This window comes from Xenopus laevis, chromosome 9_10S (assembly GCF_017654675.1).
Source record: "Xenopus laevis strain J_2021 chromosome 9_10S, Xenopus_laevis_v10.1, whole genome shotgun sequence".
NCBI classification, from domain to species: domain Eukaryota; kingdom Metazoa; phylum Chordata; class Amphibia; order Anura; family Pipidae; genus Xenopus; species Xenopus laevis.
Genome location: NC_054388.1, coordinates 30,030,974 through 30,160,955, shown reverse-complemented (window position 1 = coordinate 30,160,955; position 129,982 = coordinate 30,030,974). Strand labels below are relative to the sequence as shown.

At 40.6% G+C, this 129,982-nt stretch overlaps 1 protein-coding gene and 1 pseudogene across 1 annotated transcript; one reads left to right on the top strand and one right to left on the bottom strand.

Moving 5' to 3' along the window:
* The first annotated feature begins 30,171 nt into the window (after window positions 1-30,171).
* On the top strand, window positions 30,172-61,204 carry LOC108702379 (annotated as a pseudogene).
* A 1,355-nt stretch (window positions 61,205-62,559) lies between these two features.
* timp2.S (TIMP metallopeptidase inhibitor 2 S homeolog) lies at window positions 62,560-88,131 on the bottom strand. Its single transcript, XM_041578251.1, has 5 exons — window positions 87,839-88,131; window positions 77,127-77,227; window positions 68,401-68,509; window positions 68,168-68,292; window positions 62,560-65,126 (listed from the first exon to the last, which is right to left on the bottom strand). The coding sequence occupies exons 1-5, from the start codon at window positions 87,966-87,968 to the stop codon at window positions 64,929-64,931; spliced, it is 663 nt and encodes a 220-aa protein (XP_041434185.1). The 5' UTR covers window positions 87,969-88,131; the 3' UTR covers window positions 62,560-64,928.
* Between the last annotated feature and the right edge of the window lie 41,851 nt (window positions 88,132-129,982).

Genomic DNA, 129,982 nt, shown 5'->3' with positions numbered 1-129,982 from the left:
TCAGAGCCGCCAGCCGGAAGTGGTCATACACGTTTGCCCTTAGATGCGCAACCAGCCAGATGCGCATGCGCCGTCAGCACATAGACGGACTGGGCGCAAGTGATTGTATTTCGTCACTCGTTCCTGCATCTTACCCATATTGCGCATGTGCTGATGTAATTGTGCCAGTACTCCGTCTGTCTACGTAACTGGCTCATTGTATGTAATGCCTATACAGTTACCTGCCTGAATTACCGGGAAATAAATATATAAAGGCTCAATTACATATATTTAAAGAAATAGTCATTATATATGAAGTGAGAAAAACAAATAGTCAGAATTAGCCATTATTTTTTATGGCTGCCTATAAATACAACTTGCTCTTACAGTGGATATTAGGAACATCACAGGAAGGGTAGGAAGGTGAATCCTTCATTTAATCCTAATGGAGCTCTACTTTTCATAGTGTAGATCCATTCTGCTTCCTTACATAATAATTTTTTGCCTAAGTCACCCACTCGTGTGGTATTGTTAATTTTTTCAATACCTATGAACTGCATGACCTTAGTGTCACCTGCATGTACTTCATTTATGTGGTTGGCTACTGATGTGTTCCTTTTGTTTCGAACATCGCCTACATGTTCCATGATTCTCCGTTTCAGTTGTCTGATCGTTTTACCTATATAATCCATGCCACACTGGCAACGCATCATGTAAATGACCCCTTCTGTATTGCAATTGATGAAATTATTAATGTGGTGTTCGCAATTGTCGGTTTTTCTAATGAATGTGGACACTCTTTTTATAAATGGACATGCTACACACTTCCCACATTTATGACACCCTTTTACTTTATTGGACAGCCAAGTATTTGATGTAGGGGGCACATAATGACTTTGGGTAAGACTATCACGAAGATTTTTACTTTGTCGGAAGGTTATGAGCGGTTGATCTCCAATCACTTGCTTTAGTGAGGTATCTTGTTGGAGAATGTGCCAATGTTTGCTCACTATATGTCTTATTTCTCTATGCTCATTACTGTAATCACCAATAAGTCTGATGCACCCTGGACTACTATTTTTTGGCTGGGTGGTTTTCTTTTGACTGTTTAGGATCTGATCTGATTCCAAAGCTCTTTTGTATGCTTTTTTTAGTGCATTGTGACTATATCCACGTTCTTTGAACCGTGCATAAAGTTTTTTAGCCTCTATTTTGTATTCCTCTATTGTGCTACATAACCGTCTTATCCTCAGATACTGGCCAACTGGTATTCCTAAAATAGTATTTCTTGGATGTTGGCTGTCTACATGGAGTTGACTGTTGGTGGCTGTCTCTTTCCTATAAACTGAAGTCACTAGATTGTTATTATGAGTTTTGTCACGAAATATGCGAATATCCAAAAAATTGACTGTATTGGCGTCGATCTCAGCAGTTACCTTTAGATTAATATGATTAGTATTAAGCTTCGCTACAAATTCGAAAAACTTATGACTGGTGCTAGTCCATATTAGTATTATGTCATCTATGTAGCGAAGCCAGAGGGGAATGTGCTGTGTGTATTCTGACAGATCATCCCCAAACACCAAATTATTCTCCCACCAGCCCAAAAAGATGTTAGCGTACGAGGGGGCGCATGTTCTTCCCATTGCTGTCCCCCTTAGCTGGTGGAAGTATTTACTGTTGAAAGTAAAATAGTTATGAGTTAATACAAATTCCAACAGCTCAACAACAAAATTATTGTGTAAAGTAAATTGGTGTCCACGCTGTGCAAGGGTGTCTTGAACTGCCTTCAGGCCAAATTCATGTGGTATACTGGTGTAAAGTGATTCGACATCTAAACACGCTAAGTAATGATCGTCGCCCAGGCTGATGCCATCCAAACGCCTAATTGCGTCTGTGGTGTCCTGTATAAAGGATGGTAGGCAGCTGACAAATGGTTTTAGAATTTCGTCAACATACTTGCTGGAGGGTTCTGTCAGACTGCCTATCCCTGAAACTATGGGGCGTCCAGGTGGACTTGAAGGATTTTTGTGGATCTTGGGGATAGTGTAAAAAGTTGGGATAACTGGAGATTTAACTGTCATGAATTCGAATTCATCTTTACTGATTAATCGTTTTTCTAGACCTGTCTTCAAAATTCGGGATAGTGTTATTTGAAATTCTTTGGTGGGATCCTTGAGTAGCTGAGTATAACACATTTTGTCACCTAGTTGTCTCATGCATTCTTTCACATAAGTGCTTCTATTTTGAATAACGATGTTACCACCTTTATCACTAGGTTTGATGATTATCTCTGTGTTTGCCTGTAATTGCTTCAACCCTTGTCTTTCTCTCCTAGACAGATTACTAGTATAAGTGACTGTGCTGTTCTTATGCTTGAGATTTCTGAGGTCATGTGTGCAGGCCTCAATAAAAACTTCTACCTTTGGGCACAGTGAACCTGGAGGTGTAAAGGTGCTTTTAGGTTTAAACACAGTGAATGGGCCTTTAATATAGTCAATCTCACTATCGTTTTCTTCTAATAATTGACGCAAATCCTCTAGGGCCCTACTTTCTTCCCTAGACCACTCTGATTGTCTAGTGGTTTTAGTAAAGTGCTTATGTAACAAAAGTTTTCTACCAAATAAATGTAAATCTTTAATCCAGCTAAAAATTCTAAATGTATCCGTAGGAGAGAAAGACAGCCCTTTCTGAAGTGCATTTTGCTGGTATTTATCAAGTGTAACTGTGGATAAATTGAAAATTTGTAGCGCATCTGTTTGTGCTACTTCTTCATGCGGTATCCCCACCTTTGTCTGTCTCTTAGACCTGATTTGTTTGCAGGTCCATGATGGGGTACCCCTAAAAAAGTCATAGGAGCAGAAGAGTTGTTATGTCTTAAATTTCTATCTTTTGACTGATTTCTGTTTTGTTGTTCACCTCTTGTAGCGGACGTTGAAACTCCTCTTAACTCACTGTCAGATGTGTCTGTATCTAATTCTGTCCCACTAATAGTTGTATATTTTTTGCTGGTAGAGATGGGTTCCTCATATATTCTCCCCTCTGCAAAATCTGTCTAGTCCCTGCAAAATTTTTTCCATTTCCTGGACTTGAGTTCTGACGCTAATTTATCAATATTAGTTTGAAGATCCTCTTCTAATTTTTTAAACATGACATCCTCCCTGAATCCCTTGACTATCTTGAGGTTACTTCAACATTTATTTTTTCCAACATAACCACTTCTGTGTCTTTAATTAAACTCATTAGTTCTAGAGAGCACTTAGTGAGAATATCATGCCATTTATCATTAAACTCCGTGCAGCTGAAGTGATTTGCTGGACTGAGTTTAATTCTAAGTCCTCTTGGAATGATTGATTGGGCCAAATATTTCTCAATGGAAGTGATTTCCCACCAAAGTTTTGTTTGTTTAATCATTGCCCGTTTCAAAGGTTTAAATGCATCACCTATTGCTGGGTTATCATTAATGGTTTCTTCGCTGGCTGGATCATTGTTAAAAAGACGATCAGCATCTTCTCTCCATTTATTGGATTTTACTAACCTCCTATACAGGTTGGATAACACACTTTTCTGCTTAGGTTTCATTAGATTCTCCAGTAGTAGTGATGGAGCTAGCCGGATAGGTTTGCTTCTGTCCCGTTGTTTTATTGCGCTCTTGACTTGCATATACACCAGCCATTGTGAGCTTGGCAAGTTATATTGTGCCTTGAGCTCAGTATATGTTTTTGGGGAGTCATCCACCCATATATCCGATATAGCTGTAATCCCTAGGGTAATCCAACAGTTTGGAGGTTGAATTTTTTCGATCTGGGGGAATTGCGCATTGAGGAGTTTGTGGGACCATGTGGGAGAAGTTCATTACTGAATGAGCCTTTCGCAGCGCTCTCAGTTGAGTGGTGAGGATTAGGTTTGCATCTTTTGTCTTAGCTCCAATAACTGCATCCCACGGGAAGTTTGGGGTTTTTTCCACTACATCCATAATTTATACAGCGGGGGGTAGCGGGTTGGTTGTAGTATTACAGCTACATGTGTAAATTGAGCTGCCAAGAAATAGTATAACATATTAGGCAGGGCTAATCCTCCTTCATTTTTAAGTCTCATAAGCATCTGGAGACTTAGCCTAGGCCTGAACTGTCCCCATATAAAGCTTCTCAGTGTTGTGTCAATTGTCACAAAAGTTTTAGCTGAGACCCATACCGGGGAATGCCACAATGGATAAAGCAGTTTAGGCATGACAAACATTTTTTATCGGCTGTATCTTTCCTACCGCCACATCACTAGACCACCAGGACCGTAAGTTGTTACAATATATCAATACTTCTTTTTTTTTTTTGTTGTTTTCAATAATTTAATTGAGTTTTCCATAAACACAATAGAATATATTACGCAGATTGAGTATGTCAAGATAACAAAAGAAAAGAATATACAATGCTGTATAACATGCCAAAGATTCAAACAAATATCTATCAATATATACTCAAAAGCACACATTCCAAAGGAAAATAATTAACATAGTAAATAAAATATTGAAGAAAAGAAACAATAATAAACCAAACTTCACTCAATACTTCTTCATATTTTTTAGTACACAAACTATATTAAAAACAGTAACAAAAAGCAATAATGGAACTATGTCCATTCTGGTGCTATACAAAATGTTCCTAAATGTTGCTAGTACTCTCTGCATCTTTTATATATCTTATCTTGTTAAACTTGCACTCAGGGGGACGATTTCCATTAGTTGTATTGCTCATGTGAAAATCATTGAGGCAAGCACAACGGTCTCACCTACTTCTTTTGGGCTCTTAAACCTTTACTTAAATTGTCGTACTGACTCTTTAGTTCTCTTATAGTTAACCCTATTTGGCTATAGTTCAGCAGGAAACGGCCTACTCTAAATATAACATCCCCACGAGTGACTGTAAATTCTAATTCCCTTAATTAAATATGTAACCGGACCGCCCACCCTTCTCAATAATGTAATGTCATTCTTACTGGCTTTACAAGCAACAATAGATTACTACTGCTATGGATAATCACACCCCACACTTAATTTTAACACCACTAACACCTATCCCAAAGTACGTATCCCTATGAAATTGGGAGCAAAGTGTAATACCAAAACATAAGCAACCACTCTCCTGTGTGTTACATTGTAGTAGTAATCATTGATATCACAATATAAAAGACCTGAGAAGTGCTGATCTTTTTTGCAAGTGCATGGAGATGTTTGTTGATCATGCACCTAGACAACCTAATACAGTGGTGTGAAAAACTATTTGCCCCCTTCCTGATTTCTTATTCTTTTGCATGTTTGTCACACTTAAATGTTTCTGCTCATCAAAAACCGTTAACTATTAGTCAAAGATAACATAATTAAACACAAAATGCAGTTTTTAAATTAAGGTTTACGTTATTAAGGGAGAAAAAAAACTCCAAATCTACATGGGCCATTATCCACAAATGGCAAAAACATGGAACAGTGGTGAACCTTCCCAGGAGTGGCCAGCCGACCAAAATTACCCCAAGAGCGCAGAGACAACTCATCCGAGAGGCCACAAAAGACCCCAGGACAACATCTAAAGAACTGCAGGCCTCACTTGCCTCAATTAAGGTCAGTGTTCACGACTCCACCATAAGAAAGAGACTGGGCAAAAACGGCCTGCATGGCAGATTTCCAAGGCGCAAACCACTTTTAAGCAAAAAGAACATTAAGGCTCGTCTCAATTTTGCTAAAAAACATCTCAATGATTGCCAAGACTTTTGGGAAAATACCTTGTGGACCGGCGAGACAAAAGTTGAACTTTTTGGAAGGTGCGCGTCCCGTTACATCTGGCGTAAAAGTAACACAGCATTTCAGAAAAAGAACATCATACCAACAGTAAAATATTGTGGTGGTAGTGTGATGGTCTGGGGTTGTTTTGCTTCTTCAGGACCTGGAAGACTTGCTGTGATAGATGGAACCATGAATTCTACTGTCTACCAAAAAATCCTGAAGGAGAATGTCCGGCCATCTGTTCGTCAACTCAAGCTGAAGCGATCTTGGGTGCTGCAGCAGGACAATGACCCAAAACACACCAGCAAATCCACCTCTGAATGGCTGAAGAAAAACAAAATGAAGACTTTGGAGTGGCCTAGTCAAAGTCCTGACCTGAATCCTATTGAGATGTTGTGGCATGACCTTAAAAAGGCGGTTCATGCTAGAAAACCCTCAAATAAAGCTGAATTACAACAATTCTGCAAAGATGAGTGGGCCAAAATTCCTCCAGAGCGCTGTAAAAGACTCGTTGCAAGTTATCGCAAACGCTTGATTGCAGTTATTGCTGCTAAGGGTGGCCCAACCAGTTATTAGGTTCAGGGGGCAATTACTTTTTCACAGGTTTGGATTTCTTTTCTCCCTAAATAATAAAAACCCTCATTTAAAAACTGCATTTTGTGTTTACTTGTGTTATCTTTGACTAATAGTTAAATGTGTTTGATGATCAGAAACATTTTGTGTGACAAACATGCAAAAGAATAAGAAATCAGGAAGGGGGCAAATAGTTTTTCACACCACTGTATGTTTTATCGAGAGTGCCGGGGCTCTATCTGGATATATATATATATATATATACTGAACTCAGCCTGTTCCCTAGAGGTGTGGGTACAGGTGCATGTGTGTATCTGGGTCATACTGTTCCATGCCTAAAGCTTATATCTATGAGTTAGTCAGTTCGCTGTCTATTTATGTCTGTCTGTGTTTTGTAAATATTTTTAATATGTGCACAAAAGCCCAAGAAGGAAGAGAAAGGGGAAGGGAAACAAAAATAATAAGGCCATTTGATTATTAAGCAGTTACAAGAACTGGTGTAATGGGGAAGTGCATTACTGTAACACTGAGACCTTTCCTCTAAACATAACCAAAAGGTACTCCAAGCCTGGCATATAGCAAGATGCAGTCATATGGATGGGTAGAATAAGGGCACACACACTGCTACATGTACCTTAAAATACAGTACAAAACCCAAGCCAGCCCTGGCCACTAACAGCAGTCTTTGTCTGATCATCTGACAAGATTTATAAAGGCTCAGAACATAACCACTTTTGCTCTAGGCTCCCTTTTACTTTTTTGACCTATAAAAGCCCAACTAGTGGTCCTTACAATGAACAGTAATGTTTCCAAGTAAGCCTGCTGTATTTGTGTGTATCTGTCAGGTGTTCTGAATTATTTCTCATCCACTTGCAGCAATTAGTGTTTGGCATCTAATTATTTATTTAAGCCCATCTGTTGTGTGTGTAGCAGTGTTTTATCTACATAGGGGAACACAAATAGCTGATTGCCTATACTCTGTGCTACTACAGCAGTGATACACAAAGTTAGCAAGAATATGGGCTCTTGCTTGGAATTAAAGGGCCTCCATAGACTTGCTGCCATATTTGTTATCCGACTGCTTGGCCAGGTATTGAGCAGTGTCGGACTGGGAAAAACAAAAACGTTAGACCAGGGGCCCACCAAAAAACCGTAGACCAGGGGACCACTATTACTATTATTCTTCTTCCCCTCACTCAACCTCTATTCTCCTAGTCTCTATTCTTTGCATACTATAATCTATTAATCCATCTATTTAGAGTCTTTGCTCTCAAAGAAATAGGGAATGACCATGAAATAGGCCAAATGTTTAGCAGCACAAGGGCCCACTGACTCCTGGGCCCATCGGGAGTTTTCCTGGTATCTCGGTGGGCCAGTCCGACACTGGTATTGAGTGAACTTTCCATCTACATGGATTTTATGGAGGTATTTATATAGGTATTTAAATATTTCTGCAGCTCCTTACAGAAACTCTACTCTATAAATACTGCACCTGAGTCCTTGTTGCAGTGTGGTTTACAATCTAAGGTCAGCTCGTGTGTTCCACTGCGGAACGCAGAACTCCGGTGCTTCTTTCCCTCGGTCACACCAAGTCAATCAATGGGGAGGTTTTGAGATGAAGACACTGGCAGTGATACTTGTAACTTAGACTGCCAAAACTCCTCTTGTTCTTGTTACTGCGATGCGTTTCGCCATTCTTTATCAAGCAGATTCAGAAAGGGTGACCTATTAGTCGCTATAAATACCCCCAGCTCTTAAAGGGGCCATACCAATACATATTTCCCATAGTAATAACAGTTGTCTCCACATAAGTAGGGAAAATAAATATCTTATAGATATGGTGCCAGTACAAACCTACTGTTTGGGCAGAGAGTACTTAGATCAAATATCCATTTCTGTTCTTTGCATCTTAGCACTTTATCCTTATCTCCTCCCGTTTTCCATTTTGGTACCCCATCTATAGCCATAAATCTCAGATCTTTCAGATTACCCCCATGTATGGATAAGACATGTTCGTAAAAATATGCAGATTTGTATATAGCAAATTACATGTGCACTGGATAAGATAGACAACGTAGCTTGACTGACAGTTATAAAAAAAGGTTTTATCTGATAATTTTTAGAACTAGTATGAGATTTAAAATGCCCCCCCTTTTTGTCCACTTTTATCTTCTGTGGGAGAAAACTAGAAGAGCTGCTTACGGAATTACTATTAACTTGTCTCAACTGACTAGGAGCTATTCTATCCTTAATAGTAGGTGCCTTCTTGAAGATAATATTTGTTTTCTCATCTAAGATTTTTCCAAATATTCTGTCCTCTAAAAGGATATGCCAATGCTTCTTAATGATGTTAAATACCTTCCAGCTATCTCTACTATATTTATTCACTAGACATGGACCTTTTCTTTTGCCACTATTCCTGCTTCTTTTCTTAAAGTGGGTAGCTGTGTGAATACGACCCTCTGCAACCAATATCACTAGGTCTAAAAATACCACTTCGACCCCTTATAGTAGAGGTGAGTTTTATATTTTTGTCGTTCAGGTTCAATTGATCAATGAATTCCCTCAGAAGGGGTTCAGGGCCCCTCTAGATCATAATTATGTCATCTATGTAACGCCTCCAAAAAACAATATGGGGGCGATAGAATTCAACCAGATGGATTGTTCCTCCCAAAAGCCCATAAATAACCCCACATAGCTAGGAGCAAAATTAGTTTCCATAGTTGTTCACCGGGGCTGTCTATAAAAAAGGTTTTCTAAATTAAAACGATTTTTAAAATAAATTCAATACAGTGTAATAAAAAAAAGTTCCATGTGCCCAAGTCAAGGTGCTAAATTGATTTAAGAATAATTTGACTGCATCTAGAACCAAGTTGTGGTCAATGCAGGTATCTAGTGACGTGATGTCCAGCGTTACAAGAATACAATCTGGATCCCACTAGATCTCTGAAAAAGCCTATCTTTGGGAAGTCCTCCGACACTTCGGTATAGGTCCTCGTTACATCTCCTGGGTGAAGGCTTTATACCTAAAACCGCAGGCTAGGGTAGTGGTCAATGGCAACCTCTCTGAAGCCATACAGCTGGAACGGGGAACTAGGCAGGGCTGCCCCATCTCACCCCTGCTCTTTGCACTTGCAATTGAGCCACTTGCAATACAGATTAGGGACTCCCCGACTGTAACTGGGTTGCAAATAGGCAGACTTGAGGAAAAGGTCTCCCTGTACGCAGACGACATGTTATTGTATTTGGCTAATCCTAGAGGAGCCTTCACTGCTGCCTTAGAGCTCATTGACAACTTTGGAAGGTTTTCTGGCTTAAAGGTCAACCGAGAGAAGTCTGTGATTTTCTCCATAGATCCCCTCCCTGCTGAATTTGCTGCTAACATTGGCCGTCTCAGGGTGGTACAGTCCTTTAAATATTTAGGGATCACCATAACGAAAGATTGTAAAGGTTTTGAGGAGGCCAACTTGTCCCCGATAACCAAGGCGCTGGCCAACAAAATTGATGTATGGACGCAATTACCACTTACCCTCCCTGGCAGAGTGAACCTCTTTAAAATGATTTTCCTCCCCAAATTTTTATATGCCCTCCACAACTCCCCCATTACACCCAGATCCCAGTGGTTCAAATATGTGGATAGGCTTATCAGGAGACTTGTCTGGGCTGGGGATCGCCCCCCGATTAAGTTTTAAAACTCTACAAGCCCCAGTTGCTAGAGGAGGGCTAGCCCTTCCCAACCTTAAGCTATATTTTCTCGCAGGCCAGTTGACATACTCGCATTGGTGGCTGGTTCCCTGTCGGGACAACACAGCTACAATCCTAGAAGCTAACATTGTGGGGTCATTGGAAGCCCTAGCACACCTCCTTTATAGGGGACCTTCTATAAGACACACGACCCCCATGCGAACAGTACTGGCTGCTTACCAAAAAGCACTTAAACTGGCACATGGGTCTCGAACAACATGGTCCAAGTGGACGCCTCTCTGGGGTAACAGCTGTCTTCCTCAGTTTCTCACTATTCCTGATGTCTCTCAATGGGCTGCATGTGGTATCAAACAATTACAGGATGTAATAAGGGAAGGGGACTTAAAGTCATTCCAAGCTCTAAAAGACGAATTTCGCCTGCCCCAGGGTATGTTTTTCAGGTACCTCCAGCTTTCCCACGCCTTTCACTCCCAATTCCCTGAGAGACCATTGAACGTGTCAGACACTGCTATAGAAAAATATTTACGTAAAGAGGGCCTAAACAAACCTCTCTCCCATTCGTACACAGTGCTGGGGTTGGCCTCCCCTGATCCACTAATTTCCGTCCTGGGTAAATGGAAGAGGGATATTCCTGAACTGACCGATGACATGTGGGAGGACAGCCTCAGGCAGATCCCCGAGATAACTATACCTGTGAGGGATCGGTACATTCAAATGAAGTTCCTAAATCGGGTCTATCTGACTCCATATAGGCTGAGTAAAATGTTCTCTAATGCGTCCGATATTTGCTTTAGATGTGGGGGTGATGTTGGTTCATATATGCATGTATTTTGGCATTGTCCCACTATTCAGAAATTTTGGAAAGACGTGTTTTATTCCTCTGAAGCCTTAGACATGCCCCGTATTGTGTCCCCACTGGTTTGTCTACTTGGCATATTTGAGGACCTGGATCTGGACCGCTGCACCAAAAGCTGCTATCTCCAACTTCTCTACTTCGCAAAGAAAGCCATCCTACTGAATTGGAAATCTACTGCCCCTCCGTCTTTACCATTCTGGCTGAATCTAGTTAACAGCTCTCTGTCAAACCAGAAACTGACATACCTCTCCCGCGGTTGTCCGCAAAAATTTACCAACATATGGGGCTTGTGGTTGGCCTACAGAGAAAACCCGGTTAATCCGCTGAGAAATGTAAATTGTTGAACTGTGCTGTTCCTAATTGCTAGACATGTTAACTTGCCCTGCTCCCCTTGCCTTCACTCTCTTCTCCCTTCTCTCTCTATCTTTTTCTTATCTTTTTCTCTTCTGTTGAAAACCTGAAAATAAAAACTTTTAAAAAAAAAAAGATCTCTGAAAAAGTCAATAGTGCATCCATTGTGTCACATTGTGTCACATTATTCACTATTTATTCACTAAAAATAAATCAATATAGACAGACAGACCCGAGGTCAGTGACCCAATTCCAGATATGATGGGCCTTCCTAAAGGGTTTATTAAACCCTCCAGGAAGGCCCATCATATCTGGAATTGATATACTTTATAGCGATGTGCAGGCCGACCCGATATCTGCGGGACCCACGGTTCTGGCCGACCTCGTACGCTTCATCGCGGGTGGGTGCGGGTTGAGCTCTTCTCCTGCTCTCCCTGCCCACCACCGTCAAATGCTGGCTTCCAACTTCCGGGTTCGTCTTTTATAGACACTGCGCCTGCTCGCCCTGTCCCTTTTATGACGTCATCGGTGGGGCGGAGCTGGTCTATAAAAGGAACTCAGGTTAGGGTCGGCTGCGGGTCGGGGAAATCCTGCACATCACTAATACTTTGGTCTAGCAAACTTTTCCTTTTATCTTCTATATGCTCTTTCAACTTGTGCTTTTTAATCTCTCCATTTTATTTGCATGCAGAAGTGGGGTGGAGCAAAAGAAAGGTCTGGTATTAAAATAAAAAAGTTCTGGGATGAAAAAAAAAAGTCTACATCTCCCTGAGAGGATTCTATTTCACATAAATAAAGAAGTGGGGGTGGTATCTTTGTGAATCCCTCACCAATTCCAGTATTGTGCCCTATAGATTTTCAACCAGATATTCAGGCTTTTGAGAGGGATCCATACACATATAAATAAACTGCAGGCTCAGGAGGAGTCTCTAAATCCGGTAATTTAGAACTACATGGATTCTTATCAACTTCCTCTTTATACCAATTTGGGCTGTAATCAAACCTAATCAGAATAGCCTTTTAATAACACCAGTGAAAGAGAGCTTGTGCCAGCTCAGGCAAAGATCACAGATTTATCATGAAATGCTATTGTTTGCTTGATGTACTGATCAACAGTAAATCTAAAAACTGCAGTAAAACGTCATCATCATTTATTTATACAGTGCCAGCAACATACCCAGCGCTGTACAATTTGCATCCAGCAGCCAAAATAATACTTGAAATGAAAACAAAAGACCAGTATACTCATGAAAAACACAGATGCAGCACACTGCAGAATATTGCAACCTGCATCAGTCTTTATAACAATCCTTGTGATGTAATTATATATGGGGTGCCAGGGGCCAAACTGTATCTACAGTGAAATGCAGGAAGACGAGGAGCGAGGGAAGAAAACAAGCTGACAGACAGAAACTGAGGGATATTGAGATAAATGGCTGCAAGAAAATCGAAATAGTGTATTGGTGAGCAAATAAATAAAAAAAACAATTCAGCGTACGGCTCATTAAATCCCAGAGCGGCACAAAAGATAAAATCAATAAGGATTCGTGTAGGACACGGTGCTGATGTGTGTTCTAAATTATTGGATTTGGAGGGTAGATGTTTAATGATAATTCCTGCTCCTGTTTTGTCTTAGGGTAGTTTCACTGGACCGTATTCACACAATTTCCAAATGGATCAGGCACAAGGAAATGAGATGCTGTGTATATAGAATGCTGCTTCATTTTTAGCTGCCTCCAGAAAATCATTTATGATTAAGGCCCAGGATGGAGGGGTTTGGGACACTCTAAACCATGAAGATGTTTTTGTTTGCACCTACACTGTGAAACGAACTTATTTTTATACTTTCCTTCATCCCCTATAGCTAGTGATAATGCAGCCCTTATTTTTCCTTTCCTGTTTGCTCTCCTGAATAAAGGATGATTTTAGGGTTTGTGTTTCTTCTCAAGGAGAATGCAGTTGTAATGGAAGATCAAAGCTCTTGGTGAACTGATCAGGATATTCTGATTACACATGTATTGTGGCCACCTAGAAGAAGAATTGTCTTTACAGAAGTCCAATTAGATATGGCTCGTCTCTCCTAGAGATAATACATAAATTAACAGTTTTATATATTAAATTGGGTGGGGAAGCTTACTAATGCTGGTCAGGAAGCACTACTCTATAAAACAATGGGGTTCAAAACATGTTTTGCTATTATGCCTTCACCATTCAAGACTGCCCAGAAAAAGGTGTTCATATTTAACTGTGGAGTAGGAACCAAACGGCCCTCATGGACCCCCGCAGGCCCAGACCCGTTCCCCTGATCTGCCAGCCCAATCAAGCACACATGCTCTCTGGGCCCCCAGAAGTTTGGAACCTGGTGGGCCTCAAATGCTCCAGTCCAACCCTGAACACACACATCAGTCCATACATGGGCCACTATTAGTTGCTGACTTTGCTTCTGCAGAGCTGGTAACTCTGGCCATACAGAGGCTGCACACTGATGCCTCCTGTGACAAGATTGTAGGATCTTCTGTATCATTTGAGTGTTTTGATTCAATCGGATCGTGGAAAAACTGGAGAGAAAACCTGAATCGCTCGAATTTATTGGGCTTTATCAGGCTTTTTCCCAAATTCGGGCTAAACCCAGTAACGACCACAAAAACTTCAAATTGAGGTGACTATGCCATTGACTTCTACAGTACCTCGACAGGTCTGAGATGGATGATTTTCAGATATGGGCTTCTTGCAGCATTGGGCTATAATAAATCTCAAAAAATGTATTTTTTTTTTCTCTAAAAATTTTAATTTTCTAGTGAAAAAAAACCTAAAATTTTTTCGAGATTTTAAGATTCGGATTTTAATAAATAACCCCCATATAGTTAAGAGATACTTCGTTTAAAAATAACTCGATTTTATCTCAAATCCACGATTTAGACTTCCAGGAAAATCTGTGTATTCAAAAAGGATGTCCTTCTGAGTGTTTTATAGGCTTTTATTACTGATACAGATACAGATTAACTACTCACCGACGGCCGTCTCTGGAATTTTATGGCAGAGATTGAATGGAAGCACAGCGGTGGATTTCCCTCATTTGGCTTTCATCCAGCCATGGTGCAATGATTTACATTCCTCTTCGATTTTACCAGGACTGGGGTGAATACAGCTTAACTCTAAGCAAGGCACGAGAACATTATCTATGGTTTCATAATAAATAAGTCAATAAGTTGAACACATGGCTACAGCACAGAGCATATACAAATATACATAGTGGCAGACACACAGTACAAAACATGAGCACATAGAAACATACACATGTACACTCATACACAAACAGGTGCACACTCAATAATAATAACCTATACACAGGCACATACAGTATAATACAGTATAATGCACAGATGTTCTAGACACATATGCAATAGAAACACATACACAGAGCATACAGAGTCCTGTTGGCCTACTATATTGTGCTGCTCTTCTGCCAATCAATATTAGGGCATTGTGTGCAGTTCTCAAACTTCTTAACCAAATAATTTTGTCTCATTTCTGCTTCATTTCTCGGGTGAAGGTTCTTCACTATCTGCAATCTTGTCCAACCTCCAGCACCATCTGCAGTTCTTTGATAAGGAAGCAATATTCCTCAAGCATTGAGCCTGGCGTTCTGATTCAATACGACATCCATTCCAGCCTCCTGCTTCCAAAAAGTCGCCTCCCAGGCTGCGCTCCCCAGGCCGCTGATCAGAAAGGAATCTGAGTCTTCACAACATGGTAAGCTGTGTAACAAGAAAAGCTCCCGTTATCAATAAAAGTCACAGCTTAATGCTTTGTAATGTTTGTTCATTTCTGGAGGTGCAGATATCTGCCCTGTAAATGGGGGCATTGTACAATATATACCCAACACTAGCCCTGTAATAACCATTCTGTTCCTTATTCTGAAGTTGAATTTATGGCTTTCCTGCATCTGAATCAACGTGTAAGGGATCTAGGAAGGACTAAACATAATTTTTAGTTGTTCTGTCTAAAGCTGGCCATAGATGTTGAGATTTTTAAAAGATCCAATCCTCATCGTCAGACCACGATTTTCTCGGAACGATCGTACGATCGTACGAATTGACCATCAACTAAAAAGACCAATTTGCCAGTAAAACAAAGGGGAGCTGCCTGCTTGGCCCTGCAAACATACATAGATTGCACAAAGATTTTTTGACCTGGCCGTTCAATTTCCTGACAGATGTCGGCCGAAAAATCATAAGATATACCATCAATACCATACAATCGTTCGAATAGTCGAACGATTTTTAGTTCGAATTGTTTGATTCGAAGTCAAAGTCATAGTCGAAGGCTGAAGTACCAAAAAAAAACTTCGAATTCAAAGTATTTTTCATTCTAATCCTTCACTCGAGTAAAGTAAATGTGCCCCCAAGTGTCAGCCCACCCCTCCATTTGCACTCTCCCCTCAAGCTATAGGTAGGGTTGCCACCTTTTTTGGAAAAGATACCCGTCTTCTTATTTACAGTATTTATCTTTTTTCCCTATTAATAACATTGGGATCAACCATAATTTTTACCGGCCAGGCTGACACTGGACGAGCCAAATAAGAAGCCTTAAAATTATGTGTCTTCAGGTCACATGTTTAGATTTGTCTGAATCGTTCATGAATGATTTGGGATATGGCTGAATCCCCAAAGAAGTGGATTAGTTGCATCCCTTATTGTGAGTAAAAAAACATGCAGATGTGCCTAGGGTTGCCACCTGTCCAGATTGCACCCGGACATCCCAGTATTTGGAAGGGCTGTCCTGGTGAAACCTTCCTGTCCGGATTTTCAATTTAGGAAATAAATAATCGCCATGTCACCAGTCCTGCCCCCAATGTCACCAGTCCTGCCCCCGATGTCACCAGTCCTGCCCCCGCCCCATCTCAGACATCATCCACCCATTCTCCTTCCCATTGGCCCCAGAAAAGGTGGTAACCCTAGATGTGCCCAAAATAGCACTTTGCACACTAATGCTCATTAACGAGCAATTATATCTGTATAATTTTATACGTGTTTTAAAAACTAAGCATTGGCACGGTCTCTTTAACTATAAATATGATAAGTATGTTTGTTTTTTTCCATTTTCCCTGTGTTGTTTCCTGCAAAGCCATTTTAATCTCAGAGGGTCTGAAAGAGGGAAAAAATTCCATGAGCAGCAATTTATAAACTACAACAGAAAACAACACGGGATCAACATGCCTGTAAGCTGTGACCCCTGCAATAAATTGTTCATGGCGTCCAACTGTAATTGTATTTTTATTTCTCACAGAAACACAAAATCTGACAGCAGAGAAGAACCAGTTAGTTGAGCTTGTCAGCCTGTTAAATGAGTTTTTTTTTTCAAGGCATACAATTGAGAAAAATTGTAAATTTGTTTTATTTTACTAAATGAGTTTTTGAAAATGCATATAAAAATACATATAGGCTGTGAAGCTGTACACTTTGCCTTGCTTTTCTTTTAATCTCAGTCAGATAATAAATCTAGTTAAGATAATGGCACATGGGACTCAGTGATGGATTCAGCTCTCCCTGGGAACATTAAGGCAGTCAAAACGACCCATGAAATGGACATGTTCCCGGTTTTAAAGGAAAGTGTCAATTTAATAACGTTAATAAATACGTGGGATACAAACATTACTCCCAAAATTGTGGTTTAGGTTGTGGATTAGGTTGGGTCACCATAATCCCCCTGAATTCACTGACATTTCCTTTCACTAATAAATATATTCATTAAAACTAGGTTTAAAACCAAATTTTGCTCATACTCAAAACTTAACACACAACTAAAGCCTGAAAGGGAATATGGCTACAAACACTGTATTTTATATATTAAACTTACTGTACCACCACAAAGGTTCTACAGCCCTATAACAGGAATGTTTCAGGCTTTTAAAGGTTTCCGTAGGAGCTCACCATCTTGGATTGTACTAGGCCATCTTCGTCATTTTAGTGGCTTTGCACACGTGCTGCTGTTGAAAAGCTGAGCATGGGGATTGTTATAAATCATGAAGCAGAAAATGAGGTTTGTTTTTGCCAGAAGCTGATTCTACAGCTTAATGGACCAGGGTTACAGCTCAGGAGCAAATTTGCCTACTGTTTGTAAATGACCCCTAGTACTATGTTAAGGCCCAGATTTGTAAACCAGTAACCTTTTCTGGGCCGCTTTTATATATAATATCATACCTCCCAACATTTGAAAAACAGAGGGATAAAAACATGTGCCGCATGCAACTTGGCAAAGTTTTTTGACCACGCACATTTTATGACTAGTGATAGGTGAATTTGGGGCGTTTTGCCAAAAAAATTGCGAATTTCCCGTGAAATTCACGAAACGGTGAAAAATTTGCGAAACAGCGCCGGCGTCTTGTTTTTGACACCGGAGTCTGTTTTTGATGCCGGCGTCCAATTTTTTTTGACGCTGGCGAATTTTCGCGGCGGTTCCGCAAATTTATTCGCCGGCGGTGAATCACAGGAATTCGCCGCAAATTCGAGCCTGGAGAATAAATTTGCCCATCACTATTTATGACCACACCCCCCCTAATTACCATGTCCATTTTACAAAATTTGCCAGGGTATGTTAGTTTTTAACACATTTTTGCCATGTTATATGTGCAATATTTTATGTGTTATAACAGTTTTGCTAATGAAAGTGAATTGTCCTTTAAGCTGCAAGTCTCAGTTCCTTCAAGCGACCTGCTTATCTTAAATAGTTACTATCTTTGCTTATGTTAAATTGTTACAGATGTATCTAAGTGCAGCTGCTGACTTTTCTGGGCTCTCTGCGAAAAAGCCTCTTATTTTAATGGTTTCAGAAACGTTGCATCTTTTTCTCGAGTCAGTGCAGGCGATCAAAGAGAAAGTCAGGACTTGGGACTGTGGGCTGAGCTGTCAAAATCAGGACTGTCCTGCAGAAAACGGCACAGTTGGGAGGTAAGTTATATATAGGGATGCACCGAATCCAGTATTCCTTCTGCACGGCCGAACCAAATTCTAATTTGTTGGGCATATGCAAATTAGGGGAGGGAAATCGCTTGACTTTTTGTCACAAAACAACAAAAAATGTTTTCCCCTTCCCACCCCTAATTTGCATATGCAAATTAGGATTCGGTTCAGTATTCAGCGGAATCTTTCGCAAAGGATTCAGGGGTTCGGCCGAATCCAAAATATTGAATTCAGTGCATCCCTAGGTATATATGTTCCTATAAACAGGAAATCCTCAACTGAAAGCAGTGTGCAAAGTGAGGTCTAGAAATATAACTAAGTATGGGGACGTGGCACTGTTAAAAAAGTAACCCTGTTCAGTGCGCCTCTTCCATTAAAAATGTACAGCCTTAGGGTGGTTTATTGCAGAGTGCTGTGCCGCCATGTTGGTTCATTGTTCGAGGCCCAAGAAAAAGGCACCCCTTTTCATTAAGTTAGCAGTGAATAAAGGTTTATATTACCTCTTAAAAGAAAGTGAGAAAGGAATATAAACCTTCAGCATGAAGCCGATCAGAATATAGCAGAACAAACTTTCCTGCTGATCTTCCAGGTTTTGCACTGATTTTTTTTTTTTGTCATCAGGCCCCAGCCTGGGTAAATAAAGAGATTGCCGGCACGCCTGCCTTAATATGCAGAGCTTTCAAAATATGCAGAACTTTTAAAATATACAGAGCTTTCAAAATATACAGAGCTTTCAAAATATACAGAGCTTTCAAAACTCCAATGACAATTTCTACATCATCTCAGGCGTTCTCATATCCCTTACACCAGGGACATTAGCTGACTGCTAATTTTAAGGGCCAGCAAGGGAAGTTTCATCTTCCAAAAAAATGTTCACTCATAAAATTTTCGTAGTATTTCCGTATTTCTTTTCTCTTGTTGCCCAAGTAGAAATCCTTAGGGCCCACAGAAAAATCTTTTTTGGGTTCCTGAATCATTAATCAAGGTGCACTATTTTTTTATCAGTAGGTTCCCTGTAGGGCCCTATATACTCCTGGGCCCCCAGCAGCTGCTAATTCTAAATTGTTTCTCTCACTTCTGTATGGATAACAAAAAGGGGACTTGAAGGGGGGTGGTACTATTGCAAAACATCTGATTGGTAGAGAAGAAGAGAACTGGAGGACCCCCAGAGAGTTATTGGAACCCCATAGGCATAATCAATAAAGGGAACTGCCCCTGCAGAACTTAGCCTGTAGGAAATACAGAGAAGTTAAAAAAACTGCTGGCTATTGGATCATTACCTATCAATAGTAAAAAGGCTAGTGTACAGTATGTGTTAAGGTGGCCATACAGGATCTCCCTCTGATATGCCCACCCTAGGGCCCAACGATCGGATCCTAGCGAACGGGAGGTCGGATCGGGGGACCGCATCAACGAACGGATGCGGCCGCGATCCGACGGGATTTTTAGTCCCATCCGATCGAGATCTGGCCGACTTTCGCCCTGGAAGCCCGTCGGGGGCCCTCATACACGGGCCAATAAGCTGCCGACTTGGTCTGTCTGCAGCTTTTATCGGCCCGTGTATGGCCACCTTTACTGGAGTGGTGTGCTGCCTAAGGATCTCACATCACATTAAATCTTAAGCTGGCCATAGATGTTGAGATTTTTAAAAGATCAGATCCTCATCGTTAGACCATGATTTTCTCGGAACGATCGTACGATCATACGAATTGACCATCAACTAAAAAGACCAATTTGCCAGGAAAACAAAGGGGAGCTGCCTGCTTGGCCCTGCAAACATAGATAGATTGCACTGGGGCCGACAAAGATTTTTTGACCTGGCCGATCAATTTCCTAACAGATGTTGGTCGAAAAATCGTAAGATGTACGATCGTTCGAATCCCAGTAACCGCACGATAATTTCAAAGGTTTGGTCGGACTTCCCTAAAATCGGTCGTTTGGCAAGAAGAATCGTCTCGTCTATGGGGAGCTTTAGTGTAGAGGAGATGAGACAAAACTCCATGCAGACAAGGCTAAGATAACTATGTTATTAAGCATCAGTCTATGGCAGCTTACTGCAGATTGTTAGGCATTTGCTATAGCTTCTGGACTGAGCATTGTAAATTGAGGCAGTTTATTAGACAAACACTGTCTCAGTATGTTCCTCGTTCTATCAATTTTCATTTGGCACAAGCAATTGCACCTGTTCTGGTCTCAGTCTGGGACTCACAGCGTTGTTTATTTTTTTCTTCAGAAAAAACACTCCCAAAACATTAAACATATAAAAAACAACATAAAAATAATACAAGCAGGGGGTGTTATTAACAAGGCAGACAGCAAAGTAAAAAAAAATGATTGCAATATGTCACTTTGCATCCTGCACAGCATGTAGGAGAATTACTGTAGGTATCTCTGGGGATCTCTGAGTTATTCAGACATGCAAGTTAAGAAGTGCCAGTAGGCAGAGGCCACAACAGAGTCTTCTTACTTCATGGTGTGCTGGTTCCCGATCCTATCGCATGCGTATACAAGGCATGTCCTGATGCTGGCGTTAGTCTGAATGTGTATTTGTGTTTTCTGCCTGGTTTGACCTTGTGCCTGTTCCTAATTACGCTTCCTGCTGCCTGCCCTGACTTATTGCCTGTTTTTGACTGTGCCTTTGCCTAATCCTTGTTTGTCCCATGCTATTGGAATCTTCTCTCTGGAATCTAAGCTCCTCTATCGATCCGACAGCAGAAATTTCAGGGCCCAAAAAGGCCATTGGTGAAGATCGGTGTCGGCTGGATATCCTGTGGGTTTTTTCTCCAGTAGTCTTAAAGGAACAGTAATGTCAAAAAATGAAAGTGTTTTAAAGTAATGAAAATATAATGCAGTGTTTCCCTGCACTAGTAAAACTGCTGTGTTTGCTTAAGAAACACTACGATTGTTTATATAAATAAGCTGCTGTGTAGCAATGGGGGCAGCCATTCAAAGGAGAAAAGGCTCAGGTTACACAGCAGATAGTAAATAAGCTCTGTCTGTCTAATGGTGTTATCTGTTATCCATTCCTTATCCTGTGCCATATAGCCGTTTTTCAATTTCCGCCATTGCTGCACAGTAGCTTGTTTACATGAGCTATAGTAGTGTTTCTGAAGCAAACAGATCAGTTTTACCAGTGCAGGGCAACACTACATGATATTTTCATTACTTTAAAACACTTACATTTTTTGGTGTTACTGTTCCTTTAAGGTGTCTGGTTGACAAATCTTTACAGGAGCCCTGTATTTACCTCCTGCCAATGATATGGCTGCTTTGTGTCTGCTGGTGCTATGTTCTGCACTTCATGCTGGATTTTTAAAATCTGACAGGAGGCGCAAAGTGTAGCCAAACCCTGGCTGTAAGTGAATGAGCATTAAACGGTATGCACTTTTGGCTCTTGCACTTCAATCCGGGTCTCTGTAAATGACCTGCACTATGAAAAAGAGTTAAGTCTATGTTTAAATGCAGCAAAAGAAAAAAAGCAAGAATTAACAATTTACATTATTCATTTTTGGGTACATTTTTTTGATGCCTCCAAAAACTGGGCATAGATTATGCCATCTGTATTATATTTTAATTTTGCTCTGTTCTATCTCAACTATGATATCATCATGTCACAATCTTGCCTTTTAAAGTGCTGCTTGGTTGCATTACACTTTCAGTTCTTATTTCCTGAAGCTTGAAGAGCTCCCTTGCCTTGAGCCTTGAACCAAGTCAATTTAATCTAGTTGGATCCCATTACACTTCCAGTTCTTATTTCCTGAAGCTTGAAGAGCTCCCTTGCCTTGAGCCTTGAACCAAGTCAGTTTCATCTAGTTGGATCCCATTACACTTCCAGTTCTTATTTCCTGAAGCTTGAAGAGCTCCCTTGCCTTGAGCCTTGAACCAAGTCAGTTTCATCTAGTTGGATCCCTTGTGAGAATGTTCTGTATGGTACTCCAGACTATGCTTCTTCCTTGTTCTGTTCTTTACTTTTCCATACCATACATCTGACTCCACACCTGAAGACAAGGTGGCACGTGAATACTGGAAGGGTCAAACCCAAGGGAAAGCAGAACAGTGCATGAAATGGAGAGGGTGATATACTGACATACAAATTTCTGTCCAGGTCCCTGGCAATAAAAAAAAAGTGAAACCCACACTCCACTGGCATTTGTTGAGTTTTTACTATTGGGAATGTCCCTGTTTCAGATGATTCTGATAATTTCTCTCTGCTATATTACTCTTTTTTTTTTTTGTCTGAAACGCTAAAATATATTTTTTTATTCGAGTTTACATGAAACACAAGGGGGCAGATTTATCAAGGGTTTCAATTTCGAGGGTTAATAAACCCTCGAATTCGACCCTCAAAGTGAAATCCTTCGAATTCGAAGGATTTAGTGCAAATGCTTCGATCGAAGAACAATAAAATCGGTCGAACGATTTTTATTCGATCAAAAAAAGCTTAGAAAAGTGTTGGGGAAGGTCCCCATAGGCTAACATTGCAGCTCGGTAGGTTTAAAGTGGCGAAGTATGAAGTCAAAGTATTTTTTAAAGAGGCAGTACTTCGACTATCGAATGGTCGAATAGTCAGACGATTTTTACTTTAAAATTGAATTCGATCAAATTTGGTCGAATTTGCCCCATTCTATGGCCGAAGTACCCAAAAAAAATACTTCAAAATTCAAATTTTTTTTCATTCGAATTCTTCACTCGAGCTTAGTAAATCTGCCCCAAAGTGTTAATCAAGAAAAAATGTTAACAATCACAAGAAATAACAATAATTACAGTAAATACTATAAAAATGAATAGTACAATGTTTGTCAAAAAGCGATGAATTGTAGGATTTCATAGGATATTACCCATTAAGGCTTTCAGAACAACTCAAGAATAATGCTGGAGAAAGTCACAGATCAGTACAAATGAAACCATATTTTTCAAAGATACGTACATCCCATTTATACACTGTGAAATTGATCATGAAATGATTATTATGCCACCCAAGTGCACAGCAGACTGAGCAATCTCTTTACTTATGGAAAATTGACACAGAGTAGACTGTCTTTTATTATTCGATTCCTTACATACATTTGCACTAGTCTCCAATTGTCTGTCTGTGCTTAACTGCATGTCTCAGAGCAGCAGTCTTCTAATTCCATTCATGTCCCTCTTTAACGCCAACATTTATCCAGGACCCCTCTTAGCACTTTATAAGGTGATAATTGTTATGGCCTTTCAGCCATAGTTCAGTCAATATCTAGGACATCAAGGAAGCGTTCATCCATAGTCTTGCTCTGATTGACCTTTAAATTGGGCATTTTGGGAGTATCTGGAACAGATTAAGACCTTCTTCCTAAATAAGTCTGTAATTGTCCGTAAGGCTCCATACAAGGCTCTGCGCACCCTTAGAGGGGCCAACCCTACAGTTTGACAAGCTGCTGACTTAGAGGCACCTAGAAGTAGTTTTATGAATTGGTAACTGAATTGCATTTTGCATATACAGTATAAAAGAGCTGGGCAATTTGCTGGTGCTACACAAATAATTGATGATGATGATGATGATGTCCTACCTTCTTCATCTTGTCCCACTGTCACAGCTCAGCCTCATAGCTCATGCACACTTCACCCTATATACAGTAGCTGATGTATGCGAGACTAATATCTCCAGTGGCTGCGGTGGGGCCAGGTATTTGGTTGGTAGGGACATGTCAGCATGAAAATCCCTCCAATATCTTCAAAACTATTCTGGGCAGAGTTGGGCTAAGCAGTACTGGAGCTCAAGATAATACTGCTTGTCCTATTCCCCTGCGTGAATACCATCCCATTACTGGGTCTGCACATTACCCCCATCCACCCCCCCCCCCTTCCACTGATTGTCTGGCACAGACCACATCCCTACTGCTATTCCCACTGATCATTCCGCCTGCCATTATGCCCCTATGCTGCCTACACTATGGGGCAGATTTATCAAAGATCAAGGAATTTTCAAATGAAAAAAATATCGGAAACATGATTTTTTTGTGTACTTTGACTAGGGAATAGTCCAAATTTTTGTAAAAAATTAAAAAATTCAAATATCGAAATTTATCATGTACTGCCTCTTTAAAAATTCGACTTCGACCATTCGCCATCTAAAACCTGCTGAATTGCTGTTTTAGCCTATGGGGGACCTCCTAGAACCCACTTGGAGTCAATTGGTGAACTTGGAAAAAGTTTGAATCAAATTCGATCGAATTCGCTATTCCTATGATTCGAACGATTCAAATTTGACCTATTCGCTTGAAAACTGACCTATGTGACCCAAAAAAAACCTTCAACTTAATTACGGTTGGTCTTTTTTTAATTCAAATTTCACAGTTTTTTCAATTCGAAATTCGACCCTTGATAAATATGCCCCTGTGTTTCAACCCTGATTTTTGGCCCAGCATTGAGGACATGTTTTGAACATACTGTATGTAATGGAACTCAGTACTAGACTAGGATACCCATGGGCCTGCCAGCAGCATCTGGGTCTGCTGACTCTATTATATTGCTACTGCACTTGCCCTTGCACACAGTTATTGTGTGACCACCTTCCTTATTTGATGGTTCAATACTGGTCCCTGCTACTCTGTGCCTCCCTAAAAAAGCATCAGATTTGTATGACTTCTGCTTGCACTGAGCTAAAATTGTCCCTCTGAGCAACCCAGCTAAAAATGCTGCAGTCTAAATGCCATTCATTCTTGATTGGACTTATTTAGAGAGATACTCATGAATGAGAGCTTTATTTTATAAGGAGACTCGCTTGTTAGGGGTCACACATACAAAGACTGCAAACTCCCATCTAACCCATGGGGACTAAACACTGTAAATTTCCCCCACTCAAGAATGGGGCTCTTCTGCAGGGTGGGGGGGCAATGCAGTCAAGTTTTGGGAACGCTCAGTGCTTAAAAAAAAAAAAAAAAACAGCATTCCTATGGAGTCACTGGCTGGGATAAATTTGAATGGAACCTTTTTAACCCATTCACCAGCAGAGAGCAGACAATGCATAAGGGTGCGGCTGTGTAGGATCCAAGTTCATTGCTTTGGGCAGATCTGCAACACTTATGGCTCTGACTGCAGAGGGTAATTATTTGTGCCTCATTATGTGTTTAATTTGGTGATTAAAGCAAGGGAAAGTGTTGCCTGTATGTGATTCCATTAAGCAGCGTTTGGGAAGCTCACCCTCCCTACCCCAGGACTGTCTATTGAATTGATGAGCCCAGGTCCAACTTTCCATCTTTTCTGTCTGTGGATTTTCCACGGAACTGGCAGCTGTTTGCTGACGGCGAATTCACTTTGTGTTCAAGAGATGCTTTTGTTCCTAGAAAAGCCCATTGTACAAGCAGGGCACACAAGGCCCTATTTATAACCCCTCCAAATTATTTTTAAGAAACCACTTTTGTTGTAAATGCTAAATGTTGGTATGTTATTTGACAGTTTTTAATTTGATTAAATTTCCAGCTTTTTAGGGTGATGTTGGCCATCTCAGTTTCCTCCTCGATATGGCCCTTATTTTAAACCTATTGGAATTGTGAATGAACTCCAGACCTAACTTATTCATGTAGTTCAACTAGGATCGGTCTGAGTGGTCATTTTATATTTATACCAAGAGATCCAACTGACCCCTCCTTTCAGTTGTTTTTAGATTGTTCCCCAGAAGTAAAGACTTTCTTCAATTACTTTCCATTATTTATTTTTTACTGTTTTTCCAAAATCGAAGTTTAAAGGAGAAGGAAAGCTACGGAGGCATTTTATTGCCAATAGATTAACTGCAATTGTGCAAGCAAAAATGCTATATTTATTCTGCAGAATGCTTTACCATACCTGAGTTAACAGCTCTAGAAGCTCTCTGTTTGTTTAGGATAGCAGCTGCCATATTAGCTTGTTGTGACATCACTTCCTGCCTGAGTCTCTCCCTGCTCACTCATAGCTCTGGGCTCAGATTACAGCAGGAAGGGGAGGAGAGAGGTGCAAACTGAGCATGCTCAAGTCCTAGCCGTGGAGGTTTATGCTGAAAACAGGAAGTCTGATACAGAAGCCCATGTGTACACAATAGAAGGAAATAATTGCAGTGTTTATTTTGACAGAGGACTCTGCATTACTTTGAGGGTTTACTGGTATAGTTAGGTGGACCTTTTTGATAAGGCTTACTTAGATTTAACCTTTCCTTCTCCTTTAAAGTTGAACGTTTGTGTCTCTGGTGTTTGAGTCTGGCAGCTCAGTAATTCAGGTGCAGACTCTAAACTGTTACAGTTTTGCAACATTTAGTTGAAACATTTCTCAGCAGCATCTCTGGAGTATTAGCAACTATTGTATCAATTCTAACAGCTGCCTGTAATGAAACTCAGGGATTCTGCTCAGCAGGGCCAAAGATAAGAAATGTATCAACTTAATGTATCCATTTAGAACAGTTTACAGGGTCGGCGACCCCCTCCCAGAGCTGCTTCAGAAGGAGAGAAATGACACCAGTATTAGAAAAACGTCACACATAGAAAATAGAAAGTAATTGGAAAAGTCATTATTTCTGGTGATCTATCTGAAAAAAAACTAGTTGTTTGAAGGTGAAACACCCCTTGGGTGGGTTGTTCGCCTTTAAACCAACTTTTAGTATGCTGTAGAGAGTGGGTTTTCATTTTTTATTATTTGAGTTTTTTCAGTTATTAAGCTTTTTATTCAGCAGCTCTCCCGTTTGCAATTTCAGCAATCTCATTGCTAGGGTTTTGTTTACCTTAGTAACCAGGCAGTGATTTCAATGAGAAACTGAAATATGAATAGGAGAGGCCTGTCTATAAAGATAAATAATGCAAAGTAACAATAACATTGTTATTGCTGAAAGCTGAAAAGAGTCAGAAGAAGAAGGCAAAAAATGAAAAGTTATAAAAATTAAACACTGTAAACAATTGCAAAGTTTCTAGGAAGAGAGCATAATACTGTCTCTTTATTGAAAACTGTAACACAGAATCGTGTTTCAGATCCAATGTGTACCATGAAAAATGTTATTGTGCTGTATAATTCTGTTTATGCTCAATAAACTTACCTGAACAAAAAAATAAAAAAATTAATTTAAAGGTGAACCACCCCTTTAATAACGGTTTCATGGAATATCCTTCTGTATGAGACCCCAGAGATCTGGTTGGGTATGTACTGATAGACCTGAATAAAGGCAAAATAAGGCACCATTCATTTAAAGCCAGAGGTCCAATGGGGTATTTAATGGCAGCCCTTAAATACATGAGTCATGGTACATCCACCTATACCCAGAGACTCAACGGCAGCCCCTGTATAAAGGGATCAGGCAATGGCCATATATCCAGACAAGACATTGGGCTGCTACATATTGAGCCTCTCCATATGTTAGATTAAAAATATCTCATGAGAAAATAAACCTGTTGTGAAAGGGAAAGATCACAAGATTTATTAAAAAAAAACAAAAAAACAGAAGCCTGTCATTTTTCTCTTTGTGTTGGAAGAACAGCTGCTTCTTAGGCTGGATTTGCATCTCATTTGCATAAAAATGATATAGAATAAGATCTTGATTTCTTTTGCACTTTAATCATATCTGGGTAGGAAGTTTTTTTTGTAAGGGGAACTATCGTGAAAATGAAAATTTAATTTATGCTTCATCAGTAATGTAACTAGAGGGGGTGCAAAACGTGCAGCTGGGCCCCCACCCCCCACCGTACGCAATTATCTTCCCGGAAATCGGCAGGGTGCGAGCTGCCGGGGGGCCCTGAGGGGGTACGGGCCCTGGCCCAATTGCACCCCCTGCTCCCCCGGTAGTTCCGCCACTGGCCCCTGGTAGTTCCGCCACTGTGCTTCATCATACTGAAATAAGAAACTTTCTCAATACAATCAATTAAACATTCTGTATTGTTTCTGAAATATAATTAGTTTATCTTCACTATTTCTCTCTCAGCATCTGTTTCTCTTTACTCTGTCTTCATACAAAAGCTGAGTGTCAGATCTATTATATCTTATAGGGGCTCTTTTTGCCTAGAAGATGTATTACAGCTCACTCTATTAACAATGCCAGAAATCCTGTCTCTCTACATGCAGAATTTGTGCAAAAGGCAGTTATTTTGTTAGATTTTGTTTGTACTGGAATCAGTTATTTGAGTGAGCTCTAATTCATCTGCTAGGAAAGGGAGCCCTCCCCCTATGAAGAAAGAATGAAGAGGAAACAGATGATGAGGAACAGAGAGGAATAGTAAATATAAACTTGATTCTTTCAGAAACATTGCAGAATTTTTAATTGATTGTATTGGGAAAGTTTCTTACTTCCGTATGAGGAAGCTTGTATTAAATTTTCATTTTTGCAATAGTTCCCCTTTACGCCCAATATGTGGCCCTCCAGCAGACTGGCAATCTGTGGGTTCTGGCAAATGCCAGAGGGGCTGCTATAAGGTGCCATAGAAAGTCAGTATTTAGTGGGCTGGTGGGGGCTGTTTGGGCCTCTGTGTGGGCTGAGTGGGCCTCTGTGTACCTGAAATGGCAGGGCCTTTTTTAATTCTCAGTCCAGGCCTGTCCTCCAGCTGCTCTGCAAAACAGAATAGCAAGGTTTCTTTTTCCTGCACCAGTATTAAATTCACAGATCCGCACACACACTATTATCTGGATCCTGATGAAGTGAGGTTGAACCCCCCGAAACGTTGATCTTACTAGTGGTATAATAAAAAGAGGGGCCACGTCCCGACTGCAGATAATAGTGTGTGTGTGTGCAGATCCGTGAATTTACTGTTCCACCATTGCAGTGAAAGAGGAGTTGCGGGAGAGTGGTAGATAACACATTACCTTGAATTACTTTTTTCTGCACCCTAAATCCCTTCTACACCTCTGTCCAAACTCCTTTTTTTCTGCTGATTCCCTAATGCCCTACTCACTCCCACATGACAATTTTCAGATCACCCTCTGCTATTTCCCCATCCCTTCTACTCCTTGCACCCAACATTCTCTCCTTACTCCCATCTGAAGCACCATAGATTTCCTCTGCCGTTGTTCTGCCCTGTAAATCCCTTGTTCATTCTAAAATCTAACCCCAGATCTGAATTTCCATTATTCCTATTTCCAGCACCTGAATTACTTTCCCCATAGCTCCCATCAGTAATTATGGGGGCTCATATTATTAAGTTAAAAACTAACTGCCCCCCTGCAGGGTTGGGCCCTTTCAACAAGTATAATCCTGTGGGGAAAAAATGGTCCTATCACACATGGTCACACCCCTGAGTTGCCTACACCACGCCCCTAATATGCCAAAACCTCGCCTGTGACCTGCTCAAACCCCACCCACTCCTCACCCCTTTTATGAGCTAAGCCTTGGGGCCACATCACAGCTGATTACTGTACCCTCTGCTACACCCTCTTATTTTAAAGGCAAGACTCAAGAGCTTTAATATGATGTAGATATCGGTTTTCTAAGAATTTTGCAGTTTTTAAATATTTAATTTACATCCCTATGGCTCTCCAGTTTGGAATTGAAACTATGTGGTTGCTAGGGCCTCAACAATTCCCTAGCAACCAGGCAGAAGAAAAAGTAATACATACTGACATATGTAGTGTTGGGGGAATGTGATGGAGGCAGCAGACACCAGGACACACTGTTGGGCAGCGGGGACTGGGGGACAGGCAGCAATTCCCAGTAAACATAATAATTGTGCACTTTTTTGCCACTCCTGTTACAGTGCCTTGTGGCAAATATCTAGTCCTGACTGTTCGACATCATAACCAGAAATAGGCATCAACCACAAGCAAATCATTTCATAACCACAGAAATATAGATCAATTGCAACTGATCACTGTCTTTGCCATATCAAGAGGAAACTGTAACACAAAAAAGTATAAGTATAAGGTGTTTAAACACGTGCTTTAATTAGGCCAATTGGAGAAAGATATTTACTGCATGGCTAAACAGACGCCAGTGCAGTTTGCATCATGCTCCTAAAGGAATGGCTAATTAGACAAACAGGATATTATTGTACGAGTGTTCGGTTATATAGGGGTCATGTTGTGCCATCCCTAGAAGCACCCGCATCTATTTCTGCCATTTCCCTGTGACTCCTACTCCCAGCACCTTAAATCCCCCCCATGCCAAATCTTCTTAGTCTCATCCTTCCCGCCCCCTCTCTCCAGACCTGGTGCAACCCCCTCTCGTGCGCTCTGCGCCTGCGCCTTTCACTTCCCTTTTCCTTGAGCTGCGCAGGGAGATGCACAGTTAGGCGCTTGCAGCTGGTTTCTCTAGTCACAGCCCGGGCTGCTGCTACATTCAGTTTGGACTTGATGCTTCTCTAGCTGCACGGACACTCAGACATTTCCATAACTATTGTACTGCATTCCCCTTCCCCACACTGCGCTACTGTCCATTGAGAGCCTGCACACCCCTGTACTATCGCATAATAGCCCGTGCCACCCCGGCAGCTGCGACATGCCCGACATCATCACAGTCAGCGAGTTCATCTCAGAGACCCTGGAGGACCACAGCTCCCCCACCACTTCTTCTTTCAATAAGAGAATGGGAAGCTGCAGGAACACAGTGGCGGGCGTAGAGGAGGTACCTGCTGCGCTTTCCCATTTACTTCGGGAGGGGGGAGCATGAATCAGCTACTGGGGGCAATTCCTCACTCTGTTTTCTGCTTAGGTGCAGTGTTGAGTCTGTGCTGGCAAACAAGCGGTTCATTTGAAGGAACACTCCATACATGCGGCCCCCAATGGACAGCTAGGGGTTAAACACTGTCAGCACAAACCCAGCGTGCAGCACGAAAGGGTTAACCCTGCAATATAGGTGTCAGTTCTTGTCTGATGTATATAGGACTGTATGTATAGTATGTATAGTATGAACTGTATGTATGTAGTACTGTATGTATAGTATGTAGTACTGTATGTTTAGTATGTACTTTATGTAGTACTGTATGTATAGTATGTATGTATAGTATGTACTGTATGTATGTAGTACTGTATGTATGTATGTATAGTATGTAGTACTGTATGTATGTAGTACTGTATGTATGTATAGTATGTAGTACTGTATGTATAGTATGTAGTACTGTATGTATGTAGTACTGTATGTATAGTATGTATGTAGTACTGTATGTATAGTATGTTTGTACAGTATGGATGTTGTGCTTGTTGTGGCAGCTAAGCAGTTATTCTATGGGGGGGGGGGGTACAGTTTTACAGTAATAGCTTATCCTGGTGGCAGATATGCTGTGCTTGTGCCGGGCTACACCTGGAGTACACCTGAGCAGGGGCGCGTAACTATAAAGGAAGCAGGGGGGACTAGGAAGTATAGGGGGTCCCATGAGGCCAAAATACAGAGCAATTTGAACATATATTTATAAAACAGGACAACCTCTGCATATGTTGGGGCCCTAAAATGAATTTGCTGTGGGCACCAGTAACATCTTGTTACACCACTGCACCTGAGCTACAACTGAGCTACACCTGGGCTACAGGTAGGGTTTCCACCTGGCCAGTATTATACCGGCCTGGCCAGTAAAAATAATGGTTGATCCCAATGTTATTAATAGGGAAAAAAGCAAAATATATAGGAAAACCGGTATTTTTTTCCAGAAATGGTGGCAACCCTAGCTACTGGTTACAACGCAAACGTGCTGTGTGTGAACTTTAGGGTTAACTGATACCACCAAATCAACTTACAGTTCCACATACTCTTTCATTATACCCTGGGGCAGGGTCTCCTAGACATACGGGTGTAGGATAGGGTGTACTGGCAGTGCCTGCTGGGCGCCCCAGGCAACCCGAACCGAGCGGTCTTGCGCAAACGGGGACGCACGCACCAGGTGGTCTCAATTGGATTGCAGGCTTGCTGTGTGTGCTGGCAATTAGGGGGTGTATTAGGAGCACTGTTATGCTATGGCCATTTCAGGTAACAAACCCTGTGGTGCATTTGGCAGCGGAGGTGTGTGCTCGTTTTGGTATGGGGTTAACCCTATTGTGCAGGTGGGAATGCAGAAGATGCTATACCAACACTTTATACTGCTGGTGGGACCCTCCACTAGGGTTAATTGAATTTCTGGTTTCTGAAGACATTTGCAGTGTGAGCAACCTTGGCATTTTGAGTGTTAAACACTGGACAAATATTGCATGTGCTGTTGGCAATGCCAAAACAAGTATTGGCTGGCGCTCCAGAATAGCAAAGTAAATAACTCACCAAGTTGAACACGTGGTCCAAGTGCACCAGCCCTGGACCCCCAGCTTCAGGGAGCGGAAAACCAGAATATTCAACAAAAGGATAGGGCTACTCAAAGGATACTCAAAATATATTAGTTAAAAAAATGAGTCTTTATTATTCATAGTTAAAAGTATAAGTGCATTTCCATAGGCTCTACGCGTTTCGTACCTGCAATGTACTTAATCATGGGCTCCTGCTGCACTTATACTTTTAACTATGATTAATAAAGACTCATTTTTTTAAATTAATATTTTTTGGCCCTGTGGACTCCTTTGAGTGCCGAATAACCCTATCCTTTAGTTGAATATTCTATTGGCAATGCTCGCGACAGGGCAGTAGCTATACAGAGAGGTGTCGTTGCACTGCATGGGTTAAAAAGCTGTAGTTTAGGCTGATGGACACCTGATCTTGTAGACAAGCCTGCGCCATGTGCATAAATACGCTTAAATCCAGTGTATTTGTGTTTGTGTAGGTACATGGTGCAGTTAGAACCCATTCTAGATCTGTGTCTCCAAAGATGCCCCAGTAGCTTTCCATCTTCTTTTCTGCTGATTCACTGCACATGCTCTGAGCTTAGGGACCCACTCACAATATACAGTAAACATAGAATAGAAATATCACTATATAAGGCTGATTAGTAATAAATACAGAAAATTACTACATGGCAGCACAGAAACCAGTGCAATTAGCATCAGAATTTAATAATCAGCCCTGTAGCATCATCTTATATTACAGACCAATCTCATTTTCTGCTGGATAATTAGTGACGTCCCCTAAGCTTAGCTTCTCAACAGCTGCTCAGAGCCCACTGAGTATATGAGTGTCACAGACACTTTCCAAGATGGTGACCCCCTGTGACAAGTTTGAAGTCCTGGATCATTGCTGCTATTGAGACGCAGACACTTTAGGCTGGTGCAATAAGTGCAGTATATTTCTAGCCATATTAATTTTTAGGGTTTAGTTCTCCTTTAAGCATGGAGATTGTGTTGCCCTGTTCATACTCACGCATGTAGGTTCCTGTGCACATTACCATTTAAATATGTACAGCGCCCTCATATACACAGTGCTGTACAGCTCTACAATACAATAACAACACAAACGTGGCATATATACAAACACAGTTACATATCAAAGAGAAGCTGCTAATCAGGGGGTTTAAGGGTTGAAATTCCCTGTATTCCCATTTACTTACTTGCTCTGTATGTGGCGCCTGTAGGGCAACTAAGGGAAACCCAAGGCAAGTGTCTTTGCAAGGAACTACCTATGTACTACCCCCGTTCAGGTTGAAAATAAAAATACAACTATTGATGCCCATTATGTGTGGTGTTTCCCCCGACCACAATAAGAAATAAAAATGCAGCTGAGTGTAGCAAACTGGTGCCGTGCATCTCACAAGTCTGCGCATCTCTGGGGCTACTCTTGCAATGACAGATTACAGTGGAGTTTGTTTCAAGGCATCTGCAGCCCCAGTCAGGTAGCTAGCATTGCTCCCATAGACATAGATCCTCTTTAAAAATATGTAACAGCCTTTCCCATCCCACAACCTATGTGCTCAGAAAGGGAAGCAAATGGTAAAAAAGCCTTTTTTTTCCTTTTAAAAAAAACCCTCACATATATGGCACACACAGCACTTTCTACATCTGCATTGCCGCTCTCTTTCCATGTTCTAATCCTTGGGAGTTTATGGGAAATAGCAATCATAATCCCTGTTGGGTGTTAATCGCTCGGAGTGACGCTTCTTTTAATATGCTGATGCAGGATAAACAGCCAGGCAGCAGGACAGACTCCAAAATTATACCGATTAAAATGGAAAACCAGGAGCATACAGAGTTGATTAATCTGTTCAGATTCCATTTCCATCAGGAATCAGGGCCCCATTGTAGGTACTCCCACAGTCCCTACTACTATAGGCACCATCTTGCCCTACTATACCTGCTATCCCACAGTCACAATCCCTTCTCAGCAACTATTATCCCACTGTTACTATAGGCACCATCTCTCCCTACTATACCTGCTATCCCACCGTCACACTCCCTTCCCAGAGACTATTATCCCACTGCTACTATAGGCACCATCTCTCCCTACTATACCTGCTATCCCACAGCCACAGTCCCTTCCCAGAGACTATTATCCCACTGTTACTATAGGCACCATCTCTCCCTACTATACCTGCTATCCCACAGCCACAGTCCCTTCCCAGAGACTATTATCCCACTGTTACTATAGGCACCATCTCTTCCTACTATACCTGCTATCCCACAGCCACACTCCCTTCCCAGAGACTATTATCCCACTACTACTATAGGCACCATCTCTCCCTACTATACCTGCTATCCCACAGCCACAGTCCCTTCCCAGAGACTACTATGCCACTGTTACTATAGGCTCCATCTCTCCCTACTATACCTGCTATCCCACAATCACACTCCCTTCCCAGAGACTATTATCCCACTGTTACTATAGGCTCCATCTCTCCCTACTATACCTGCTATCCCGCAGCCACAGTCCCTTCCCAGAGACTATTATGCCACTGTTACTATAAGCACCATCTCTCCCTACTATACCTGCTATCCCACAGTCACAGTCCCTTCCCAGAGACTATTATCCCACTGTTACTATAGGCACCATCTCTCCCTACTATACCTGCTATCCCACAGCCACACTCCCTTCCCAGAGACTATTATCCCACTGCTACTATAGGCACCATCTCTCCCTACTATACCTGCTATCCCACAGCCACAGTCCCTTCCCAGAGACTACTATGCCACTGTTAATATAGGCTCCATCTCTCCCTACTATACCTGCTATCCCACAGTCACACTCCCTTCCCAGAGACTATTATCCCACTGTTACTATAGGCTCCATCTCTCCCTACTATACCTGCTATCCCGCAGCCACAGTCCCTTCCCAGAGACTATTATGCCACTGTTACTATAGGCACCATCTCTCCCTACTATACCTGCTATCCCACAGTCACAGTCCCTTCCCAGAGTCTATTATCCCATTGTTATTATAGGCACCATCTCTCCCTACTATACCTGTTACCCATAGCCACAGTGCTGCCCAGCATTTAACATTCAAGTGATGCTTTTTCAGGAAATTCTCACTTGCCTCATGCTAATAATAACATTGCTGTTGCTGTGCTGTTTGTTAGTCTGGGTCAAAGTTGTTGCCAAACAAAAAATGTTTTGCGTATGGGTAAAAATAGGCTACACACACTATTTGTTAGAAACTGCCGTATTGCTTGCTTTTCCAGTTGACAGATTTTCAGGAAATAAAATAAAATGAAGCATGTTTTTCTTTGAGGTAAGTATGCAGGGAGGGTACTGATGTTATTGCTGTACTGTGTTTACTGGATGCTAATCCCTTTCTTTCTGCCTATTTCTTTGATTCCTCGCTTCCCAAAGCTCAGAAGAGTAAGTTCATTGATTTTATTTTTTTTTCAAATTTCATTTTACCTGTTGCTAGAGTTTAGTATTTTCTGAATATCAAAGAACAGCCTTTTATTTTCTTTAGACTGCTCTGCGCCACTGGCACAAGAACCAAAGTCAATAATCCTTTCAGTCATCTGACATTCTGGGTTTTGTGATGCCTCGTGTCTGTGCCAGTGGGGTACTTTCATTCTGTCTGTGCTTCAGCTACTGAGAATTAACTACCTCTTTGGAACCCAACCCCCAATTATGTGTTGCTGATATAATGGAGACGGATACTGATAAAATGTAGGAGAGCATCATTGTGGCTAAGCTGTAGCTGGGCAGCAAAACTATATGTCATAAAATGACTTGAAATGAGAAATAGAAATGCTAAATAAGAAATCATTATTCTATGCATGTGCATGGCTTCCATTTAAAGGAACAGTAACACCAAAAAAAAGTGTTTTAAAGTAATGAAAATATAATATACTGTCACCCTGCACTGGCAGAACTGGTGTGTTTTCTTCTGAAACTCTACTATAGTTCATATAAACAAGCTGCTGTGTAGCCATGGGGGCAGCCATTCTAGCACAGGATACACAGTAGAAATCGTCTGCAGTATATATATATATTACATACATAGATATGGTATATTATACATAGATAGAAGTCTGTAGTATACAATGGGATGCTTTGGAACTTATCTGTTATCTTCTGTGTATCCTATGCTTGAACTGCTGCCCCCATTGCTACACAGCTGATTCTTTATATAAACTATAGTCGAGTTTCTGAAGCACAGTTTTACCAGTGCAGGGCAACACTACATTATATTGTCATTACTTTAAAATACTTTCTTTCTTCGGTGTTTCTGTGCATTTTACCCTAAGTAAGCAATGTGTATTCTCTGTTGATTTCTACAGGATTCAATCAGCAAACCACCCCTCTACCATATGCATCAGTTGCAGGGAAACATTCAGTACGGGACAGAGAAACATGGCAGCCTGTACAAGAAGAGTGATGGGTATGTCCCTCCTAAATACCTGCTTGTAATACTTGTGTTTTTTTGTCTGTTTAACCTATAACAACAGCCAGTACTGTGTAATAAGTGGTAGTTGATTTGGCTTTGCTTCCACTCCCAGAATCCTTAGCGACACTTGGTATACAGACGTGTGCGTTGGTGACAAACACACCCAGCTAGGCAATATAACTGTGTCTTTATTCCATTACAGGCTGCGAAAGGTCTGGCAGAAAAGGAAGTGTTCTGTAAAGAATTGTTACCTGACTATCGCCCATGGAACGGTAATTGAGCCTTATACCCTCCTTCTGCCCCTTTGCTTCTGCTTTTGGTTCCACTGACTGAACTGGCACTTAATAATCTGGCAGTTCCTTTATGTCTTGAGCAGCCGCAGCATCTCATTAGTTGGCGTAACTACACTCATATTATATACTATAGGGCTTGTTTACTAACACATGTGCAGAGTGCTAGTGTGCATGTAAATATTGACTTTTTTTACCAACATAAAATGGGTGCAGGCGCAAATTCATGCCCACGTTGGTTAATGTACGTGTTTGTTTTTTTTTAAATATGAAATAAGTGCAATTCAAGGCATGTATTCATGGCATGAACACTGATCTTTATAATGCCCCTTTTCCCCCTTTATGGAACTCCATGATATTTAGTAATATGTCTGTTTGTATGTTCCCTGCAGGCAAACCGTCCACCAGCCAAACTAAACCTTCTCACATGTCAAGTGAAGCCAAACTTGGAGGATAAGAAATGTTTTGACCTCATCACACGTACGTAGCTAATTTATAAACGTATTGTACGTGTTAATGAGCAACAGTCACAATGGGGCTTGAGTCCTACTTGTAACAATGGCTTTGCAGGTAGAGGTCACCCAATGAGCTGTAGTTGTATGTGGCCATACACCAACTGATATTTGCTGCCTGGCACATGTATGGGAGAATATTGGCAGTGTGTCCATCAGTATTGGGCCAAATATTATAAGGTGTGGAGAGATCTGGTTGAGGCCGCAAGTTAGAGAGTAAACAGCACTCCCCTAGGACCCTGATCCCTCTTATCCCAGAAATGCCAAAGTCTCCCCAACAGAAGGCTGAATACCACTAAGTAGGAAATAACGGACTGTTTGATTTGCCACCACCCCACTGATTTATTTTGTGAATAATGCCAAAGTTGTTTTTGTGTTTTGGTTAAATAAAGACCTTTTAAAAAATATTGCGACACATTTCTATCTGTTGAGAGGAATTCAGTTCTCACAATATCTGCCAAATAGAAATTTAGACAGTTTGATCTGTATATTCTGTTTCAGGTGTTGCTTGCAGCTAAATGCACATCACTATAAATACATGGATCTATTAGGTGAAAAGGCAACCGAAGAATATCCGTGTCTGGAAATGTGTTTGTTTTCCTTAATTGAAAAGAGTTATTTATTTTTTTAAATTTCAGATAACCGCACATACCATTTCTTGGCAGATGATGAACAAGAGTGTACAGCGTAAGTGAAAGTTGGTAAATAGCTTGGGACCATGAGCAGAGCCCCATCAGGGGGGTACCCCTGTACTGGGCCTAAAGGAGGGCCTGGCTGTGAAATAGCCGGGCCGCCTCTTCGGAAGTCTTGAACCGCCGAAAAGCCAAAGTCACGAAAAGAGCTGAACTGCCAAAGTAAATAAGATGCTGTTATCAAACCTCAGCTGAGGCTGCAGATAAGGGCTGAGCACAAGATCACATTGAGTGGTAGAGGATGTGGGTGCATAGACAACAGCATAAAATGAGTTGTAAGGGGTTCAGGGTCCATGGGCCTCTATTTACACATCTGGGTGAAACCTGTATGCTTTAACCCCACTTGTATTGTAGGTGGATCTCTGTGCTGACAAACAGCAAACAGGAAGCGCTTAACATGGCTTTCCATGAGAAACGTCCTAGTGAGGAGAACAGTATAGAAGATCTCACTAAGGCCATCATAGAAGATATTCGCCGCATGCCTGGGAATTCTGTGTGCTGTGACTGCGTATCTCCAAGTAAGCACACCAGTGCCACAACATCTCTTGTTACACCATAAACTCTATTTCCTAGGGGTATCTAGTGTATCTAATAAAATACCCTATTATACTTTTCCATGTTCACAGAGGGACATCTTTCCTTCTAGGTGTCTGTACTAGTATCTTTACTGCTGTTAATGTGGCTATAGACGTAGAGATCCACTCGTTTGGCAACGTCGCCAAATAAGCAGATATATCCCCGATATGCCCACATTGAAGTGGGCGATATCGGGCTGATCCGATCGTGGGCCCTAGGGTCCGCATGCACACACAGATGCGGCCGCAATACTATGGGATTTTTTAACCTGCCAGAGCGAGATTGGCCAGATACCGATCGGTAAAGCCCGTCGGATAGTCCCACACACGGACCAATAAACTGCCGACTCAGTCTGTTGGCAGCTTTTATCGGCCCCTGTATAATAAATGTAAGTAAGAAGGCTGCACCAATTGAAAAAATATACACAGTGCCTGATGCTCTGTAGGGACAATAGTCAAATTGTGATTCACACTTAATTTACCTGTACAATCCACCATTAAGTTTCAATTTGCTTTCAGATCCCATGTGGTTATCCATTAATCTGGGAATCCTGATCTGCATTGAATGTTCTGGGGTTCACAGAGAGCTGGGTGTGCACCACTCCCGTATCCAGTCTCTTTCTCTGGACAAACTTGGAACCTCAGAGCTCTTAGTAAGTTTTTTTCAGGTTCTATGGCTTTCTGTTGTGGATTAAAAGGAAACCTGGGCTCAAGCATTAGAACTGTTTGTGCCTAGATGGGGCTAAAGCTTAAAGTTTCTAATCACAGTGACCTGTTTAAGGGCTCAGTCTCTCCTAGGCCCAAAGTGTCAGTGGCAGTTACCTGTTTTAATGTCTCATTTCTGCCCTGTGAATTTAAGCTGTTAATTTGAATTTGCCACTTTCTTTAACATGTTTAAGTCCAGTACAGATATTTTAGTGGGAGCACTTACCGGACATTCACAGGCTTCAGCGTGCTACACATGCAGCGCCATCCCATGCAGTGAGTCCATATCCTGAGTAGATGCAAAAGGGTTAATGTTGAACGCGGTGGATGGGGGTAGTGCACATTTAAGAGAGGTGGAGGTAGGCTGCTGACCGCTTCTGATGAAGTGGCGGGGTGCCAAGAGACACGTCAAGTGGGCAGCCAAGTTTTGTGATATGCTGCTGTAATGTTGGAGATTTTAATGTTCATTGAATGAATTTTTTTTTTTTTTTTTTTTATTAACAGTTTTTTGAATTTACATCAATTTGAAGAGAAGAGGAGAGGGAAGGAGGAAAAAAGAAGAAGGAGAAAATTTGGAGTACTGGTCTCGCTCGCATTAATGCAGGTGAGTAATTTAGCACTTTGGTATTTTTAAGCAAGTTGGGAAAAGGTAGTCTCATATAAGGTCATCCGTTCTATTTCAGCCTGTATCTGTATTTTGTTGGGTAAACTGGTCGTCTTCCAGTTTCTTGCTAGTAGGCATCTGCTTGCTAGTAAGAGGCGCATGATTTTCAACTTTGTAGCTTTGTCTCTCGATTCTGTCTCGTATCCCAAAAGAGCCAATGCTGGGTGTAGACTTCTTTTATCTCCTGTAATGTCTATTAGAATAGAATTTACTTCCTCCCAGAATTTTTGTGCTATTGGGCATGTCCACCATATGTGCCATAAGGATCCTTCTCCTGAGTGGCATCTCCAACATTGGTTTGGTATATTGCGATAGGCTTTCGAAATTTTGTCAGGTGTCATGTACCATCTGTACATAATTTTAACAGTGAGTTCGTGGTGGTTTAATGCTCGTGAGTATTTCGACGTTTGTAGGAACAGTTGTCTCCATACTTGCGTATTAAGTGGGATATTTAGCTCAGATTGGCATTTTTCCATTGCCGGTAAAGGTTTGTCTTGGTCGGTCATTTGGAATAGTGCGTATATGGATTTTGCACCTTTCTTTTTTTCCTTGGGTGCCCAGCATTTGATATCAAAGAGGGTTGGTTGTTGTAAGCCATTCCATTTGTTTGAGTGAATATAGTGCCTTAGTCGTATATACGTATACAATTGTGTATTCGATATTTTAAATTTGCTTTGCAACACAGAGAAAGTAACTAGACCGTCCTGATCATATAAGTCTCCCATTTTGGTGATGCCTGCTTCTTGCCATTGAGTTAGGCACAGGTCTGGAATAGCCCCTTCCAGTATGTGGATTGGCATAAAGGCAGTTGGGGGATTGGTTATGAGCCGGTTAGACTTGGTTGTGTACCAAGTTTGTAGCGTTGCCTGTATAGTGTGCGGTAGCGTGCTCGTAAGTGGTTTCTGGTGCTTGGTCATAGACCAGACGTGGTCTATAACTTTATGTCCCATGTTTGAAAGGTATATCCACCTCTCCATGTCCACCCATTGTTTGGTTCCGGTTGGTAGATGCCAGTCTGTCATTTGATCAAGGATTATAGCTTTGTAGTATTGGTGCAGGTTAGGGCACGCTAGCCCAGCTTTCCTTTTGCTAGTATACATGATGGCTTTTGAAATTCTCGGCTTCTTCTGGTTCCATATAAACGTGAAAAGTACTCTTTGAATCTGATGGAAGAAAGACCTGCATAGTGGGATAGGTAATGTCCTGAACTTGTATAGGATTTTGGGAATAAGTAGCATTTTTATTGCGTTGATCCTACCTAGCCAGGATATATAGGTAGTTTTCCAGCTCTGGAGTGTCATTTGAATGTCTCTCAACAGTTCCGCATAATTCTGTTGATATAAATGAGAAGGATCCGCCGTGATCTTTGAGCCCAGATAGTTGATTCCCGTAGGTTGCCAATCAAGTTTATAGTCCCTTTTAAGTGACTCAATCTCTGATTTTGGCATGAGTATTGGTAAAGCCTGTGTTTTTGTGGTGTTGAGCTTGTAGTAGGATAAAGAGCCAAAATGTTCGGTCAAATCAAATAGTTCCTGCAATGCAATACTTGGGTTAGCCACAGTTAATGCAATATCGTCAGCGAACAGTAATATTTTATGTTCTTGGGGGCCTATTGTAATACCCTCTAATACTTTGTAATTGTCTGATCGCTTGGGCTAGTGGTTCGATACTTAACACATAAATAATAGGCGAAAGCGGGCACCCCTGTCTAGTCCCGTTTGACAGAGAGAAGGGGTCTGACAGAAAGCCATTTACTGTGACCTGAGCTGTCGGGTCAGAATATAGGGCCATAATTGCAGTGATTAATGTGGTGGGCAGGTCAAACTTTTCTAGGACTTTCCTGAGGTATAGCCAGTTCACTCTGTCAAACGCTTTTTCTGCGTCTAATGCCAACACCAGTGATGGTAATCGTCTATTATGCATTTGTTGTATTAAGGTAATGAGCCTTCTAGTGTTATCATGAATATGACGGCCTTGTATGAAACCTGTTTGGTCATTATTGATAATTTTTGCTAATATCGGTTGGAGTCTTTTCGCTAGAATTGCTGCATAGATTTTTATGTCACCATTTAATAGTGATATAGGTCTATAATTAGAGCACTGCGTTTCATCTTTTCCTGGTTTGGGGATTGTTGAAATATAAGCTTTAAGCATTTCTTGGGGAAAAGACCCTTGTGTGGCTGCCGCGTTTAAAGCTCTTGTAAGATAGGGAGCTATGACATTACTAAATTTTTTATAATACATGTTCGTATACCCGTCAGGGCCCGGGGCTTTGTTTTTTGGCATGTTCCTAATCACTTCCAAGACTTCCGCAGTCGTAATTTGTTTGGTTAGAGGTGGCATAGCTTCAACAGGAACTATCGGCAATTGTAGCTTGTTTAGGAATTTATTTATGTCTTCCTCTACGGGCAGTTTTATGGAAGGTTCGTCCTCAAGGTTATACAAGTTGCTGTAAAATTTAGCGAACGTGTCGGCTATATCCTTAGGATTAATTCTAGTTTTTTGGGAGGCATCTTGTATTTTCCCAATTCTATGCTGTAAGGTTTGTTGAACAAGTTGTTTTTTCAAGATAGCCGAGGCCCTATTTCCCATAATGTAGGTCGCGCTCTTAAGTTTCATAAGCTGCGCTTGACATCTACCCAGAATAAGGAGGTTTACCTCCTCTTTAAGTTTGTTCAGATCCTCTATTATAGCTTTTGATGGGGTTATACGTTTTTTTTGTTCAAGGGTGTTAATTTTCAATAAGAGTTGTTCCTGTTTTTCCCTTGCTTGTTTAGTTTTGTATGATGCTATACTGATCAGTTGTCCTCTAATAGCTGCCTTGTGGGCACACCACAGAGTTAGGTCTGCTATGTTCGAGTTGTCATTTAATGAGAAAAGTTCAGTTATGTTCACCTCTACCTGCTTGTGGGTAGTATTGTCTGTTAGCAAGTCATTATTGAGTCTCCAAGGGGGCTTAGTGGTAAATTGGTGCTGTTCCTGGAGCGAAAACTCTACTAGAGAGTGGTCTGTCCAAGTGGTGGTTTTGATATTGCATTTTGATGTCATATGTAATGTTGATGCGTGGGTTAGGAATAAGTCAATCCTAGTGTACGAATTGTGTTTAGCCGAATAAAAAGTAAAATCTTTTTGTGTGGGGTGCTGTACTCGCCATATGTCATACAAATTATACTGCTCTAAGAGTCTAGAGAATTTTTGGGACTTTTTGATAACTACCCTACCATAACTTTTGGGTAGGGACTCTACCTGAGGGGTTCTGTCCATCTTTGAGTCGGGTATGTTATTGAAGTCACCTCCAATTATGACTGTCCCTTGCTTAAAGTTATGAATTTGTTCTAAAGCTTGTGTTAGAAATACATTTTGTTCTGTATTTGGGGCATACAGGTTGACCAAGGTGTATAGCTGTTGATTAACGTTACAAATAACAATTAGACATCTGCCACTGGAGTCAGCCAAGTGCCTCACACTTTTTATATTTAATGACTTTTTTACCATTATGGCTACACCTCTCTTTTTGGATGTTGAGGTCGCCGCTGCCATCATCTTGTAGTGTTTATTTTCTAGTTTGTTTTGATCTTTGGTCCTAAAGTGGGTTTCTTGGATCCAAATTAGGTCCGCTTGTTGTCTTTTGCATTCCGCTAGCATTAACAATCGTTTGCGAGGGGTATTGAGGCCCCTTGCATTGATACTCATACATTTTAAGAACCATTGTGGTATTGTAAATTGCTAAGTGGGCTGTACTTGGCTGACCCCACAGTTAATAATACATATACAATCTTATACAGTTTACCAGTCTCCAAAGAAAGATAGAGAAAGTGGAAAGGAAGGAAAGTAGCATAAACAGATCTAACAAAACATATATACAGTTTAGCCAAATATATTGGCTGTTCTCTACCTGCGTGCATGCCGTTGCTAGGCAGAAAGTTCAGCAGTTAGAGATTGTAGAAGGGGGGTGTTTGGATCCGGTGTAATTAGATCCATGTGTCTCCTTTCCGGTGTCAGGAGATGTGTGTTAGTTAAGTGACCAGGGTAAGCTTCCCTTGCTTAAGGTTGGACTTTGTTCCATTCCTGTTCAATTTGCATAGAACCTTTTGATGGTGATGGTGCTTGCTGTGTATCCGTGTAGATCTTCCATTGTTTAAGAGCTGCTGTGCCCTCCGCCACTGTAGCAATGATTTTTGTAGTATTTTGCCAGTGGACTATTAGCTTAGTTGGATAGCCCCATTTGTATTGTATCTCATTTTGGCGTAAGATTTGCGTGATTGCTGCCAGTTCACGCCTTTTGGCCATGGTAGCTGTCGACAGGTCAGCATATATTTGGATGTTGTTATATGGTGCTAGGAGTGTCTTGTGCTGCCTAGCGTAGTGCATCAAGGCTTCCTTTACGTGGAAAAAATGAATTCTCAGGATAGTGTCCCTAGGAGCACTGCTAGGGGCATTTTTTGCCTTAGGGATCCTGTGAATCCTATCTATTATTAGCTGGTCCGCTGGGGTGTCCGGTAGTGCCGCTTTAATGAGGTCTAAGGCATATTGGCGTAACTGGGGTGGAAGGGTTTCCTCAGGGATCCCCCTTAGCCTCACATTATTCCTCCTTGAGCGATCCTCAATATCAGCTATCTTATTCTGAATTTTTTCCAGCTCTGCGTCATGTAAATTAACTGCATCTGCCATAGTGTTGTGCACTTCCACAAGGTCTGCCATTTTATTTTCTAGGCGGTCAGTGCGTTCGCCTAGTTCTTGCAAATCCCTTCTTAGGTCCTGCACTGTGCGCTTGGTGTCTGCGCATATATCTTCCCTGAGCTGTGTAAGCATGGCTTTTAAGTTTGCCTGTGTTATGCCTTGTACAGAATCATCGTACTTATCTGGCTGTTGTTCTATTTCAGCTCCCGCGTGTGCAGGTGATGATGCGCTGGAAGAGGAGCGGGCGCCATCTTGGCTGCTGCTTTTTTGAGAGGCCTTCGGCTGGGACCCGTAGAAGTCCGTGAGCTGCAGCGGTTGCTGCTTAGTTCTCCTCCTGGACATTGAAGTAATGGCCGTCGGTAAGTTTGCGGTTGAATTCCGCCCTGGATCTGCTTATTGCTGCTCTTTTTGTGACACCGGACACGGAGCTCCACAAAGACGCGTGTAGCTACATGCACGCGCAAGCCACGCCCCATTCATCATTGAATGAATTTTGACCTTTTTAAATTTTTAAACCAGCTTTTTCGGTGCTCCGTTTTTTGCATCTACTTTAACATGTTTTCAGTTTATTTTCCAGCTAGCAAGAAATGTTGGTAATTCTGGATTTAATGACATCATAGAAGCCTGTCTGCCATCTCCGTCCATCAAGCCCACCATGGAAAGTGCTATGTGAGTAAAGGGAGTAAAGTTAACAGTGTAATTGATAAAGTTCTGGCTTCTGAAACACTGCCAATTAGCAGACCTTTAAGTTGCTGACTTCTGTTGCATGACAGACAGACCTGCAAGTAAAGGAAACAGTAGGATATGGACATTTGGCTAATGAGGGTTCTTCTTGTTATTTTCTAGGCCTGAGAGGAAAGACTTTATTCTTGCTAAATATGTGCAGTGGGCTTACACCAAGAGGGGCTGCACTAGTGCTATTACGCGCCTCTATGATCCGCAGGAGGCCGTAAGATTTAAGGACATCTATACCTTAATTCAGGCCTATGCTGAGAAGGTGGATCTGACTGAGCCACTGCCTCATCCAGCACAGGTAGGTACCTCTGTGTGTGTAGCCTGTGCCATATACAGTATATGTTTAATAAGCTTTATTTATATTCAATGTATTTTAGTATATTTAGTATATTATTTTAGTATTGCAGTATATCTGCAGTTCCAATGTAACCTTAGTATGTTAGATAATTACAACATGGCTGAAGCAGTGCTGCAAGGTATGATTCTTGTTTGGGCTGCCTTATTTGGAGAGCTAGGGGAAGCAAATAATTCAGTTTTTGGGACAGATTACATCTCCCTTTAACTTGTAGAGGATACTTTGGGTTTTACAGGATAGCATAGCACAACTCCACCCAATTACGCCATGCTACATATTACAAAAAAAAAAGTCAGATGTTCCAGAAATGGGAATTTCTGTTGGGCACAGGGACCATGGGGTATAGCTATAGAGAGAGAGGAAAACTCCTCCCCTGCTGCTATACCACTACCCTATTCCAATCAGGTATATACTGCGGCCAGATTTATTTTTCTGGCAACAGAGGTTGACCCAGAGGTTTCCGACTGAGGAGTCCCTCTAGAGTGGCTTCCTACCTCACAGGATAAGGGGCTGCTAAGACTTCAGAGAAGCGAGCCAAACAGTATGCCAAACCCTACCATCTATTCTGTCCAGCAAATGTCACCCTTGGCCTATAAGCAGTGAAAACCTTTGCACTAGTGCTGTACATAAGCTTCCCCTCCACATTCATTGGCAGGCTAGCACTCTGGTCCCCTTTAGATGACTGTACCCCTCTACCCCTGGGCTTGACCGCAGGGGAGTGGCGCGCACACACTTTTGCTGACATAATTTGAGTCACCCGTGGCGCCAAATTTGTTTGTGCTTTTTCTCTTCGCACTTCCACTCTGAATGCGGCTGCAGCTGACACAGACTTGTCTATTCAGCTTCTGCTCTCCATCTGAAATTAGGACCCGGAAAGAATCCACTCGCCATCCGTTCAGCACAAGGCAATCCAGGGATATGTGCTCGCCATCCCAAGAAAAGACAAAAACTTAAAGGAGACTGGTACTAAATAGCAGGGAACACACACACACACACACACACACACACACACACACACACACACACACACACACACCCACCCACCCACCCACCCACCCACCCACCCACCCACCCACCCACCCACCCACCCACACACACACACACACACACACACACACACACACACACACACACACACCCACACACACCCCCACCCCCCCCCCCTCTCTGAGCAGGTGCCAAATGCTGCAAGGACCCACTATGCTAGTCTTGTACAAAAACATCCACTGAGCCCTCCCAAGCTCAGGATGTGCTGGTTCCTGCCACACAAAATAATCCAGGGGTACTATAGATACTCCCCGAGCTCCACTGGATGCACCTGTACAGCCATCCATATCAGTTCAAATATGAAACCTCCCGTTTGGACATTACAATTACACTAATGGTACCAGAGGAATCCGCACGTCCTCAAACTTCTGGAATCAGGCTTCAGCTGAGAAAATTTATAGTGCGGGCATTTGGGGCTACCTCTATTCGTTCACAAAATGAATTAATTAGAAATCTTTTCAGCATCCGACACCCGTTTTGGCAGGACGGTGCTGCAGTTCTCTAAACTAAGGCCCTTTTCGTCCCTCCCAACACTTAGGGGACAGCTTTTGTATGTCCCTGTGTCCCACAGAACTCTGCAAGAGAAAAGGAGGTTTTGTGTTACCGTTAAATCCTTTTCTCTTCAGACATCTCTGGGACACAGGGTCTCTCTGCACTGGAAGTGGACCCTACCAATCTTCTTTTACCTGGCAATATGGTCTGTATATAAGTTTTTAGTTATAGTTCATTGTTCCTTCCTATACTCTTTGATATGAAAAACTGATCCTATAGGAATATGGTAGCGGGTTTAGCAGTAGGGGAGGAGTCTTCCTCTCTCTCTCGTGTCCTGCCTCTTAGTGGAGGGAGCTATACCCCATGATGCTGTTTCCCACAGACGTCTGAAGAGAAAAGGATTTAACGGTGAGTAACAAAAAATCCCCTTTTCTTTTATTCCACACTATCAAAGTATTTTTTATGTAAGCACAGAGGAGGAGTAAGCAGGACATTTAACCACAGCTTCTCTAGCCTATAACATATTGGAATTTGTAAATATATTAAGCCATTACAATCTGCCTTGCTCAGGAGCCGGGTGAGATGGTGCTGCACTTGGCGGTGCTGTTATCTGACCGAACCTCCCTGCATATAGTGGACTTTCTGGTGCATAACAGGTAGGACTTTGTGTTTTCTGTACTGTGTATTTCTGTTCCATTCATTTAAATGTCTCAAGTGTTCTTGTAAATGTATAACCCATGGACACCTTCTCTTTTACTCTGCAAGTGGCATGCAAAACATTCAATATTCATGACCTCTCCCTGGTGTTGTACAACATTGTTGTGTTATCATCCCCTTTTAATATTAACCTATGACTCCAGTTTCCCATCTGTATTAATCAACCCATACAGGGTTACTGTTGTGCCATTAAACATGTAACATGCAGAACAGAAACAGTGTATAACATACCCATGAGGAGCCACATTCTGGGAACAATACAACGAATCACATATTCTTCTGTTACCTGTAGATGGCAGCACTAGCCCTCTGTTTATATTTTGGGGCAAAAAATGTGCAAAACAACACTATCTATTCTAGTGTTTGATGAAGTTAGAGATGAACCATACTAATAGCCTTGTCTTTGCCTTCTGATGATTATTTGATCCTCAGTGGAAATCTGGTGAAACAGACTGTAAGAGGGAACACGGCCCTTCATTACTGTTGTCTGTACAACAAGACGGAAAGCATCAAACTCTTCCTGCGAGCCAAAGTCAACCTGAAAATAAGTAAGTTCCTGATATTTAGAACAGGAGGAGTAGAGTAGAAATGGACTCAAGTTGGAAGAGAGTACTTGTCACTAGTCCTGGATGCTTTTGGTGAGGGGTCTAATGTTCAAATGGAAATTTTAAGGCAAACTAGGCTAAGCCAGTGATACCTGAACTGTTTGACTGTGAGGCTTGAAGTAGTGCCAAGGGAAGCTTACTACAATGGCTGATACATAAATATTTTCCTTAATGTAAAAGCTTGATATTAAGGTGGGGCTGGAGGCTAGCTCAGATCTCTAAGGGGGCTTTGAACCAGAAACGTTTGACAATCACTGGACTAACTAAGGTGATGATTCTGTTGTTGGAAAACTTTCTTTACATAGAGAGACCGACACAAAGAACTTCCAATCAGCTGCCACCATTTGAGCCCAGAATAAAATAAAACATAACCTGGTCCACGGAGTATTCTGGTACTATATAAAGAAGCCATAGAGCGTGAAGTCACCATAGATACTATAACAAGAGTTTTGTCTTAAGCTGACTGTCTGTTCGGCCCAGAGGGAACAGGTCAGATATTTTGATTATTGCAGGGATGCATGGCCAGTACATCAGTGGCACTATGGGCAGCTTTCATGGGCTTCTATGTGTTACAATATTTTGAGATTAAAAATTATGAATTTTGATTTATACCTTTGTGACAAAACATTTTTTGTCTTGGAAAACAGATAAGGAAGCTGGTGAGACTGCACTGGATATTGCCAAAAGGCTCAAACACACTCTGTGAGAAGAACTGGTAAGAAGGTTTCCTTAATGCTGCAAAGTTTAGTGGCACTCTTTAGTGTGTGTATGGGAAGGAAAATTAGCTTTGGGCTAGTGAACTACTAATAGCTTGTGCAACTCCCTGATCAAGCCATGTTACATACAATAAGTAACATTAAGCACATTAAGTACATAATGGCACTGCAGTTCTCCTTAGGACACAGTGTTTGTCTTTAGCACAATGAAAGGCAGCGGGGGGGGGGGGGGCATTCTGATCAGATTACCCTGTGTCAGTGCCTGTTAAAATTACATCTGAATCCAAAATATGAGAAAAATACAGCAACGGTCCAATGTAGTCTCTCCCTCATCCAAGTTTCCTTCCTTTCTGGTCTTTTCTACTTTGTTTTGCTTTTCCTTCTTTACCTCCAGCTGCCCCTTCCCACCACCATATTCCCTCATTTCTGTCCATCTCTTTAGCTGGTCCAGGCTCAGAACAATCAGTTTAACATGCGTGTTCATGTGGAATACGAGTGGCGGCTGCGGGAGGATGACATGTATGAAAGCGATGATGATCTGGATGAAAAGGTTGGTCTGCTCTCCATGGGAAAAACATGCTACTGACAAAGAATGGTTACAGGTGCCCATTTTCTGGCCTATTATTGGCACCTCCAACAGGAAGATGGAGTTTATTCATTTGTAATGCATTCTGTAGAGTTTTTTTTCTAATATCACCAAATCAAAGCTGTCGTTCGTAGCTTCAAGTTAGTTCATACATTGTTGCATGGGGGGTGGAAATTGAGCTTCAGAACTGCGTCGATTGAATGGATTACTCACAAATCCTTAAAGTGGCAGGTCTGAAGCTAAATAGTCTACATGGTCAGTATTCTCGATTTTCCAGCTGGGCCCAGTCAAGAAGGAGAGGTCTCTGCGTCCCTACAGCTGCTTCCAGTCTCCCAATGCTCTCTGTGTGGACAAGGTTGCCTCCAGCGGTATGTTTTTAAGGCGAGCATCTCATGACCAGCGATATGATTCAAGCCTCGGAGCAGAGAATGCGGTTACTCCCACCTCCACGTTCACTCCTCCCCTGCCACCAAGATACCCAATCAGAGGTACATGTTTCTAACAGGAGCAGAATGTGGCTTATAGTCAAAAGATAATCTGTCTCTAAATCCCGAGTAATTGTTGTTTCTTCATAAGGCTGAGAACCAATTTCCAGTACTGTCCCTTGGAATAATGACAGCATTGCTCTTAGAAAACTTGTAGCCTTCCAGATGTTTATAAACAATATTCCCACCAACAGCTTATCTGTATCTTAAAGGGATACTGTCATGGGAAAAAAAAAAATTTCCAAAATGAATCAGTTAATAGTGCTGCTCCAGCAGAATTCTGCACTGAAATCAATTTTTAAAAAGAGCAAACAGATTTTTTTATATTGAATTTTGAAATCTGACATGGGGCTAGACATTTTGTCAATTTCCCAGCTGCCCCTGGTCATGTGACTTGTGCCTGCACTTTAGGAGAGAAATGCTTTCTGGCAGGCTGCTGTTTTTCCTTCTCAATGTAACTGAATGTGTCTCAGCGGGACATGGGTTTTTACTATTGAGTGTTGTTCTTAGATCTACCAGGCAGCTGTTATCTTGTGTTAGGGAGCTGCTATCTGGTTACCTTCCCATTGTTCTTTTGTTTGGCTGCTTGGGGGGGGGGGAAAGGAAGGGGGTGATATCACTCCAACTTGCAGTACAGCAGTAAAGAGTGATTGAAGTTTATCAGAGCACAAGTCACATGACTTGGGGCAGCTGGGAAATTGACAATATGTCTAGCCCCATGTCAGATTTCAAAATTGAATATAAAAAAATCTGTTTGCTCTTTTGAGAAATGGATTTCAGTGCAGAATTCTGCTGGAGCAGCACTATTAACTGATTAATTTTGAAAAAAAAATTTTTTCCCATGACAGTATCCTTTTAAAGATGACAGGTTGCCAAAGTTTATTTTAGGCTATGAACTGAAATATAAATCAGTTCTGAAATGTATTTGCTTTTAGGCAATGGAAGATTACTTAGGTTTTAAAGAAGAAGAAAAGAAGGAAAGTTTTAATCACTGGAGGTGCCGAATGATTCCAAATTTCTGGCAACCCCCTGTAATTAGAATCGCTTACCCGATACCCCAGACTGGTGCTGCTATTGGCAGAAATCTAAACTAGTATGCGGTACTTATGTGAAAGCACCACTGAGTGTCTCTCTGTTCTTCTTTCTTTGTGCTTGTAAAAAAGCAGAACTTTAAGTAAAAAACTGCTTTTTCACTCTACTGCAGATGCTTTGGTCATCAAAAGAATAAAGGAGGTGGGTACTTATGTGTGAGCTCCATGATGCTCCTACAGAAGTAACCAGAGTGGTGCAGTTTCCTGTTAACTGTACCACCAGGCTAAACTAATATAATCACTGGGGGGAGCCTACTATTTGTTCCCCTTTTTGTGAAGTCCAAATAAACATTGTACTATATACCTGATTCAAAGGCTTTAATAGTAAGAATCACATTTCTACAAAGCAGAGTAGCCATTCTGTGACAGGAGAATGTTTTGGATAAGTGTTTTTCTCGTGTCTTGAGGGACACAGGAACCGTGGGGTTCCAACCATGTGGCAGACCACCGATAGCAAATCTCTACCTCCTTCCTCCTTTTCTTGATCCTTCCTGCCTGGTTCCTCATGGTTGGAGTTTGGTCTCTAATGAGAATCTAAGGGATATTTTCTGTCGGTGGCAGGTGATGCCTGAACCTGGGCTGGTTTCTATAATTACCCTCTACCCAGAACACACTTCTATTGGTATACGTAATACATGCTTCAAAGCAAATGACCCAACATTTGTGGGGACACCAGAACGCCCCCTTCTTGCTTCTGTGCTTGCGTCACATCCGGCATTGCTGCCTCTAAACCCAACAGCTACTTATTACAGAAAGTGGATAAATATCTATACGGCACGTACTGTCAACAGATTTATTTCATTTGTTATTCTCCCCCCTGGGTTCAAGTGCCTGACTAAGGCTGATTACTGCAGAGGAGTGTGTTTCCAGGTGAGGGAAGGCACTCTGTAAACTTTTCTTTAAATGGGCACCATGCAATGCTAAATTTCTCAAGTGGATTGAAGACCCTCTCCCTTGTTCAACTTTAGGTGAGCCTTCTGCTTCCTCAGTAACACTCTTAGAAACAGTCTCAGGCAGAGTTTCTTTAAGGGAAATAGTGTGGCGGCAGTAATTAGAGGCAGTGTCGGCAATGCAAGCTGGACGCACCAGGCAACCTGGCCAGACATATCCCGCCCCCTTAAAAGTGCTTTATAAGTACGCTGTTAAACTATATTAAAGAAACCATAAACTTAATAGAATTGTGAGTTTGGGATTGAGGCTGGGACCCCTATGGCTGTAGCAACCTGATTGAGTGTCACCAGAGACGCTCATCTTTGAATGCTCCAGGTAGTATTTCCCTGGCAACACTAATTTGTAACTAGAAAGTGAAAAGCCATTTTATTGCCACGGTCCAACTTTTTGCACTTATTGCACTTGGTTTAGTCAGATCATGAGCATTGACAATAGCAAGGGTTCATCTTTCTTCCACCGGCTGCCGCCAACCACTGAACAGTGCCAAGTTTTGCTTTAGTGTGACTGGCACCCCAAGCTTGAGGGAGCACTCTATCTCATAAGGCCTGTTGGCCTGTGTGTGGCCCTGTCCTTCACCTTAAAGCAGATATATCTCATTTTTCAGTACCCAATGTGCCGCCGCCTCCACCACCAGCCAGCCCCTCTGCTTCTGTCAAGAAAACTCTACCTCCTCCGACGACAAAGCACAAGAGAGCCCTGTCTGATCCTGTACCCATAATTCCACACAGTCCTTCCAGTCAGGCCAATCTACACTTCGGTAAGGTATCTGGCAAATTGACAAGCAGACTAGATAGCCACCAGGCTATGTGCTTGGTTATAATGTTGTGCTATTCACAGATACATGTCATGTTCTTTAAAGGGGTGGTTCACATTCAAGTTAACACTTAGTATGTTATAGAATGGCTAATTCTAAGCAACTTTTCATTTGGCCTTTGTTATTTATTTTTTGTACAGTTTTTGAATTATTTGCCTTCTTCTGACACTTTCCAGCTTTCAAATGGGGGGTCACTGACCCCATCTAAAAACAAATGCTCTGTAAGGCTACAAATGTATTGTTATATTATTGCTCATCTTTCTATTCAGCTCAGCTCCTATTCATATTCCAGTCTCTTATTCAAATCAGTGCATGGTTGCTAGGGTAATGTGGACCCTAGCAACCACATTGCAAACTGGAGTGCTGCTGAATAAACTGCTAAATAACTCAAACTACAAATAATAAAAATATGAAAACCAATTGCAAATTGTCGCAGAATATCACACTCTACATCACACTAAAAGTTAATTTAAAGGTGAACAACCCCTTTAATCACCACCAATCAGACTGAGACCAACTGCTTAAAGGAGAACTAAAGCTTAACTAAAGAAGTAGGGTAGAAATGTTGTTCAATGTTTTGGGCTTCTGTACCAGCCCAAGGCAACCACAGCCCTTTAGCAGTAAAGATCTCTGTCTCCAAAGATGCCCCAGTAGCTCCCAATCTTCTTTTCTGCTGATTCACTGCACATGCTCTGTGCTGCTGTCACTTACTGAGCTTAGGGACTGACTCACAATATACAGTACACATAGAATAGAAATATCACAATATGAGGCGGATTAGTAATTAATACAGATAATTACTACATGGCAGCACAGAAACCAGTGCAATTAGCATCAGAATTTAATAATCAGCCCTGTAGCATTAGCTTATATTACAGGCCAACCTCATTTTCTGCTGGATAATTAGTGACGACCCCTAAGCTTAGCTTCTCAACAGCTGCTCAGAGCCCACTGATCATGTGAGTGTCACCGACACTTTTCAAGATGGTGACCCCCTGTGACAAGTTTGAAGTCCTGGATCATTGCTGCTATTGACAAGCTGAAACTTTTGGTTGGTACAATAAGTTTATATGGCATTTTAAGTCATATTCATTTCTAGGCTTTAGTTCTCCTTTAAAGGGGTTCTTCACCCAAACACTCTTTTCTTGCATAATAAAATTTATGAGAATGTAATTTCAACTGAAAGCAGTTTTTTTTATCCCTTCCTGTTCTCTGTGTTTGACTCTTAAATAGGGATGGGCGAATTTTTCTTAGACTTGTATGGCGGCGTGCGTCAAAAAAATATTTGCTGCGTGTCAAAAAAAATGTTGCCACACGTCAATTTATTTTTGACACCCACAGACTTTAATGGCCGGCGTAATGTCAAAAAAATTCGCCGGCGGTGAATTTTTGCTGAAACGGGTCAAATTCGCCCATCCCTACTCTTAAAACAATGTATTTGGGAGTCAGGTCCTTTGCCTTTCAATCAGCTGGCTCGCAACATTTTTTCAGGAGTTGTCAGAGGCCGGAGTGCAGAGATGTTGTTTGGGTGGTGTTTCCCTTTAAATACTACTGAACAACAAGTTGGTAGATTTAAATGAACATGCAGAATACACTGAGCTTCATGTTACAGGGATACTTGACCTTTTTTATTTTCTCCTTGTGTTTGACTAATGCACATTTTAATAGCAGAGTAAATAGTCATTTCCCCCTCTTGCTTTGTGTTTCCAGGGCCCTATGAAGGAGTTACTGACTTATTCTAAGTTTGCTCATAGAGGGATCACGTACAACTATAGCTATAGTGTCTATACCTGTATTAAGCTGAGTTAAGCAGGAACAGCCCTTTGAGACATTACAATTTACAAATTGTCTCCGAATATCCGTGCACGTCATATTAAAATCCTAGAGAAGTAAAAGCAAGAGATAGTGAGGAGACTGAGTTGTACCAGCAAAGCAGCATTGGCTGAAAGGCTTCCAGCTGGAAAATTCTACATGTAGAATCACTGGTATTGAGGCGCAAGTAGCTTACAGCAGACCCAGCAGGGGGCTCATGCAATAATTAGCTCAGACATTCATTCGGAGGTACACGCCAAACACACTTCCATAAAGGAACAAAAGAAGCATCGCTTATAGCCGATCCCTCTCATCTGTTCTGCCTAGCACCATAGGATTGTAACGCTGCTTTCCCATTATTGAAACCCTGCAATCACAGTGCACTGTGGGTTTATACAAATGCATCATATCTTCAAATCTAAAATGCCAACCAATGGTATGAGCCTTCAGTAACATCTGCAGCCCCCGAATCCAACCTTCTCCCCCACAAAGGTGTGCCCACTGTGTATCAACGTCTGCTGGTCATTTATGAGCTGACAATAGCTGCCAAGTATGCAGCCAAAATGATGGCCTTCCCAAATAATATTTGGCCAAAGTTCAGCCATCAGAACACCATGGTTCGGGCTCCTGATGAAAAGCTATAGGTCCCTGTTATGATCTGATGGCCAATTGACTATATCAGCCTGATTTGGGTGTCCTGGCAGGGCAAAGATCCTCTGGTTTGGTGACCTCACAATAAGCGCAGATCTTAAGGTGGCCATACACAGGCCGATAAAAGCTGCTGACAGACCGAGTCGGCAGCTTACTTGCCCATGTATGGGGACCTTAGACGGGCTGCATTACCATTTACCTCCTTACAATGATGGTTTTTAAATAAAGAAAGCAAGAAAATGTGCAATACTTTTTCATTTATATTACTGCGCCCTGTACCTGTACCAGCAAGCCCAGCAGCCATCCATAATTAAGCCCCCCTGTACCTGTGCCAGTAGCCATCCATCATACTGCCCTCCATACCTGTGCCAGTAGCCATCCATTATACTGCCCCCCCCATACATGTACCCTTCAAGCTAAGCAGCCATCCATCATACAGCCCTCCAGCAGCCATCATATTGCCCCCAATCTTTTCCTGTGCCAGCAGCAGCAGAAAATAAATCTGATCACATCAAATTGCCCCCAAGTATTTATGTACCTGTCCTAGACAGCCACCTACTCTGCCTACCCCTAGTTCTGGCCCTGATCCCTGCCAGAGCACTAACCATCTGTTTTTTTGGTGTGCTATTAATGTGGACATGGACATGCAGTAAAATGAGTGTGGTTTAAAGTAGGCGTGGTCTAAAAACAGGGAGTGGCTAACATTAACTTCCATTATCGGCCCTCCACTATGTAGATTAGAAAAATTCCGGCCCTCTGTACCATATCAGTTGGACAGCACTGCTCTAAAGTATTGCCTAAGGGAAGCCACGTGGCAGCCCCAACCGATATGTATAAATTCAAATAAGCAGAAAATTAATGCTTTCATAGATCACATATGCAAAATCTAAACAGTGAAAGTAGGGCTCAGATGCACAAGTACGCTTGCCCTGGGCCATGTGCACAGATTACACCAGTTACAGCTAATGCTTATGACTGAGCACCCCCTGTGTTAAAAGGGAGAATTCACAAAACCTCTATCAACGTTTCTGTGAATTTGTCTTCCACGCAACATTTTAAATGAATTTTACCAACATTTTTTTCTGAATTTGTCTTTAGCTCTTCCTAAACAGTCTGTCAGTCTGTCATTAGGTGCCTCTCGGCTGTACATTTGCCTCATAATAATTGTTGTGCCCTTCAGAGAAGAGATACCCTGCCACTTTAAAGGAGAATTCAATCCGTAACATAAAAAAACCCCTACCCTACATAGACCCCCCTCCCCCCCAGCCTGTACCTTGGTACCAGGGGCCTAAGTTTTTACTTACCCTTCGGTGCAGATTCTGTCCTCGGAAGTTCATGGCCACCATCTTCTTTTGTTCGTTAAACTTCGGAAACAGACTGTTGTTTTTGGTGCAAACGCAGTCGGACTAATATGCCGGTCCTGAGTGATGAAAATTTTCGGCATTCTTTCTGACATTTTCCGTGACTTTGGACATTTCCGTGACTTTTGGCGCATGCGCAGTTGTTCTGGAGCGAAAAGTTACTCCAACTGCTCATGCGCCCAAAACAACGGTTTGCGTCCGAATTTTAATGAAGAAAAAAAGATGCCGCCCGTGAACTCCCGAGGACAGAATCTGCACTTAAAGGTAAGTAAAAAATTATGGGCATTTGCCCCAGGGTACCAGCTAGGCTGGGGGGGAATGAGGGACGGGGTCTATGTAGGGTAGGGTTTTTTTATGTTATGGGTTGAATTCTCCTTTAAAGTGTCTTTTCTGACTACACAGAAAACAGTGGTTGTACCCTGACAATAGGCTGCTAAGTGGAAGAGTTACACTGACCTTAACTCCATTTAAAGGAGAAAATGTGGTTAAAAATTTTGTTTTCTTCTCCGTTTTTCTTATTTTAAAGACATATTCACAAAAGTGTCTGTAAACTGTTCTTACTTTCACCAGAATATGGAAAGTGGAGGCTGAGTCTGTATTTTGTTAGATTTCTATTTGTGAATATGGAGATTATATTTACACCAGTTTTAACACCATTGCTGCACTTGAAGAGGGACAAATGGAATACACAGAGCCTTATTATAGAACGTGACAAAGGGAATATTTTCCACGATGATTTATTTTGGTATAACAGATTGTATGTATCAAAACTATTGTAGATAAAAACAGGATTTTGGGGCCAGTACTTGGGGCAGTTTAGGAAAGGTGTTTCAAAAGCCTCAATTTCTTACCCCAAACTTAGTATCCACCCATATTTTCATGTGTTTTCTCCTTCACGCTGTATTACTTCCTTGTGTGCAGAAAGATCAGTGTTTCAAACACCTCTGTGTTTCTTTTTATGGTCTTAATCAGAGATGTAGCTATAGGGGCACAGAACTTGTAACTATAATGTAGATTTGGGAAGCACTGACAACAGCAGGATGACTGTAATTAAGCTTGAAAAAGGGCCTGTGAGCCCGAAACATGTCCTGTGGATGCATAGTAAAAGCTTAATTGCAGTTATCCTGCTGTTGTGACTGCTTCCAAAATCTACATTATATTGTATGAACATCCTCCCAAACATTAAAGGGAAATTAGAGACCACTGGGTACTTTTATGGTCACTAATAGCCCAGGCTTCAAAACGTGTGTGTTATATAGTTGTAGATCAATGTAATAATGCAGTCTATAACCACTTTATACAGTGCCAGCTGCAACAAGCACATTTTCATAGGCCACTCAATGAAGTAGTGCTTCTTCACTTTCATCCTGGGGCTACCTCACTTGGGGCAGCTGGGAACTTCTGCTTCAGCTACCAGGTCACTTCACAGGGGCGCTCATCCCAGCGCACTCTTCCATTTGGATTACACGCTTTATAGTTCAGGGTATGCTCACCTGGTCTAGTTCGCTTCTCCCTGCTTTTAAAGGTGATTGGTCAATGTAGCTATCTATACCCTGTGTACCTCAGGAACCACCTCTTAAAGGTACAGAAACAGTGTATCACTCAAGCTCTGCTAGAGCTCATTCAAGGTACTGTATGCCTACTGAAGTGAAGGAAAATTGGCTCAGGACCTTCTTTGGGTAAAGAGAGCTGAGGATACGGGCTTGCCTCTTTCCTTAAACCCAGTGCCTACTTCACTCTCCTCTGGCACAGACCAGCCAAGGTGCAAACACAGACTCAATACCAACAAGTAGAAGCAGTTTAACGTAAAACACATACTGCACACCTTTCGTGTTTACAAAGTCTCCTATGACAGCTATTTGTTTTGAACTCTACCCATTCTTTCCAACCACAACTTTCAAACCCTGCATGTGACATGGTGAGTCGGCCAATTAGGGTAGGTTATGGGAGAAGGGGCTGGTGGTAGAGTAGACGCCTGCCAAAAACCTGACCATCCCCTATCAGACATTGAAGCATTACACAAATCCTAAGAACAAATCAGGAAATGTTTCTCTGCCTGGTCGATGTGAACCCCACAATATGAACCCCCATGTATTTTAAAAGGGGAATGGATTTGACACATATACATTTATTACCTGTGTGCCACAAATCCGAAGGATTCCCCTATACCTCTGTAATGCAAATGTATGCTGAGCATTACTGCTCACCTACCAATATTTTGTGTTAATAGGAGAAACAACTACATAGTAACCCTACAGGGATAGATTTAGGCTTTGTACCCACAGGCACACAGGCATCTTCACATCTGACTATGAAGATTTTGTTTTGCATGTTAACCTTCACTGATTTGGGCTCAGGTCTGAAGAGTTTGCTCATGTGCATTATATTCCCTAAGGGGATGGTACCTGACCAGCTATGAAAGGGAGAGTGGGATCCAGGCACATAAAGCAGCTTGAAAACATATCCTTTTACAATTTTATTTTTTCTTTAGATGACCTAATACTAAGAAGGTTTCCTCCTTGGCCAACCCCATTGTGTTTCCCTATTGGGTTTTGTTTTGGACGTTTTTTAGGGCCCAACGCCATAGTATGAGACACATTCCCATATCATATCATGCCACCATGCTTCACTGTCTTCACACTGTACTGTGGCTTGAATTCAGTGTTTGGGGGTTGTCTGACAAACTGTCTGTGGCCCCTAGACCCAAGAAGAATATTCTTGCTTTCATCAGTCCACAAAATGTTGTGCCATTTCTCTTTAGGCCAAAATGTAAGCTCTTCAGCACATGTATTTTTTTTCAACATTGGGACTTTGTGGGGGCTTTTTGCCAATATCTTGGCTTCACATAGGTGTCTTCTAATTGTAACAGTAAACACAGGTAATTTTAGAACTTAGATCTTCCTAGAGCTGATCATTGGCCGAGCCATTTTGGCTAATCTTCTATCCATTCGAATGATAGTTTTCCATTTTCTTAATGTTTCTTCAGGTTTTGGTTGTGATTTTAAAGCATTTGCGATAATTTTATCTGAGCAGCCTATCAATTATATGTTTTCCCCTCTCCAATCAATTTTTTTTTATTAAAGTACACTGTTCTTCTGAACTATGTCTGGAACAACCCATTTTACTCAGATTTTCAGAGAGAAATGCACTATAACCAGAATGCACAACATCCTTAAAGCACCAGTAACATCAAATAAATGTTTTAAAAATTCGTTAGTATACATAGAAATATAAACACCAACAAACTTTTAAATTGCAAAGCCTTTATTAAAAAATAACTTACTGAAACTCCACTTCCGCTGCTCTTCAGAAACGGCGACAGGGCGACCATCCATCCTGCAGCAGTTGATTTCTTCTCCCTGGCTATCTCTCGTGGCCGCCCTATGTCTGCCCCGCTCTGCTTTGCCGGCAAGATTGACAGCCAGCTTCTTCTTCTCCTCCAGGCACTTCTTGATGCAGCAGTACTGGTACTGGTTGTGGTGGTGATGATCTATGGGGCAGTTGCGGTTGGAACGAAAACCGGCGTGCGCTGGCCTTGTCCCTGCAATCGGTGTTCTGCTGCTGCTGACTCTGAGCCCTTCTGCCCCTTGTCTCCGCCGCACCCTGTGTGATGGAGGTCCCAGCTGACTGGGGGTCTGCGGCTTGTGTTGGGGGGTGGAATTTGTCAAGGCTAGGTTGGAAAGGAATCCCCTCAGCTGTAGTCTCCCACATTTAAATTTCACCTATGGTGTGTGGGAATGTGGCATATACATTTAAAGGAGAACTAAACTAAACATGAATATTGCTAAAAATGCCAAATTCTATATACTGAACTTATTGCACCAGCCTAAAGTATCATCTTGTCAATAGCAGCAATGATTCAGGCCTTTAAACTTGTCACAGGGGGTCACTATGTTGGAAAGTGTCTACAACACTCACATGCTCAGTGGGCTCCGAGCACCTGTTGAGAAGCTAAGCTTAGGGGTAGTCACAAATAATAATGCAGAAAATAAGGTTGTCCTGTAATATAAACTGATGCTATGAGGCTGATTGTTAAAGGAGAACTCTGGCTTCCAAACCAAAATTTGAAAAAGAGGCCCACATAACACAGAATCCCCTAATATACCCATCACAGTTACCTGTTTCTTCAAAAAGTACGATTAAATGCAATTATCTATGCTGAAATCCAGCTGTTTAACAGTTCTTCTATTTCTGCATCATTTGAAATCCTGGCAGGGAAGGAGGGACTAAAACACTGATGTTACAAATTGTAACAACTACTCCACAGCTTACAGACAGCATTCAGGAACTACATAACCCACAATGCATTGCACTGTGATGTTCCTTTCCTTATTGAAATCACATGTGCAGGGAATTGTGGGGTTTGGAGGATGTAGGCTGAGGACAGATGGCTGTTGATACAAAGTAACAGTAGTCAGCCAGCAACTATTAAAAACCATGAAAAGGCTGCATACTTTGTAATTGATGTATAGTTCAAAGTTGTTTAAAATTATGTTTACTTTTAAAAAAGCTAAAGTTATGTTTTTGTGGAGTTCCCCTTTAAATTCTTATGCTAATTGCACTGGTTTCTGAGCTGCCATGTAGTAATTATATGTATTAATTACTAATTAGCCTTATATTGTGTATATTGACACAAATCTTTACTGCTAAAGGGCTGTAGTTGCCTTGGGAAACCCAAAACATAATGTACAACATTTCTAGCTACTTCTAGCTTTAGTTCTCCTTTAAATAGATCTGCATAATGTTTGTGTTTGTATAATTTTTGTGATGTGACACTTGAAAAAGAGCCCACAGCTTGAAACATGTTGTGTTAATTAAAGAATGTAGCAGCACTGTTTTTGCATCAAAGTGTCTGTTTCTTTACAATTTGTTGTATATATGGATTTATTGTTTGAGTGCTGGCTCACAATAATATACAGGTCATTTACAAGGGAATGCCATATTTTCCGGCACTCTCAGACATCTTGCCATGATTCTTTAGGAGCAAGTCTGCTGAGACCATTGACACAGTTCAAATTGGGAACCCTGAAATAACCATCAGCTTGAAAGTGGTGGAAGCTCCACTGCTAGAGATTTGGAACAGGAGACAGGGCAGTGCACTGAGCATTGCATCTGGGATCAGTAAATGAACCATTTTCTCTTTTTACACAATACACTATAGAAAACATGTTGGGAAAGACAGAAAAGCACAAAGCCGAGATATATTTGTGGCAGATAATATCATTTAATGCCATAGATGAAACCTTTCACATACTGTACAGATCTTTCAATTGTCAAACACCTGAAGATGTGCAAATAGCAGAGCATGCAGTTTCCTTCCACTGTCTGCAAGTCATAGTAATATTTAGGTTTATGCTTAAGAAAAAAAAGTCTAAGCTTTAAATTAATACTGGCAGCAGATAAATACACAGTTTATACTCACCAAGCAAGGGCTCTACAAGTAGCAGTATTGTGAATTACAGCATTTTTATTGGTAGGATGTTGAGGGTAACACACTGTGCTGAAAACCATTGTGGGGATATTATAATAGCCTTTTTCCAGTATTAATGTGGTTTACAAGACTTCTTCATATGACACTGGTATACACCTTTGTGTGTGCTGTTGTTAATGGTTGCATACTGGGTGTTGGTGCAACTGTTATACAGCTTAAAGAGATACTGTCATGGGAAAACATGTTTTTTTCCAAAACTCATCAGTTAATAGTGCTGCTCCAGCAGAATTCTGCACTGAAATCCATTTCTGAACAGAGCAAACAGATTTTTTTACATTCAATTTTGAAATCTGACATGGGGCTAGACATATTGTCAATTTCCCAGCTGCCCCAGTCATGTGACTTGTGCCTGCACTTTAGGATGGAACTACTTTCTGGCAGGCTGATATTTCTTTTACTAAGGCTCCCCATAGACGCGATGATTCTTCTTGTCGAACGACCGATTTTGGGGAAGTCCGACCAATCCTTCGAAATTATCGTGCGGTTAGTGGGATTCGAACGATCGTACATTTTACGATTTTTCGTCCGACATCTGTCAGGAAATTGATCGGCCAAGTCAAAAAATCTTTGTCGGTCCCAGTGCAATCTAACTATGTTTGCAGGGCCAAGCAGGCAGCTCCCCTTTGTTTTCCTGGCAAATTGTTCTTTTTAGTTGATGGTCAATTCATACGATTGTTCCGAGAAAATCGTGGTCTCACGATGAGGCTCGGATCTTTTAAAAATCTCAACATCTATGGCCAGCTTTACTGTAACTGAATCAGTCTCAGTGGGACTTGGATTTTACTATTGAGTGCTGTTCTTAGATCTTCCAGGGAGCTGTTATCTTGTGTTAGAGGGCTGCTATCTCGTTACCTTTCCATTGTTCTGTTGTTAGGCTGCTGGGGGGGGGGGGTGATATCACTCCAACTTGCAGTAAAGAGTGATTGAAGTTTACCAGAGCACAAGTCACATGACTAAGGGCAGCTGGGAAATTGACAATATGTCTAGCCCCATGTCAGATTTCAAAATTGAATATAACAAAATCGTTTTGCTCTTCAGAAAAATGGATTTCAGTGCAGCATTCTGCTGAAGCAGCACTATTAACTGATGGGAAAAAAAAACATGTTTTCCCATGACAGTATCCCTTTAAAGTACAAAGCTATGTATAAATAAAGTACAAGGTGAACTAATGTGGGCTAAATCAGGAGTACTGTATATGTTAGTGAGTACTGAGCAGCTCTTATAGGTGACACCAGCAACCTATACTAGGGTGCAGGGTGTTTATGGGTTCTGCATTGTGTATAGTAGGAGTTGAGTATTATATATTGAAGTAATTTGAAAGAATTCAGGATTATTTTGGTTACCGGTGAAAATGTGGGCACCCTACATATCTTTGTACAGAGATAGCATTAGGCAACTGTCACTGCTTACTATGATACAATTTAGGACCCGCATTTGTACAATGTGTAAGAACAGCTGTGTTAGAAAAACAAACATAAAGATTGAAATAAACAGTTATAAGAATAGGTATTCTTCACTCCATGACTAGAGCATTAAGCTGATAAATATATCTTTAGAGCAGCGGTTTTCAGATGGGATCCCTTTAAGGCTATTATTTCTCAAATCAACTTAACTCCTGTGTAAGAGTGATAGGAATGAAACTCCACTCTTCCTGCCATACAAGGGATGAACAGCTTCAACAAATACAAACAGGCTAAATGCAAAGAGAGATTACAATGGAACCCATATTAGTAAGAGAGGGGGGGGCTGTAGACCAGCTACACAGATTACGGAAGATACTTACAAATAGGGCTTTTTTTGGAAGTTTAAACAGAAGCTAAATGCAAGAATTTTAAGCAGAGGGCTGGTTGGGGCATGTCCGCATCCATCATTGAACAATTTAATCCTTTCAATGCTGCAAATTGGCCAGCACTGAAGGGGTTAAACTCTTGTCCCAGGTGTGGCTTATAATGTCACTTTTCCTTCCAGCCACAACAATTGCAGGAAATGATGTCCAGACAGGACCATACAAACTTGTTGGGTTCCTTTCCTCCTGGGCTGGCCCCTCACAAGTTACATCTGGGTTTTGGGAAGCTTGGATTTATGGATCCTCAATGTCAAGGAACTCCTGCTTTGGGGGTGCTGTCCCCCGATACCAGGAACAGGAGCCATCAGTGCGTTTTATGCAAGAGTAGTCCTTTGCCTGACGTCCATTGATGCTCTTCTCGGTCACCCAGTCTGTCCAGAGACACTCATCCTGAGAAGAGACAAGGCAGGGAATGGAGGGGCAACGGGATATCTGCAAGGAAACAATATAAGAAAGAGATGCTTAAACATTCTTTTAATTAGATAGCGTTTATCTTACATTCTAGATTTGAAATGGTTACTGTGGTAAGTGACCCTTGGGGCACATTTATTAAAGGAGTCATTTTGTGTAAAAAAATAAGAACGTACCAGTGTGTTATATTCATTTAGATATAGAAGAATTGTGCTTAATAATGTAGTGTTTCAGGCTGATTTATTGAATATTTCTGCAAAAACCATAATAATCCCTCCCTTCTCTTCCACTTCCTGCTCCCTGAATTCCCAGGCTATGCAGGGGAGCCGGAAGCACACTGCACTGTAGGACAGGAACCAATCAGCAGCTAGCAGGACCTTATAGGGAACTGAAGCCTGTCTTTGCTTGTTTGACTGCAGGGCTGTGATTGGCTGTCCCCCTCCTACTGTGCTTCTAGCAGGGATCATTTGAAACACGGACAGGGACCAATGAACATATATAGGGAGCTCCAATAAAGGGACTATTTTTAAAGATAATATTAATTTTTAGCACCATTTAAAAGGAACACTATATATTATTTATAATTGCCTACAAATTTTTTTTCATCCTATATGTCTCCTTTAAAATGTGAGATTAGAGCTCACCATGGTAAAACTCGCCCACTTTCTATTAATTTTTTTGAAGCGTATTTATCAAATGGTGAACTCTAACTTGGACCCAGTGACTAACTTTTGCCATATTTTGCCCCTAAGTCTAGTGCCAGACTGTTCTTTGGCCTGTGTATACGCACAAGAGAAAAAACTGCCCCATGTGGCTTTAGCCTTAAGGTGGCCATACATGTGCAGATTAAAGCTGCCGGCATTGGTCCTTCAGACTGATTCTGCAGTTTATCTGCTTGTGGGTGGGGGCTTCCGACGGGTTTCCCCGATCAATACCAGGCGAAAAATCGAGCAGGTTTGATTTTTTCTTGCGATCCAGGACCACATTGGCTAGTTGATGCGGTCCTACGACCCGTCTGCGACCATTCTCTTCATTCGGCCTAACCCGATATCGCCCTGCCATTCACCAAACGAGCGGATCGTATATGGCTACCTTTAGAAACTAAAGAGCCATTTAGGGCTAAGGCTAGGTTAATATTGTTTTCTTCTGGTCATTCATTTGAACCCAGGGGCAATTTTCACCCCCTGTGCAATGAGGCAGCTTTTGTGTTGCCACCCCCCCCATCCCCTGTTATATATACATGGGAGTGGTTAGACATCTAATTGTATAACCAGTTATCCTAAGTGTAATAATGTTATACCTGTGAGCATCATATGAGCAATCATTAAGTACTTGCTTCCTGCTGTGTCTCACACCCAAGAGTGCTTCCTCCTGCACCAATGAAGAGTGCCCGAGGTGTGCCAGTGAATGCCAAGGTCCAACCCTTACATGTCAATCACAAATACAGTCAGTTTCACTGGCTGTTGCAAATCATTGCTCCTCTGAAACTGGGTGCAAGCGCAGGGGGTAAAAATGGTGATCTGCATATTTCTATGTAATTTGCCCAGTATAATAAATAAGCCTGGTTGAGTTAAAAGTTCAGAAAGGCTGAGGATGGATAAATCCTGTATATAAATGCTGCAGCCTAACAACATGTATTTCACGGTACAGACAGCCAGCATGTAGGATTTAGGCTATGTTATTGATGAGCTGTTGAGCAGATATGTTACTATACTGAGAATACTGTATGCGACAGGCTAAGGAGACGGACAGAAAATTTAGCAGAACTTGATCATCACCAAACAGGGTCCTGTTACATAGATAGGGTTGAAAAAAGATCAAAGTCCATCAAGTTCAACCGCTCCAAATAAAACCCAGCATCCATACCCACTGACCCCTCCATACACTCACACAACTATATATATATTTTTACACTATATAAACTATAGATTTTAGTATCACAATAGCCTTTGATATTATGTCTATCCAAGAAATCATTCAAGCCACTCTTAAAGGTATTAACTGAATCAGCCATCACAACATCACCCGGCAGTGCATTCCACAACCTCACTGTCCTCACTGTGAAGAACCACCTACATTGCTTCAAATGAAAGTTCTTTTCCTATAGTCTGAAGGGGTGGCCAATGGTACGGTGATCCTCTTTATGGGTAACAAGGTGCTCTGCTATTTTTCTATAATGTTCCCTAATATACTTGTAAAGTGTAATCATGTCCCCTCTCAAGCGTCTTTTTTTCCAGAGAAAACAACCCTAACCTTGATGGTCTACTATAATTTGTCTTCCATCCCTCTGTCTGTGTGCCAGAGCTAATCCTAGATTTAAGGAAGTCATTGTTACCCATTTTCTATTCTTGGATCAGCCTAAAGGTGCATGCTGGGCAAAAGTAGTACTAACTTTCTCTAGTGTATTAAATACTCATGCCTTTTAATATTTTTGAAAAACGCCTCATTGGAGACCAGAGCATTGTTTAAAATAGTGTGTGATGTGACACCTCCCACCACTTTTTTTTTCCTGTTAAACTTAATTTTGGTTATCTGAGAGATTTTCTCAAGTGCCCTCTCATATGACTGGAGAGTGCAGAGTGTGTAATCAAAGAGAGGCAAATTAGATTTTGTGACCATACATTTTATGTTTGCAATTATATGCAATATCCATTTAAAGATGAAAGCTCCAGGAGCAGGTTTTGGGCAGTGGGATGACTCTCTGTCACTTTTGGGATTACTATGCAGAAGGGTCAATGTGCCAACCTGGGCACTCTCCAGTCACTAACCCCTGTACAGAAATTGTTGGAGTCACTGTGATATATATGTTGGGACCACTGTGTTAGTGATATGCGGGTCAGGGAAAACTCAACCTGCATTTGACCTTAACCCGCACTCCATTCTAACCTGCAAAATGTCACGATTGTACGACCCGCATTAACCATGTACCCATGTCTTCTTACTCTACTTCTTTCATGCCCCTTCTTCCAGTCTGACCCACACCCAAACCTAACCTGCATCACTTGGCCAGATTCCAACCTGAACCCACCCAACCAGTGGTCAACCCACTTGCACATCCTCACCTTACACTCACAGCCCATTTCATAGCGCTGACTGAGACTCTTCTTTTGAGTTAGGCTAAGAGAATCCCATGGCACGATGAAGTCACACAGGATTACATGCATCTTTCCATCACCATCGGCTTTACCTTGAGGACAGTAAAAGGACAAAGAAGGGTCAGGGCAGAAGATGAGGTAGCATTATCAAACAGATATACAAACACAGTGGTGATAAAGCAACCAAACATTTCTCATACCTGAAATCAGATATTCCTTCTTTCCAGCGATCTCCAGTGTCACCCCACACACTGCTGAGGATGGAGCTGTGTAGATGAATTCTATATCCTTATCGGGTCCCTTAAACATCTGCAAAGACAGGTGGAGCAAATCATAATCAGATCATAATGACGCCAATATAATATGCAGGAAATATAAAAGCTGATATATTGCACAACAAAACATTAAATACAAAAGCAAATAATGAAACCATTCTCATGTCAATGTCACTGTTTATACTTGCATTTAGCCACCCCAATCCCAGTCTTCAAGGGCTGCACTGTTGCCAGACAGAAATAGTGACAGAGATAGCTAGGTGTAACAGAGCCCTGTACTTAACCATGACTCATTCATATTTGCCCAGATCATCTGCTCAACTATGAAAACTTGTGTATGGCCCCATAATGACATGCAGTTGAGTCATTTCTGGTTCAAAAACCACAATTTTTCTTAAAGGGATATTGTCATGGGAAAAAACTTTTTCTTTCAAAACGCATCAGATAATAGTGCTGTTCCAGCAGAATTGCATTGAAATCCTTATGCTCAAAACAGATTTTTTATATTTCATTTTGAAATCTGACATGGGGCTAGACATATTGTCAGTTTCCCAGCTGCCACCAGTCATGGGACTTGTGCTCTAATAAACTTCAGTCCCCCCCCCAGCAGCCTAACAGCACTCAGTCGTAAAATCCAGGTCCCACTAAACACATTCAGTTACATTGAGTAGGAGAAACAACAGCCTGTCAGAAAGCAGTTCCATCCTAAAGTGCTGGCTCTTCCTGAAAGCACATGACCAGGCAAAATGACCTGAGATGGCGCTTACACACCAATATTACTGTTGTAATATTGTAATACTGTAATATTGTAAACTGTGTAATTTAGAAATAAAAATCATGACAGAATCCCTTTAAAGGTAATGTGGGCAGCTTTTTCACACATTGCCATCTGTGGCATGGTGGGTGAATCCCTTGAAACGTTGATTCCACTGCAGAAATCAAGTCTATAGCTGAATAAAATTAAGTTATGCATTGGAACTATGTAGCGATGCCCTGACAGGTGTCTGGGGAACTGGGACACAGAAGCTTCCATACTATGGTTCTTACCAGGAATGGAACTGTATTCATTTGTAATTTCTTCATCATTTTTATATTGCAAATGTACACATATTCTTGGTTAACCTTCTCTTAGGGGCATTTGCAATTACCATGGGCATGACAGGTTAATGGCAGTCCGGCTGGTGAGCGTTGGAACATGCTTACAACTTTTCTATTATTTATATATTTTCCAGTAAATGGGACCTGAGCTGCTCCCCCTCCAAGCAGTTTAGACATATTTTTCATGTGTGTGTATTTGAAAAACAAATTAAAACTTGTGTTTTATCGAACTTTTATTATTCTGTCATATGAGCATTTCTGACAGATACAGTATATATACTTACATGTAGGGTTGCCACCTTTTCTTGAAAAAAATACCGGCCGTCCTATATTTTTATTTCCCCTATTAATAACATTGGGATCAAGTTTAATTTTTAGCAGCCAGAACAGTAAAACCCTGGGCAGGTGGCAACCCTACTTACATGACATCATACCTTTGCACAATACTCAGGCTTAACACCCTGTATCCACACATAAGTAACAGCTACAGAAATACATATAGAAACCTATCGGCGTTGTGTAGATACTATCATAACGCAGGTGTTATACAGTAAATGCTTAAAAACTGGATGGATTCCAGTAGCTTTTAAGAGAAAGTACCTCTAATAATGTTTAAAAAGCAAATATGCAAACCATAATATATATAATATAGTTACTGTATAGCTTAGAAGCCTATGGTTTAAAAGAAAAATACAAGTTTTTATTACCTGTTATAATTATATGAAGTGAGTAGGACTGGTGAAATTTTACAGACATCTGAATTCTGATTTTCTGTATGAATAAAACTCTTCCTACCCTCTGCAGACCCAGACAACTATACATGGATTTACGAATGTGACATTTTTGTAGTCGTACGTCAGAAAGGAGAACAAAACTCTCAAAATGAATATGGTCAAAAGTGCCATATTTTACTTATTGCACCAGCCTAAAGTTTCAGCTTGTCAATAGCAGCAATGATCCAGGACTTCAAACTTGTCACAGGGGGGTCACCATCTTGGAAAGTGTCTGTGACACTCACATACTCAGTGGGCTCTGAGCAGCTGTTGAAAAACTAAATTGTCGCAAATTATCAAGCAGAAAATGAGATTTGTCTGTAATATAAGCTACAGGGCTAATTATTAAATTCTGATGCTAATTGTACTGGTTTCTGTTCTGCCATGTAGTAATTATCTGTATTAATTAGTAATCAGTCTTATACTGTGATATTTATATTCTATGTGTACTGTATATTTTGAGTTGGTCCATAAGCTCAGTAATTGTCAGCAGCACAGAACATGTGCAGTGAATCAGCAGGAAAGAAGATGGGGAGCTACTGGGGCATCTTTGGAGACACAGCTCTTCCCTGCTAAAGGGTTGAGGTTGCCTTGGGCTGGTACAGAAACCCAAAACAAATCAGGTCCCCTGTTCTGGTGCACAAACAAGATGCTGAGATGATACAAGGCTTGCCTTAATAACAGTGTCCAGAAAATGGCTCCTGCCTGCTTGCTATAATTATAAAGTCCTAGACCGAAGGAAACGAAAAAGATTCAGATAATTTATACGCTGTAATTAAAGTTCATTTTGCTTGACTTGAATGTGATATAATAGGATTTGAAATAATTGTTTTAGGTGGCAGGTCCTCTTTAAAATATCCAGTATATTATTAAATCAATGAATTATTAATAAATTAAATAAGGTGCTGCAAATGTAATTGCAGCTTGAAAACCCTATGGTGAAGGTCAGTGTGTAGGATTAAATGTTCCCTTTTTCACACTTTCATAAATATGCCTCTATGTCTCGTACCCTTTAAAGAAGTGACGTGCCTCTGGGGTCTCAAAGGCCTATGTGGGCAAAAGATCTATGGCAATCAGATTAGAGAATGTACAGGAAGTGGTTAATTTCCTTTATAGAACTCAAGACACATGGTTAGGAAACCATTTTGCAGAGAAACAACATAGGGCACTTACGTTGGCAAGGTAGCTACGTGGATTACAAAATAGACTACTTATTATTTAATTACAAAAAATATGTTCTGGTATATGGGTGTATTGATGCCTTTTAAAGGGATATTGACAAGTTTCAGACTAAAGGTGCACAAATATTATCGTATGAAACAAATTTTTGTACGTTATTCGGTACGTGTATGGTGGAAATTGTTACGTCTATGGCCACCTTTATATTTGTAGACCTACCTTATAAAGGGCACCAGAGTCCTCAAAATCATTATGCTCATATTGTAGGGACAGCTATCATGGAACCTGATCTGAAAAACCATACTTTAAAAAAAGCAAATAACCCATTACTTAACAGTTGGCACCTTCTGGTTTCCCAAGGAAACATGCTGTAGTTTTCCACTTTGTTATGTTGCCTATAGTTCTCAGTGGGAGCAGGAAGTGATGCAAAATATTAAATATGTGGATAAGCACAGGCTGTTCTTACACAAACCCAAACAGCTCATTTGCTGCTGCTGCCACCAAATTTACAGAAGCATCTGGACACATAACGAGGTTGTGTCAAGTTACAATGTATATTGTTTTATCAAATAGCAACCGCCTGACTGTTGTTAATTGAGAAGTTACAAATGTCAGCAACTGCAGTCAACTCCACTCCAGAAGGGAAACAGAAATATGGAAGTCATTTTTGTATTCATATTGGTACTAGACCTAAGCTTACTTTTGAAAGGAGTATAATGTTATACAGTTATCCAGAAAACTCCAAATTATAGGAAGGCCATCTCCCATGGAGCCCATTTTAAGCAAATGATTCTTATTTTTTAAAAATGAGACAATATTGGTGGCAAAATTGGGTTTAAAGCGATACTGACATGTTCCTATAAAAATCATTGGAATGTGTCTGTATCAAGGAGGTGCTGCATGCTGAATATTTTCCTATAAAAAGGTCTCAAGTATTCTGGGTAACAGATGCTAAACCTGTACTATATCTGCAACAGTATGATACAGTGGACAGTGCGTCTCTTTATTACGTCTATGAAGGCAGTATTTCTATATCTGTAATTCTTATTTATTTTTCAAAAATGGAAGATAATTTTCCAACGATCTGTGAATTTGTTGTGTTTTGTATCTAGAAATATCTTTGTACTCAGAGTCAATAATGTCTGGAAACTGTGGATCCTCATTTCATTATAAATCTAAACATAAATAACTGAAATGATTATTAAACATTAATATTTTTTATAAATGTTGATTTTTGGGTAACATGAAACAGATTATGGGGACCACGGTGCAGCCTAAAATTCTGCATCAGACCTATTTATCAGGCTGCGAAAAGACAATTTCTACAATATTTATGAAAACATACTGCAAAAGTCAATCTGTGTGAATCGAATGTGGGAGTACTATTATTATTATTGTTTGGGGATTAGTGGGTATAATTCTTTTTGATGAATATGCCCCATAGTGACCCTGGGGCATGCTGGAGAGCATACTTGGAATCTTCTCTGTTTTTGAATGAGAGAATGAAGAGCAATTATGGGAATTTTCCGTCTGGAAAAATTGTAAAGTTAACTTAGCTTTAAAATATAATGCATTTGGAACATCCTTTTCTTTAGCATCATCTTTACGCTCCTCATACAGCAGGAATATTTTATCTGCTGTCTAAATGTCTTCACTCTGAGATACATGTTTCTGTTTACAAATAGTTTATCTATATTAGTTGTATTACTTACCAGTTGCATCTGTGCCACAGTGTTCCCCATGGGTACCAGTCAGGGGTTCCTTTTCATATTGTGCCATGTTGGAAACCCATACTGTAAGAATCCAGCACTTGATATGGCTTCCTCCAGGTCACACAGATGAAGAGACACCCTTCCCTTTCTTATAATAATGGCCGCAGCTTTCTTCTGCTTCTATTTATTTTCTGCAGGCTTCTTTAGTAACTGAGGTTTTATATACCAGCATCACAGTTCTACAGCTCTAATTCATTGAGACCCAATTCCTGGTTATAGCCCTGCCCTCTAGGTTTCCAGCCCTGTCTGTTCTGACCTCTGGCTGTGCCTGGACTATGCTAAAATGAATGGTGTCAGAAAACATATGCTCACCTGGAAATTGTATAAACATTGACTGAATGAGTGTCATGGTCAAGCAGTAACACTAAAAGATCATGTTCAAGACAAGACAAATGAAAAGTAGAATGCTTTGTGAAGTGGTAGTGTAGCCTTCATAAGGTTAGAAACATTGTAGTCTGTTTAAGATAAAAAAAATATAAAAACTTCCAAACTGGGTGCTAAGCATGGCTGCCCCAATATAAAGTGGTGTTTTTTGAAAGATATTTATTTGTCTCCACTGACTTATTTTCCATATCAAATGGCATCATAATGAATGTCCAGATAAGATATCATCACTTGCAGTTGTTAGTGGATCTCATTAGGCATATATTTCAACAACTTTTTATTTTTAAAAAAATTAAAAAGAAATTATTTTTTTCCCCCTTGGTATCAACAAATGTAGTCAGTACTAAATAAGCCCTTGCTCCAGCTGGCCTTGTCTGATCCACTACATCTCCTCTGGTCCTTACTGCATGTCTCATCTATTTTAGACCAGTACCACATGTAGGGGGTTATTTATTAAAGTCAGAATGCTAGAAAAAGTTTAGTTTTTTTACTGTAAAATCCAAATTTTTGTGATTTATTATACTCCGAGGCTGCTAAAAAAAATCTCCAAGTTGTTTGGGGCCTGTAGAAGTCAATGGCAAAGGTCCCATTTTGAATTTGAAGATATAATGGTCTGCGCTGAGTTTTCAATCGATTTCACAAAAAATGCGAGTATTTCGGGAATAAAACCCGAAAAATTTGGTTTTGTTTTTGCAAAAACCCGAATTTCTCTGTTTTTTTTTCAAAACCGATTTTATCTAGTTTTTTAAATGATAAATAAGGTCAAAGTTTTGTCAGACTTTTTTACTTAAAAAAAAAAATGGATATAGATAAATAACCTTGTATGTGTTTCTCTGCCAACATGTTTCAGGAAGTGGAGAAAACATGAATAGACACCATCAGTAACCACTCAGAAAAAGGGTTTATCATCCCCAAAATGCTCAGTGTGCCGTTTGGACTTCTAACCTCCTGTTATGACAGGAGCAATGGGATGGGGTATCAGATGTTCCTCCTCTAGCCAAAATGTACTTATATGGAAGCTGCAACTTTTGAATGAATGGGCTATTCAAGCTTAGCATATAAATCCTTCTTTGTATATCATAGGTAACTCAGTTCCTATTTAATTGTACCTTTGGCAGTTTATGTGAATTAAAATGAATCTCACCCAGTAGTACCCTACCCTAGAAATATGGAGAAATGTAGGAATTGATCTCTTGGAATTTGCTGCAGGCAAATTACATAGATGTGCAGCCAACCAATGGATTTAGCAGGCTAAAAGTCTATGCTGGGCTAGCCAACAGTTAAATCAAGATCTTTTTTTGTGTTTGTAGTACTTATATGTATGTCTAACACATTTACTTTTTGGGCCTTAAATTCATGTTTCAATTTTACCTATTTATAAAAAGAACTTCACTATCTGAAAAAAAAATGCAATTAATGTAATAAATAGCATTTACTAAATGTTCTTATACACACACAAACACACACACACACACACAAACACACACACACACACACACACACACACTGGATGGGACTGGAATTAATAATATTTTGCAACTGAACATGTGGTCATACATACAGGGCCGCCATCAGAAATCGCAGGGCCCCATATGAAAAAAAATCCTGGGCTCCCTGGGCTGCACCCACCACAAGCCACACCTACGGGTCCGCCCTCCCCACCCCACAGGTCCACCCCCCACCACACACTAGAAAAAAAAACATTGGTGGCTATGGTTCCCACATGTTAATAAAAAAATATTGGTGGTCAGGGCCCCTCCATTGAAAAAAACATTTGTGGTCAGGGCCCCCCCATTAAAAAAAAAAAATTGTGGTCGGCCCCACATTAAAAAAATATTGTTGGCTAGGACCCCACATGGGGAAAAAAATTGGTGGCCAGGCCCCCCCCCCATGTTATAAGAAAATTGGTGGCCAGGGCCCCCCTTAAAAGTCCATGTAAAAAAACTTGCCCCCCCCAGAAGTTTAAAAAAAATTTGGTGCCCAGGGCCCCACCACACAACAGGGACCACAAAGGTAGTTACCTTTAGGGGGGCCCTGCCATGTTACAGCCCACCTGCTGTCAGTGAGCTGCCAACTACAGAAGGGAGGAGGGGAGCACAGGTGGCTGCATCTTCTTCCAGTGTCAGCATTTTCTTCCACTATTGGTCACAGAATTTTAAGTCCTGGTAAAGCTGCATGGTGATTGGATGAGCTGGAGGAGAAGTTCAAACCTCATCTATCCAATGAGCAGCTCAACCGGGACTTAAACTCAGTGACCAATAAGGCGAAGTAACAGAAGATACCTCCCCTTGTGCTCCCGCCCTGCCTTCCCGATAAGATAACAGATATCTGTTGGTTGCAACAAAGTTGTTTGTTATTTTAAATTGTAAGCTCTTGCTGCATACTGTTCAGTAATTTACAGATTTTTACAACTGTATAAAAGCAATGGGTCAGCCAAACTTTCTGCCCACACATATGATTCCTCAACTGAAGCCCTGGGTAAAAAGTGTGCACTGGATACTTATTTGCTCTCTCCCCACTGGCATATGTTTCATTTAATGGCCAAAAGGCCAAAACGACTTCTGCCTCATCTCATTGTAATGCAGTTCCATTGTCTTTAAAGCCATTCTGGACCATACAGCCAATAGGAGACTGCATGGGCAGTTACATGCATTTTATACTACTGCAGGTTGTAATATTCAATGTAAACACAATGTGGCATTAATGTTCAGGGCATATTTCCCCATTTATTGCTATCCTGACGTGATTCAGGTCACAAATAAATCAGGATTGGCTCAGGTGCCTATTATCTTGGCTAAGAAGAAAGAGACCTGTGAATATGAATTGATAATATAAGTGTTTACATATGGTGGGAGAACAGTGTAACCAGATTATTATTAGTCATAGGGCAGTGACCTTTTGTGGATTCCAGAGGTTTCCCAATGAAAACACCCATTTTGCTATATCCCTATGATTTGGTCCATACAGACACTTTTATATCATAGTCAAAAGCTTTTTAATATTTTACCCCTTTTAAGACTGTCCACACCTTCTCTGCCTTTTATGCCATGTCCTAGGCTGATATCTTGAAGAAGAGATTTAAATTCTGCATTAGCCTGTTAAACCTCCCGTGGTGTTAAAGTCATGTTCCATTAGCAAGTGCATCATTAGGTTGCGCCCTAAAAAACTATGAAAACTGACTCACAAGTGCAAAAAAAGGTTGAAGTAGTACTGTAGTAGAGACATTTTTTCCAAAATAACAGATAAATAGGATGCCAGTATTTTTTAAAGCAACAGAAGGAATGTTTGTAATACATGAAAGTGACTAAGATGAGATGAAATCATTAGTTACTCTCAACTATTTAGGCAAGTTGAATAAGAAAACAAAGGATCTAAGAGGACGGGATTTTTTCTACAGTGCACAAAGTCATTTTGACTGAGCCCAAAGGTTTTATTCTGTACGTACCTTTATTTGCTTGATCTCATATTGGATCCTTTTGATGGGATTACCATAGACATCATTCCCATTGTCCACTTCTTTTCCAGTAATGGCTTTGGCTCGAATAACTGAAAGCAAAGGCAAGAGAAATTAATGTAGAAAATAGTACATTTAACCTATCTCTTGACATCTTTTGGATACAATAAAGAGAATCTAAAATGACAACTGATGCACAGTACCACTACTTAATTAATTAAACTACCTATTACAGAGTAACATCAACTGTCTATATTCTGATCTATTCACTGAATGATATGAGGGTCAGGAACTTTTTAGCAGTGGATTGTCTAGTTATTGGGTGTCACTGCAACATCATTGGGCCTCCTACACAATTTCCGTAATTATCCAGCAATGAGAAGGCAGAGTAGTGTGACAGGGGCAGGTAGGTGGATAGGGTTTAAACTCAGGGCAAACTCCACTGACCTCCAATGAACTGACTGATAATTAGCACATTTTTCAATGGAATTTTTTTTATATGAACTGCATATTATAGAACTGCTTTTTATATTGCACACACAAGGGGAGAGGCCAAAAATTGTACTGAGCGCTTGTGTTCATGGGGGGGTGCATATACATAATTTGTAAGGGTCCCCAATGTTTCTTATGACAGCCCTATAAACAGACTATGCATTATGGATAATTTACATATTACTGCTCTGCTGACTAATTCTGCTTTTATGGTAAATGTCAAGCTCAAAGGGGAGGACGGGGTTTAAAGGGAGCAGTCAGGTACCAGCTGCCTCCAGGTTGACAAAGTGTTCTATTGTAGCGAGGTAAGGTAATTGTAGTTATACACTGAATTCAGGCAAGATTTGGCCTTTTTTAGCAGGATTTGGATTTGGCCGAATCCAAGTGCCTGGCCGAACCGAATCCAAACAATCACGTGACTTTTTTACTTTTTCACCCTTGTTTTTCTTTGCACATGCAAATTTGGGTTTGGATTTGGTTCTGTATTCGGCCGAATCCTTTGTAAAAGATTTGGCTGAATACAGAACCAAATCCAAACTCTAATCCTTAAATAGTGGATTTGGTGCATTCAGAATAAACTGTAAAAACTTCAAACTGTTTACAATAATTTGCAATTCCTTAGAGTAAATAGTGTGTAAAGAAAGAAATAAGAGGCTGATGTACAAAATGAGACTTGGCATAAAACAATGGTTTATGAATAGCATCTTGATATTCTATATATCCCCTAATACCCAATGAAGGAGTAAAGGTTAAGCTAACACATAAGGGATGAAAGACATGAAATACTGTAGGTTTTGGTAAAGGCTGCATCTACCAGGCATATCTAACTAGCACAGAGCTAGCTGCCCTGAAGGTTTAATAGTTACAGAGCTTCTTTTGTTCACAAAGGCCAATGTATACCAGCCTTAAACCCTTTGAGGCATAGAGTCAAAGGGGCAGGAATTATGTATTCAAAATTACATCCATCCATGTATTATTTGTATACATGTCACCAACGTAATACTAAAGTGTAGGGTCAACTGAGTTGTTGAGAGAGGAAGACAATCTGTTCTATGTAGTCATGTGATAAGATATCTGTTGTACAGCTGTGCTGCGGTCAATCAAGGGTGGCAGTCTTTCATACTGAGGCTTCATAGTTGAATCCTCCAGTTTTTCTCGTGCTGCTGAATCACAAGAAAAAAATGCACCCAGGATTTATTAAGAACTGAGCAGTTTTGAGGAGGAAACTGCTACATTGCATTTTCAAAGCCAAAACCAGAGAAACCAAGCCAAGATGGACATGTGATGCAAGGAATAAAGAGAACGGAGGGGAGGATGACAGATGTGAAATATATGTATTGAAAGGCATAATTATATTCATAGAAAGACCATAAAAGGTTATAAAATCTAAAATAAACATGCACTAAAAAGATCAAAGGACTCTATAAATACTAAAGACATATTTACTCTGCAGCTATATAAAGACATATATTAGAGAAATTACATTTTTAGAATTATTGCAGTTAGTTCTACAATCTGCTACCCATTTCCCTCTTAATTATGTTTTAACTGGAAAGTGATCATCTTTTTGCCAAAAATGTGCTTTTCCTCAGTAATATTGAGGCAAGTACAAAGTAGGATCATGAGGACAATGATCGCCTGCAGTGAGGTGCTCATTGCTTGACCATAGGTATCCTGTCTCCACTAAGTGCTTTATTATTGCTTCCCATCGTGACCGCTTTACTTTTACAGCATAGTCACTATGTAACTATGCTGTAAAAGTAAAGAGATCACTGTGGTAAGAAATCAAAAAGCATTAAGTGGAGACAGGATACCTAGCACCTCACTGCAGAGGCCAATACGTATTGGAGTTTAGCTGTATATATTTCAATAAGCCACACCAACTCCTGATGAGTCTCCACTGGGGCCCAGCAATCGGATCATCATGATTTGGTGGAGAGAGTTGGTGGTAAAATGGGTAAAGATCTACCTTGTATAGGTGGATTGGGTGAGCAGGAAGGCCGATAGACACCTGGGCTCATTCTGTTCTCCCTGGTGGGCCAGTCCCTTACTGATCACATTAGCAAGCGGATGCAGTCCTTGTCTGGTGGGTTTTTATACATACCGATTCTTGGTCAGATATTAGTCAAACCGGCTGTTGGGAAGGCCTGTTAGACAAGCCAGTAAGCTGCTGTCCAAGGTGTGCGTTTTATTGGCATGTGTAGGCCCCATGATCACATTAGCAAGCGGATGCAGTCCTTGTCTGATGGGTTTTTAAACAAACCTGATTCTTGGTCAGATATTAGTCAAACTGGCTGTTGGGAAGGCCCATTAGACAGGCCAGTAAGCTGCTGTCCAAGGTGTGAGTTTTATTGGCATGTGTATGCCCCATGTAATATAAATTTTTAATTTACACAGCTAATTTCCTACAAGTTTCTGCTATGCCTCATTACCTGAACTTTGTCCATATGTGGTACATCCAACAATTTCCTACACGTTTGTACAAGTCCTAATTACCTGAACTTTGTCCATATGTGCAGGGCTGCCATCAGGGGGGGACAGGGGGGAGTGTTGTAGGGGGCCCCGAGGGTAAGGGGGGCCCGGCCACACCACACTTACTTCTGTCCATCACTTTCCCTTATTGGTCACTGAGTTTAAGTCTCGGTTGAGTTGCTCAGGGATTGGATAGCTGAGGTTTGACCTTCCCCTCCAGCTCATCCAATCACCATGCAGCTTTACCGGGACTTGAAATTCTGTGACCAATAAGGGAAGAAAATGCTGTCACTGGAAGAAGATGCAGCCATCTTTGCTCCCCTCCTCCCTTCTGTAGTTGGCAGCTCACTGACAGCAGGTGGGCCACACTAATGAAGTAAGTGTAAAATGGCAGGGCCCCCCTAAAGGTAACCATTTGTGGTCCCTGTTGTGTGTTGGGGCCCTGGGCATCAATTTTTTTTAAACTTCTGGGGGGGGGGGCAAGTTTTTTTACATGGATGTTTAAGGGGGCCCTGGCCACCAAACTTCTTATAACATAGGGGGTGCTGGCCACCAATTTTTTTCCCATGTGGGGTCCTAGCCACCAATATTTTTTAATGGGGGCCCTAACCACAATTTTTTTATGGGGGGCCCTGACCACAAATTTTATTTTTAATGGGGGGGCCTGACCACAAATGTTTTTTATGGGGGGCCCTGACCACCAATATTTTTTCATTTTTTATTAGCATGTGGTAACCCTAGCCACCAATGTTTTTTTTTTTTTTTTTTACTGTGTGGTGGGGGGTGGACCTGTAGGTGGGGCTTGTGGTGGGCGCAGCCCAGGGGGCCCGGGAAATTTTGTCATATGGGGCCCTGCGATTTCTGATGGCAGCCCTGCATATGTGGTACATCCAACTAGATATTATCAACTAAAGCTTGCCATTACTGGAACAACACATTGCCCAAACATTGTTCCATGTGGGGGACCATGATGAAGTATTTTGCCAAGGTGCCTTGCAACCTAATTGTCTTTACGTGTCTATATTCTTAAAAAAGTGTCTGGCCAGTAGCCATCTGTTTCCAGCAGTGATATGTTGGTAGATCAGCTACTGTTCTTAATGGCATGTAAATCAGATGGTCTAATGAGCAGTGGGCACTAACGTGCATATGCTGTCTTTAACACTCTGTATAGTGAGTTGGAGCAGCAACAAATCTGCCAATATGGTGGCAATGCCAGTTAAATGGGTTATTCACATTTAAATTAACTTTTAGTATAATGTAGATGGTTTTAATTTTTTATTATTTGTGGTTTTTGAGTTATTTAGCTTTTTATTCAGCAGCAGCAATAATCTGGTTGCTAGGGTCCAAATTACCCTAGCAACCATGAACTGATTTAAAGAAGAGACTATAATATGAATAGTAGAGGGACTGGATCGACAGATGAGTAGAAAGTAGCAATAACAATAACTTACTTGTAGCTTTACTGAGCTTTTGTTTTTTAGGTGAGGTCAGTGACCCACTTTGAAAGCTGGAAAGAGCCAGAAGAAGCCAAAAAATTCTAAAAGAAATTAAGGCCAGTTGAAAAATTGCTTAGAATTAGCCATTCTATAACACACTAAAAGTTAACTTAAAGGTGAACAACCACCTGAAAAGAAGTTTGGATTTTTCACCAACGGGGATAGTAGGGCATGACCTTAAATAGAATTTAAAACGTTTTTATTATCATGCCCAACATCTGAGACCCTGTATGCTTAACTTGTTCTTATCACATGCTTCTTAAGTTCAATGTCTTATACATAAAGAAAATAAAAACTATAGTAACTGCATTCTTTAGTCCAAAAATGGAAAAAATGTGTACTAGGCAGTAGAAGATCATATCTAAGCTCCAACAGATTCAACTGAATGAGAGTACTACAGCGAATAATTAGATAATTTAGTCAATATATGTTAAGTCGAAATATGTATACCCTGTTGTAAAAAATGTGGATATTTCAAATCACAGTGGGCCACCATGACCACTTAAAGGCATGAGTATGCTGACCAAATACTTTAATACATGTCAAGTAGTGATGGGCGAATTTATTCACCAGGCGCGAATTCGTGGCGAATTAGCGCGATTCGCCGCCAGCAAATAAATTCGCAAAACGCGCGCGAAAATTTGCGTAAAAAAATTCGCCCGCGTCAACAATTTTTTCCGGCGTCAAAAACGGGCACCGGCATCAAAAAAACGGGCGCCGGCGTCAAAAACGCGATTTTGCGAATTTCAAGCGAAATTCGCAAATTTTTCGGCGAAGCAAAACGGCGCAAATTACTAATGTCAAGGAACTCAAAGGTGACTTTTTATATGCCCAATATAGCAGAACAATGGGCATTTTTAATTTCAGTGTGTCAGTGACACAAATGATATACCTAAATACCTACAATTGTTGAGCTCTCTATTCACCTTTCATAGGGATATTGTTACAGATTTAAATCTAAAGCGTAATCAACCCTGTGTGGCCTACAGTAGCTTGCATACAGTAACTGAAGGAACACTTGTAGAACGGGGATGTAAGCCCTCACTTATTAAGAAAGACTGGTCAAGTTGACATTGTTTACATTGGACCAATAGGAAATGAGGGTCTCATTACTATGAACAAATATATGAGAACCATACAATAAACTATGTAATGTCTTAAAAATGGTAGATCATTCCAGAGGACATGCGGGAATCCATTCAGATGTATAGGGGTGAATAAGGTTTAATATCATTTTAAGGGATGAAAAGGGTTTGTTGCCGTAAGAGCTGTGAAATTGTTGAATTTTCATCCTGAAGGGGTTGTATTGGCAGATATATTAAATAGCATCAAAAATGGGGTTGAATGGCTTTTAAGCAAGTGTGAAAATAAAGAGTCACTGGAAATACCTATTAGTACAAAATTGATCCAGGGACTAGTCTGATGGTCAGCTTGGAGTCAGGAATTCGGGAAAGTCAAATTCACTAAAATCTGAAGTTGCGTCTAGGGCGCCGAACGCGGTGAAATTGCGCTAGCGTTACTGCGGCAAGCAAAGCGAAGTTGCGCTAGAGTTACCTAATTTGTATACGGCGGGAACTTAAAGTTGAATGGACGCATATGTTGCAGCAAATACATTACATTGCACAAGCCCAGGGAACCTTAATAAAATAAAATAGAGATGTTATATTGCCCTATACATGAGCCCAGTGTATAGTTTATGTGCCATATGTTAAGAAATGTAGGGGGTAAGCCAGGTACCCCAGAAAAAATGTACGATCTTTTGCAGCCTATCACCCTGAAAAATGAAAAGTCACCAGCTTTTTTTGGGACTTAGAAAAATTTCAACTATTTTAATAAAGTCTACTCTATTGCACTTCGCCTGGTCTGACGTTCAGTAAAATCTGCATCTTAGTGAATTTGCAATGTAATGCTCTTTAGACAGAGCGAAACTTCGCCTGGCGTAAAAGTGCGAAGTAGCGCTAGCGAAGTTACGCCAGCGACCATTAGTAAATCGGTGAAGTACCGAATTTTCACCAGCGTTAGTCATTTCGCCCTTTAGTAAATTTGTCCCCATGTGTTTATCAACCTTACTGGAAAGAAGTTTCTTTCCTTGTTATTTATGGGATTTTTTTTTTTTTAGAACGGACACTTTATCAGTATCGGTCAAAAATTTTCTTAATCAGAAAAATTTCCAGATCAGATGAGATTTTACCCTGAGGTCAGAAGAAAGGTGGTTTCTTCTTAAGATAAAATAGGCCTAAAATATTAAATAAAGTAACATCAAATAAAGACCAAAAATGCCTGGAGTCAATCATTATCACCATAATTAGTTTAATAGACTCAACTACTGGAAATAATGCATAACTATAGAAAATGGCATTGTCATTAGTAGTCTCAAAGTTATTTGGAAATGTTATTGAAAAGTACCGGTATATTGTATTTGTCTGTTCCTTTCTATTCTCTGCACTAATGCTGGTCAGTGTCGGACTGGGTCACCAGGGGCCCACCCAAAAATCTCAGATCAGGGGCCCACCAAAAGACCTTAGATCAGGGGCCCATTATTATAATTCCTCTCCTCACACGACCTCTATTCTGCTAGTCTCTTTTCTTTACATGCTATAATCTATTATTCAATCTATCAAATCTCTTTGTTCTCATAGAAATAGGTAATGACCATGAAATATGCCAAATGTTTGGAAGCAGGAGGGCCCACTGACACCTGGGCCCACCGGGAGTTTTCCTGGCATCCCTGTGGGCTAGTCCGACACTGATGCTGGTGACTATTGAAATAATGTAGTAGAAGCCAGTTGATTAACAGCCCTGTGAAGGAGCATGCATGGCGGGAATCAGAGTTTTGGCTGGAGGAGACCTGGTTTCAGTGACAGTATTTCAAGAGTCAGATCCAGAAATGGAGAAATGGACAAACAATGCAATAAGTTGCAATTACATTTTCAAAGTACTTTGAAGGGGTTGTTAACCTTCCAGAACTGAGCTGCCAGACTGAAGCACCAGAGACAGAAACATTAAAGAAGAACTAAACCCCCCAATGGAAAAGCTCCTACCTACTACCCAAGTTTGTCCCTCCAAAGTGCTTCCCCCCCCCCGCATAGTTTGTTATCCCTGAAAGTGCCCCTAATACTTTGCTCACGTATGGATGCAGAGTAAGTACAGTGGAGCTCATGGGTGCCATCTTACAGATCTCCGGGCTTCTTCTGTCCTCTTCCTTCCCTTCGGCAATTCTCTGAACTTTTGGTGATGCGCAGTTGCTACGAACCGGAAGACTGCTCCAACTGTGCATGTGCCAATACTATGCTCACTTACAGAATAAGATCTGGAAGGTGTCGCCCATGAGCTCTGCTGCGCTAGGGGCACTTTTAGGGATAATGACCTATGCGGGGGGGACTATCTAGGGTAGAAGGTAGGGGTTTTTCTTATTCAGTGGGCTTATTTCTCCTTTAAACAATAAACTTCAAGTTTGGAAGAAGATAAAAACTGAAAAGCAATTTGAAAAAAGCTGGAGTTAATTGTTCCAGAATGCTAGTTTCTTTAATTTGAAGTGCCATTTGTGACCTTTGAGGTAGTGTGGCAGGACTGCATCTGTCAGTGCTATATGCAAGAGGGAGGTGACCTATTGCCAACATATTGATTAAACATTCACCCCCCCAGTGTTTTAACCATTACTCTCTTTTTATCATATACATGCTAGTAGTTCAGATTAGAAATGAATACGAAAAAAACTTTAAAAAAATATAGGTAGAATTTTGTGGCATACTGGCAGGTATCGATCACACTTTTATTAAGTGCAAGTCTCACTTTCAGGCCTGAACTACTTTACCTTTTGGACTGCTCACCTCGTGGGCCAAATATAGCCCATGGGTTATGAATGCTATGTAAACATTTACTAACCTTGGGCAGATCTCTACTATAACAGTAACTCATAGCAACCAAACAGTAAGTTTCATTATTCTTCCTGCAGCTGGTTGAACAAAGCTAATCGGTTGCTATGGGTTGCTGCCTAGATGCAAATTTGTCCAGTATTAGTAAATGAGCCCAGCTTTCTTCAGCACTGGCACTTGGGCCCCTCAGTGTCAGCACCACAGAATACTGTACACTATTTAAGGCAAGAAAATGGTTAATTGCTTATGTTTCACTATAAGAGCTTACAGATGGAGTTTTAGAGTGAGTTCCAAATATATGGCTTAGGCTCACCACTAAAACAAAGATATATCAAAACATTGCTGTCTCAGCCATTCATCCACAGTTCTCCAGAAGTGTTACCTTATCTGACCTTAAAGGGCACCTGTCACCCACAATTGTTTTTTTAAATGGCCCCGACGAGTGCTAGGCTGCCTTCATCAGGAGGTGCAGACGATGGGCATTTGTGGCACTGAGAATTTGCGCCACAGCTTTCGCTTGTAATGTGAATGACTGTGACATCACGCACTTGCACATAATGAGCGTGCTGGAAGAAGTGCTCATTATGAGCATGCATGCCACACAACATGGACGCACTGCTCCCAAGTGGCGCTCTTACGCCTGCGTGAGGTAGTGCGGATGGGCCCTAGGACCGCACGGACGCCCACCCAGCAAATCCGGCGCTGAGTGAATAACTGTATACGCTGTCACAAGTCTGGCTAACATGTCATTTAGGCCATTTTCATTAGCCAACTAACTGTCTATTTGGGGACACCCTGCAGGATTATTTTTAATTCTCAAAATCTGAGGCAGTTACAATAGATTTGAGCTTTCACCCAGAAAATATGATCTGCTATCAGAGGTGTTTATCAGCCAACTCAGACTGCATTCTAAATTCTCTAGTGATAACAACTATTGGCACAGTGGCCCCGCCAATGTACAGCACTGACCATTCCATCCTATGGTACAACTGGTCGTTCTTTTGATATATATATTTAAGATTTATGCAGTACAGTACAAAGTTGCTTTTGGGTACAGGAATGCACTCAATTATAGCATTTGATATTCACTAGTGATCCAGCCATTGACACAGTGGCCCCAGCATTATACAAAACTGAACATACTTCCTAACTGGCTGTTTTTTATATACAGTACTTATATACAGATTCCTGCAATAAAGAACAACAGGGTTGTTTGTTTTTTTCTAGGCAAATAGAATGACAGTCACATGCTTACCAGGAATTTCACTAACAACTATAGACTTTTTCAGTGTTAGCCAGTTTCCATGACAACATTTTTGGACTCAGAAATATAATTTTTATATTAATGAAAGTGTCCCTTTAAGAATATTTTTAATCAAAGAAATTACAAAAACGGTACATCAAGTGATGAGCGCATCACTAAAATTGATATTGATTAAAGTGACATCTAGTGGTAGAGAACAGGTGATATTCAGAGAGAAAGTGTGGGGATGTAAAAACTGCAGGGATTTTGCTTGCAGATTAAAAAAACTAATAAACAGGCTCTTAAATGTAATAAAAGTCAATTAATCAAAGAACAATGCAAGCAAAGCTGAGGTTCCATGAGTTCTCTAATAATCAATAGAAAACAGTACCAAGGTCTTATACAGGTCTTTCTCTGACTCCAGATTTTATCAAGCAAAGCAAGACTGATCTCCCAGATGTTGCTGAATTACAACTCCCAGCATCCTGAGACAGACAGATGGGCCGATCAATCCTGTAATTTTCTAAAGTAGAAACAGGCGGGTTATACCACTGCAAAGCCACATATTATTCCTGTTGAGCATTGTTGGTTCTGGCGGTGCTGTCAGACCTGGCCCATTTTTTCTTTTTCCATAAGAGCCACCGTTCACAGAAAAACCCAACGAGCATCATTATTACAATTCTAGCATGAACGCCAGTGCGTCATTTCATTTCATTGCATCGCAGTTGGGAAGAAACAACCCAGACATAAAGAGCAGTGGTCACATGCTCGAAGCATGGGGACAGTGCCAGGAAAGTGAAAAAGTTGGCAGTTAGGTGAAAGGTAAAGTATTCGGTGGGAAGTTGAAGGTCTTCGCCTGGGAGGCCAGTATTACAGCTGATGTCTATGGACATTGCTGCCCAGGTCTCTACTCTGTAATACGATATCTGCCTGCGACAGGGCTGCTCCAAAAAATGGAGTAACTATACAGAGATTCCAATGACACCACCAAGAGAAGCTACACTCCATGGGCCTGGCACCTACCTGAATGGAAACACTGCTAACTGATACTGCTGTAAAGCAATCAACATATCACATCCATCTAATAAAACATCAGCATTTTCTTGCATGTTCCAGAGGCCTTACCTATGTCTGCGTTACAGAAGGCCTGTTGAGGGTGCACTGGTGAGCAACTGCAGGCTTCAGAAAGCTTCTGTGATATCAACACAAGCATAGCAACAGGGAGCAGAAGGCTGGGAACCGGAGCTGCCAGCATTTTCCAAGGCGTTTGCACAGCCAGCGTTGGTGTCGGAATGTCAATGTGCTGCAAACCTCTAGCTTGGATTAGCTACGTCTCTTGTCTGAGCTTTGCTGTGTGTTTGCACCCAGACTCCTCCTCCTGGGCTGTCAGCCACAGGATACAGAATGGGCTGGGGGAGATGCTAGGGATGTGCTTGCAAGGGAGACAGACTGAGGGTCTTTAGAAACACGTGTCATGTTGATGAGGACTAATATGTCTCACAGAGAAAACAAAGAACTTGACTTGTTTGGGTCCTGCCATTCTGTAAGACAAGAGTTGCTCTGCAAGAGGGGAAAGTTGAAATGACATGCTCTAGCAGAACCCTTGAGCTGTGAGCATGGCCCCGCTCTCCCCTCCTCCCCTCCTAAGGCAGCAGAACAATAGGTGAAGGGGCTGAGCGTTGCCAGAGGAGGGAAAGTTAACAGTGGGCTTTGAAGGGGGAGTACTTAATCAAAGGAAAGAAAATTTAGCATCAGGCTAAACTTCATTTTCAGTTCTGTTCTAGAGAACACGAAAGTTGGCCACAGACGTAGCGAACAGCTTGTTTGGTGATGTCGTCAAACGAGCAGATCTCTCCCCGATATGCCCACATTGAAGTGGGCGATATCAGGCTGATCCGATCGTGGACCTGAGGGCACATCAGGTCATAATGCATCCGATATGGGCGGTCATCAGATATGGGCATGAACGCACAGATACGGCCGCGATTTGACAGTATTTTTTAACCTGCCCGATTCAAAGTCGGCCAGATATCAATCTGGAAAGCCCGTCAGATGGCCCCACACATGGGCCAAATAATTTTATCGGCCTGTGTATGGGGGGCCTTAAAGGAGAAATCAACCTGTGGGGGAAAAAAACCTACCCCCCACCCCAGGTAGACCTCCTCCCCCCAGGCTAACTACCCCCCGGGGAAATGCCCCATACTCCATAATTACCCCTCGGCGCAGATTCTTCTAGCGAAGTTCCACGCAACCATCTTCCGCGTTCTCTGTAAGCTGACTGGGAGATCGGTACATGCACAATTAGAGCAGATTGCTGGTTTGCGCAATTGCACATGCGCAGAATAACACGGAAATTGCCAATCTCCCAGTTAGTTTACCGAGGACGCAGAAGATTGATGCGCAGAACTTCAATGGAAGAATCTGCGCCAAGGGGTAAGTATGGAGTATGGGGCATATCCCCAGGGGGGTAGTTAGCCTGGGGGGAGGGAGGTCTACCTGGGGTGGGGGTTAGGGTTTTTTCCCCACAGGTTGATTTCTCCTTTAAGGTTATGGGCACACAGGCTGTTGTCAGCCTGTGTATTTTTGCAGGCCGAGAGAAGCAGATCTACTCAGTTCTCCTTCCCCATTTATTTGAATCCGATCAGCCTGTGTATGCTCACACACAGGCTGAGGGCAGCCCAAATACTGATCTCAACTTCAGCTCCGCTAGGTGTGAGCGCACACAGACTGATCGGATTCAAATCAATGGAGCGGGGCACTGTGCAGATCTGCTTCTCTCGGCCTGCAAAAATACACAAGCTGACAACAGCCAGAGCACACAGCCTGTGTGCCCATAGCCTTAAGACAAGTTAATTTCCTTCCTTGTTTTATGAGGGAGATTTGCTTGTAGATTTGAGTGAAAGTGGGGTAGTATTTAAAGCATATACATATGGTATTATTTGTCTTATTTACCAGCTAGCTAGGTCCGTGGGTCATTTTATCTTTATTAGCTTTTGGCTACTTCTAAGAGTTTTTAGTAAAGTTCCAGTTTATGTCGATATTAACTACATTTCACAGTGCTTCTCTTTATTAAAAACAGGAAACCTGGATTAACAAATAACTCTTGCCAAAGAAAAAACTGAGCAGCAATTTAACAGTTACTCCAGAACACTCAGAGAAAGGAAGATGTGATATACATTATGTATATTGTATATATGTACATATATATATATATATATATATATATATATATATATATATATATATATATATATATATATATAATATTATAGTGAGGCCATTCATTCTATGAAAAAACAGGTGTCAATTGCGGAAGGAAGGCAGCAAATGTTGTGCATACTGGTTATAGTTCATTACTATAAAATGGGTCAGAGTAAAATGGGTCAGAACTGCGTACTTTGATTAAAAAGTTGATTAGAAAGGAAAAAACATGTAAATTCTAGGCTGATGCAAAAGTCCCATTGAAGAGCATACAATTTGCCAAAGAACACATCTACTCGCCTTAAGGGTAGGGACACACTGGGCGATTTGGGGAGATTTAGTCGTCTGGCGACTAATTGCCGCGACTTTCCACGACCAATCTTCCCCGAATGCCTCCCCTCACTCTGCGCCTGGATAAAATGAAAAATCTCCTGCGCTAATCACACGCGGCGATTTGTTTTCCGAAGTCGCCCGAAGTTTCCTCGTGAGGCAACTTCGGGCGATTTCGGAAAACGAATCGCCGTGTGTGATTAGCGCCGGCGACTTTTCATTTTATCCAGGCGCAGAGTGAGGGGAGGCATTCGGGGAGAAAAGTCGCTGCGATTAGTCGCCAGGCGACTAAATCTCCCCAAATCGCCCAGTGTGTCCCTACCCTTAGAGAAATGGAGCAATATTTTGTGGACTGATGAAATCAAAATTGTTATTTTGGGGTCTAGGGGCCGCAGACAGTTTGTCAGAGGACCCCCAAACACTGAATTCAAGTCACTGTACACTGTGAAGACAGCAAGGCATGGCAGCACAATCATCATTATATGGGGATATTGTGCTGGGCCTATTTATCATATACCAGGCATCATGGATCAGTTTCAATACATCAAAATACTTGGTTCCAGACCAACAAGATTGTCATCATGGAGTGGCCAGTCCAATCCCTGGTGTGTGTGTGTATATACTGCTTGTACAATTATGGGACCTGTTATCCAGAATTCTTGGGAACTGGGGCTTTCTGGATAATGGATCTTACTGTAATTTGGATCTTTATGACTTGTCTACTAGAAAATCATGTAAACATTAAATAAACTCAATAGGCTGGTTTTGCTTTCTGTAAGGATTGATTATATCTTAGTTTGTATCATGTACAAGGTACTGTTTGATTTATATATATATATATATATATATATATATATATATATATATAATGTTTCTATGAAATGCTAAATGCAATAGGAAGTCAAAATAATACTTGTGCAATTTAATGGTCCTGCCACACGGGACATTTTGTAACCTCCTCTAGCAGCAACACATCTGATGCTTTTTTCTTCCTGACAACATTCATGTAACCCTCCTTGTTGGGAAAACATATGAATCACATAGTAGCTCAAAACTGCCTTGTGAGACACGTTTGGGCTTCTTCGGAAAGCAGTGGTGGCACTAATGTGTTCCACAGGCAATTTACATTAATGACAGCGGGACAGAAACCACTGATGTCTTGTCATCCCCAGGAGTGTAGATTTAACATTGTGCCATTGCCCTAACATTAGGGTAAAAGCTTACCCTATGTATCTGTAGCTGAAATATAAAAAGAATTCAGTCTTCAGCCATCAGAAATTGCAGAGTCCGTATGACAAAATTTTCTGGGCCCAGTCTTCCCCAGAACCCTCTTACCCCACTGATGGCCAGGGCCCGTCCCCATTTACAAGTTAAGAAAAACATTGGTGGCTAGCCCCCCCCTCATAGTTAAAAAACATTGGTGACCAGGGCCCTTCAAGTTAAAAATAAAATAGGTGCCAGGGCCCCCTATACATTCAGAAAAACATTGACCAGCCCTCACCCCACAAGTTAAAAAAAACATTGGTTGAACATTAGTGTTTAGTAGTTGAACTTACCTTCAGCAGGTTGTTTTCTTCCTCCTTTGGCAATCAGTCGTCTTCGTTCTTTTCCATTGCAGCTTCATCGTCCTCGGCATGTGGTAATCTTCATTATTTTCAATTGCGGCTTTTTCATTCTTTTCCTTAACGGCTTCTTCGTTCTTTTCCTGCACCGCTTTTTCATTCTTCTCTGAAGCGTTCTTCTTTCTTTTCCAGAGTGGTTTTCTCTGTTCTTTTCTGGACTGGTTTTCTTTGTTCTTTTCCGGAAAGGTTTTCTTTGTTTTTTTCCTGAGCTTCTTCTGCTGCATTTCGGGCCCCCCTTAGAACCCAAAATCAACCCCCCCTGATAGCAAATTGTTTAGTATAGATCTTATTATCCTTTCTACAATATTTCTGCATCATGATGTTTTACATATTGCTAAGAACAATGCAATAGGATGCCACTTTGGTTATTAGTTTAAATAACAATGCATACCATAGCCATGGATTGTTGTTGAAAGAGCATCATGAGCATGCCATTTGTGGGCTCTTTCTGTCTGCATGTGATCAGAGTGGAAAATGTGATTTTTAATCACATGCAAGGGAATAAAAGGCACATGCAGCAGGAGTCCCTGGAAGAGCCAGGTTATGCTGGGGCAACTGTGTTATGATATGTTGGGGGGCTTGCTCCACTGTGTTGTATAACATGGAGATTCCATCTTAATATTCAGAAATAGTTTTTTACAGTGATAGCTGTGTTCATTGTGGAATTCCTTCTCCCAGAAGTGGTTGGCAGATACAATAGAAAGCTTCAAGAAGGGGTTGGATGCCATTTTAGCTAGCAAGGAAATAAATGGTAACTGAAAAAAGTTCTTAGCACAAAGCTGATCCAGGGACTGGTCCAATCGACATCTTGTAGTCAAAATAGGAATTTTTCCCCATCTGAATCCAAATGGAGTGGCTACAGATTGAGATTTTCACCTTCCTCAGGATTAACTAGGAGTTAGGCAGGTTTTAGACCAAAAGGCTGAACTTGATGAACATGTGTCTTTTTTCAACCTAAATTACTATGCTACTGTGTTATATTGCTAGGGCTATATATTAAAAGGGATGCGCTATCATGAAATGCTAGAGCCGATGTGTCATAAAATACCGGTTTAACGTGTCATAAAAAATAATGGGGGCTATGTATCATATATTGCTGGAGCCACAGTGTCATGAAATGCTGGGACTGCTATGTCACTAATTGCTAGAGCGACTAGGTGCCAGGACTTATGTCAAAGGAACTCAATGCAAGAGACTTGCATCTAAAGCAGATCACCACAGCCCTAAGATTGGGTAGGAGGGTGAGAAATCCAAAAAAACAGGCCTAAATCAGGCAGTGGTTGAAGCACACAGCAAGCAGACAATCCACAAAAGGGGACATGGGTCCATAAAACATATGCAATGCCATAGCTGCAGCTGCTGCAAAAATGCATATAAAAAGTCCAGTGAAGTGCGATGGTATATGAAATGATTTATGTTTTGGTGCATGCTCTGAGAAAAAGTGCAGATGTGCTCTGCCCCATGGTCCCAGAATACAAATAGGCTGAGATTTGTTGCGAGGCCACAAAGGCCCGGGCTTAGGGCGGCAAAATCTTAGTGGCTGCATGTGCTGCCCAGCCGCATTCTAAGGAGCACTGGGGACGCATTCTAAGGCACATGTGTGAGTATGCTCGCAGAGGGTTGTTGTGCGCACCAAGGTGGGCAGCAACTAGGACCTTTCAACCTATCGGCGCCCGTGAAGGAAATCCAGGCCTGAATTTTTTAGGATGAAAGCTCTTTTGGGCAGGACCCCCTTTACCTTTTGTATTTATTACTGGTTACTATGTATGTAATTCTGTATGTTCTTTGTATAAACACATTTATTGTATAGCTCTGCGGAATATGTTGGCACTCTAAAAGTACATGTTACTAATACTACAAATACAAGCAAAATTACAATGGAAAATTTACTTATTGGTGCAAGTGCAATGGGAAAAAATATTGCATTCACAAATTAGCACACATATAATATTGAAGCTCTGAAGACCATCTGAGCATATTTTTATTATATAACCCTTGTTTTTTGAGTAATGTAAGATCTGTTTGTAATTAAATTATTGTAAAGCACTGCATAACTTGCTGGGACAAATTATATAAACAGTGATAATGAATGTGACAAGTAAAAACATTTGTTCATTTAAGGAGAACTAAACCCTAAAAATTAATATGGATAAAAATACCATATTTTATATACTGAACTGCACCAGCCAAATGTTTCATCTTCTCAAAAGCAGCAATGATCCAGGACTTCAAACTTGTCACAGGGGGTCTCCATCTTGGAAAGTGTCTGTGACACTCACATGCTCAGTGGGCTCTGAGCAGCTGTTGAGAAGCTAAGCTTAGGGGTTGTTGCAAATTATCAAGCAGAAATTAGGCTGTAATATAAGCTGATGCTACAGGGCTGATAATTACTACATGGCAGCACAGAAACCAGTGCAACTAGTATCAAAATGTAATCATTTGAATTAATTACTAATCAGCCTTATATTGTGACAGTAAGGGGGTTATTTACTAAGCTTTGAACACCCGAAATTCCCCGAAATCGGAAAAATTTGTGATTTTTTTGTGTTAAAATAGCCTTTTAAAAAAATCATGAATTTTTCAGAATTTATTAAACCCCGAAAGCTAAAAAGCCCGAATATAAAAACACGGCATCCCAAACCTGTCGAGGTTGCATAAAAGTCAATGGGAACAGTCCCATTGATTTTTGGTTGTGTCGGTGGTTTTGGGCAATTTCACTATGTTTTCGGAGCCTTCAGGTGAAAATTCCGAGTTTTCAAGGAAAATTCAAGAAAAAAATCTTGAAAATCTGAGCTTTTCCTGCAAAGGTAATTTTCTGCAAAATGTAATAATAAATAAGCGTTAAAAACCAGAGCGGGTTAGATCGGAGTTTGCAGCAGCCAATATTGAGATAAATTCAGGCCTTGATAAATAACCCCCTTACAGTTGTGTTCAGAATAATAGTAGTGCAACATCACTAACTTGATCACCTAATGTTTTTGGTAGAAATTATATACATGCATGCTGCTGATTCTGTGTCATTGAATCATTAATTGAGGCTTTTTCAAAATAATAATAGCTTGTTCCAAATAATAGTAGTATGGCGTTCAATTATTCATTCTGAAAAAGCAGGTGTCAATTACAGCCCTTATTTAAGGAAGGAAGGCAGCAAATGTTGTGCATGCTAGTTATTGTGAATTTCTCTCTGAAAATCTGAGTAAAATGGCTCGTTCCAGACATTGTTCAGAAGAACAGCGTGCTTTATTTTAAAAGTTGATTGGAGAGGGAGAAACATATAAAGTGCAGAAAATTATAGGCTGCTCAGCTAAAAATATCTCAAATGCTTTAAAAACCAAAACCTGAAAACATGGAAGAAAAAAGAATATTACCATTCAAATGGATAGAAGAAAAGCCAAAAATAGACTCAGCCAATGATCAGCTCCAGGAAGATCAAAGGTCTAAAGTTACCTGTAAATACTGTTATAATTACTATGTGAAGCCAAGATATCTGCAAGAACCCCCTGCAAAGTCCTATTGTTGAAAAAAAGTTGTGTGCTGAAGAGTTTAAAACACTGACTGGCCTAAAGAGAACTTGCAACATTTTGTGGGCTGATGAAAGCAAGATTGTTGTTTTTGGGTCTAGGGGGCCACAGACAGTTTGTCAGATGACCCCCAAACACTGAATTCAAGCCACAGTACAGTGTGAAGACAGCAAAGCATGGTGGTGCAAGCATCATGATATGGGAATGTTTCTCATATTATGGTGTAGGGCCTATTTATCATATACCAGGGATCAATGCTTGGAAAGGTCATGTTGGCTGTTTTGACTAGACAATAACCACAAACACAACAGTAAACGAGCAACATCTTGGTTCCAGACCAACAAGATTGGCATTATGGAGTGGCCAGCCCAATCCCCAGACCTTAATCCAATAGAAAACTTGTGGGGTGACATATAAAATGCTGTTTGTGAGGCAAAACCAAAATATACAGAATAATTGTGGAATGTAGTACAATCATCCAGGCTGGAATACCTGTGCACAGGTGCCAGAAATTGGTTGACATAGAGAAGAAATTACCCTCGCACACCCTGGCCTTCCCGATCTGTACGAGTCCAAGGTGCTCAATGAAGGAGGCGTTGGCAACCTCAAATTCAGCGTGACAAGCAGAGAAATCACTTGCACAACTTGGGTTATTTCTAGCAGGGAAAACCCTTGCTCATTTATTGCGGATGCAACGTTTTGGGGCGTAACCCCTTTGTCAAGCATACCGGATGTTAATGAACACAGTATTTAAAGGATTACAAATTAGGCTCTAATTAGCAAACATAATTACATAGAAAACTTGAAAGAGTTAAAAAGTGAAAAAGGCCATAGTTCCAAAGTGAATAATATTAGAAAACTAAAAAATTGTTCCATCAAACGAAAAATTGTCCAAAGTTGTGGAATATCCTTCAGCCACTAATAAAAGTAAAGTGTCCATGTGGTGATACGTAATTAATTTCAATTACTCCAATCTAGCGTTAGAAAAATAAATTCATGTACATTACTTAAAAAAGTGAAAAAGTCCAGCACAATAGTATGTTTCATACGATATCTTTCCAAATAAGGTAAAAGTGTCCAATCAGTGTAAAATAATGTATCGAAGACGTGTTATACCAAAAGTGCATATACAATGTATCAATCTCAATAAATTACATAAAATTACTTTCCAAAGAATACTAAGTAACAATAAATACTAAGATTTCGTTGCTAGTACAAAATGTATAAAAATTGACACTTTACTTTTTTTTTTTTATTAGTGGCTGAAGAATATTTGCTAATTAGAGCCTAATTTGTAATCCTTTAAATACTGTGTTCATTAACATCCGGTATGCTTGACAAAGGGGTTACGCCCCGAAACGTTGTATCCGCAATAAATGAGCAAGGGTTTTCCCTGCTAGAAATAACCCAAGTTGTGCCAGAAATTGGTTGACACCATGCAGCAACAGTTCTCAGAAATACTGCTTATACAACTTCAGGAAAGCAAAATCTTAAAACATTTTTCAGTTTATACAGTGAATGTTTGTAAAGAATAATGCAGAAAATACCTAGGCATATTAATCCCTTCTGACCTTTCCAATTTATATTCTTTGAATTTGACTCCTTTAATTCAGTTAATGAATACTCTTTGCACAAGATGGATTAATAGCCCACTAAATTTAATGGGGAGAGTGGCATTATTTACTAAAAATTTACTAAAGGGCGAAGTGGCCAACGCTAGCATAAATCGCCAGAGTGACATCATTTTGTAACTTCACCGATTTTCTAACGGGCGCTGGGGTAAATTCGCTAGCGAATTGGACCTACTCTAGCACTACTTCGCACCCTTACGCCAAGCGAAGTTGCGCTATGGTGAAGGGACGTAACTACGCTAATTCACTAACTTGCACATTTTACTTGTGCCAGACTTGCCTTCGCCACCTCAGACCAAGCGAAGTGCAATAGAGTAGATAGGGATTGTTTCAAAAAAAGTTTATCTGGATCAGAAGTCAGCACTCACCCTTAGGGTATGTTAGATGAGGGTGCAAGTCACCTGTTCTGTAAACAAAATCAATGAATAAACAGCACCACACTTGAGGTATATACTTAAAAGGCCTTTATTCCAAAAGGGCTTGGTTCAGGACAGAAAAACAGCAGCGACATTTCAGGCTCACAATCAGCTTGAAAAAAGGCGATTGTGAGCCTGAAACTTTGATGCTGTTTTTCTGTCCTGAACCAAGCCCTTTTGGAATAAAGGCCTTTTAAGAATATACCTCAAGTATGGTGCTGTCTATTCATCGATTTTGTTCAAAAAAAAAAGTTTAGAAATTTTTTCTATGTATTAATGAAAGTTGGGTCATGAAATAGGTAGGATGAGATCTTTCCCTTGGACTGACACATATCTGAAATTAAAGCTTACACATGCTGTAGGAATTCTTATCAAGAAAAAATATCCATTTAAGGGTGATAGACTGAAAAAGATTGTAAATATTTTTTGGGGTACCCTCCTTCCCCCAGGGCCAGAACTAGGGGTAGGCAGAGTAGGCACGTGCCTAGGGCGCAAAGCTGAGGGGGCGCCAGACACGTACCTGCTCTGTTGCCTACCCCGTGTCCGGTCCCGTCTGCCACTGGTGGCGTGCGCATATATGCTCTTCTGCGCATGCGCGCACCTATCTCGCGCATGCGTGCTGGCGCGAAATTTCACGCATGCGCAGTCAAGCACGCACAGAGCCGGCGCCGTGGCCCGCCAGGTTGCCTAGGGCGCCTGGCCCGGCTCTGTTCCCCCCTACATTTCCTAACATATGGCATCTAAACTATACAGTGGGCACATGTATAGGGAAAAATAACAACTCTATTTTATTTTATGAAACTTTCCCGGGCTTGTGTAGTGTAATGTATTTGCTGCTACATATAAGTCCATTGTACTTTAACTTGGTGCCGTATGTAAATTAGGCATCACTAGCGTAACTTCGCTTTGCTTGACGTATTACCGCTAGCGCAACTTTGCTACCTTTCGCCTCCCTGAGCGCAACTTTTTGAATTAGCGGCACCCTGGTGAAACTTTACCTGGCGAAGTGTGGCGAAGCCAACGCTGACGCAACTTTGAATGTAAGTAAATTTGCTCCATAGGTGGGCTAAATGTTCCAAATTTCAGGAAATTTAATTTGGAAGCAAACAAGGTATATTATAGAATGGTTATCTGGCAAAAAAAATTTACTCATCTTGACTTGGAATTATTTTTAAATTCAAAGGAACATATTGTTTCCTTCCTTAATAGAAACTGATCTGATCAACATGTGGATATTAAAAGTAATCTGATTTATAGAGATACCATCATTACATGGAAGATGTTATGTAAACAGAACAATTTAAATCATAATATTTCACCCTTTCTCTCTCCATTTTTCTTAAAAGGTTTTCCTAAAGAGCAAAGAATTCAGTATTCGTGTAAATGGAGGAAATTTGGGACATTATAGACCCAGATTCAGGGGAACTTTTCTCATGAAAGATAATTAAGGAAAAGTATAATCTTCCAGAGAGGGAAAGATTAAGTTATTCACAAGTTAAACAAGGATTTCATTGGTAACACAACTAAATTACAAATAACAAATCACAACTTTTATGAATCAATTTTACATTTAATAGAAGTCCCCAAATTGACTAGTATTCCACAGATATCATCAATTTTGTTTAATGAATTATCTAAAAATGCTGATCCATTGGCTAAATCTGGAGAAAAACTGTCTACTTTCTTGGGAGTTGAGATAAATTCTAGAAACCTTCTAAAGTCGTTTCAAAATTTTACAAAGTATGTTAATTCTGAGGGTTGGAGAGACCAACAGTTTAGGTTTATCCACCTTGGCTATGGGATATTATTTCAGAATTCTCCTGATTATTTTGTCCGAAATTCAAAGAATATTATGTTGACTGTTTTCATTATATTTGGTCATGTCCAAGGATAAAAAATTTATGGGAGAAAATTAAACAATTCATTAAAGATTCAATTAATATAATTATTAAATTTCTTTAAGAAATAAAATAAAAAGGAAATGATCAATTTATGTGGAAACTTTAGATAACAACAAAAAGGAATTTTTACGCAAACTTATGGGGAAGGTTGATTGAAAATTCAGGAATAGAATCTAGTTGTTACTCCATTCACATAATTGTTTAAATGGTAATAACTAATGAACTCTATCTGGATTTTAAAATTCATATGTTTGAGCAACAATAAATAATTGAGAAACAGGTCAAAATGGTTAACAATGTGTGTTTATTGTTCATGTAAAAGTCTGAATGTTATTTATTTGGAATAGGAAACTGCACATATATTAACATGCTGTAAAACAGCATGTTAAAACAATTTTATTGTAAAATTTCAATAAAAAGGATTTGAAAAGAAAAGAATAATGCAGACACTGCTATTTTTTGGAACAGCCTAATATTCCCCTTTCTTCACTTTCAGTAAAAGAATAACACACATTTGATACATTTTTCTTCATGTTTTGATTTTGGAATAGAATGTGCATTGTTTCCCAATGCATTTCCGTGTATGGAATTGAAAGCTATTATAAGCTTTATAAGCGCTTATTCACTCTCTTTTTAAACACACTGCTATTATTCTGAACAAAACTGTATATTCTATGTGTACTATATATTGTGAGTCAGCCCCTAAGCTCAGTATGCCCAGAGCATGCACAGTGAATCAGCAGAAAAGAAGATGGGGAGCTACTGGTGCATCTTTGGATGCACAGATATTCCCTGCTATAGGACTGTGGTTGCTCTGAGCTGGTATAGAAGCCTAAAACATGTACAACATGTCTAGCCTACTTGCTTTAGTTCTCCTATAAGGCAGCAAGAAGAAAGTCTGGAGCATATAAGTATTACATTATTGGAAAAGCTCTAGCTGACATGTAGCAAGAACAACATGCACAACAGCAGTATGGACACCATATGGGGATATGAGAAGCAACACGAAGACCACATGTTTCAATAAAAATGGTTTTCAATGGGCTCAGCTGAAAGGAATGCTTTTTAACTCGCTTGAGAGACTGCCTAATATTGACCTTGTAGTTATTCATGTTGGGGGTTACAGAGGCCCAAACTGAGATTCAAAATAGGCCCTGGCATTTCAAGTACACAGAGGCCCAAACAGCCCCCCACGGGTATACAAATTGGGTGTCCCTAGGCCGGTGCCGCTTGTTGCCTCACCCAAAAAATCCGTTTGCATGTGAATGCACGCATTGCATACACAAATCTTTCCTTGTTGTGTTCGGAGCAGTAGGGATTGGCTTGCGGGAAATTTAAACAGCTATCAAATCTCGTGCGCATCCCAAGTGCTCCTGAACCAATTCAGATGAGGCTGGGTAACATGCCGCTCCTAAAATCCAGTAACCCTAGGCCCAGTCTTTGTGGCCTTCCCACAAATCCAGGCCTAAGTGCTGCAAATTACTAGATGTATATTTGTACAATGCACTTAGTTTTGCGTTTAGTTCTTTTCTTTTGCATGGCAATGAGTGGAGGGTCTTGGGGGACAGAAGAGTAATATGTATGAGACATGAGCATTTTGAAAACTGAAATCGTGAATTTGTGCCAGAATATTGAACATGGTTACATTTAACTTAGAAAATTCCTGATAGCCTGATTTAAATAAGCCTGAGCCACAATACATGTTGCTGTACAGGCATTGCTAGCTGTATCATTGTACAGTGAATACTTTACAATAAAGTTAGTATTTGACCAGTGATGTGCTTTTATATTTTATTATTTATAAGGTTTGTGTGGGGTTTGATTTTTTTTTAAAGTGTAAACAAAACCTTAAGCATATGTAGCACACTGTGCCCACTCCTACAGTATTATTTGGCTACCAGCAAATTAAGTTGCAAACTACTATTCATGGTGCTCACTTCCTGTTCGTCTCTCTGAGCCAAACAGGCAAGATATGCTTTTACTGTTATTCCTCCATTTAAATACACAACTCGGTAATGACTAATCCATTTTGGGCAAATGCAGTAATAACACCTTCATTTTTGTAAAATTTATTTAAAGGTATTTAAAAAAATCACATGGGCTGAAATTTGAGCACTAGCAATTATAATTTTCACTGTATGCAAATATTGAGTGTGTACTAGTGTAGGTTATTTTCAGTGCTGAAAAAACAGCAGCTGGCCAACACTGGAGCCTGGGTTGGACTGAGCACTTGTGATTTATTTTTATTTAACCATTTCTATGAAATGATTGCTAAAACTGTTGACCCTGGAATCTTTGTGGTGTTTTGGGGAGAATATGCACAGCCATGGGCACATACATTTGGCAAAGCTTTAGGGAGGGAATTGCCCCTGGCTGTGTCTATAGTAGGGCAAAAATTATTGCTATCAGCATGATGGCACAGCCATAGCAGCACTTAATAATGTTAAGTTTTAAGCAAAGTGTCTGATGTCATCACATTGATCAGCTTGTTTTATGGAAAGAATTAAAATGTATACAAATACATGTACATCCCTGTGCATCCAACTCCACAACAGATCTTCATATTCTAAGGGGTTTAGAATGTGGAAAACTCAGTTGTGGAGTTGGGGGTCACAGAAACAAGCAGAATTTTGCAAGTGGTTGGATGCCTTCCAGATTGTATACAAACCAAGCACAGAGTACTAATCCTGCACACTTTGGACCAACAACTATATATACCATCAGTCATACACAGACATTGGGGCCCAACACACTGCCCAAACCCATACAATGTCAAACTCAAACCTAGGGCCTCCAGTACACTGACCTGACCCAAGCAATGACATTCACATGTGTAGGGGAACTACACAGTGCCCCAACCCCCACCATAACCAGAAAGCTGCATATGGATTCCAATACCTAGGTCCACCAACAAACTGCACCAATTCCACTAATGTCATACACATATGTGGGGGTCCCACACAGTATGGTAAACTCCTTGTGGCAAGACAGCATACACCTAGGGACCGAGAAATTACCCAAAAGCCATATACATACACCCTAAAGGCCTACACACTTTTGCCCCCCCCCCAAAAAAAAGCCACAGACATACCTAGGGTCTTCATATGCTGCCATAACTGACCCCAATACAATCCACATACCTAGTTGTCCTACAAACTATTTCATCGCACTCCGTCCACAGACATAAACTGCGTAGGGTCACCACACAATGCTCCCCCCAAGACCACAGACATGCATAGGAGCTGTATACATTAACCCAACCTCCCCCTCTGTAGCCATAAAGCTATGTAGGGTAGGGGCCCTACATGCAACCCTATTGCTCCCCCCCAGGTTATACACATTTTCAATGTCACCACACACTACTCCAGGGACTTAACCATTCCCACTTAGATGTTGTTCACACAGAACCCTAGCTGTGAAACTGTGGCCCTAGACCAGTGATCCCCAACAAGTGGCTCGTGAGCAACTTGTTGCTCACCAACCCCTTGGATGTTTCCCCCAGTGGCCTCAAAGCAGGGGCTTATTCCTGGTTTGGAGGCAAGTTTTGGTTGCATAAACCCCATAAAACAGAATCTCCTGTAGGCTGCCAGTTCACATAGAGGCTGCAAAATAGCCAATCACAGCCCATATCTGGCACCCCCAGGAACTTCTTTCCACCAACTCTTTTTACATTGGAATGTGTCTCACAGGTAAAAAAAAAAGGTATGGGACCCCTGCCCTAAAAAAACTAAGCACACCAAACAACCCCCCCTAAAAAAAACTCCACACCCACCTTAAGTAAAATCCAGCAAACCCCCCCCTTACCACTGACCCTCTGAATGCAGAGTCTCCTACAGTTTGATAAAACCACGAGCCCATAGGTGGAGAGTGTCACACTACAGTGCTAAATGAACTCCAGCTTTTACTTGCATGTACAGTATACAACATGCCGATAATGCAGAGCGTAATGCCATGACGCCATCAGAAGCCAAATCACCACTAGTAAAAAGCTGAAACCATGGACCTGGGGGTCTCATTACACCAGAGATGTAAACTGGGATGGGTGCACAGGTGAGACCGTTCACACCGAGACAAACAAAGCAAGCAGTGGTGATCTCAGCGTTTCTCGTAAGGGATATGTATGGAGTGTGCATGTGTGAGACTATTAACATTTGTGTGTTTGTATGGTGTCCTGTCCCGGTGTCACCTTCAGGCACTCGGGATGGGAGAATTTTTTCGCCTTGTTTGGCGAAAAAATGACGCCCATAAACTTGTATGGCATTGTGTGTCAAAATAAAAAGACGCGCTTCAAAAAAAATTTGCCACGCAACAATTTTTTTTGACGCCCATAGACTTTAATGGGCATCAGCGATATTTCGCTAGCGGCGAATTTTTGCCGAAAAGAAATGGGTCAAATTCGACCATCCCTATGAGGCACGTGTGCTGTCAGGGTGTCACCCCTGGTAACATAATGACTTCTTTAATTCACTCATTGTACACTTCAGGTACAGAAGAAGTGGCATGAGTTGCATTCCACAAGAATACCAATCTCATTGGCATGGGCTGAAGTCAGACACTTCTGGTCTCTCAATCATAACACTACAACCATGCTTTTAGTAGTATATGGATTGACACTGCAACAGGCCAGTTTAAGGAACTATTTGGGACCAGTGGCTAGGGGCCAAAAAGCAGGGCTGTCCTGAAAAAAGCTAGTTACTTGGAATTTCAGCATTTTTTTGAGGGGAATGGGACCTTGTTCCTGTTAGGCCCTTGGTTAAAGGAACAGTAACACCAAAAAATGAAAATATTTTAAAGTAATGAAAGTATCATGTACTGTTGCACTGCACTGGTAAAACTGATGTGTTTGCTTCAGAAACACTACTATAGTTCATATAAACAAGCTGCTGAATAGCAATGGTGGAAATTGAAAAAAGGCTGTGGCACAGGTTAAATAGTGGATAACAGATAACACTATTATGTTCTACAGAGTTTATCTGCTATCTGCTGTGTAACCTGAGCCTTTTCTCCTTTGAATGGCTGCCTCCATGGCTACACAGAAGCTTATTTAGATAAACAATAGTAGTATTTCTGAAGCAAACACACCAGTTTTACCAGTGCAGGGCAACACTGCATTATATTAATAACTTTAAAACACTTTAATTTTTTGATGTAACTGTTCCTTTAACAATTTCACTAAACTGTTTTCCTTACAGAAATCTTACTACTACCATTCACCTGATGAAGATGTGTTACCCCCACAGCCAGAGTATAAGGATCTGTATCACATTAATGCACAGCCAATGGTAGCTAATATTCTTTCTTTTTGCCTGGCGCTATTGTAAAAAAAAAAAAAAGCCTAAAAACTTGTCACCAATTCAATTCTCCTAATTTAGTCCATATGGTGTCCCTAAATTGTGCTTGTCCTAGTCTTCACATAAAAAGCTGGAGTATCTGTAAGTAGTGATGAGCGAATCTGTCCCGCTTCGCTGAAAAACTGGCGAATCTGCGAAAAAATTGGTGAAACGCATTGAAGACAATTTACGTTTATATGCGCAATTCTTCTACGCTTGTAAAATTTTTCTTACTCAAAATGCATTAAAGTCAATTGGTGTTTTTTCTTATGATTACTATTTTGTCCAAATACATTAAAATCAATGGACGTTTTTTTCTTGTGGCGACTTTTTTGTCCAAGTGCATTAAAGTCAATGGGCATTTTTTTTTCATGGAGACCCTTTTGCCCAACTGCATTAAAGTCAATGAGCTTTTTTTGTTATGGGCATTTTTTTTGTGAATTTCGCTGTGAATCCATGGCTGGCAAATATATTCGCCTATCACTAACTGAAAGTAACCATGGATGACAGCTGGTATGGTCTAACTCCTCCATAAATAGGGAAAACCCCTGCCAGCATTGGTCTTCACTGTCACCCTTTTGGGGCCCTAGAACTTTCTGCTGTGGAACTGACAGAGAACCTGCACGCATCAGTAGTAGGAAACAAAGAGTAAAAAGATTATTTTAGGTCAATTTCACCTAGGGATGCCACCTGACCGGTATTTTACCGGCCTGGCCAGTATAAATGATGGTTGATCCCAATGTTATTAATAGGGAAAAAAGATAAATAGATAGGAAGGCCGGTATCTTTTTCCGGAAAAGGTGGCAACCCTAATTTCACCCATGTATTCTCCTAAATTAGCCATTGTTCTGTTCCTAATTGGTGAAAAATCAGCCCTTGTTAAAAAAAAACCACTGTCCCACAAAAAACCCCAAAAAGATTAATTAATTAATTTTCCTTTTTGATCAGATTGGGAGAAAAGGCTCTAATGGCAGCAGGTACTGTTGGCAACCAGATGAATATCTTTATTTAGATTTTTAGTTCTCTAGTACGTCAGAGCTCTGGGCAGAAACTAATAATTCAAGTAGAAGCTCTGCTCGCACACCCTGGCCTACGTAATGATTGGGGTGATGGAGGGATCAGGAATTAGTTAATGGAATCACTGGCACTTGAAAGGCAGGTGCAAGCCCTTGTGTATTTATTAGCTTGCACCTGCCTTTCGAGTGCCAGTGATTCCAGAAACTAATAATGACTTTTGAGGAAATAATCGGAGCTGAGGTGGCAAGAGTGCATGGGTGGCAACTAACAGGAAATAAAAAATCTTTTTTCTTCTGTTTTCTTAACGAAAGTAGGTGGTGCGAGCAGGGTAAAAACAGATTATGTATAATGTCCATATAACAAAATTTCTTAATTGTAATTGCCCACCCTGCTCCCTCGCCTCCCCTACAATCTCCTCAGGTCCCCAAACTAAAGGCGCCATACACGGGTTGATAAAACTACCGATGGGCCTACCCAACGGATATTTGTCTGAAGCTTGGTCAGATATCGATCGCAGGTTAAAAAATCCATAGGGTTAAGGACTGCTTATGTGTCATTGTGATCAGATCATTTGGCTCAATATCCCTCACCTCAAGGTGGGAATATCAGGGAAAGATTGGCTTGTTTGGTGAATCTTTTCATGTATGGCCAACTTTAATCATTGTGCCTCTCCTGTCCTGCAGGGTGTGGCCTGCTTCTTCCATGCCATTCATAAGGGGTTCATAAACTGCCAAATTTTGTAAAAAATAAAAAAAAAGTGGTACTTAGGAGGTGTGGCCATAAAATGGGCTTGGTCCAACATATTTTGTTTTTTGTCCCTCTTTCTATTTTTGAAATAGAGAGAAGTATGCTTTCTATTACATAAACCCAATATATTTTTCAATAGCGTTTCTGATTTTCAAAAACTAACCACTAAAATTTTTTTTTTCAAATATATAAACGATTCCCTCACGTGGGCAGGAGTGCAGTGAGCAGGGTTGCCAGATTGGCAGTTTTCCAGCCAAATTGGGCTACTATTTTAAAGCCCAGGTGGGTTTTGAAAGTACAAACTAGTCAAGGTATGGGTTTGGGCTACTTTTATGGGCCTGTGGCTGGTTTTTACTTTGGAAACCAGCCAAAGTTTTATTGTTGCATTAGGGCTTTAGCGCATGGGCAGATTCAGGGAGATTTAGTCACATGGCGACTAATCGCCTCTTCTTTGGGGCGACTCGAAATGCCTTCCCCTGCTAAAATGAAAAATTGCCTGCGGCAATGCACTCGCGGCGCTTCGAAGTTTCCTAGTGAGGCAGGGGGAAGGCAGTTCGGGGAGATTAGTCGCCCCAAAGAAGAGGCAATTAGTCGCCAGGCGACTAAATCTCCCCGAATCTGCCCGTGTGCTAAAGACCTTAATGTGCCAAGCCGGCGTCTCCCAATGCATGTTGGGTTATGTAGTTTTTGTTTAACAATTTGCAAAGTTGAATATAAGACTACAATACCCAGCATGCAATGGGACTGACTTGTGTAGAAGTCGGGAGTTACCAGGCTCTGTACCCACTCGTTTTCCGGTGACTTTCATCAATTTCAGACAATTTTGGGGAAAAAATCTGCTGGCCACCAAATATCTAGAGGTTGATCAGTTTTACCAATATTTATTGAAATTGTATATGTATTAGGTCTTATGGCACCCCTCTTCTGGCTGGGCCCCCCTTTGTAGTTACGCCTTTGGTGACGGGTGAATCTGTCCCATTATACTTTATGGAAAATTTGTGAAACAGTGAAAATTTGACAAAGGTGTATTTTAACATAAACGAATTTAGAATTTTTTTAGAATTTTTTTCACTGCACATATTGTGCTTTTTCTTGACTACTTTTCAAGTGCCTCTTGGCTAGTTTTGGGCTGGATTTGTAGCTGACTTTGGCTAGTTTTAAAAATTATACCTGGCAACCCTGGCAGTGAGAATTGTGCTGAATTGGGAGGGAGGAGAACTGATGTCGGGGAACCGAAATGAAGACCACGGACAGGGTATAAAAACTGACATGGCACGAAAGTAACTCCTTTTCAACATTTTCATAACATCAAACTGCAAAGCGATTCTGTGCTCAGTAAAGTTTACTGTTGATGGTTATATTGTTTTATATAGTCACAAAGTAACAAGCTCAGATTTAAGCCTAAGCATTTATTTGTCCAGAGAAAAGTTAAGAAAACCATGTTTGATGGGTTGAACTTAAATAGCAGGGACAAAAACTCCTTCCAGACTACAAACCTTTTAGATTAAAAAAATAAAACTACCTGTAACGTGTACTGAAACCCTATCTACAAAGATACAAATAAAAAGATCAACTTTCCTTTAACTGTTAGACCAAATTATTCCTGCAATTAAAGCAAGAAAATCGAAAGCATGAAACCAATCGGGTTGATCAGGGATGACAGCATTTAAAGCAGGATTTCTTAACCTATGTCTGGACCCCAAAATGTGTCCCCATGCAGTAAAGGGTGCGTCTCTATGTACCTTAATATTTCAAATGCGCCATGTTATTCATTCTAATCCAGTTTATGTTTGCAGACCTTATTTGGGTCCCCGGAGAAAAAGGTTGAGAAATCTTGTTTTAAAGGGATGAGAGAGAAAGTCAGATTTCAGTGGTGCCAGATCGTCTTTTTAAACCAAGACATCTATGCATTATTTGTACTAGATTACTTGTTTAACCTTTAACCCCTCATTCCACTTTTTAACCTTGATTTCATTGGTGTAAATGCCACCGGACACATCCTTCAAAAACATTTTCTGCATCCTACACTCTCATCCAGCCATTGACCAGTGTCCGTTCTTCACTTCTGAATTACTTAAATAGCATGTACAGAGTCATTAGTACTACTATAATGAGGGATTTCATGTACTCTCGATTTAATACTGTTTGTTATTCCTTTTACATAGAGTCATCGTATTCCTGTTGATGGGGATGCAACCAACTCATGTGTGGAAAAAGCCCTACTATTTAAAACTCTGTACTATATGTGTTTTTTCAGGGTTCAAGGGTGGCTGGCAGTAAAGGATGATCAGCTATATGTTGGTGGTTTGGGGAAGGAATGGACCACTACATCCGGGTAGTGCAAAATGAAAACCCTGAGTGGGTAAAAGTGGTTGGATCACGGGGTGATATCCAACATCACAACTGGGTTTCAAATTACAACTCATTGCGATCAGCGGCTGGCATCCAACCACCGGGTGAGCAGTTACAGTAAAGGAAGATAGAGATAAATACAGGAAAAATATTTTTTTTGGGGGAATATGTCACAATGATTATTGTCATTCACTCTACGTTGCATTGATCTAATCGCCAGGAGATTCCACTCCGAACCTCTTTCCCACTTTGGCTGGTCAGATCACTGTTCCCTGCAGCTGCTTGTCTATGATAAAGTAGTCTGTATGACATGCTGCTAAATGGTAAATGGAACCACACCAGGGGCTTGTCTTGTGGGTCTCATGTTATATAGGTTTATAGACCACTACTAACTTGTGTGGCTAAGTAAATGTAGACAATGGCAGTCTCCCTGTAAGCATCTACAGTTTTCTCATGGGGCTACAGAAATGATTTATGTTCTGCTGCCACAGACAAAATAAAAGCACATGTTTGTCTACAAAGGTATGTTCTTAAAGTTGTATGGAGGACCTCTAACTGCACGTTGTACCCCCCAGTAAATATCTAGGTCAAGCCTCACAATTGGAAGTCAGTTAAACTAAATTATTTGCCTAAGAAAAGAAAAAAATAATCAATTATTGTAAAGTGTTAAGTGCTAGTCCCAATAACTGTACAATTCAGTTCCAAAGTCATTTGCATTTTAAAATGTCATCCAGTCACACCACACGAGTATAATTAATAAGACTGCTGGTATCACAACTCACATTGTTATAATATGGGAGGGTACTCACCAGATACCCAACACCCACCCAAAGCATATATAAAACATTTCTGTTTCCAAGAAGGGCCCTGCCTCCTCTTGAGATATGGACTTTGAACAGGAATGCTGAGTGTAAATCAATTTATTAAAGTGCACACATAAATACACAAAGGCAGGGGCTGACATCAAACCAGTTGTTCTAAGCAGACAGTGTGCAATATGTTGTTTAAATAAAGCTTCTCTTAATTCAGGAGCTCTCTAGTCCACTTAGAAGTAAATTGGCTAACTATAAATATATATTGCAAGCTTTCAGAGCACAAAGGCCCCTTTTCTCAGGCAAAATACAATTGAAAGCTGGAGAGCACAGCATATTTACTGTTAGATCATTGATAAGTATTCATGGGCAATAAATTGGGAAGTTACAGATAGACAAAGATAAATTGTAAAGATAATACAGTGTAAAGATAGAGATAACTTGTAAAGATAATAAAATGAATTTAGAGCTTGAAATAGTCTAGGGATCTTGATTCAGTCAGGACAGTGTGACATGAAACCCAACCCTAAATTAAAGGAGAAATAAACCTCCCTGTACTAAAATAGCCACAGCCCCAGGAACTTTTTGCATGCTTGTGTTGCTCTCCAACTTGCTTTTACATTTAAATGTGGCTCACGGGTAAAAAAAAGGTTGGGGACCGCTGAATAAGTATATTGTCCAAAGAATTAAAGTTCCACTGTTCAGTTACTAATTTGTTCAATCAATTGGTTCATCAATCAATGGGTAATTGTTTGAAAACGCCAGTTGTGCAGGGTGGTTCCCAGTAACCTCTGATTTTATCGTTTTAAAGACAGTGTTGCCAGATCAGCCTTTTAGAATTTGCCATTCCTATAAATTCTATGCTGTGTGACTAGTACAGTTACTTAGCAAATGCCAGTATCTGATTTAATCATCAATTGGGCAAGCAGGTGACATCAGCCAAAAAGTGAATGGGGCCCATGAATGTAATTATATGTTAACACTCAGCAAAGAGCTTTGTAAATGTCTTTTGTTGCATTGTTTCAACAGTCAGAACCAGTAGCAATAATATGGACAGAAAAATACTGCATTTACATTTACAAATTACTTTTGAAACTTTAAAAAATGTTCATATATATGTATTTGGTATAGTTGCTTAGAAATACGATTTTTTGGGATCTACATTAATTTTAACAATTTGCCTGCCAATGACAGGCACTCATTCTATGCGTTCGGCAAGGAAAATGATTGACTAACAATGACATACAGTGGAATCTCTGTTTCCGAGTTTAAGTCCAACCAAATGTTCACATGGAAAGAGTTAATTCATAAACCCAGCATCTGGTTGTATAGAAACCACTGCAGAGCATTATAAGGGTTAGCCTTTAAAAAAATCTGGAATCAGAGAACTCCACATTTTTGGAGGCATGAATCTTCATTGACACATGGCTGCTGTGTCGCTGTTGTTACAGCAGTACAGTATTTCTATCCAAAGCCTATGTTTTTGGCATCTGTAACTCAAAATGTTTAGCCCTCTCTTTTCTGTACTCTCTGAAGGATCTTGTTGCTATAGTAACATCCACAGTGTGATATATATATATATATATATATATATATATATATATATATATATATATATATATATATATATATATATATGATTTCATGATTGTAGGGTTGCCACCTTTTTCCTTTGTTAATACTGGCCTTTGGGTCAGGAAGTGGGTAGTGATGTCACATGGGGTGGTGTGATGATGTCACTGCAGTGAATAGACAGAATTTAAAGGAATTCAGTGGCACACAAGACATGCGTTAGCAGGGCAAGCCCTTGCAATTTTATTAATGCAGTTGTGCGTTTCCGGGACTCCCCTTTGTCAAGCATGTGAAGTGGCCGATTCCTCTATCACCGAGCACCAAGAGAAGAACCTAGGGTATGTAAGGTGTGCAGTTATCTCTAACCTTGCAGGTCAGTCAAATACCGGCTGGGTGGCAACAAGAGAAGAACCTAGGGTATGTAAGGTGTGCGGTTATCTCTAACCTTGCAGGTCTGTCCACATAAGGGGTTACTGTCAGCAGAGTGGGCCACCAATGGGAGGGATTTATATGATGTAATTACATTGCCAGTGAATTACTAATTCTGGTCCCTGGCCTTAGCTTGTGATTTACTGGCTGGGCCAGTCAAATACCGCCTGGGTGGTAACAATAAATGAATGATGTCAGTAAAAACACCTGCAGCATTTGTGGTGCAGGTCTCAAAAGCTAACAGCTCTGATTACAGTCTTCTTCTTAGCTTTACCCACTAGTGCTGGATTTGGTTCCTTGTAGAGAATTTTTACATCGGAATAAACACGTTTGTATAAACCCCCCCAAAGGCATTACGGTTTTGTTAGTATTTCTCTGGCCTTACTTCAGTTTAGAACACAGACATATTTGCAATATGCACAAATCTATATACGTTCTGGTTTATAGATTTTTTTGTAACCTGTCACTTTAAAAGGCGTGCCTTTGGGTTATAACGGACATGCAGTAGAAGGATTTTTTTTTCAGAGGAAATACACATTTAAGAGAGACAGCTATAGAAAAATAACCAGGAAGTTAAAAAATATGGTTTAAACTCTTACTGAGGGTGTGGTGTGGTATTCTATTTTGTCAGTCAGGGTAATAGGTAGGGATGCACCAAATCCACTATTTTGAATTCGGCCGAACCCCTGAATCCTTTGTGAAAGATTCGGCCGAATACCGAACCGAATCGGAATTTGCATATGCAAATTAGGGATGGGAAGGGGAAAACATGTTTTCCTTCCTTGTTTTGTGACAAAAGGTCACATAATTTGCCTCCCCGTCCCTAATTTGAAAACGTCCGTGAAGTCCAACCCATAGTATTAAAGGGGTTGTTCATCTTTGAATTAACTGTTAGTAGAGAGTGATATTGTGAGACAACTTGCATTTGGTTTTAATTTTTTTATTATTTGTAGTTTTTGAGTTTAGATTTTTATTCAGCAGCTCTCAAATTTGCAGTTTTAGCAAATTGGTTGCTAGGGTCCAAATTATCCTAGCAACCATGCATTGATTTGAATAAGAGACTGGAATATGAATCAGAGAGGGCCCGAATAGAAAGACCATTTATAAATGGTAGCAATAACAATAAATAAATAAATAGCGCATTTGATTTTAGATGCGGTTAGTGACCCCCCCATTTGAAAGCTGGAAAGAGTCAGAAGAAGAAGGCAAATAATTTAAAAAAAAAAACTATAAAAAAAAAATTAAAAGACCAGTTAAAAAGTTGCTTAGAACTGGCCATACTATAACATACTAAAAGTTAAATTAAAGGTGAACCACCCCCTTTAAAAGAGAGGAAAAGATCTTTTTACTTGGGGTGCCAAAAGTTAGGCTCTTTCGTAAATTTTTGATGAAGTGAAAAGAGTCAGATTCGCACAGCACTAATAGCTAACTCTCTAGAATATCACATCTCTTGCAGGTAGACGAGTTTTGTGCATAACCCAATAATAAATAAACAGAATGTCAAGAAATTTCTTTGCCTCTCAATAGTGGCAAGATGTGTATGTGTAGTGCTTATTCCTACTGCACAATAGTCTGCTTTGAGAACAGTGAAAACAAAGGGCAAACTGAGAATCTAATATGTGTGCAAGGACCAGACATGAAGTTGTTTCAATTTCCTCTTTAAACATCTATTTTTCTCAAAAAACATCTTTGCCTCTCTAAGGATACTGAGTAGTGATGGACGAATTTATTCGGCAGGCACGATTCACCGCCAGTGAATAAATTCGCAAAACGCCCGCGAAAATTCGCCCGAAAAAATTTGCCGGCATCAAAAATTTTTTTCGCCAAAGCACGAGGACCAATTGGGTGAATGAATTTGCTTTTCCTAATACTCAATGATTAGTGATGGGCGAATTTGCGCAGTTTCGCTTCGCCGAAAAAATCGCAAAACGGTGCTGGCGCCCGTTTTTTCGCGTGAAATCCGCGAATTTTCCGGCGAAGCTAATCGGCGCAAATTCGCCCATCACTAATACTGAGAGGTGTAGTGCAACACCAGCTTGTGGCTGTAGAATCAACCCTAGAAGTAGCTAAAGTGCAGGGTTTGGGTAGGATCTAGTGCTCACTGGGAGTAATGAGTAAAGGGACATCATCTCCGCCAATTAATGTGAGATCAGTTAGTTTCTCTAGCACAATGTTCAACTAAAAGAGCTGGATATAGGCACCCCAAGCTCATCATATAATAATAGGGCATGTTTACTTACATTGGAGATATATATCTCTGGAAAAGGTAGCTACGCTACACATTGGGCATTTCTTGCAGTGATTTCTCTGGCTGTTATCTCCCCATGTGCATGAGACAGGGCACTTTTCATTAAATATTGTTATTATTATAAGTGGTGACTGTGACAGGCAGACATGTATATTTTGGTAACTGCTGGTTGGCGCTAAAATCTGTCTAAATATAATCTATATGCAGTCTATTATCATGCCAGGAAATTCCTCAGATGTTACCAGGATCCAGGCTGGGTCAGAAACAGTTAATCCGTTTGAGATAGTAAACTAAGAGGAGTCCATGGGGCTGGGAACTAAGCTGAGGACACACAAGAGCTAGACATCACAATCAAGGAACTCTGCAGAAAGCAAAATCTGGCAAGAGTTAAAACAGGACACAGTAACTGAGTGGCAGAAGAGGTAAGGAAAGAGCAAAGGGAGAGCCCAGCAGAACTAAAACAACAGAAAGGGTGGGGTGCAGCTGCAAAGGGTGGAACCAGAACTTAAAGCTCAAGGGTGAGAGACAGGCAGCAGCAACAAATGCAAGTGCACTGATAGCTGTAAGCCTGTACCTTAAGGTTATAAATGGTGTATTCTGAAAAGGATATTATTATGTGAGAGTGCTCAGATGGGAACTGATGCATAGAGTTTTTCTCATGAGATAAGTGATGCCATCACCATTTCTAGAAGCCAACCAAAATACAGGGCCATTTGGAGGTAAAATCAGCACTGCTTATGCTTAGAGGCTTGGAGGTAGAGTCCTGCATCGGGGCGGGTACCCATGGAATACCCGCAAGGTGGTCAGGTTTTGGGCAAAAATGTATTTCTGAGTACCTGATTGTGGGGGTAGTCTGCAGTTTACCTATCTCGTTATCCAGCTATGTTTCAAGACTGGTCCCTCCTACCCTCTTCTGAGTTTGTGTTAAGTTGTCTTTCCTTACCTAATGGAATATGGCCCCTTATGATGCCACTTCCTGCTAAAAATGACACCACGGCCAGTTAAAGTGACGCCACTTCTGGTTTTCCCGGTAGGTGGGTCAGGGTTAAACAATCTGTTTCCGGCTGGGCCGGGTAGTGGGTCTGGGTGGCAGTGCATAGTGGGTGCAGGTCGGCTTGCGGGGTTCAGGTCAGACACAGGTCTGCCCGATTGGACCAGTGCAGGACTCTACTTGTAGGTACAGTGAGCACTGCTTATGCTTATTATAGCACTGCTGTACCAGTAAGCAGTAAGTTTTTTATGGCCTTTATTAGATATGCAATGCTTCTTCCTTCCACCAAAGTGAATAGAAAGGGGCAGATTGATACTACATTAGGCAAAAGTTTTATTTTGGGGTTTACATCCCCTATAAAGATCAATTACACAAGAATGTAAGTTGCTAAATATTAAGCCGCTGTTGGTAGCAGTGCACTTAATGGCATAGTAAAAATGCAACCATTTACTCAGGATTCTTATTTTCTTGTTGTGAAGATAGTTTCAGAATGTGAATCACATTCAAAATAACATATGAATTTAGCAATAGCAGGATTCATACAAAGGTAAAAATGCTTGTAAAAAAAGAAAGTGACTGAAATGACATGCTATTTCCAACCATGTGAATTGCTGCAGGTAAATTCTAATGTAAGAGTGCACAAATCCCTTGTGATTTACACTGCCACCAACAGTATTTTGGACATGTTGTTGCCTACACTAATTATTATTCTAAACGTATTTATAAGGCACCAACATATTTTGCATCACTCCACATGATATGGTTCTATACAATGGGCATAATGAACTACATAGCAACTAATAACCGATATAAGAGTTGAAGAGGGCCCTGCCCAAACAAGCCTACGGTCTAAAAGGTTTAAATGTGGATGGCAATACGACCATGTGTCATGTCATTGCCCTTAACAAGCGTGATCACAGATGTAGCTGGTTGTATGATACAATTAACATAACCTATAAATTGAGATTTTCTTGTCCTTAACACAGGTATACTACAATTCAACTAAAGAAAACATCTATGACTGAGTGGTAATATCAATCACGTGTGTCTGCACCTAGGCAGAGGCAATGGATCCAGGTACAGGCAAGGTTAGGGGCTGATTCCAGAGTAGGGGCTGATTCCAGAGTAGGAACTGATTCTTAGCCTGCAATTTCAGCAGGCCAAATTTCAGTCCCATGTGAAAGTAGCCTTATAACATCCCTAGATATTACAATATTCCCTATATTATCTACACTCTACAGTATGGTTATCTCTCACTGCACCATGCTGTTAGAATGTGCAGATTGTAGGATAGGGGAGACACATGCATCAGTGCACCTGTCTGAACAGCCCTCACTAGTCCCAGTGTTTGTAGATTGAGTGAATTAATCGGTTGATTAAGGATGGCTCCTAAATTAATCAGTGATAGCAGTATAGCTATCTTAGTGGTAAACTACACTGCCATCCACAAGTCATTACGTGTTTTAAGGGCTCAACCACTCACTCATAGATGTTTTGTAAGTGGGTGGTGAACACGCAATATATGGGAGTGGTAACCTAACACACAATAAAGCCAGCAGAGTCCAGTAGAAAATAATGTATATGGTATTCATGCTTACAAGAAGCTTTTTCTTTTAATTGACACTGATTAGTTTAAAATTTGCATTTTTTTCCCTGTGCAATTGGTATATATTGTAATTTTATGTTTTGGAAATAAATAAAAATTGAAATAAAAAATGTTGTCCTGCAATATATATATATACACACACACACACACTCACTAATCCTCATTCACGGGGTTCCCTGGTTCCCGACAAACACTAAAGGTGCTGTACCTTTAGGGCGATGGCTTTACTGGGCCTTGGTGTACCCAGGCTCAATGGGAACATCCAGATGGTTAGGACACCAGCAGCCAAAGAATAAGATCCACCCCTTTCCACACACTATATTAAAGTGTGGTAGGAAGTGGTCATTACACCCTTTGGCCAATAACTACTGGTTATGCAAATAGAACTAGAAATTGGATACATAGGCTTTTGCCTAGTAACTAGGGAAGTAAAGGAGAAGGGTAGGTATTTAAAGGAACAGTTCAGTGTGAAAATAAAAACTGGGTGAATAGATAGGCTGTGCAAAATAAAAAATGTTTCTAATATAGTTATTTAGCCAAAAATGTAATATATAAAGGCTGATGTGAACACATGTCTAATAAAACAGCCAGAATCCAACTTCCTGCTTTTCAGCTCTATAACTCTGAGTTAGTCAACGACTTGAAGGGGGCCAACACGGTACATTTCTGTTCAGTGAGTTTGCAATTGATCCTCAGCATTCAGCTCAGATTAAAACACAACAGATATGACCCATGTGGCCCCCCCTCAAGTCTCTGATTGGTTACTGCCTGGTAGCCAGGGTAACCAGTCAGTGTAAACCAAGAGAGCTGAAAAGCAGGAAGTAGTGTTCTGACTGACATGTTATACATAAAATCACTCCAGTCTTTATACATTACATTTTTGGCTAACTAACTATATTAGAAACATTTTTTATTTTGCACAGCCTATTTACCCAGTTTTTATTTTTACAGTGAACAATTCCTTTAAAGCCATAGGCACATAGTAAAACCTATGGGTCCCTACACACACAATAGAAAAGTGCTGGGAATGAGATCTAACAACTTATATTGAGGGCATAATAGAACTTTACTGTTGGGCTAATGCCAAATGGGACTGAAAATTGGCCTGCTGAAATATTAAGGCCAAGGATCAGCCCTTACACTTTCATTAGCACCCTGTCCTGTCTGCACCCAGAACAATTCAGTTGGCCCAGTCAGCCATTTCGAGTGGGGCCATTTGCTTCAGTTACAGGCATTAAGTGCAAAGGCAAGTAAGATATTTTATCAGCCATGTAAAATTCCCTTTCATAGCATAGCATCCCCTGTGGGGATATCCACTCATATGGCACAATCTTGTGAAAATGCCCCCACTGCATGAGATTTTTCTGACCAGGTTGTGATAATTCAAATGTTCCATTATGGAAAGGGAATTTTAGGCATTTTGTTGCCGTCATTACAATATGCCCCATGTGAGAGTGTTTTTAGGCAAGTGGCACACATGACAGATGGTCACTTTTGTCCGCCTGGTGGAGAAAAACAGATAAGCTCCCTTTTGTTTTTTCTTACAAGTGCACTGACAGGAACAGTATCCATTTGTGTGCAGGCATTTAAAAAGGATTTTAGTGCAAAAATATATACTTCTATGTTTTTGTGGCAACTTTGTGCCTGACAGTTAATTCATAAGAAGCAGCGGATGAATAGGTAAGAATAATTGACCATGTATTTTCACAAAAAAATCAGCTTTTCCATTTTTTGAACTTGCCTTCTATCTTTCTTTGATAAACATGGTGTGCACTGAACTTACCGCTCTAAAAATGTGTGTTATTAGAAATAAGTGAGAGTTGTTCTCTTGGTTGCAATTTATATAGTACTGTAAATAGACTGCATAACAAATGTCTTGTTACTTTATGAACACCAGTGCTGCTTGGCAGAAGTAGAATAAGGCAAGAGAAGAAGTCTGAAGCAGAGGACTATTATTTATAAAAATATGTTGAAGCCAGAATATGTGACAATATACATTATACAAAATGACTATTTATTATGCAAGAGTAGATAATTTAGGAGTGGATTGTGTGATGACTATCAATTTAACTGCACATGCAACTTTGAAAATTGGTTTCAACATGGTACATTGTTCCTTTAATGACTTAATCCATTTTAGAAAGACACCATGACAAAAATACATCTGAACCAATCAGCTTCTTTCTCTCTAACCTGGAGGAGCTCTTTTCCTGGAAACCAACTAATCAAGATGCATTTAATGTTGCTGTTGTATCTGTTGCCAAACGACATCCACCAATTGAGAGCCAGAGGCCTAAAACCCATTTTTGTCATGATATGATGGGAGGTTACCTAGATGACAGGTAAAGAAATGTCTTTTTTATATGTGATTTTGTATTTGTAGGGCTGGTTATTTACTAGGACAGATTCTAGCAAGAAGTGATTGTTTTCTAGGGTGGATTGGGGGCAAGAAGGACTAGAATTCATTAGAAACTTACACAAAGCACAAATGCCTAGCACTTGCACAGTATGGTATATATTATACACCTTGTGGCATAAGTCCAGAGCTCTGCACTGACATGCACAAAGGAGCAGGGAGTACACCAGATGACCACTCCTGTGCTACTCATGACTTACTCCCAGGGCCGCTTTAACAACAGGGCAAAAGGGGCATCTGCCCAGGGCCCACAGTTCTTGGGGACCCACTGAGAGCGTTATGATTTGGTTCTTTTTAACTTTTTTTTTTCTCACTGCGCCATCATATATTAGGGCCTGCGCTGGAGATTTTTTTTCATAGGTAGGGGGCGCAATAGAGCGCAAGAAAGAGAAAGCTGGAAACAGCTTTTAATCTGCTGCGGTGGCAGCAGATTAATAGGCAATGCTTACTCCTCTTGTATGCAGCCAGGAAAGGCCTATTTACTTGGAGGTGCCAAAAGTTAGGCACCCCAAGTGATAATATATACTTACCTGAAACCCTGGGCTGGTGCTCCTTTCAGGAGAAAACTGCACTGGTCCGGGAGTTCTTCCTGCGAGTTCCACGGAGTGATCAGCTTCCTTTTTCTTCTTTTATCAAATTTCCCGTTGCAGACACATGAGTAGAACAAATTAGCCAACTTCTTTGTTAAAGATCGGCTTTTCATTCTACTGCGCATGCACAACCGCATGAAGAAAGGCCAATCGACACATGGCCTGATAGGAGCACCGGCCTGGGGTGTGAGGTAAGTATATGGGGGTGTCTAACTTTTGGCACCCTCAAGTAAATACAGCCTTTCCTTCTTCTTTAAAGGGATCCTGTCATCGGAAAACATGTTTTTTTCAAAAAGCGTCAGTTAATAGTGCTACTCCAGCAGAATTCTGCACTGAAATCCATTTCTCAAAAGAGTAAACAGATTTTCTTATATTCAATTTTGAAATCTGGCATGGGGCTAGACATTTTGTCAATTTCCCAGCTGCCCCCAGTCATGTGACTTGTGCCTGCACTTTAGGAGAGAAATGCTTTCTGGCAGGCTGCTGTTTTTCCTTCTCAATGTAACTGAATGTGTCTCAGTGGGACATGGGTTTTTACTATTAAGTGCTGTTCTTAGATCTACCAGGGAGCTGTTATCTTGTGTTAGGGAGCTGCTATCTGGTTACCTTCCCATTGTTCTTTTGTGCTTTCTGCTGGATCAGCACTATTAACTGATTCATTCTGAATTTAATTTTTTTTCCCATGACAGTATCCCTTTAAGTGCTGACAGTGCCACATTAAACAGAGGAACAATACTATGTGCTTGGAGTAAACTCCAAAGGGAAAGGTTATGTTCATTGGTTTATTGTGGAAAAACCACTGGAAACCAGTACTGGGATTGTACACTCAATGCATGTCCATTAATGCATTAAACAAAGATAAATGTTTTCTGATATTTGAGGACGGTTTTGAACATAAGGTATAGTGCAGTTTGTAGAAGGAAAAGAGAAAAGTACCCCGTATAATTCACACTTAAATTAGAATGTTTAAAATGATTCAAACTACCAATTCATTAACTAAACCACATTAGTCACCTTAAAATCAATTCGCCAAAATTCATTTAATGTTCATAATCAGTATAATTTAATACCCAATAAGTATTCAATCAATTAATTTCAGTTATTGATTAATTCAGAAACCTTTTAAAGCAAGTGCTTGAGTGCTTGTAAATAGTAAATAATAAATTACTTGTAACCTCAGTAAATAATCAATTCAACAAGAATGGAAACTCTATTAATTCTATTGACCATATAAACTTAGTTCATTCAGTTAACTCTTTGATTTTATACTGGTTTCTTATTGGAAAAATAAGAAAAGTGCAACGTGCTTATAAAAATTGATCTATTACAATGTATTTCTATTATATATAAAAAATGACCATAAATTCCCAAATTTAGTTAATTAAATAGGTTGTTAATTGGTGAATGATAAAAATCAATAAATTAAGATGAATTGATATCGACAATTAATTAAAACTCTTTGTTGAATTCATGAAATTAGTTGGAAAAGGAAAATAAGAGAGGTGGAGCTGTTCCAAAGAAAACTGTCTCAATTTTTACTAACTAAGGGACACCACAAAGATGTCAAAGTAGCCCGGGCTGTGATCTCAAGATTACCTTATACTGTCATTTTAAAAGAACTAAACTTCTTATAAAATCACAAACACAAGTACCTTTAAGAATGTTTAGAAAAGAGAAGTATAAGAGATTGAATTCAATGCCGTACAGAGTTTCAAGATAATTAGCACAATGCCCTTGGGGCACCCCCCAGCACAACGGGATCGCAGTTCAAAAATCTCTTAGTGCTGAAAATTAAGAAATACCCGAGTGGACTGTTACAAAGTGAGTTTAAAAAGGGTCTTTAAAAAAATTCTATAAGTCTAGTACAATCAGGTCTGCCAACGTGCGTTTCGTTCAACAGCTTTGTCAAGGCAGCATGTCTTCATGGCACGGACGCCGGCTACTTATCACTTCCGCGTATGACGTCACCAATCTATAGTGCATTTATCATAGCATTGTTAATGCATTAACATATTGAGTTCTACAGTAGGTGTCTCTTAACAGTGTCTCCTTTGTTCCACAGATTAATTCAGGGTTCAGGTGCACAACAGCCATATGTCTTCTATCGCGGGAAGCATATTAATATTTTTGTGTACTTCAGTCATCATATGTTTACTCTTCCTCCTGTCTGTTGGACCAACACAGTTCACAAACATGGAGTGTTTTTTTTACTCCAAAATACTTTTCCTACACTCTTCATTGTTGGCATAATTCATAATCCAGTAGACAATTATACCATTGCACCTGGAACCATTTTAAGGAATGGAATAAAGCCATGATATGCCACTAATGTACTGTACAATGCCTATAGTAATTTTCTCACCAGCTTCATACTAGTTATACTTGCTAAGCTTTGTTCTTCCATTGCACCCAAATCACACCACTAAATTGTTGCTTGCTGTTACCCAGAGCTTTAAAGTTACATGATTTAGGGTCTGTATTCAGTTCAGTTGGATCTTGTATTCAATGAATGCCTACTTTAATAACTTCATTAACATTTAAAGCGTATGTTTCCCCACCAGCAGTTTGCATAATATATGGTGGAAAGGAAATAAAGGGGCGTTTTGTCACCCACAGTAGCCACGATTTTTGCAGGTGACAAAGCCTTCAGTGTGCCATTGCCCTTAAAAGAAGTTAGATGTTGATTTCCCTTCTATATTCTTTTTTATATATATTAAAATGCAGCATGTTGCGTCTCAACTTGCGTTCAGCGCCTACACGCGCCTGTGTGAGTACATTGAAATGAACTTAATGCTCCCCTGCGGCTGATTGCAGAAAAACGGAACGCAGGGGAGCGCAGCTTCAACCGCTCGTCAGTAAGAGCCCTTATACATAAAGGGCTTTGTTAAGCATTTACACATGCAAGGGAATTATGAGAAGTGCTTTTCATGAGTAATTTGAAAGCACGACTACTATAATAAACCTAATCTTATCCCAGGGAACTAATAATTCAGTGGATTCACACACCTTCATGTGTGGATATGTATTATCACTGATATATGTGTGTAAGTAATAGTCCAATTAGAGTCATAAGAAATCTCAACATAGAGGAAAAAACACTGCAGTTTTTATAACACCATGCCATTTAATTTTTGCACATTACAGTATGGCTCCAGATACAATAAAACAAAAGAAAAAGTAACTTAGTATAGATATAGACAGTGGTATGTGGCTCTGTTCATGAACAAAAATCTAAATAAGAATTATAATAGTATAGTTTAAAGGTGGTCTCTTACCAGGGTAACCCCCACGCCAAGGGTTTATCGATCAATTTTGTAGTATATAGGAGATTCAAATATGGGAAGAGACCATCCAATAGTGAAGCAGTAGCCAAAATATTTATAAAATTAAAAAAACTTTATTAGGACATACATACATCTTACGCGTTTCTTGCCTTAAGTCGGCACTAACTCATAGGTAATATATGAATTTGGAGATTTGCGGGCTTTGGATAAGTTAAGTGCCTCCACCCAGGGCTAAAACCCGATATTGGTGGCATACAACTCCCTGGGAACTGCAATAGCAGTGATTTTGGTACCCAATGTAGCAAACAATAAACCACACAATAGGCAGATATGCAGTAATTTGTATATTGCATTAATATATATTGGTGACGCAATATGAACAGTCAAATAACAAGAATGATGAGTGTGCACACTATGGTCTGCAGGGATATATTAGTAGGGATGTAGCGAACGTCGGAAAAAAAGTTCGCGAACATATTCGCGAACTTGCGCAAAAATGCGAGCGGTTCGCGAACGGTTCGCGAACCCCATAGACTTCAATGGGAAGGCGAACTTTAACATCTAGAAAAGACATTTCTGGCCAGAAAAATGATTTTAAAGTTGTTTAAAGGGTGCAACGACCTGGACAGTGGCATGCCAGAGGGGGATCAAGGGCAAAAATGTATCTGAAAAATCTGCCTGTGTGTGCTTGGAAGAGATAGTGTAGGGGGAGAGCTGTTAGTGATTTCAGGGACAGATGATAGTAAGCTTGCTGGCTAGTAATCTGCTTGATACTGCTCTGTATTGGAGGGACAGAAGTCTGCAGGGATTTGAGGGACATTTTAGCTTAGGTAGCTTTGCTGGCTAGTAATCTACTGTTCTCTTTAAACAACTGCCATACGTTGACCTTGTAGGCATTGTTTGCCCAGTTTTTTTGGACGCAGCCACTGAAGCACAGTTGCCAGAAAAAATATGCCATATAAATGCTGAAAATAGTAATTTTTCGCCATACGTTGACCTTGTAGACATTGTTTGCCCAGTTTTTTTGGACGCAGCCACTGAAGCACAGTTGCCAGAAAAATTATGCCATATAAATGCTGAAAATATAAATTTTTTTGGTTGCAGCCACTGAAGCACAGAGGCCAGAAAAATTATGCCATATAAATGCAGAAAATATGCATTTTTTTGGTCGCAGCCACTGAAGCACAGTTGCCAGAAAAAATATGCCATATAAATGCTGAAAATAGTCATTTTTTGCCATATACGTTGAGTCAACGTATGGCAAAAAATTACTATTTTCAGCATTTATATGGCATATTTTTTCTGGCCTCTGTGCTTCAGTGGCTGCGGCCAAAAAAACTGGGCAAACAATGCCTACAAGGCCAACGTATACACTACTACAGCGGTGGATACGGATTACGTAAAATATATTATGGCTGCTTGAAAAAAGTGACTCCGGTGTTTTTTCTGGAGACGGTAATATTATGGATATTTAGACAGAATGGGAACAAGGTCACACAGCTCGATGGCGGGTTGAAGAAAACAGTGTGCAAATAATGCCTACAAGGCCAACGTATACACTACTACAGCGGTGGATACGGATTACGTAAAATATATGAATGCTGCTTGAAAAAAGTGACTCCGGTGTTTTTTCTGGAGACGGTAATATTATGGATATTTAGACAGAATGGGAACAAGGTCACACAGCTCGATGGCGGGTTGAAGAAAACAGTGTGCAAATAATGCCTACAAGGCCAACGTATACACTACTACAGCGGTGGATACGGATTACGTAAAATATATTATGGCTGCTTGAAAAAAGTGACTCCGGTGTTTTTTCTGGAGACGGTAATATTATGGATATTTAGACAGAATGTGAACAAGGTCACACAGCTCGATGGCGGGTTGAAGAAAACAGTGTGCAAATAATGCCTACAGGGCAAATAATGCCTAAAAGGTCAACTTATACACTACTACAGCGGTAGTAAAATAAAAAAAAGTAAAATAAAAAAAAAATGAATATTAAAAAAAAAAAATTAAAGTTGGTGCTGCTGAACTACTAGGAGCAGCAGATTAGCACACCAGTCCCACTCCCCAACACTGCTAGACTAATAGCACTGGGCTCTTATAGTAGTAGTAGTAGTAGTAGTAGTAAAACAACAAAAAAATAAATAAAAGCAGTCCTTACAAGGACTACTGTTATTGCAGCAGTCAGCAGATGAGATCAGAAGCAGGACAGCTGCCCACTGCAGCTACATACAGAGCACTGCAGTAGAAGGTAGATTACTAGCCAGCAAAGCTACCTAAGCTTAAATGTCCCTCAAACCCCTGCAGACTTCTGTCCCTCCAATAACAGAGCAGTATCAAAACGATTACTAGCCAGCAAACTTTCAACTGTCCCTGAAATCACTAACAGGCAGCAGCTCTCTCCCTACACTATCTCTTCAGCACACACAGGCAGAGTGAAAAAACGCTGCAGGGCTTCGGTTTTTATAGGGAAGGGGAGTGGTCCAGGGGAGAGCTTCCTGATTGGCTGCCATGTACCTGCTGGTCTGGGGTGAGAGGGCAAAAAAAAGCGCCAACAATGGCGAACCCAAAATGGCGAACGTCGCGCGACGTTCGCGAACTTCCGGCGAGCGCGAACACCCGATGTTCGCGCGAACAAGTTCGCCGGCGAACAGTTCGCGACATCTCTATATATTAGTAATCCCAAAGTAGTATGATCAGAGGTATGTGTTGCAACACCAGATTGATGCACCCTGGGGTGTGTAAAGTGAAGGTCTCACCAACTCCCAGTGGTAGTGAAATAACTCCTGTGAGGCAGACGAGATGCAGGGAAGCAGTCTGGCAGCTTTAATCCACACTGAGCTTGGAATGCTGGTGTATGGAAAGGCTTCCTGAATTCCTGAGGAGATCCACTGCACGTATCACAGAGGCTGATGGGAAATCCACAGTCCAGATCCAGTGTAGACGCTGGCAACTCACTACAGGGCTGAGGTCCTATCTATCTTACAGGGATTACTTCCCTAGCAATAGCTCAGGCAGCTGCACTAGTTCCAGTCACTATGATGGCTCACTGGAAAGGGTTAACTAACTCCCTGCACTCTGACTATAGGATTCCTTATATGGGTAAATGGAACGCATTTAAGAACATCAGAACACACGCTCCTGCATGGGCTTTCGTAAAGAAAACATATGCAAACGTATGCTACTCACTTATCCGAAGAAACTGCTGTCACACCTCCGTGCTGCCCATATTTGCTGTTGTAATCTCCTCTCTCGTGGCTCATTCCTCAGCCCTCCTCAGCCCTCAGACCTCCCTCCTCAGCTATCGAGCTGAGGACTGAGCAGCTGAGTGGGAGACGGAGGGCTTTTGTAATGTAATGGGCTTTTGTATAAAATATAAGGCAGGAAATAAAGAAGTAGTCTGTACTTACTGAAGCAGACATGAGATGAAGGTACCCCAACCTAAACCAATATGTTATACAATTTTATAAAAGAAAGAATTAAGAAAGGAAATCATTTCATCAAATATAAAGATTTATACATTTGAAGCAAAAATTACCCATTATGCTATGTTAAAACTAATATTATACAACTAAGAGGGATTTCAGGGAATAATCATTTCACTTTTTTTTTTTATTTTTATAAAGGCAAGTTTAACTCATTGCTATCCAGGACATGTTGTTCATCCTCTGACACCAGACAATGTTTTCACATAGAAAGTATCAGTTTACTGCAATTTCTAATGGGTATGCTCTTCTTTATACCTCAGGTACCTTTATCACAGAATGGAATAATGGTATTTTCTGGCAGGGGAAGAATCTACATATCATGCAGTTGCAGATCAAATGGTTTGACTGGCAGAATACTATAAGTTTGATGGATGGTTTATTAACATTCAAAATATGCTGAGTGTGAGTAGCAGTCTATTCAACCCCGTCTTCAAAGATTCTAATTATTCTCACCATGCTTTCTCCATGTCCTCCTCTTTTTTCACTTTATATCCAGTTTATTTATAAGGTATTAATAAGTTAACTGTGATATTTACCCAGCCTGTTGCAGTGTCCAATCTGCTGTTGTTCCTGACTTACCTGAAAGAGCAGCTGCATGAGCGTATCCTTGGAGGAATGGTCTTGTGGTATGATAGCGTAATCCATGAGGGTGAGCTGAAGTGGCAAAATTAACTCAATGACAAAAACAGACCTGTGTGTGTGTATGCCAAAGATCTGGACATAATTGAAATACAGGTATGGGACCTATTATCTAGAATGCTGAGGATTTCCGGATAACAGATCTTTCTGTAATTTGGAAACAGTGCCGTAACTAGAGGGGGACGGGCCCTGGTGCGTGACGCGCAGCCAGGCCCCGTCCCCCTCCGTACACGCCGGATTTCAGTGGTGAGCGGGCTGCCGGGGGGCCCTGGTCCGCTCGCACCCCTTGCTCCCCCGGTAGTTCCGCCACTGTTTGGATATTCATACCTTAAGGGGCAGATTTATCAAGGGTCGAATTGAAAATTTGAATTTTTACGTTTTTTTTATGGCCAAAACTGTCAAATTTGACTAGGGGAATTGTTAAAATTTGATTTGAGTAGTTTCAAAAATTCAAATTCAGTTTTCGAGATTTATCATACACTTGCCCTTTAAGAACTCAAATTCAGCTATTAAACCACCTAAAACCTGTAGAATTGCTGTCAATGGAAGACGTCCCGGGATAAATTTGGAGTTGTTTGCAGCCTTCCAAGTTTTTTTCGGAGAAAAAACTCAAAGTGAGTTTTTAATACTTCAAATCAAATTCAATTCAAATTCAATTTGAGTTTTTGGGTCAATCCTATTCACCCAAGTTTTGGAGATTCTATTTTTCAAATACATTTCTATTGGTCGAATTTCAAGTTCACGGGAGTTATGGGAGTTTTTAAAAACTCACATGAACTCGAAATTCGATCTTTGATAAAAGTGTAAACATTAAATAAACCCAATTGGCTGGTTTTGCCTCCAATAAAGATTAACCATATCTTAGTTTGGATCAAATACATGGTATTATTTTATTATTACAGAGAAAAGGAATTTTTTTTTAAAATTTGGAATATTTCATTAGAAGGGAGTCTGTGGGAGACAACCATTCCGTAATTTGGAGCTTTTTGGATAATGCGTTTCTGGATAACAGATCCCATACTTGTACTGCTCAGCAGTGGTATAGGTAACAGTTTGCAAAATTATGTCAACCCAAATTTTGGTGATTAGATTTTTCAAATACATTTCTATTGGTCGAATTTCAAGTTCACGGGAGTTATGGGAGTTTTTAAAAACTCACATGAACTCGAAATTTGATCTTTGATAAATGTGCCAAAAATCTATTAGAAATTAATGTAAACATAAAATAAACCCAATAGGCTGGTTTTGTCTCCAATAAGGATTAATCATATCTTAGTTTGGATCAAGTACATGGTATTATTTTATTATTACAGAGAAAAGGAATTTTTTTTTAAAATTTGGAATATTTCATTATAAGGGAGTCTGTGGGAGACAACCATTCCGTAATTTGGAGCTTTCTGGATAATGGGTTTCTGGATAACAGATCCCATACTTGTACTGCTCAGCAGTGGTATAGGTAACAGTTTGCAAAATTATGTCAACCCAAATTTTGGAGATTAGATTTTTCAAATACATTTCTATTGGTCGAATTTCAAGTTCACGGGAGTTATGGGAGATTTTAAAAACTCACATGAACTCGAAATTTGATCTTTGATAAATGTGCCAAAAATCTATTAGAAATTAATGTAAACATAAAATAAACCCAATAGGCTGGTTTTGTCTCCAATAAGGATTAATCATATCTTAGTTTGGATCAAGTACATGGTATTATTTTATTATTACAGAGAAAAGGAATTTTTTTTTAAAATTTGGAATATTTCATTAGAAGGGAGTCTGTGGGAGACAACCATTCCGTAATTTGGAGCTTTTTGGATAATGCGTTTCTGGATAACAGATCCCATACTTGTACTGCTCAGCAGTGGTATAGGTAACAGTTTGCAAAATTATGTCAACCCAAATTTTGGAGATTAGATTTTTCAAATACATTTCTATTGGTCGAATTTCAAGTTCACGGGAGTTATGGGAGTTTTTAAAAACTCACATGAACTCGAAATTTGATCTTTGATAAATGTGCCATAAATGTGCCAACAGTTTAAAAGGCTGCTGCACAAGAATGTAAATATGTTTTTTTTATTCAGTGCCAGACTGATTTGTGAACATTAACCCTTTAAGTGCCAGCAGAATTTCACATTTTGGTTACGCGAAATGCCAGCCGTTTTTGAAACATTTTGTGCTCTCTCACTTTAGGGGCATTTTCTGAGGGGAAACCTATAGTTTACCTAGGAAAACTATACATTGTTTTTTTCGGTAGAAACTGAGCTTTCTAAATCTGCCTGAGTTTTCATGTATTTCCACCTGTGCAAAAAAATTTATAGTGCTAAATACCAAAAAAAAAAGAAAAATTACCATTTTTCATCGTATATCAATTTATACCAGAAAAATATTTCATTTTAGGGATGAAAATCCAACTGATTTGGAAAGCCTTATGTCTCTCGAACGTGCCAATACCAGATATGTATAGTTTTAGGGAGATTTAGGATTTCTGTACAGCAAAAACTCCCGGCAGTATATTACCGAATTTTGAAAGCACTAAGGCAGAAAACAGCATGCTTTAGATTCCAAGGCAAAAAATCCTGAAACCGTAGGTTTACCCCAGAAAACCATACATTTTTGAAAAGTACACATTCTGCCGATTACAAAATGGGTAACTATGTCTCTCTACTCCCAACTACCAAACATAAAAGCTTGTCTGAAAATAGCGGTTTTTCAAAAAAAAATTCAAAATTCTGAAAAATCATTTCAAAGGTTTTATTTTGCTGCTCCGCATATCCCAAACTATATTAGGTACCAAGAAAAAGCACCTGAAATATGATTGCCAGGGGTCCACTGAACAGTTTGATACCCATTATGCATAGGTTTACCAAAGTATCTGGCATTTAGAGACACCAATATGAAGTTAGCACATCCAAATTGATCAGGACTTTACTTCAGCTACTGAGAAATCAACACATTGACTGCATTTTTTGTGGGGTAAAAACACAGAAATATATGTTTACCCCCCAAACCCATATATTTTTGGAAAGTACACATTCTACTGAATCTAAAATGGGTACCCATGCCTTTCTGCTCCAAACTACTGAGTCGCAAGGCTTTCCCAAAATTGTCGGTTTTGGTGAAATA

Excerpts from the sequence above, each read along its gene's own strand:
- timp2.S (XM_041578251.1), bottom strand. The coding sequence starts at position 87,968 with ATGCTGGCAGCTCCGGTTCCCAGCCTTCTGCTCCCTGTTGCTATGCTT. Across the intron at positions 77,228-87,838 it reads CTTCTGTAACGCAGACATAG|TTATTCGAGCCAAAGCCATT; the intron begins GTAAGGCCTCTG and ends CTTTGCTTTCAG. Across the intron at positions 68,510-77,126 it reads ATGAGATCAAGCAAATAAAG|ATGTTTAAGGGACCCGATAA; the intron begins GTACGTACAGAA and ends CTGTCTTTGCAG.